Below are 144179 nucleotides of genomic sequence, written 5' to 3'. Positions count from 1 at the left end.
TGGAATTGCATAATAATATAGGTCTTGCCATAAAGCAGACACAAATCTTACCATGATAGCCTTGAAATTGATGGAACACATTTATAGAATAAGTGATAAAAATTACCAATGTTTTTACTTTTTGAGATCAGTTTGAAAATTTTAATATTAACTATCTTAAATATGCTCCATTTAGATCTTTGTCTATTTCCTTCAACATTCACTTGACATAAAGTCATTGATTTGATCACCGGTAGTCAAGTACAGGAAACTAAGCAATCTTTAAAATCTTGTTTACCTTTAAAGGGGAAGTAATCAAAATAATTCACGTACAGTGAACTTTGGGCAGTTTCTGAATCTAATGCACTTAGTAACATAGGCCAACACATAGTATTATGAGTTACCTGTATGATACATGTATTTGTTTTGCTGCTGTAACTTTATAATGGTATTATTTTGTAGAAATGGTACTTTTTTTATTAAAAAGAATGTAGATGTAAAATCTAAAATGCATTATTTCTTATAATATAGAAAAAACTGCCATCATACACAGTCCTCCATTTATATAACTAGATATCTATATCAAAGTAATCATTGTTTGGCCTTTGAGATTTTGATCTATAAATATTGATCTACTGGTACACAATGTTATGTCCAATAAGGACATATGTAAACAATGAAAAGTTGAAAACATAGATTTTATTTGTAACAGAGAAAGGGCAATATAAGATAAACAATAGGGCAATAAATCGACACTGGGTGCCATATCAACTTAACATTGTTGGTTCACATCCTGCCAGTATTAGACTCTTTCTTATATGCCATTATACTCAGTGCAGCAAGTTTTAAAACATGGTCTAGCTCTATTCAGATATCCTGTACTGTTTAGATTAATAAGTGGCATGTCACCTGATTTTGTCCACCTCCAGTATAGATTGAAGGTTTCTTTGAATGGAAAACTTGGGTGAAAGTAAAATTTCAGGAATTTTAGACTCTCTCTCAAAAGCTATATTTTCTAAATGAAGCTATAAGCAGAATTGATTAATACAGAATTTTCAAGACATTTTTAACCTGTGGAACTTTCACTCTTCTAAATGAGTCTTTGAAGTGAACCATTATATAAAAGAAGATCAAAAGGAATTACAGGGGGGAAAAAACCCCAAGAATCTGCTTTATTATCTTGTTCAGTGTGTCTCTTGTAATTGACAAAGAATTGCATTGATTTGTTGCTTGTGGCATTTTAATGCCCCTCTGACTGTTTTAAGAGATATTGGTTTATTTTGTGAGAAACTGTTGTCCCCAGCAATAATCAGCCCACTTCAACTAGCATTAATGAAGAAGTATGATAAATGATTAGCTCTTGAGGAATAATTATGATTGTGACAATTTTGACTTTCTTATGCAATAGTATTAAAGCATCTCCACTGAGGTCTGCTGAAAGTCTAAAAAAAAACCATACCTTTTGAAAATCTTTTGCAGTTACCCTTGTATCACCTTATACAAATATCATATCAAATTATGATTATCATCTTGAAGATAACATGATCATTTAAACTTGCCATTTACCCAATGATAATTAATAAATCAGTCTTTGATTAGCTTCTGTGAACCAATGACCATCATAATTGATAAATTACCAAGGTTACTACATTATTATGATATTTTTGTTTTGTTGTTTTTTTCCAGGATGACCATTCCTACTATAAGTCTCTAATGTTTAAACTGACGGATGTTAGTGAGTACTGGATAGAACTAAAAGATGTAGCTGGGCATTCTACATTGTCAGACAGTCATCGGACAGCTGTGGTAAGACTTATCCCCCCCTGATTTATTGTTAATTTAACATAATGTCTGCTAGGTATAAAAACAACATAATATTGGACAGTCTGTCCTGTGACAATATTAAAACAGGTGCACTGTACAAACATTGCTGTTCTCCTGTTCAGTTGTTTGATTTACAATGATAAAAATCTGAAATAATATTATGTACTGACATTTTTTATTTCACAAAATAACAGTTATTGTAAAAAGACAGCAACATAACACAGATATCATTCATATTTATGGAAAATACCAGTAGGTTTCTTATACTAAGGCCAATGCCAGTCCCTTAGATTTCAATTCATAAATGAAAATTAAGTTGCCATGTCTGTTTAAATACAACTTGAGACAAATTAAAGCAAAATCTTTAAAACAAAACAGCAACTTTTTCCCCCCACTTTTCTGAATAATGATTTTGTTTGCTACTCAATTATTTTCCTTTAACAAACACAGGAACAATATCTTAATGATGAAATAATTGCAGATGTAATAAACATCAATAACTTCAATCATTTGTTTCCTCTCATACTGTCATGCATGTGTTGAGACATTCCCAGGAAGATTTTTTGTGTGTAATTACACCAGTATTCTTTAGCATAAGACGTAACATAAAAAAGAAATTCAAATGAAATTAGTGGGAGCATTGAATTATGAAGTGGGTTAGGCGCTTAAACTGCCTCTCATCCCAGGGATAATGTTTTGAGTATTATTTTCCCTTCCCCATGTGTGTGCATATACCTTGATGGGTGTGTGTGACTGTGTGTGCTTGAAAATTATATACTTTGTATTCTGTCCCATTACTACTGCATGCATGATAAAATTTCAAGAATTTCTTGTGCCAGACCCAGGTCAAACTCAGAGGTCAAGGTCAATGCAGGTGATTGTAATATAGCTTTAATATGGTTAAAGAGAGTATGTATCCTGTCCTTAACTTCTGCTTTCAATATAAATTGGTACATAAGACTGTCATAAGAGCCATGTTTCTAGCTCTAAGTATAAGGTCACAGCAACATGTTGAACTTGGCATTCAAATCATTAAATCTGAAGTGCTGTAAGAGTTCAAGCTTTGGTTGTTTCAACTTCTGCTTGCATGATGAGATTTCAAAAGGAAAATGTACACTTGACGATTGTAAGAAAACATTGTGTGTCCTACAAGCCAAGGTTAACTAAATCAAAGGTCAAGGTCACAGCAAAATAATAACTTAGAATTTTGTCATACAGTTTAAAGTGCAGCTGGTAGTTTTGTGTCAGGAGAGTCCCTAACTTCTGTATGCATAATGGTCTTTCAAATAACATTAGCATTCATGCGATCACCATAAGTAGAATATGTGTTGTGTGTAATACCCATGTTTAAACTTTCAAGGTCAAGGTTGCTCTTGGAAGTTAATGGTCAAATCCTGCCTGACCTAAAACTTTGCCGTTGCAGCTTTTGTCTCCATCACAGGCAGACAATATATAGCAAGCAAGACCTCGTAGATCCAAACCTTCATAGTCAAGGTCAAACTTGAAGGTCAAAGGTCAATTCTATCTGGCTTATATTATAACTTTGTCATCTCTTTATGGATTGTGGAAATATTTAATATTATGTTTTCACCATAGTGAGACAATGTCTGTTCTCCTCTTTGGCTTATAACTTTTCTGTCCCTTAATGTACCAGGGTCAGAGGGGTGTGTCAGGTCAAGGTCGTACTTGAAGTTAATTGTATCATATGACAGGGGCATTCATGTCCTATTGTCACCTTTCTAGAGCATACATATTTTATAGTGCACCATGTTGATAGATTTTATTGTTTTCAATTGTATTTTTTATTTGTCACAGACATTCATTTATGTTTGTAATTATTTTTCAGACGGCAAAGTTGCCATTTCCTTTCCCATTTTATGGACATTTGATAGACAATGTTACCATAGCTACAGGAGGTAATATCTTTATTTTATTTTGTGTGCTTTCATTAATTCAAAACAAGATCTTAGCCATTTTAGGAAGCAGCATTTGACATTTCAAAGTGATATAAAATCTAGCTTTCATTAAATGATCCAGAGTGTAAGATCTTAAATGAAGAAACTTGTGTTTGACATTAGAATTATGATCTGATCAGATGTTCCTTCTATTAATGTAATTCTAATACCGTGAAAATTTCATTAAAGTTTGTTATTGTGGTTTTAATATAGTATGTTATAGCTTTATAGAAATTCAAATAAAATATGTTTTGCGTAGTTTGATACAAATTTTTTCTTTAGAATTTTGTGAATGTTTTGATTTATGTTGTATGAATAATTGTGTCAAGTGGTACAGGTATTTAGTTAGTGATGGCAAAAAATAAATGGACTGCATTGAGGGATCAGGGAGAAATGAAATAGATGGGTGCTTTCGAGACATTACACAGAAACAAATTAAAGGGACATTACATTGAACGTAACTGAATAGAGAGCAACATATAAAGGGATTGACATTTTAGGTGTCAGAGAGAGGCAACTTGAAAGAGATGTATTTAAGATGTTGAATAGTAGGAGCAAAGCACGGGACACGATCTGTATTTGAACTGACACAGCGAAGCTAACTTAAGGGATAGGTATTTAAGGTGCTGATAGGAAGCATGGTAAAGTAGCTGCATTTGATGTCTTTGAGGTAGAAGGGCAATATTTTAAGGGTCAGATGAACATAAAATGAAAGGTCAGCCTTTAAGAGGTACTGTAAAATCATTATTATTCGTGGGGCACGAATTTTCGTGGTTTTCGTGGGTAGGTCAATCCACGAATTTAAGATCCGACGAACTTTTATCTCAACAAATACATCTTACCCTGTCTCTGTTCTATATATTACAAACATGCGTCGGCTCTTTTCCGGCCGATATTTTGTGAAATAGATGTAAGTACAGTTAGATAACCAGGTTAGTGACATATTAAATCTGTTTGCAATATTTAAGAAACTTGAAAGTAAACACGATTATATGTCCTCAATTTACTGTCACAAATGTCGCATATACATACTTGATCGTTGTAGTCTACTGGGACTTGATTGTGTTAACAAGAATACTTGACATAATCGAGTAAATATGGGAACCCAGTTAGTGCAATAATTAGCGCTTATAAAAATTGTCAGTTTGCTCTTATTAATTTAAAAAAAGTCTTTGATATTAATGTCGTAGGTACACAAAACTATAAAAAAAATATATACGATCGCTAAAACAGATTTATTGTACTTTCTTTGGTAGTTTTTAAATGATCCAGTTTATATGAATTTTAATCAGTATTTGTGCGAATGATATTCCGTAAACATCAAAGACGCCACTGACTTTTACAAGATCCACATATACTCGTGTTATTTACCGAGAATAATTTATATGCATGTAAATTTACACAGTTGCTGTGACGTTGCGTGTAGTTACTGTCAAATATGTTAAGTGTAAACTTTTAAACTCGCTGGTTAATACGTGCCAGGTGTCGTATAAATTATGCGATGTTTACATCGGCGAATTACAGGGACAGTGTGTCCAATGGAGGTGCATATCATGTCACATAAATGTGTTAATTGCAGTCAATTATCTGCAGTAACTGTGCTATATTAGAGTTATGCCCAGAGGCAAGGATTAAATTTATTGACAACCGCTGTGTGACAAATAAAGATATGTACATGTTGTAAGTAAAAATGTTCGGCGATTAAGATTACTTTGCATTAGGTTACTGATTTTTTTTTAACAAGAAAATGAAAATCCACGAATTTAAGAACCCACGAAAATGCCCGTTTTGATAAAACCACGAACTTTCATGTCCACGAATATAAGTGAATTCGCAGTAATAGAGGCCCGACAGCATTTGAAGGCTTAGAGGAAATCATAGGAAACGGTCAGCACTTTAGGAGTTTGAGATCAACAATGCAAAGGGTCAGCATTGTAAGCATTGCAAGGTTTAGAGAGGGACAACATTTGAGGGGTAAGGGGTTATAGAGAAGGAATGTAGTCAGCATTTGAGGAGTGAGAGAGGGGCAGCAAAGAAGCATTGTAAAGGGCCAGTATTTTAAGTGTTACAAAGGTGCAGCATTTGAGGGGTTTAAGAATTGTAATGTGAAAAGCTGACATACAAGGGGTAGCATTTGAGGGGTTTAAAAATTGTAATGTGAAAAGTTGACATTTGAGGGGTTAGAGAGTGGTAGCATTTGAAAGGTTAGATGAAAGCAAAAGGAATGGTCTGTTTTTGGAAGCAGTGTTTCACCTTCCAAATAACATTGAAGTCTATTTTTGATAATGAGGGATGATTTTGATGTATAAATATATTTAACTAAATGCTGATTGATCATTTATTGCATTTTCCAATTCTACCCATCAGCAATGGATGAAAATAGTTTAAGATCTATTGCTTTCAACCAAATCATCACAAAAAAGGCATTTAACATACACATGACATTGTATTGGATGATGCACCAGGGGTTTGTAGATCTGAATGCTCTTGCTAATAGAGGTTTTTAAACTATGAAATTATCTTCCCACTGAAAGTTCTGTGTTTACAGTACTGTTTTACTCCTTATTTTCCTGATTTATTATAAAATGCAGGTGTTATAAAAAAAAAGAAAACTGCTGACATTAAAGGTGTCAGTAAAAGTCTTTAAAATGCAGTAAAGGCAGGTCTTTTTAGTTTTTATATGTCTTCAAAGTATGACATTCAGACTTATTATGTTCACACACAAAATTTTTCTAATACAAATGTGTCACCTTATTGTCAAGAATGTCTGTAAAAGTGCTTACAGAGGATAAGCCCCTTGGATTTATGGCATTTTCTTTTCAAAATATAAAAGAGAAAATCATGTATATGTATTTAGTAGTTAATGAAGAAAACGGAGAGAGGTTTTTTATTGCAATAGTGAATTACATCTACAAGCAATTCTAGAGAAATTAGTAAATTATACAGAAATCAAATGTTAAAAGAAGTATTCATTGACAATCTTGAATTGAGTACAGTGATGCTTGTCATGGGAGAAAGCTTTCAGCTCGTTCAAGAATTTAACGTCTAAAATAACCTTATATAAAGTTAGCCTATTTAGGGAAGCAGTGGCCTGTTGGTTTATGGGTCTGCAACTCAACCCAAGGACAGTGTGTTTAAGCCTTACTGGGACCACTGAGTATATACCCTAGTATGATACCAGTGCTGGTTAGTTGTGTAGAGTGGCTCATATAGACTACAAGCTTTAAGCTCTCTTCACGTATTTGCACTTAAATGAACATTGTTTAAGCTACAAAGTGACATCATTCTACGGTGTTGGACTGACTGTTAAAAAAGTATAAAAACAAATCATATAAATCAATGTAGACAGATAAATATGCTGTACATTATAGGTGGTCAAACGTCACTACAAGGGTGCGGCCCGTTTTAATTGTTGCTCATTTTCACTGGACTCTGATAAAACATATTTATTGATGGCTGCGATTCTTGTCAGTGAAAGTTTTATAGGTCTAAAACAAAACACTTTGATAATAGCTAGGTAAATACCTACACAAATTTAAAGTATTGGCAAATTTGTTTGATGAGACTTGTTTGCCGCAAACTATTTTTCAATGATAATTTCTTGTTTCCTTATCAATAATGTGTACTTTTATTTATGTGTCTGCCCAGCCATGTAAACATGCATTAAACGAATAAATCAAAACATATATAACAGTCAGTTGCCCTTGAAGTAACAGACTGACAAAACAGTCAAACATTCATTAACCTTTAACCACGCTTAAATCGACTTGTCCTTCTTAAAATCTAGACAAAACTATTTATGATTTTTCGGGAAAATTTCCAAATAAGTACTGACTGAATAAAGAACAGGGCAGACCATGATCAGATGGCACAGACGTGGTCCTGGCTGTTTTCTGTTGTCTGCACTGGTCACTGAAATTGCCGCCGTTCATGAACATATTTGTTAAATTGACTTCAAGTAAGGATGTTTTGTTATTTGCCAATTTTCATATTATATTTAACCAAATAAATCTTGTAAACTCATCTGCACATTTATTTACAAAAAATGTAATGATGATTGAGAATGTAAAATTTTCATAATTCAAAGGCTAAATAAAATATTTCTGTTTTCTCGTCAATATCTAAAACTTTGTTTACTGTTAAAACTAAACTTCTAAGGCAATGATTTCTGGGAAGAAAAAGCACATTTGTTAATTCTAAGAATATTATATATAAGAACAGTAATTATAAAATACACGTCTACGTCCCCATGAGGGGTTTGACATTAATAGAAGAAAGATACTGTATATATCATAAATAGTTGAAGCCAACTGCCCTAAACTATTTATTCAACATAAAAACTAGTAATGTTTCTGTTGTCTTGGCCTGTCCTTTTGTAAATTCCCATACATGTATTTGACACTGAAAATGTTTACCAAAGTTTGAGCTTCATTTTTTTATGTTGTTAAAAATTTATACTCTATTCATAAAGCTTCATTCCCCTTTGTAAGTAATGAGTCCTTGTTTCATTATAATTTATTCATTGTGAAAAAATATTAAAATGCATTATTGTTTCAAGTGAACAGTGTTTATTGACTGTTTCAGATGGGGGGAAAAAGTAAAATGTTTTTCTTAGATGTAAAACAGCTCAGATTAATTATGATATTGACAAAATGTTAAATAAAACTGTTAGCTATAATACATTAATGGTTGGAACTCTTTCTTGAGAGTGGAGCTTGTATAGAAGACGATGAAGTGATTGCATTTTATTAGATAAATAAAGATTAAGCAAGGATGACTTCAGACATGCTATTTAGAATGAAGAAGATAGTAAGAATCTACATAAATATTGCTTTGTTCAGACTGTTGACTTAAGATTGGTGACTGTGGTACTTAAGATTGGTGACTTGATACTTGGGTCACATTTTGACTTCAGATTGGTGACCTCAAGATTGGTGACTTGATACTTGGGTCACATTTGTCTTCAGATTGGTGACCTCAAGATTGGTGATATGGTACTTGGGTCACATTTTTGTCTTCAGATTGGTAACACCTTAAGATTGGTGATGTGATACTTGGGTCACATTTTGTCTACAGATTGGTGACTTGATACTTGGGTCACATTTTGTCTTCAGATTGGTGACCTCAAGATTGGTGACGTGGTACTTGGGTGACATTTTGACTTCAGATTGGTGACCTCAAGATTGGTGACTTGATACTTGGGTCACTTTGTCTTCAGATTGGTGACCTCAAGATTGGTGATATGGTACTTGGGTCACATTTTTGTCTTCAGATTGGTAACACCTTAAGATTGGTGATGTGATACTTGGGTCACATTTTGTCTACAGATTGGTGACTTGATACTTGGGTCACATTTTGTCTTCAGATTGGTGACCTCAAGATTGGTGATGTGATACTTTGGTCACATTTTGTCTTCAGATTGGTGACCTTAAGATTGGTGATGTGGTACTTGGGTCACATTTTGACTTCAGATTGGTGACCTTAAGATTGGTGATGTGGTACTTGGGTCACATTTTGTCTTCAAATTGGTGACCTTAAGATTGGTCATGTGGTACTTGGGTCACATTTTAACTTCAGATTGGTGACCTCAAGATTGGTGATGTGGTACTTGGGTCACATTTTGTCTTCAGATTGGTGACCTTAAGATTGGTGACTTGATACTTGGGTCACATTTTGACTTCAGATTGGTGACCTTAAGATTGGTGATGTTGTACTTGGGTCACATTTTGTCTTCAGATTGGTGACCTTAAGATTGGTGATGTGGTACTTGGGTCACATTTTGTCTTCAGATTGGTGACCTTAAGATTGGTGATGTGGTACTTGGGTCACATTTTGTCTTCAGATTGGTGACCTTAAGATTGGTATGTGGTACTTGGGTCACATTTTAACTTCAGATTGGTGACCTCAAGATTGGTGACGTGGTACTTGGGTCACATTTTAACTTCAGATTGGTGACCTCAAGATTGGTGATGTAGTACTTGGGTCACATTTTGTCTTCAGATTGGTGACCTTAAGATTGGTGATGTGGTACTTGGGTCACATTTTGTCTTCAGATTGGTGACCTTAAGATTGGTATGTGGTACTTGGGTCACATTTTGTCTTCAGATTGGTGACCTTAAGATTGGTGACTGTGGTACTTGGGTCACATTTTGACTTTTGATTGGTGACATGTGGGAAATACGCTAGTTTAGGCCACTGACCACTGGTATAGAACTGAAATTTAAATGCTTAAAGCCCATCTCACACAGAACACACGGCTTATACGGTTGGCCACCCGTGTAAACCGTACATACAACCGAACTAACCGTGAGTTTAACCGAGTTACACTCGGGCCATTCGAGTGTATCCGTGCAAGCCGTGTATGATTTTTAAAACTTTTAAAAAACTGGTACGGATGTAATGTCCGTGTATGATCGTATAAACGACCGTACAAGACCGTAAGAGACCGTGTGAGACCGTATGAGACCGTATATACAACCGTATTTGAAGTCCACTCCACAAGTGAGCCCAACCGTGCCAAGATCGTATATAAATCGTATGGAATCGTTCGAGACCGTCCCCAAGTCCTACATCCAACACCCGATTAACATCCGAATGTCACACGATCACGGTACGAGTCACTCGAGTGCACAAACGGTTTCATACGATCGCCATACGACCAATACGGTTCAAGTACGAATTATACATGACGTACACGGTATAGTACGGGTATACACGGTCTCACACGGCCTCGTATACGGTCCTACACGGCCTCTACATCAACATGAACTGTACAACGAAAACCACAACCTTTATTGCTAGATCTACCCAGAGTTCTTGCTGCATCATACTAGAATGTATCCAAAGAAGAAGGTTCCCAAGCACAGAAGGAATGCAAGAAGGTCCACCCAGGCCCGCCGACCACTCCAACCTTCTGCACCTGCCAAGCCTGATGAGCAGGGGGACCCACCAATGTCTATCAGGCTTATCATGATTTCTAATTCCCTTATCCTGTCATCTGTTGCATCTGGCATTGTTTTATATAACCAATATTCACATATATAGGTGTTCTGCGTTAAAAGTTCGGAAATTTAATTAATTTATAAGCCATCAGAATGGGTCAATTTATATCAAAACATACACAAATAGGTGATAATTTAAGCATAACTCCAACAAAAGTCGGCGGGACCCGATGTAAACCCTGTGAAAATCAAGTAAATCGAGTAAAAGTCGTGTTTAATCGTACCAGGCCGTACTAGACCGTACTTGGAAACGTGCAACAATCGTATGTATTCGTATGCAAATCGTGTTCAAACCTTGCTTGACCGAGTATATCCGTCCTTTATTCATACATGTTCGTACTACAGTAGAGTTTAACTTGTGCCAACTTATCCCAAGGCACGGTTGGAGCTAAATACTCGTACAAGTCAATTGGTGTGTATAACCGAGTATACCGTATGGGAACCGTGTGCCGAACCGTGTTTTTTTTTGGTGTGAGACGGGCTTAATTGTAATATTCCTTAATATTCCACCTAAATAACACGATACTTCTAAGCATATATTCAGTTTTATTACACAGGCAGAAATTTTAAAAAGACTCTGAGACATATTATACACTTCCTGCTGTCTTATTGAGAAATATTTTTATTTAGTGACAAAAATTAGAACATAAAATGAAGTTATTACATTTAATCTAGAATTATATAGCAAGTGTGACAGATCTAGGGAATTTTGTGTGTGAAACGAACTTTATGTTTTGGTGATAAAAATGAGACACTCTCAGACTTGATATCAATGAGTAAAATTATGGGGGGTTATAGTTGTTGTTTTTAATGGACATTAAAATGGTTAATAAATAATTATGTTTTTATATGTCAGAAAATTTAAGAAGTATAGTGCTCAGTGTTTATAATCGTGTTAAGTTACCAAGAAGTGAAAAGTTCATGTAAATTAATTTAGTTGTACAATTAGCAGTCAAGATAGTTTGTAATTATAAATGAGGTACATAGTATTTAACACTGTACGCACATTAATGATCATGTTTCACACACATTCATGGTAAACAAAATTTCACAGTTTTATAATCTGTTTTCATATTTATAAACTTTTTTCTATCGTAACATAAAATCGATTTGGTGTATGTCAAATGATGGTTTATAAATACATTATGAAAGATATTAAATATATGTATGAAAAATTGCGATAAATACTTCAGATATATGGATAAGAATAAGATATCAAATAAATAATCTCAACTGGAAAACCGTGATATCCATTACATAAAAAAGAGTAATAATAATAATAATACATTATACATTGAATTAGCAAAATCATCAAGCAACCTATTTTATCCAACAAATCACCAAATCTCTTAAATCAAATAAGTACTTTAGCAGTGCTAATTTTGTATGCATGTAATCACAAAATAAAATATTTGTTCAGTATTTGTACAGTCTCACATAAAACCTTAAAAATAAAGCTATTAATCAGACTTGATCATATGACGAGTTCTCCATTATACATTATATATAGTTCAACAGTACATCCTGATTTAAACCATCAGATAAATAGATACATAATTAAGACAAAAGCTATAAATTAATGCTTTATCTTACCTATATATAGCTTAGCTAGCTAACATAAAGAAGATATTAAAAATACATGTAGTTTTTAGCTCGACTATTCGATAAGAATAAGTAGAGCTATTGCAGTCACCCGAGCGTCGGCGTCCGCGTCCGCGTCGGCGTAACCACTTATGTTAAAGTTTTTGTAATAGTTCAAATATTTTCAAAGTCCATTGACATATGGCTTTGAAACTTTGCACACTTGTTCACCATCATGACCCCAACCTGTAGACAGGAGGAGGTAACTCTATCAAGCATTTTGACAGAATTATGCCCCTTTTTCGACTTAGAATTTACGTTAAAGTTTTTGTAATAGTTCAAATATTTTCAAAGTCCATTGACATATGGCTTTGAAACTTTGCACACTTGTTCAACATCATGACCCCAACCTGTAGACAGCAGGAGGTAACTCTATTAAGCATTTTGACAGAATTATGCCCCTTTTTAGCTCGACTATTCGATAAGAATAAGTAGAGCTATTGTAGTCACCCGAGCGTCGGCGTCGGCGTAACCACTTATGTTAAAGTTTTTGTAATAGTTCAAATATTTTCAAAGTTCATTGACATATGGCTTTGAAACTTTGCACACTTGTTCACCATCATGACCCCAACCTGTAGACAGGAGGAGGTAACTGTATCAAGCATTTTGACAGAATTATGCCCCTTTTTCGACTTAGAATTTACGTTAAAGTTTTTGTAATAGTTCAAATATTTTCAAAGTCCATTGACATATGGCTTTGAAACTTGGCACACTTGTTCACCATCATGACACCAACCTGTAGACAGGAGGAGGTAACTCTATCAAGCATTTTGACAGAATTATGCCCTTTTTTCGACTTAGAATTTACGTTAAAGTTTTTGTAATAGTTCAAATATTTTCAAAGTCCATTGACATATGGCTTTGAAACTTTGCACACTTGTTCACCATCATGACCCCAACCTGTAAACAGGAGTAGGTAACTGTATCAAGCATTTTGACAGAATTATGCCCTTTTTTCGACTTAGAATTTACGTTAAAGTTTTTGTAATAGTTCAGATATTTTCAAAGTCCATTGACATATGGCTTTGAAACTTAACACACTTGTTCACCATCATGACCCCAACCTGTAGACAGGAGGAGGTAACTCTATCAAGCATTTTGACAGAATTATTCCCCTTTTTCGACTTAGAATTTACGTTAAAGTTTTTGTTATAGTTCAAATATTTTCAAAGTCCATTGACATATGGCTTTGAAACTTTGCACACTTGTTCACCATCATGACCCCAACCTGTAAACAGGAGTAGGTAACTGTATCAAGCATTATTTTTTACTATCAAGCACTAGAATAGTCGAGCGTTGCTGTCCTACCGACAGCTCTTGTTTGACTTAGAATTTACGTTAAAGTTTTTGTAATAGTTCAAATATTTTCAAAGTCCATTGACATATGGCTTCTTTGAAACTTTGCACACTTGTTCAACATCATGACCCCAACCTGTAGACAGCAGGAGGTAACTCTATTAAGCATTTTGACAGAATTATGCCCCTTTTTCGACTTAGAATTTACGTTAAAGTTTTTGTAATAGTTCAAATATTTTCAAAGTCCATTGACATATGGCTTTGAAACTTTGCACACTTGTTCAACATCATGACCCCAACCTGTAAACAGGAGGAGGTAACTCTATCAAGCATTTTGACAGAATTATGCCCCTTTTTCGACTTAGAATTTACGTTAAAGTTTTTGTAATAGTTCAAATATTTTCAAAGTCCATTGACATATGGCTTTGAAACTTTGCACACTTGTTCACCATCATGACCCCAACCTGTAAACAGGAGGAGGTAACTGTATCAGGCATTTTTTTTACTATCAAGCACTAAGAATAGTCGAGCGTTGCTGTCCTACCGACAGCTCTTGTTTGAATATATTGTTTATTTGACTGTTTTTCTGAGTCAAGATATGGAAAATATTGGATTCCCTACCCAGCTGTAAAACTTTATTGGACTGACACTGAATGGCTATAGTTCAATATAGATTGTCCAGCTGTGTATTTATCCAAAGATTTCTCAATATTATATGAACTGCGTCACGACAAAACCAACATAATGGGTTTTTCGACCAGCATGGATTCAGACCAGCCTTCGCTCTCAGTTTCTCTACTTGTTATAGGGTCTGTAAGCGAACAGCATGGATCCTGATCAGACTGCGCGGATGCGCAGGGTGGTCTGGATCCATGCTGGTCGCAAACACATTATGTTTTGGTTTTTCATGACGCGGCTCATATAAAGAATACTGGCTTTCAACTTTCTTAGACCTAATAACTTTTGTGTAGGAGATATTTTATAAAATTCTTAAACTGTCCATTTTAAAGTCATTTTTTAACAAATGTCTTTTTAAATGGCAAGTAAATCAAGAGAAGAAGAGATTACACATGTAAAACATTAGGACGGTTTGTACCTGGTTTATTCAAGGATCTACAAAAATATCTTTTTATTCAGGTTTCTCAAAAACAGCAACTATAGTCAGAGCCATAATATTTCATTATAAGTATCAGAACATTACTGTAGAACCAACCTTTAGAAGTTAAACTTTTCATTGCTATTCCACTCCTGTCTTCTTCATAAAGACATCAAATTCTTGTTTTCTGCTTTTATTGTCTTACATGAAAAGTTTTTAGATTCTGATGAATTGTTGTTTTTCATGACAAGACAGAAATATTTCTCTTTGTTCTAAACATTTTGTCATTTATAGGAACATTCAAGAATTTGATTTATATTTTCTTGCATAATATTTCAGTAAGGTTTACTGACTTTTAAAATAAGAAATTCAATATCATGTTATATTAGGCCAAACAATGAAAATGTTATGTTTGTTGTTGACTTCCTGGCTTAAACTCTGGCTGATATTTTGTCACCAACACCACCCATTTGATTACATGAATATGTTGTGTTTTTTTTTTTTCTCAAAAATATGATTTTTTATTAAAAGCCAAGTAAAACAAAAACTAAAATATCAGATAATCTATTCCACTAAGACAGATGATATTATAATACAAAATGAATGGAACTGCATTAGGGTTTTTTTTTTTTCAGGAAATATTTTATGTAACATAAAGTCAAATTCTTTGTCTCTGTTTTTAGCTCATCTGAGCACAGAATGCTTTGGTGGCACTTTGACCTTTACATACACTGATATCTATTATATAATAGAAAACATGTTTTTAAAAATTTCTTGTGTGAAACTTGACTTATTACATAATGTGAGTACTGTTGGGAAAAGGCGTAAATTGAAACAAACAAACAAACATAATGTGAGCCTAAAATTTTTTGTTTTGTATCAGGAGCCATATGAAATGCTACAGCAAAATTTTAAAATCATTGTTTTGGACTTAAAAATGGCTTTGCCTTTAGAAAACTGTCTTTAAATCTTGTCGTCTAAAATTACAATGTTCAGAGCTTAGGTATTTAACATGAAAAGTCACCTTGTGGCCTTCAACTTATTAGTTATCCTTGGGGTCAAATTTGACTCTAAATTAAAAGAGATTTACAGTTTAGATATTCAGCTTGCAGCATTGACTAGTGGACTTATCTCAAGTTGTATGAATCAAGACCCTAATATATTGCTAAAAAATACCGCTCCTTAAAATTGTGACCAAGTAAAATACTTTTGCATTCAAAAATTTATAACCTTTTCTAGTAAAGGATCTCAGTGAGTGATAAATATCCATTATGGCTTTCTTGTTATTTGAACAGAAACTATGTCATAGAGATTGTTTAGCCGTAACTGTAAAGTGAATTAAGATTTCATTGTCTGCACACTTGAAGCAGACAATTTCAACCTGGTGATACAAAATACAAAATCAATAATATATTTTATGCCATAGATATATACTGTTAAAATTATCTGACAAAATGACAAATCCAGAAAATCTACTTGACAATTGACAAATTTACTGAGGTGATATAGAATAACTGAGCAATTTTAAATATTTTAGAAACTTTTTTGTTTTAATTTTATTGGCTCTGACAAATTATTTGTTTCAACCCAGAGAGTTTTTAAGTTAAAAATCAATTCATTTTTACACATTGATGCCTTTAGCAAAATTGTTAAAATTGCTTTAATTCCTTTAATGGAAGGTTATGGTATTTATACATCATAAAAGAGAGGGTATTAAGAGTAAAATGGCAATAATTCTTAGTGACCTTGATCATTTCTTCAAGGTCAGAATCACATGCATCTAGATTCTGGCTTTTTTTAAAAGGAATGTTAAATAGCTCAGTAGTGATTTTTGTTATGGATTGTTGTCAAGCTGTTCAGATTGTGACTTTGTGAAAAAGGTATTGAAAAGAGGAAAAAGTTATACACAGAATATTTCCACAAATCTTGAAAAGGTCAGATCACACAAGAGCAATGAAAAAAAAGCAAATAGTTGACAATTGCAGACCTTAGAGACTTTCAATACTGCCTTACTGAATTATAGAACATTGGATAACACTGTTGTTTAACAAAATAGAAAAAAAAAGCAGATTTGAAATAATTTTACTGTTGTTTTTCAACAGTTACAGATATCAAGAACTTTGCATTATGTATAGATCGATACATTATTATATTGTTTCAGTCAATAAGAGATGCATGGTATGTGGTATAACTTTTTCTGTTTTAAAATATATATCTAACCAAGATTTTCATTTTAGGTTTCTTATATATGAGTCCATTTCTCCACAAATTTTTGACTGCCACACAATATATAGCTCCTCTTATGGCAAATTTTGACACAAAATCTGGAGGGCGTTCATCTACTGTAATATACAAAAATGTTGGTAAGTAAACCTGATTTTTTTATATGAGAATAAAGCTGTTGCTGAATATGTGCCACTTCTGAGAAAATAACTCTTTTGAGGAAATAGATGGGTTTTTTTTTTCTCAAAGAAAATTAGATCAACAAATTTGTTATATTTAGAAAGATAATTGCTGATCATTAATATTTAACAAACTATATTAGAAAAAAATATATATATAGGAAAAGATTTTCCTATTTGTTTTACATTTTTATATTGATTTAAAACAAATTCACATAACCATTCAATGCCAAACTGTTGTAGCATATTATGACATTCAATAAAATGTTACAACATTTTTGCAAGGAGCACTTAGATTATGAAATATCACAGATTTGTGTAAATATGAAGAATAATAATTATTCTTGTATATAAGCTTACAATGAATTGTATATAACTCTATTTCCTCGGGGGATTTATTTTCTCTCTGAAAGTGTTCGCTAGAGGCAACAGCATTTATATAATAAGATTCATGCATTTAAATAATGAGTGTTCTATTTTAGGTTTCCTGTATATGAGCCCATTTTTACACCAATGGCTTACGGCAACTCAGTATATCGCGCCATTAATGGCAAACTTTGATACGAAAATTGGAAATAGCTCAGAAATAATGTTTTCGAACGTGGGTGAGTCGAGCACTTCACCAGTGTGTGTAACGTAACAATTGTAGTAACCTCCCTTTTTCTTTCTTCAGTTTGTGTATGTAATTACCTCCCTTTATTTACTCACAAATGGCTTGTCTTCAAATGAGTGTATTTATATTTGCTGTGACCTTTCTTAGAACAGAGTGCTTATATCATGTGTCTTTAACACCATTATAATGGTAATAATTGGCAAGACAAATTGACATTAACTGCTGTTCCTTGTGTATATGGAATGTAACTATCCAATTAAAGTGAACTAAACTATTCAGTTAAAATGATAATAACTTTTCAATTAGAGTAGAATAAAAGTATACAGTTCAAGAGATAATAAGTATTTAATTGAAAAGAATTACATATTCAGAGAGACAATAAACTAAACTAAACTATTCAATAAAAAAAGTATAACTCAGTTCAGTTACAGAGAGTATAACTAGCACTGTGGCATTACATAGCTGTTTGAGGGATAAAATTTTGGCATGAAATATTTAAATGTTATATTTTACAGAAAACTCTCAATAAATATGAATTACTTGTTTTAAAATGCCAAATTTTAAAAACAACTATGTGAATATTTAGATACAAAACATGAATAGTTTTTTCAACTTAAAAAATGCTTGCCTAATTTTTACAAAGGTTAAAGACATGTTGATATGCATTCTGTATGACTTCATAGCATTTTCTTTATTGCTTCATATATTGATATTGTAGCTCTTTTTTAATAAGCAGATATCTTTCCTTCAAAGTTTTACTGTAAGAGGAAAAATGCATCTCTTCAAAGAAACAAATATGTAAATTTTACCAAAAGTTTATCAACTGTATAAATGTTATAAAAGTGTTTATGCATTTTAATTTTTCTTATGATATTCTCTTTATAATAATGTAATTATAGAGAATATAAAACTATTCAGTTAAAAAGTACTAGTAATTTATTGCTTTAATGCTTAGATAATGTGTCTGTAACTTTCACTTCAAGGACTTTCAAAATTGAACGTATCTTATTGTTTTCTTTTGTCACAATTTTTATGCTTCTTAAATTTTATCAGATTTAAGTATAACCTTTATCATTTATTATTTTCTTAGAAAAAAAAGCATTTTTATCTTTACAGTAGACCTATTAATGTATATTCTTTTTCAACTTTATTTAGATGTTTTTCACATAGCTTCCAAAATGCCTCATTCACAATATTTTGATCAATAAAAATACATGTATTAAAATTTAGACAATGCAGGAGTTTTCTCAAGATTTTTTCAAGCTTTTTAAGACAGCAGTCAGAACTCATGTCCATTTGCAAACCATTTTATCCATCAATTTAAAACTGTATAGATTGCCACCCATGCAATACTTGATAAGCTAGATTGCTCTTTTATTAATGTTATTTTTGATATTGCAGTCATTCATACTATGACAACCACCAACAAATGGACAATGTCATTGACTTTAATGCACTTGCCCATCTCTGCTGTAGGTTTAGTAATCAAGTCAGGAACTTTGTTTTAGGGCATCCACCAACAAATGGTAAAGGTCATTGACCTTAATGCACTTGCCCATCTCTGCTGTAGGTTTAGTAATCAAGTCAGGAACTTTGTTTTAGGGCATCCACCAACAAATGGTTAAGATCATTGACCTTAATGCACTTGCCCATCTCTGCTGTATGTTTAGTAATCATGTCAGGAACTTTATTTTAGGGAATCCACCAACAAATGGTTAAGGTCATTGACCTTAATGCACTTGCCCATCTCTGCTGTAAGTTTAGTAATCAAGTCAGGAACTTTGTTTTAGGGAATCCACCAACAAATGGTTAAGATCATTGACCTTAATGCACTTGCCCATCTCTGCTGTAAGTTTAGTAATCAAGTCAGGAACTTTGTTTTAGGGCATCCACCAACAAATGGTTAAGATCATTGACCTTAATGCACTTGCCCATCTCTGCTGTAGGTTTAGTAATCATGTCAGGAACTTTATTTTAGGGAATCCACCAACAAATGGTTAAGGTCACTGACCTTATGCATGCACTCTGCTGTAGCCCATCTCTGCTGTAATCATTACCTAATGTTAGTTATCAAGTCAGGAACTTTGTTTTAGGGCATCCACCAACAAATGGTTAAGATCATTGACCTCACTGACCTTAATGCACTTAAGCCTTGCCCCATCTCTGCTGTAAGTTTAGTAATCATGTCCCGTCAGGAACTTTGTTTTAGGGAATCCAACCAACAAATGGTTAAGGTCATGACCTTAATGCACACTTGCCCATCTCTGCCCCACTTGCCCATCTCTGCTGTAAGTTTAGTAATCATGTCAGGAACTTTGTTTTAGGGCATCCACCAACAAATGGTTAAGGTCACTGACCTTAATGCACTAGCCCATCTCTGCTGTAAGTTTAGTAATCCCGTCAGGAACTTTGTTTTAGGGCATCCACCAACAAATGGTTAAGGTCACTGACCTTAATGCACTAGCCCATCTCTGCTGTAAGTTTAGTAATCCCGTCAGGAACTTTGTTTTAGGGCATCCACCAACAAATGGTTAAGGTCACTGACCTTAATGCACTTGCCCATCTCTGCTGTAAGTTAAGTAATCCCGTCAGGAACTTTGTTTTAGGGAATCCACCAACAAATGGTTAGGTTCACTAACCTTAATGCACTTGCCCATCTCTGCTGTAAGTTAAGTAATCCCGTCAGGAACTTTGTTTTAGGGAATCCACCAACAAATGGTTAAGTTCACTGACCTTAATGCACTTGCCCATCTGTGCTGTAGGTTTAGTAATCAAGTTAGGAACTTTGTTTTAGGGCAGCCACCATCAAATGGTTAAGGTCACTGACCTTATAATGCACTTGCCCATCTCTGCTGTAAGTTTAGTAATCATGTCAGGAACTTTGTTTTAGGGAATCCACCAACAAATGGTTAAGGTCACTGACCTTAATGCTCTTGTCCATCTCTGCTGTATGTTTAGTAATCCCGTCAGGAACTTTGTTTTGGGGCATCCACCAAGAAATGGATAAGGTCACTGACCTTAATGCTCTTGTCCATCTCTGCTGTATGTTTAGTCATCCCGTCAGGAACTTTGTTTTAGGGCATCCACCAACAAATGGTTTAGGTCACTGACCTTAATGCACTTGCCCATCTCTGCTGTAAGTTTAGTAATCCCGTCAGGAACTTTGTTTTAGGGAATCCACCAAAAAATGGTTAACGTCACTGACCTTATAATGCACTTGCCCATCTCTGCTGTAAGTTTAGTTATCAAGTCAGGAACTTTGTTTTAGGGCAGCCACCAACAAATGGTTAAGGTCATTGACCTTAATGCACTTGCTCATCTGTGCTGTAGGTTAAGTAATCAAGTCAGGAACTTTGTTTTTAATGTGCATTCACCTAGCTGCATATGGAAGGTTGGTGATTCTACTCAGACCCTTTTGTGGCTGAAATAATTCAGGGAGGGGTACCTGAGGACATGTTCCCGTTATGTGACCTATTAATATTGGTGGGCCTCCACAAAAAAACTGAACATTACAGATTGGCTTTATGATTATGATGCTGCAAACAAACATTCACAAATACCCAAACTATGATTCTTTAACTAAAACAACAATTTCCAATTTATAGCCAAATGTGTTCAATAAGAAAATTACCTTTTCTGGTATGAACATTGTAAATGGAGCGATTAAACTTGTAGCATCTCGAGATTCCATAGGGAAAACAGACACAAGTATATATTCATCATTATAGAGGGATTAGTAAACTGAGGTCAGATAGGAATACTGTGAAAGAGGCATTCTGAGAAATTCTCATTGATTCTTTACCTCTGTTTTCTTTCAATTATTTTTCCTAGACATTTAACTGATGTTATGCCAGCTAAATTTCTTACTAGGTTTCACACGACAATTTTTTTATTTGCATATCATTCTGTAGCATATACTTATTTATATACAAGGTGACACTATTTGTAATTTTGTTGAATTATACAAGAAATATAAAATCTTATTAAGCTGATTTAATAAAGGAACAAATAATATTTCAAAATTGTAGTAGAATATTTTATGAAAATTAATTACAAATAAAATGTGTAGTATTATTAAATGTAACAAAGTAATAAGTAAATTGCATTGTCAAATTTTTATCTTAAATGTTTGAATTTTTCACATATATTTCTACCAAATGATTGAATTCTAGGAATGTATTTAGTTTGGCATACAAGCTGGACCATATAAGCCAATCACATTGTCTGTAAGATAAGCTTGGTCTTTATTTTATTTAACATCAACATTTTATGTCTAAGTCTTGAAATTTCATATTTTCTGTAATATGAAGTTAATTTGTCAAACATAATAAGTGATCTTAATATTTTAATTCAATTAGGCACTGCTTAATAGAGTATTGATAGACAATTAAAAACAGGCTGTCATAATATTACAAATTATGTATTTAATATAAATATAGATTTTTTGTTTAGATAGAAAATTACAAAGATACTAATAATTCTAAATTTTTTAATAAACTTTGTTGTCAATTTTTTTTTTTTTTTTTTGCATTTTTTGAATGTTGTAAATTTTATTAAAGTTCCTTCAAACGTTAGACATGAAATAAAGTGTTGATAAAGATTCACCCAATTCTTAGAAATGAAATAGCTGTCAGTACACACTGTCGGGACTATCTGGTAAAACTTGGAAATCAATCAGTTTTAGGCTGACTGAGTGTTAAATAGTGTTTTTTACCCTTTCAAATTCTTATTTCGGTCTTCAGTTTTGTTTATATGTGTAATCAAGATATTACCACATTGATATCTGTTTCAAGTTTTACCCAAATATTTGGCTTTCAAGAACATGATTATTTCTACAAAAAAGACCAATGAAGATAAACCTTTCTTCAACTTTAATGAATCTCATCTTATCAGAGAAAAACAATGGTACCTTTTCAAAAGAAAAAAATGGGAAGAAGGTATGGTTTTAAACAATAAAAAAACTGAATACTGTGAGTGTCTTAAAATTAAGTAAATCATATAAGTCAGCCAGATGGTCCCGGAAATTATATAATTAGATAGTTTCCTTCCTTTCTTTTCTTCTCTTTGTCTTCATTAAACTTGTTATGAATATATGAATATTAATTCAGAATCACCATATTATAACCTTATTATGATTCTAAGCAGTATATACAATAGAAAAATAGATTATGATCATCACCAAGTATATTTTGCTTATTTTTGTGCAAGTTGTTTGTATGCATTTATAGCAGCAATAATGTTTGCTTTATAAGGCATTAACGAATTATGTCTGTTTCTGGTGTCCCTTCAGTACCTTTTCATAAACAGTCTGGCAGATTAGATTTTCTTTTTTCTTACCCAAAATTTTAGCACTATATGGGAATTGCTGGGAAGTAATTGGCCAAATACGGCTGGGTTTATAAGGACACTTTAAATATAATCATAATTATTTGTGGTTCGATCCCCGGAAGATGCTTTGGTAGTTTAGCACGGAGGAAGGTAGTCTAGTACTGGTGTAACTCTCCAGGAACAACGGTTAGGAAACTACCCGCCTATATGACTGAAATACTGTTGGAAAAAGGCGTAAAATGACACAAACAAACAAACAAAATAATTATTTGTGTCATACTGCAATGGTTTTGAGTCTCACCTAGGAAATAGGGGAAGGCTATGCCATGAGGATACAATTGGTATGATGTTCTACTCCGGTATCGGATTGGTTTCTGAAATTGTAAATTAGCCTGGGTAGAATAGAGCAGAAGGTCTCCAAAATGACCTTTATAGTGTTAACCCTTAATATAATAACATCATATAAATTCTTTCTGGCATATAATATCAGCTATAAGTGACTTTTCTAATTTGACTTGTCCATATTTCAATCTGTATAAAACCGTTTATAAATTTAAAAAATTTGAATTTGATTTCTACTGAATAAAGAACATTGCAGACCATGATCAGACAGTACAGATGTGCTGTCCTGAGTCTTGGTCTGCACTGGTGGCATGGGTAGATAAAGTTGCTGCCAGCAGGGTAAGGGTTAGAACCGGGCGTCCCAAATACAAACTCGTTCATAAATTACATTGTCAGTGTGCCTTATAACCAAACCAACCAAAAAGTGAATAAGACAAAGCATTAATAAAAAATGTGCAATACGTGACCTGCATTTTAATGATTTATATGAAATGTATCTATTAATATGCAATTAAGTGTTTCCCATTTTAAACCCAGAAACAGACATAATTGTTTTTTAACTTTGTGAATAATGATTTAAAATGTATGATGTGTTTTGCTGTGATTAACATAATTAATCATTTATTCAAACATGCAGAAGCAATCTTAGATTTGTCATAATATTACGATCATCGTTAAGACGCCTAGCTGTATACGGGAAAATTTTGTCAGTGTTTTAAAAACTGCCATCTGTTATCAAATTAATATGCTATAACAGTATTCATTTTGAATTTCCATATTAGGTAATTCAACTTGCATGTAGTTGAAATTGCATCAAAAAGCTAAAATTATTGTCATTTGTATTGAAGACATATTTATATTTTCTGATGATATAAATAAAGATCTGCTTCTGGATAGTTGGCTAAATGCTGTGGAATAGGCCACCTAACATTTCAAGAATTTTTTTTACCTTTTTCTCAAAATTTTTTTTAGACAGAGGTATTATTATAAGACTTTAGTGAGCTTGAGAAATCGATTGATTAATTTAATAATTATTTTAGAATATCTTTTGACCAAGTCTTTGCCTTTATTTCATTTTGTCATAATTTAAGAAAAATAAATAGCTTAAAAAATTGATAGATAATAAAGAATAATACCAAAAGATACTTTGTGAATATTTTTGTCACATAAGACAACAGCCCGTTAGTTATTTTTATGATAGGTTAAACCATTAAAGTTATTTTTAAAAATGGTCACTAAGTTATTTTTAAAATGGTCACTATTCCACAGCTTAAATTTTAACTCACTTCATATGAAAAAGCAAAGTTTAATTACAACAAAGCATTCCATGCTGTACACAATTATTCTATTTCTGCATTCTTTAGATTGTTTTAACTTTTTTTTTTTTTCAAAATAATTCTTACAGTTTTTCGTAAAGGTAAATTAATTGATAATGTTTGTAACTATATAACATGTATAATACATGCATTGTTTTACAGACCAAAAATTTGTTGTTGAATGGCGTGACGTACATCTAAAGGACCAAAACGGTAGGTCGGATGAAGGTACAGAATTTTCTTATATCATACTTTGAATGTCATTGTGAATGTCCCAGTATTAATTACGCTACTTTCTGACATTTTAAAATGATAACTTACTACCTATGAATGAAATAAATTCTAGATGAGTCGCTTGAATCTCTTGTTTGATAAAACAGATATATATAATTTCTATCGAGCCAGTCTTTAAAGACCAGCTTTTTAGAAAAAGGTCCCTGTTGAAGATGGTCTCTCAATAAAGGTATTTTAGATCATCGATTGATTGAAAAATATATGCATTAATTGCCATCCGTTAGTGACTATTTGTGGTCATTATTGGTTGATGCTTTGAAGCACAATTTCCCTTGCACATATCTTACGGAGACTTAAGAAAAACTAGTGAACAGAAATATGGGTAATGTTAAAAATTCGGTCTGCTGTAATGGCCCCCTTTTCTTCGTTACCTACACAAACAGACAACCCATTTACCTCAAATCGATTGTTAAATGTTTATTGTCCTGACTTTGTTCAGAAGACAATTGTCAACTAAGTTTCTGAGATTTCGGTCAAAACTTTATAGAAGTTGTTGGGCCAACAGTATCAAGCCTGTTTAGATAGTACTGATAATTCTTGCTGGCCTGAATGCATTAATATTGTCGGTTTCAGTGTCAAAATTGAGTGAATCAGTCTCTTTGTTTACTTAATGTACATACAATTATGACATGTTTTGAGGACTAGCGTGATTTTGTTAAATGTATTATTGTGGTTAGAGGGAAATAATAATTTATATTGCTGTTGTATAGAAATAAAAACATCTTATGCGTAAATAAAAACAATTTACAATCATCAAACAATGAGGTTGGTAAACATGTATTGTAAATACTTTAATTCAGTTCAATGTTTGTGAACAACTCAAATTGTACTCTTCAATTGAAATTAAATGTACATTTATTGGAAGCAAAGTATTGTTGAATATTGTGTAGATAAATACATTGACAGGAGAACATTTGTTTAAGCCTTCATTGATCAATCATAGTTGGTGATTTATCTAATTGGTTCAAGTCTTTGTAGATCAATCCTAGTTTGTTCAAGCCTTTGTAGATCAATCCTAGTTTGTTCAAGCCTTTGTTGATCAATCCTAGTTTGTTCAAGCCTTTGTTGATCAATTCTAGTTTGTTTAAGCCATTCTTGATCAATCCTAGTTTGTTCAAGCCTAATTGTTGATCAATCCTATTTGGTCCTAGTTGGTTCAGCCTTTGTTGTTCAACCCTAAAGTAAATCCAAGTCTTTGTTGATCAACCCTAGTTGGTTCAAGCATTTGTTGATCAACTCTAAGTTTTTTCAAGCATTTGATGATCAAGCCTAGTTTGTTCAAGCCTTTGTTGATCAAAACTAGTTGGTTCAAGCCTTTTTTGATCAAAACTAGTTGGTTCAAGCCTTTGTTGATCAACTCTAAGTTGGTTCAAGCCTTTGTTGATCAAGCCTAGTTTGTTCAAGCTTTTGTTGATTAAGCCTAGTTGGTTCAAGCCTTTGTTGATCAAAACTAGTTGGTTCAAGCCTTTGTTGATCAAAACTAGTTTGTTCAAGCCTTTGTTCAAGCCTTTGTTGATGGAAACTAGTTGGTTCAAGCCTTTGTTGATCAAGCCTAGTTGGTTCAATCCATTTGTTGATCAAAAATAGTTGGTTCAAGCCTTTGTTGATCAAAACTAGTTGGTTTAATTTAATTTATTGATCACTTCAAGTTTGTGAAAGCCTTTGTTGATCAACCTTAGTTGGTTCCTTTAACATTTGTTGATCATCCCTTAAGTTGGTTAAAAAACTTAAAACCTTTGTTTTCCAACCCTTAGATGATAGATTACTTGGTTCACAAATGGAAGGTTAACGTTATTGCAGTTTTAGTCATAATGAAGATAATAAGAATACATAAAAGTTTAACCTACAGGCATTTTCTGTTTCTTGAAGTGGCAATCAATTTCTTCTGCATCATCAAGTTTTCAATTTTCTTTTATAAGAAAAAAAGTTAAAGAAAGACAGTTTTCCTGGTATTTTTTGCTTGTTTGGAGAACTACCAATTAGGCTATGTTAATTTCTTTCCATATTGACTTTTCTTAAAGAATGTTACGAGAAACAATAAAAGTTTAATATTGAGAAAATCTTATAATTCTATATATTACTGTGTATAGTTTGTTTTTTCCCCGAGAAACTTATTTGCACATTGGAGTTTCTCTCTTGTTATCACACCAGATGGCATCAGTTGTTCTACATATAAATGCCTGTTGGTGCTTGATATGTTAATATGTGCATGGTGGGGTACACCAGAATTATAACAAATTACAGGTCAGCATCAGTACGAGTTTATCTTTTTCCTGGTGTTAGAATGTCCTGCTTTAACTTTAGAACTGTCCATTAATTGTCATTGTAAGGGATATCAAGATAATTATCTTAAAGGGACTCCACTGGGTTTTTTTTGACATGATGGAACTGGAAATTATGATTATTTGAGATTAATGTTCAATTTGATATAGATCCAGACCAATAACTTGCATGCAAGTCAAGTCTTTCACTTACTTATTTTTCCAGAATTTTTCTTCTAATTGTGAAAAACTACCCATAATCAAGCTAAGAATAGCTTTAAAATTTTGATTTTTAATCTGAGTAATTCTGAATTATCTTTTTTGCATAGCTTTCTGTTTTATGTGCCCCAGCTGGTTTATGTTAGAAATATAAGTTTATGTTTATGACTTTTGAATCTCAGTGGAGTTCCTTTAAGATGGTCAGCAAACAGTATAGAGTCAGGTCAGACTGGTGGCAAAGTGATATCACTTTAGGTTCCAGCAGTGGAAGGGTTAAATTGTGTCATTGAACAATAAATAAGACAAACATTTCTTTCATTTCCCATCTCAAATTTCCCCTTTTCATGCTAGCCAACTGGTTATGTGGCCTACAAACATTCAACTTGAAATTAAAAGACCACAAAATGCATCAGATCCACTGAGTGCTACAATTACGACACATGCCAATATGCCTAGCTTGAGGACTGTGCAATAAAAGGTGTTGTTAGGTTCTAGTACTATTCAAGACATATCCATTGACATTCTTCTCTCATAGCTTTTGAGGTTGAGAAATATGATTCAAAATTGATGGAGAGAACTATAATGATACGAATTGTTTCACAATCAAATGTATGTTCATTCCCGAGTATGTTCATTCCCTGCTATTACTACAACATCCCAAGCACACACATTTATGACCATCTTATTTCCTCCATGTTTTATTTTATTTTTATTTTTTGATAGAAAGGTGTACCTTTAACCTTTATTATCAATATTATTATTGTTGTTTACAGTGCACTTGCATATCCTGTATTATGTGTTGATAATAAATAAATTTAAAGACCAATCATTGCCTAAATTTTCTGGTGTTATTGAAGTCCAAAATGATTGTGTTTGACTTTATCGTGTTAAGAAAAAACAAGATGAGACTTGAGTTAGTCTTTGACCCTCCTTGATTTACAATATGAAATTTTGAATAGTTCCACATACCAGACTGTTAAATTTGACCAGTGAGATATAAATTGATATCTCTCACTGAATTTAGCTATCTGTTAAAATTTATTACTATTTAACTTGCAAGAAATTAAATGAAGTCCTGTTTATAAAGATATCTTCTTTATAAAGATTTCTAATGGCAAAAAATGATATATGCTGAACGCCTGTTAATTTTTGTTGTGTATCATATTTTAATTTTACAATATTAAAACACCTCTAAAACAAAGGTTGTGGTTGGTCTTTAAACAAATTATTTAAATTTTAATAAGCAATTCTCATTATAGTATTATTCATTTCAGACACTGGTTCATTCCGGTTTCAAGCAATTCTTCATCAAAATGGATCCATAGCCTTTGTTTACAAACAGGTAAATTTTCAAATTATTGTGCAGTATCATTTATCAGCGAGAGATTAAATTCAGTGAAAATCTGAAATGTTTTTGTATGAATTAATTTGCATAATTTGTCAATTCAGAATGATCTATTTTATGATATAAGTAAGAAAACAAATTGCACATGTATCAGAAATTGACAAAACAAAGAGATGATGTATTTTGATGATACAATTATAAAATTGCTGCATGATTTTGAGGTTTAATTTGTTTTTCAAGGTATTTATGTATACAGTTATTATACATACAGTCTAATTGATAGGTTTGTGTGATGCTCACCTTTAAAATAATGCTCATCTATTATTGTATTGTTTTATTATTTAATTGATTATTTTATAAATTAATTGATGATAAAGTTGAACATTAATCTTTCTTTCTATCCGTTGTCACAATTTCTTATCTTTCCTTATTATCACCTTAATTAATTGGCGTATATCTAAAACATTTAAGTAAGACATCAAATTTTGGATGGGCTATCACGTCTATGCTCTCTGACTTTAAAAATAGATGTTACTGATTTTCTGGTAAAGTGGGTGTAACTAAGAAAAGGAAAACAGTATGGTGTACAATGTTTGAAATTTTAATAGTCACTATGTTTTAGTTAGTTACTGCTTTACATGTACTTTTTAATGATCTTAAATTATCTGTTAAGATAGATCAATAGTAGAGCAACCAAATACCTGAATGTCATCTCTTGTTTCAGTATTGACATCCAAGTCACATGACCCTTGGGAGATGTACTGTACTTATTGGATTAGTTTAAACATTTTATCTACTATAAAGATCTACTCTAATGATTTAAAAGGTATTCTCAACTAACCTTGTTTTTGTTTTATTACAGCTAGATGGATGTCAGTTAAAGGAGATGCCAATGCTTTTAAAACGGGAAATTAAAAGAGCATCATTTCAGTTGAATTATTAAATATATTGTATTGTGTTTATCACTTGTGTTTCCATGGTAATAACTGGGTTGTTCTCTGATGAATTTTCAGCTTCCCATTCCAGTGACAAATATATCATCAAAGGCACACAAGGTGGCTGTGGGCATTGCTGATGCATTTTATTTTGATACAGTGTTGGACGATGGTATGGAAGACTGTTCACATGGAATCTGTAGCCAGTTTGATAAAATATGCTTAGCAAATAACTAATATAACATAACTAAATAAAGGCTGATCTTTTTTTTGTTGGTAATGATTAAATATGCCTTACTTTTTGTTCTGAAAGATGTTTCCAAAAGCAGCTTAAAATACCTGAACAACCTTCTTCAGACAATATAACACATTTCATACATGTGGAAATTAGAAATTGGAGTTTAAATATTCCTAACAAGAAAACACAATGAAAAACTAAATGCTTATAGAGAAATCAAGAAAGTTATTTATATTTCTGGCAGAGCAAAATTATATTGGCTGTTTTAGTTCTTTCAGAATATATTTTCAGTATATATTATATTTCAATTATTACAGTCAGATGTCTTTAGATGATTCCTACACATACAAAGTATCAGCCTTTATTGACTTCTTTAACAAACTCTTCAAACAACACTGAAACATAGCGCTAAAGTAAAAAAACTGTTATTTTGTATTCAGCTTTTAGGTTTAGGATACCGGTAAACGGCCATTGATTATTTGAGTGTATGATTGTAATTGCCAAGTTTAAAAAGCACTTAGTCATCAAGTTTGTGAACATTTTTAAGTCAAGTTTAGTCTAGAAAATTGCAAAATCTTGTTTCAGAAAATTAACTGGTTCCCCTGCGAAAGCATGTTCATCAATTCATGAATTTTCATGAACAGTTCATGAATATTCATGAACATCTTTCAATTGTTCATCATCTTGGCAGAAATGTTCATGAACAAATATTCATGAACATTCAAGTTCATGAATATGTATGTCTGTTCACGATCATGTTGATGTGTTCATGAACATTTTGGCATCATTCTTGCTCTGTTCATGAACATTTTGGTATGTTCATGAACAAGCTGACAATAATCATGAACTTTAAAAACAAATTTGTCTTTACAATTTTAACCCATGTGAATACTTTTTAGTGTTAGAAAAAATTTCAGTTCATGAACTCATGAACTGAAAAATTTCAGTTCATGAACTCTCATGAGTTCATGAACTCACTGATCGTCAACAAGAGTTGGCTGACCTTGGTAACACCCATAATGCAAAAGTCAACATGGCCGCCAGAAACAAAGCTCTACATGTGTTTTAACAAACTTTCGGTGCAAACTTACTTAAAAATGGAATAAATAACAATGACTTAGCAAAATGAAGAAAAAGTGATGTATTTACATAATGGACTATATAAAATCTTATGGAAAATTGTGTCAAAGAAATAAATTGAAGAGCAAACTGGCAAGTCGTGAATTCTAATGACAATTCAATTTGTACATAGGGAATCAATGAGCACAGTGTTTAACAAGTTTCATTACTTGTGTTATGGGCTTTTGTGTTTTGTATTTGTACTAAAACACTGTCTATTGTGCATTTTATGGCTGGTACAAATCAGCAGTCTTAGAATTGAATGAAAATTGATTGTGATGTCACATTATTATGACCCCTGGGAGAAGTTTTTGAATTGTTCGTGAACAAGTTCATGAACGTGCATGAACAACAAATGAGACTTTTTTTCTTTCATGGACAATTCATGAATCGATATATTCATGTACATGTTCATGAATATCTTGATTCATGAATTGTCCGTGAACGAAAAAAAGTCTCATTTGTTGTTCATGCACATTCATGAACTTGTCCATGAATATGTTCATGAACAGTTCATGAATTATTCATGGAATTCTCGCAGGGGTTATGTCATTGATAATCACATGTTCCACTAAAGTGTCAATGTGTGCAACAGGAAATAGAAGCATTAAGGGTTACTGAATTTTGTGTGTGGTTTCCAAAGCAATAAGTCATCATTGTTCTGAACATTTTTAAGTCAAGTATAGGAAATCACAACATGGTCTAGAAAATTTGGTTTCAGCATATTATCTGGTTATGTCATAGATGATATGTTAATCCACTAAGTTGTCCATTTTTAGTAGATGAAAAAAAATGACAGTGAAAGGTTAGTTAATATGGTCTTCCAAATACAAACTGGCTTTGAAACCATTAATTGACCCAGTTTAACTATGACAGTTACAATTGTATCTTAAAACTCAGTTGAAAAAAAAACCCAAAGCCTAGAACAAGAAAAACAGCTCCATAAAATCCAGGTTATTTCTGATTAAATCAGTCTTTGAAGCTTTACAAGTAGCTTTCCGAAAATTTATGATTTTTAGTTTAACTTTATTGCATGTGACCTGTGTCATGAAAATGCTTAAAGGAGAGAGTCCAAGGTATTCTTTCAGCATTAAAGCTGTAAATCTGTTTGAATGTGCATTATATCTGAACCAAATATTGACTCATGGGGTTGGGGGAATTATTTCATTTAATTTTTGTTGTCATTTTTAAATCTTTTTTTTTCTTTGGTTCAAATGATAAAAATGATGCTTTTGTGTTGAGTGTCGTTGAAGAGTTTGTGAAATAATTTCATTTTTTAGCTCACCTGTCACAAAGTGACGGTGAGCTTTTGTGATCGCTTTTCGTCCGGCGTCCGTCCGGCCGTCCGTCCGTCCATCCGTCCGTCCGTAAACTTTTACTTTAAATGACATCTCCTCATAAACCACTAAGCCAATTTCATCCAAACTTCACAGGAATGATCCTTTGGTGGTCACCTTTAAAAATTGTTCAAAGAATTTAATTCCATGCAGAACTCTGGTTGCCATGGCAACCGAAAGAAAAAACTTTAAATATCTTCTTTTAAAAAACCATAAGAGCTAGAGCTTAGATATTTTGCATGAAACATCTTCTAGTGAGTGTCTACCAAGTTTGTTCAAATAAAAGCCCTGGGGTCAAAATTGGCCCCGCCTGGGGGGGGTCATTGATTTTCCCTATATGCATATAGTAAAAACTTAAAAAATCTTCTTTTAAAGAACCCAAAGAGCTAGAGCTGAGATATTTAGCATGAAACATGTTCTAATGGGTGTCTACCAAGTTTGTTCAAATAAAAGCCCTGGGGTCAAAATTGGCCCCGCCCCATGGGGTCATTGATTTTCCCGATATGCATATAGTAAAAACTTAAAAAATCTTCTTTTAAAGAACTCAAAGAGCTATGGCTAAGATATTGAGCATCAAACATGTTCTAATAGGTGTCTACCAAGTTTGTTCAAATAAAAGCCCTGGGGTCAAAATTGGCCCCGCCCAGGGGGTCATTGATTTTCCCTATATGCATATAGTAAAAACTAAAAAAATCTTCTTTTAAAGAACCAAAAGAGTTAGAGCTAAGATATTTAGCATGAAACATGTTCTAATAAGTGTCTACCAAGTTTGTTCAAATAAAAGCCCTGGGGTCAAAATTGGCCCCGCCCCGGGGGGTCATTGATTTCCCTATATGGATATAGTAAAAACTTAAAAAATCTTCTTTTAAAGAACTTGAAGAGCTATGGCTAAGATATTTAGCATCAAACATGTTCTAATAGGTGTCTACCAAGGTTGTTCAAATAAAAGCCCTGGGGTCAAAATTGGCACGGCCCCGGGGGTCATTGATTTTCCTTATATGTGTATAGCAAAAACTTAAAAATCTTCTTTGAAAAAACCCAAATAGTTAGAGTTTAGATATTAAGCATGAAACATCTTCTAGTAAGTGTCTACAAAGTTTGTTCAAATAAAAGCCCTGGGGTCAAAACTGGCCCGGCCCCAGGGGTGTCGTTGTTTTTAACTATATGTGTATAGTAAAAACTTAAAAAAAATCTTCTTTTAAAAGGCCCAATGAGCTAGAGCTTAGATGTTTAGCATGAAACATCTTCTTATGGGTGTTTACCAAGTTTGTGCAAATAAAAGCCCTTGGGTTAAATTGGCCTTGCAACATTGGGGGGGGGGGGGGGGGGGGCCTATATACAGGTGAGCAACCTCAGGGCCATCATGGCCCTCTTGTTTCTTAATACTTTTATATTAATACAGAGTGATTTCTTTTAGCATTTTTCTATCATGCTTAGAGTGCAGTAGAGGACTGTTTAAACTTTTATACCTTTTTGACACTTTTAATAATTTTTAATTTGCTGTGTGAAGTTCTATGGTAGTTTCATTTATTCTGGGTTTTTCTATGTCATTTTATCTTTCATAGACAAGGTTTGATAAAATGAAAAAAACACATTTATCTTTTATTTTGTATATTTTTTCTTCAGTACTTCTTACTAATAATCCTTAATGTCCATTTGGTTCTTCTTTTTAAACATCTTTAAGATTGTAAACATTTGACAGATTTTTGACAGTTTTTATTGGTTCTTAGGTTGATTAATTTTTGGCCTAAATCCATGATAAGATTTGATCAAGTCATATTTGTTATTTATGTTCACTGTTTTCAGTCTTAAGACTTGTCACATTGTCATGTTTGGTAAAGTCTCAAACATTTGTTTTTCACCAAACCCTTCCATTACATGTATGCTCCATTTATCCATAGAACCTTAAAACAGATAACAGAAGGACTGTAATTTGCCTTTATGATATCCTTATCAAATATTCTGAAAGTTAAAGAAATTCCTTGCAAAGTACCGAATGCTCCATGAATTGCCAGAAGCTCCATAAATTGCCAAATGTTCCATAAATCCTTTTCCAACCCCTTGATAGATTAAACCAATTTATTATGTTGTTTTGTCATAAGCCAATTAAGCAAACTTAACAGTTTCTTTTCTAATGTTTTTTAAAAGAAACAAGCTGGTATATACAAATATATAGTTAGAATAATTGTTGTACATATAAACACATGTATACAATACATTTTCATTTCCATTACATATTTTTTTCATTTATTAAGGAATTTGTAAAACAATCATATCTTATTTGTTTCTGCAGACAATAAATGATACTTTTGCACACAGACTTTAACCAATTATATATCACAAATGTATTTTCAAATAATTGCTAATTATGCATGTTATCATGCCTTACAAATATTGCCTAGTGTTCTGTCCACATATTATCAAAACTATGTATCCCTTTGTAGCAGGTCCATGTTGCCTTGTATTTTATGTTGCCATATATTCTGTTATTGAATGTATTGTTGTTTTTATTGTGCTCTATCAATTTAAAAGACACTACTTTTTTATATGTTTTCTTTAAGAAAGGTCCATGGTCATGCTTTCATTGTGGTGTTCAAATCAGTTACACCTTCCTTTGTGCACTCCAAATTGAACATTCATATACATGGGTTTCTTCAAACAATATCCTTGTTGCCTTGTCCTGTAGAAATGATGCTATTGCTGCCATTTGATCTTTAATGATGTTCTTATTGCCATGTGTTTGCTAAACAATGATCTATTGCCATGCGTTCTCTTAATGATGTCCTTATTGTCATGTGTTCTAGAATTAATGTGTCTGCCGAATTATGCCATTGTTACCATGTATTCTCCAAATGGTTCCATTGTTGCTTTGTATTCTCCATATTATGATGCTCTATTGCTCTGTTATTGCAGATGTTGATCATGTGTTTCCCAACTGATGTCCAAAAGTTAAATGGTGTCCTAGAATTATGCCATGTGTTTCCCAAATGGTGTCTTGTTTTCATTTGTTTTTGACAATGATATTCATGATTTAATTCTATGCTATTTGTTTTCCATAATTATGTACTCTTGCATTTTGTCCTTCAGATGCCATGCATACTCCAACTCATGTCCCTCACAGTTGCCATGAGTTCTCCAAATAATTTCCTTATTGTTAATATGTTTTCTGAATGACATTGTTGCCATTTGTTCTTTTAATGATGTCTTTGCCTTATTAAAGTCTTTACATTTTCCACACCATCAAGATATGCCATTTGCATAGCAAATGATTACTATGTAAAGTGCCTTTTAATCTGATTGAATTTCTAAATTATATACATGTACACATACCTGTGTATACACTTGTGTGTCCTACAAGATCTCTTCCCTGCCTTTGTCCTCAGACTTAAGTTAACATTGTATTGTTATGGATGTCCAATGATGTTCTTGATGTAATCATAATCCAAAGTCATACATAGTTTAACATACGAAATGCATGGATTTAATATAATGTTTCAGTATGTCAAGTTCTTTACAATATACATGTATGAAACATTTTTGGCTTGATAATATGTTTGTTTATCACTTGCCATTCACAGTAGCCATTTTCCATTGCTTGAATTTTTAGCTGATATCCTCTCATAGTTATATATATACTAAAGTAGTCACTTAGAGAAGAGGGTTCAGAAAGTTCAAAAATGGATTATAGATTGTTAATTATTTTTTGATACTTGGATTTAAATAAGTGTACTAAAAACCAAAAATACTTCTGAATTCAATCTTTGCAGATATGATTTTTATAGCCGATAATCAATTTTTAGTTTATTTTTAAGGTTTTATTGCTATATAAATAGCATGATTGAAATTATGCTTGCTTTTTTCAAGAACTTTGTTACTAAAAATGGAATGTTACTATAAGAAATTATAATTCATGTGCTATGGATTATAATAAAATTATATTTTCTCCAAATGAAGAACTCTCTGAACCTTCTCTGTATTTACCTAAGTCATTGTCAGTTATATTACCATGCTACAGTTACAACAAGATTTTAACTTGCTTAACTTTCATGGCTGGGGACGAGTTATTATAAATAGAGCAGTTTTGCTCAAATAAAAATGTTCACCTCAACTTATTTAATTCAGCCCTTAAGACACAAAATGTCAAAAAGGGCATTTCATGATTTTTAACATTTTGTACTTGAAAATCTCCCATTTTTTTAAACACCAAAAGAATCCCCTTCATTAACATAAAGAAATTTATAATGTATGGTTATGATTTCAACTAGTTGAAAGTTTGTTGTGACTGAAGCATCATTAATAATTTAACAATTTTTTTTCAGTAGATGCTATTTCCTTGTTTACACAAAAAAAAAACAGATACACGACTTTATCAGTTTGTCACCAAATATAAATATAAAAATGCTTCTTACTCCAATATAATTGTCCTTGTCCATTCTCTGGACAGTATATACTCACCCAAGTTGCCGTGTTATATTTGCAGCTACCTATACCAATAGTGAATATAAGCTCCAGCGCACATCCTGTCAAGATTGGCCTGTCCGATGCTTTCTATTTTGATACAACAGCTTTTGGTATGAATTATATCCTCACTTTTGTGTATAATGTAAACCTAGTCCCGGAATGAAGATTGATAAAAAGTGTATCATGCTCTACTATCATGTACAAAATTTTGTATTCTCTTATTAATTGACTACTTGAGTATATTTTAGCCACTACACATATTACTCTGATATGTATTTCCACTTCTTGTATATTTGATCATAAGTCTGCATATTATTGTGAAAGTACCACAAATTAAACATAAAACTTATGTCCTTAAAGTCTATGAAAAATTGTCAGTTAAACCAATTGAATAAATTCTGACAGTGTTAGACAGATTTATCAGTGTATCTTTTATTTCAAATGTAGTTTCACTAATCTTGACTTCAGGAAACAAAATGCTCTTTTTAAAATTTCTTTTGGATTGTTTTGACAAAAAAATGCCTGTCTGTTTAATAGTTTCAAACTGTACTTTTTCCCCTGTCCTATCTATTAATTTCTGATGAAGTAGTTTTTATGATAAAAAAGAAAATTGTAACTACAAAGTCCTTCAGCTTTTGTTAGATAGTCTATGCTTACCTAACAAAATATTGTTGACTTATGACTGCAATTCAGTTACTTTTAGTATAAGAGTATTATTTTTTTAAATTACAAAAGAAAAGAGTGTGATAGATTGTGGGGGTTTATAATATTCTTTACACATATTCTTTCTTGTAACTCTTGTTTAATTTTTGATAAAACTCTATGGTGTGGTTTTCTACTTGGCTTATTTTGAATGTTAATACTTACCAACCAAATATAATTCTACAGTTGATTATAGTTTTGATTATCAGTGGTGTATGAATTAAATACATTTTTATGCCCCCACAGAGTGGGAGCATATAGCGTTGCACTTGTCCGTCCGAGTGTCCGTCCTTCAGTCCGTCCGTCCGTCAATCCGTCCGTACGTCCCGAAATCTTGTGAACGCAACTCCTCTTAAACCGGATGGCAGATTTTGCTTAAACTTACAAGGATGAACAACCTTAATGTGTAGATGGTAGTAAAGGAAGGAATTTTTGCTGCGACCAAATTTAACAGAATTATGGCCCTTTGTTGATTTTTTCACTATATACTATGTAGAAATTTTGTGAACGTAACTCCTCTTAAACCGCATGGCAGATTTTGCTTAAACTTACAAGGATGAACAACCTTAATGTGTAGATGGTAGTAAAGGAAGGAATTTTTGCTGCGACCAAATTTAACAGAATTATGGCCCTTTGTTGATTTTTTCACTATATACTATGTAGAAATTTTGTGAACGTAACTCCTTTTAAAACGCATGGCAGATTTTGCTTAAACTTACAAGGATGAACAACCTTAATGTGTAGATGGTAGTAAAGGAAGGAATTTTTGCTGCGACCAAATTTAACAGAATTATGGCCCTTTGTTGATTTTTTCACTATATACTATGTAGAAATTTTGTGAACGCAACTCCTCTTAAACCGCATGGCAGATTTTGCTTAAACTCACAGGGATGAACAACCTTAAGGTGAAGATGGTAGTAAAGGAAGGAATTTTCGCTGCGACCAAATTTTACAGAATTATGGCCCTTTGTTGATTTTTTCACTATATACTATATAGAAATTTTGTGAATGCAACTCCTCTTAAACCGGATGGCAGATTTTGCTTAAACTTCCAAGGATGAACAACCTTTATGTGTAGATGGCAGTAAAGGAAGGAATTTTTGCTGCGACCAAATTTAACAGAATTATGGCCCTTTGTTGTTTTTTTCATTATATACTATGTAGAAATTTTGTGAACGCAACTCCTCTTAAACCGGATGGCAGATTTTGCTTAAACTTCCAGGGATTAACAACCTTATGTGTAGATGGTAGTAAAGGTAGGAATTTTTGCTGCGACCAAATTTAACAGAATTATGGCCCTTTGTTGATTTTTAGTTTTCAACTTGTGGCACATGTAGTCCAAAAAATATTTGACCTAGAGTCATAAGATTGACAGAACAGTGGCGTGTGGGGGCATCCGTGTCCTATGGACACATTTCTAGTTTTAGCTGAAACACTTGTATTGAACTATTAATTCTTCAATGGCAAGAGCCTGTTTTTATTATTTCATATGTTTAGAATCCCCAGATTTCACATCCATATAATTATGTATATGATATTATGTGCATAATTTTTTTTCTTTGATATACTTCAAACTATTTCTATGCCCCAACTTAAAAATTTGGAACAATTTGGAACAATTTATTGCTGTAATGGATTTCCATTTGGTCTGTATAATGTTTCAGAAAAAAAATGTTTCTATTGTCATGCAATAAACATTTGATAAAAGTAAAAAAATAGCTTTAAAAATAGTGTGGTATTTCTTGTAAGAAGAATAAACATTTAAAATAAGACCAATGTTTCTCTGAAGAATGGTAGGTTTTTGAGTGCAGTTTTTTGTGGCACATTTTATAACATTTGTTGATTGTTTTGTTTATTTTATGTTACAGGGACAAAGAGAAGGACAATTTATGAATATCACAGAGTAGATCTGAATAGAACGTATATAGAAGAGGGCACTATTGTTTTAATGAATCCTCAGCCAAGTATGTATATATTAAACCTAAAAGTGCTGGAACTGAAAGCGTTAAGCCTTTGCCACCAGTATAGAGCCAGGCCAGCCTGCACATCCGTGCAGTCTGACCAGGCTCTATACTGTTGGCTGACAAACTTTAAATATTCAAATTTCTATCCCTAAAATTGATAATGGACAGTCTCAAAAAAATGGGAGTGGGATAAGTCCATTTAAAATATTCAGCATGTTAAAGGTTAGACTTTTGTTTGTTGCTGGCAATAATATTCTTCCCATACAAACAGTGCAGACCAAGATCAACACACAAATCTGTGACATCTTATCCTGATCTGCAATGTTTGCAATTCAATCAGTAAATGTTTTGAAATTTTCTTTTAAATAATAAATGTTTTAGTACAAATTGTAACATAGACAAGTCCATTTACGATATTTAGTAATGGTTAAAATGAAATGAATGCTCAAAGTATTTTTTTCTAAAAATACTTTAACCCATACAAGAATTTAACGTCTAACTTGCTGAACTTCATAAATGAACTTCAGTCTTACTTCCATTTTTGGAACTAACCTGAGTAACAATTTAAGGGATATCAAATGTTAAAGTTAAATGGTTCAAAGCTATATCAAATAAAATATTTTTTATAAAATGTTAAAAATGGTAAAAATATGTTGTTTCAATACCCTTATTGTTGGTTTAGGCAAGAGTTGTAATATAGAATGCCTGTGTTATACACATAAACAATGTACGCAATCAGAATAAAAAATGTTCTGGCTGCTTTTTCATAAAGGTTTTAAACTGTCCAGCTGAGATTTTGTGCACATGTCATTTACAAAAAGGACGTACACTGACAAGCAAGTATTTCTCTCATTCAGGCATTTTGGAGTTGTTCTTTTTCAAAATTCAAACAAAATTCAAACAAAAATTTTGTAAATTGTAGGTAGCAAAGATACACTTATACATTATTAGCAATGAAATATTGCAAGTCTGTTGATGAAAAATTGTTCCAGATTTATTTCAATACAGTGACAGATGTTACAGGTTATAATGGTTTAAGGTTTTGCATATGTAATCACTTGCCTCATGTCACATTGTGAACCTAGTAAATTTTTTATTAGATTAATAAAATTGACGCAAATTGTCAAGAGCCATTTTATTATTTGACTAAATTCAACATTGGTTTTAAAGATTCTGTAGACAGACAACTTCATTCAAGTAGTTGTTCCTACCAGAAATTATACAGTTTAGCACCGGGGGTTATGCTTGAAAGTAACTATAAACTGAACCATGTTGAAGTGATTTTAAACCAAATACCATATAGGTATAAATTTCTGACCAAAACTATGTTGGTGTGCCATAAAACAAAACATAACAAAAAAGGTATTGTACAATATAATAAGTTCATGTAAAGACAGGTTATATGGCTATATTTAAGTGGTTGTTTGCTATATAATCCTCAGTGGCCAGGGTTATATAAACTCTCAAATATTTATACCAGGGTCATATAACCTGCCAAAAAATTTTTTACAACTGGTATATTGAAGCTCAGTCAGTTCAAATAAGAAGTTCTGCATACTGAAATCAACATTATAGTAGTGTGTCTTGTAGTATATTTATAAGTATAATTGTTTTATTTATTTCAGCATGTAACAGGTACACAGATTGTGAAAGCTGCGTGAGTGCAAACATTAACTTTCAATGTAGATGGTGCGGCATTATTCAGAGATGTAGTGACAGCGTCGACTGGCATAGACAGAAATGGTTAAATGCTGGTTGTGTACATCTTGTAAGTTCAATACAGTTTTATTCTAATAAACACTTACCGCAAAAGATTTCAAAGAGGGCTATAATAGTAGATAGGATGATATTCTTTCCTAGGAGAAGTTAGGGAAATTCTTATACATTTTGTTTGGGAGAGAGGGACATAAGGGAAGGTAGTAAGTTTTCATGTGATCCATTTATATCTCACAATAGTTATAGCCCTTTGTTTATACTAATTACTGTACTATGCTCGCACTCCTAGCTCACAAAATTGTTTAATTTCAGGAATCATTGTTAGTAAGGACTGCTTGACCAAGGATTTGCAAATTATTGTCTTTATCATAAAGCTTTTTTTTTGTGAATACAAATGTATTATTAATATGATTATAAATTATAAACGTAAATTATGTATTTAGTCTGTTGCGGGCAATGAAACTTGTAGCGAGATGTATAATACAACAACCACAACAAATGATGTAACCAATACCACTTGGTGGAACCAGTCAAATAACCAGTCATCTGTTATAAGCTCGAGCACTATGAAGACTACAAGCACACTTTTTCCCGTGCCTCCTATTATATTACCTTACCCCTGCAATAAAGTGGTAACATTGAAACAGTTGCTTTTAAACTGGTCACTCCAATGAAAAGCAATATATTGCCCTTCCAGACTTAATTTCTTCAATAAGGCAATAGCAGTGACTTGTACTGTTATTTTAAGAATTAAAAGTAATTAACCTTATAGGTCTTTCAACTTAGAGAAAGTCATTTAAAGATTGCAACAATGTTCTTTATCGCTTATTTTTAAGTTTTAAGCATTTTGAAATTTGAAATCCCAAAAGATAACAATAGGCAATTCAAAGTAATGCTAGCCCATTACATAATTATATAAAAAGGGTGTTAAGGTAAACAAAAACTTAAGAGACATAAGAGTGGTTGTAACTGTTTAAGATGTTTATTTTTTAGCTCACCTGTCACAAAGTGACAAGGTGAACTTTTGTGATCGCTTTTCATCTGTCTGTCCGTCCATTATGTTAGTCCATTAATTTTATTTTAAATAACATCTCCTCATCAACGGCAAAGTCATTTTCATCCAAACTTCACATAAATTTTCCTTCGTGGTCACCTTTAAAAATTGTTCAAAGAAATTAATTCCATGCAGAACTCTTAGGTTGCCATGACAACCAAATGAAAAAACTTAAAATATCTTCCTTTAAAAAAGTCAAGGAGCTAGAGGTTAGATATTTGGCATGAAACATCTTCTTGTGAGTGTCAATCAAATTGCTCAAGTAAAAGCCCTGGGGACAAAATTGACCCCACCCTAGGTGGTCATTGAATTGCCTTATATGTATATAGTAAAAACTTTAAAAAAATCTTGTTTTAAAAAACCTAAAGAGCTAGAGCTTAGATATTTAAGATGAAAAAACATCTTCTAAAGATTGTCTGCTAAATTTGTTCAAATAAAAGCCCTGGGGTCAAAATTGGCCATGTCATGGGCGGTCATTGATTTTCCTTATATGTAAATAGTAAAAACTTCTTTTTAAAAAAAACCAAAGAGCTGGAGCGTAGAAACTATGCATGAAAAGTCTTCTTATGAGTGTCTACTAAGTTTGTTCAAGTAAAAGCTCTGGGGTTAAATGGGCCCTGTCTAAGGGGGTTATTGCTTTTCGTTATATGCTACAATAATAATGTTTATAGTAAAAATCTTCTTTTAAAAAACCTAAAGAGCTAGGGCTTAGATATTTAGCACGAAACATCTTCTAGATAGTTTCAACTAAGTTTGTTCAAATAAAAGTCCTGGGGTCAAAATTGGCCCCGCCCAACGGGGTCATTAATTTTCTTTATTTGTAAACATCTTTTGGGACTGTGGTTTTCCCGTAGCAATATCAACCAGTAATGTTTTACACATGCACTATTTCAGATACCTATATGATCTTTGTGATATCAGATTTGGATTAAGATTTTATATCTGCTTTTGTTTATAGTTTACACTATTACTTGTTCCTTGTCATGGAGTGTTGTTATGTTCAGGTGAGGGAATTCAGGGCCATCACGGCCCTCTTGTCATTGACCTCCTTTCCTTAGGTATAAATAGTGTTTTTTCCCAGATGGACACTACATTTAAATGATTTGTTTAATAAAAACTATTGATTTATAAATAAATTTTCAATTGAAGGCATTCTCCATGGATAAAAAATAGGGCCAAGACTAAACACACTTTCTACAAAATCTGAAATCTCAATCAAATGATTCTCATAGCTTGTCATTCATAATCTCAAATCTCAATGCATGTACTTTTTAACTGCATTTAACAAATTCTCACATTTATTCACTTATCATCTTAAATCTTTAGAGATACTGTGATTTTGATTTGTGAATTATTTCTAAAGGGGTTGGTTCACCTTATTTAGAGATTGTGTTATATATATTGCTTTCCATTGAAAGGACCAAATGTATTGATAGAAATCTTTGATCTGAAGCAGCTCTTTGCCAGTATCTTAACTTACAACTCTTACTTTAGTTTTACATTGAATGGTTATAAGTCTTTACTTTGATTTTACAGTGGGTTTTTTGCCACTTTTTTGTTGGGGGAATGGGAGTTTGTTTTAACTTATTTTGAAGTTCACAGTTATCAATATTATTGTTCTTGTTTCCTTTGACGTTCAAAATGGACCACCACCATTACCCTAAAAACAAAAACATTTATAAATAATACAGTTTATACAAGGAAGGGCAGGAAGCGTGTCATATGCCCTTGACATTGTTGAAATGACTTAACCTTCTTTACACTGTACTTTCTGGCTGATGCTTATTTCTGCTTGAATAATAGCTTATGTTAACTTTCTAGCAAAAGTTCACCAAATTTCCCTATATATAAATTATACACCCCTGCACAATGAAAGTTGTAATGGGGTAATACTGGTTTTAGACTATCCCTCAGTGTGATCATCTAGATGTGTGAGCTTCTTTGCTTAAACCACTCAACTGCTAGTAATAAATAATTGAGCATTATTTTATAATTAACAAGTTTACTGCCAAAATGATAGACATGTATGTATAAAACTTTTCTGTGGAAAAAAATCTCAATCTTTGTCTCTGACTGGTGATTCAGATATCATATGAAAATTATAGTGGTCGATCCATCTAACTGGCATATCTGGATAACTAACCAGTAATTACCTTACTCTTTGTAAGTGAATGACCACTAAGTCATACAATTATCTGAAACAGCAATGAGAGACAAATGATCATTAGAGTAGTAAAGATCAATTTTGACAGAGAAAACTGAAATTTCACCTTGCCAAACGGTGGAGCCAGTAAACCATGGATAATGATTCTGATGCTCTCCCTCTATTGAGCTTAGTGGACAGATGTAATGTAATGAACAGAATTAAAAATACATAATAATGTTGTGCATATATAAATAGTGTTGTTGCATTAATCAGTACCTCACATTTAGTTTAATAATATTTTATTGTATTTTATTGTAACTTTAAAAATATTAATGTGTTATTATGCATGTATATATTCAACTACACAGATATATAACCAGAAATGACTGAATATATTATTAGTTATAAAGAGTGTTGACAGGTTATATGGCCCCATATAAACGGCTATTTGTAAATTTAACCCTAGCCACTAGGTGAGGGTTATATTGAAAACAGCCATTTATATACGGCCATATAACCTGTCAACAATCTTTATAATGAATTTATAATACAGCAAGCATCATTTTTTAGAGAAAAAAGTAAGATTTCTTCATGAATCGACAACAGCCATGTATATAAAACTATATAAATGTCACGATTATCCAATGAAAAGCGGCGTTACAAATGGCAGCAGTATAATGTTTTATATATATATAGACATTTTATATATATGTATATAGACAAATGTAATAATTTTGAAAAACAAAAAAATAATGTATGTATATTAAACTACCTATGCAGCCAGATATGACTGAATATGTAATTATTATAATTATATTGACAAATGTTTCTGAAAAAGGTTTGGATATTTTTGTACATAATATAATAAATCTTTTAAGATGCCAATGCTAGATACAGAGTATTGTATCAAGTACTAGAAATAATAGTCTGGGGTATTTACTTCATTGATTCCAAGATCTGGCTTTGACATCACACAAATTTCAGCGGAAAATAAATCCTTCATTGTAAAAAAAAAAAAAATTATATAAAACAGGATCAAAATGAATCTTTTTGTTAGTAATTTTGTAACTGGTGTTCAATGAAAGTGTAATGAAAGTTTTTAAATTTTGTCAACAGGGTGATTAATGTCGATAAATTATGCCTTAAATTACACAATTTTTTTTATCTTACATCACATTCATTTGCCATTGACGTTATCAAAATTGGCAGCAAATGATGTTTTATCAAAATTCATGATATCATGAAAATCTTTTATTCGTAAATGTTTGTGCTTCTTAGTTATATCTCATTTGTAAAGATCGGGACCTCTAATTTAATATCACCCTCATTGTTAAACAGTGTGATATGATTTATATCTCACTGCTCAGTTTTTCAATACCTCATCCTTGTATAAATGTTTGTTTTATTCTTACAGTCAGGAGCTGGCAACTGTTCATCCATTCCAACTGCAAAACCAACACAAAAAGAAAAGCAAGGAAAAGGTAATTTTATAATAGTAACTGTGGTATATTGTTATTCTACATTCTAATGTTGTTAATGCACGCGTCAATTGCTACCCTCGGGAACCTCCACCCCTTACGAGTTATGAAAACTTTGACTCTGATATCAGCAAAAGCCTGGTAAAATCTCCATCTTGCAGGGACAGATTAGAAGTTTGTAAAATCCTTAACCTCTGTTCTGCAGGTTACACTCCAAGGTTTTGGGGTATACCAGGATTACAAATGACTCGTGCAGTATAGAGTTAATTTGCCAATCTCATACAACAATGTTTCATACCACATGAATCATGATGTTATATTATATTTATTCCATCTTATCCCTCCTCTGAAATTAACAGCTCTATGAAATGTTATAGGACTTAACTTTTTTAACTTTCACATTGTCTAGTCTATTGAAGAATATTAATAATCCTGAAACGGTTAATGTCATACCAATCTGTGGGAAAAAAATTTTTGTTTTAAAAATTAGACAAAATTAAAAAAAAGTTATTCTATATAATATTGTTAAAGGCAAGAATATTGTCAGTTTGCTGAAATAAATCTACAGTCTATGTAATACTTGTATAATGTAGTGAACTGGCTAAATTGTTGCAGTCAGCTTTTTTTATGCCCCTAAAGTGGGGCATATAGTTGTTAAGTCGTCTGGTCTGTCTGCTTTTTGTTTTGGCCATAACTTTGTCATTATGGATGGATTTTGTGTGAATGTGTAGCACATTGAGACAATGTGTCACATGCAAGATCCAGGGTAATAGGTCTAAAGTCAAGGTTACACATGGCTGTGTCTAAATTACATTCATGTCATTCCTTGATTTTATTTGATATATACTACATACATTTGTAACTGTCACTCTATTTAGAGAAAAGTTAATCACAGCTAATCAGGTCAAAGAACAGCTGCCTGTGTCTATACTAGTGCCATGCCTCACCTACAAACCCCATCCACCACCACCTACCCATCCCCACCTGGCCATATCAAAATCCAGCCGAGTTATGCTATATACCAAATTAATGAAGTTTTAATGTCGCTATATCTGTTGTCACTCTATTTGTGTGTAATGTAATGTTTGAAAATTCTTCAGAAAAGTTTGACAAGAAAGACTCCAACAGTAAGTTTCACTCCTCATAAACCTGTACAGTTTACTCTTATGTTAGATGTGTGTAATCTTTCCTTGTCAAAATAAATTGTCAAGGTGCCTGTACCATGTGACTTTTTGTGTTGTGCCTGTACCATGTGACTTTTTTGTGTTGTGCATGGGGTCAAATTTTAACCAATAGAAAAGTTGGAATTATTTTGTTCAATAACTTTTGTTAAAGTCTCTCATTTTTTATGGGATAAACTCATAAAGTGTAACTCAGTAACCTATAATATAGAATTTTTTTGGAAAAAAAATATTATTGTCATAAAGTGATACAGCGTGAATTTCTGATTGGTAAAACACACAGTTTCACTGAATTGAAATTTGTCACATTTTAAGTATAGAATATTGACTAGAAAGTGCAGGCTAGCTGGACAAACTTTTTTATCGGTTTCCTGCCCCATGCAGATCACAAAATGTGACATGGTGTAGGTACCATCATTGTGTCACATTGTAATTATTCTTATAATGCACAATAACTGCTCCCCAAGTTTTGCTACTTTTTTATGCTCCACATTTTTAGCTAGATTATTAGGAGAAAAGGGAGAGTTGTACTCACCAAGGCAAAGGCGTCACACTTTGGTTAAATTTTTGCATGCAAGTTGGTATCAAAACTGCTGAAAGGAATAAGTTGAAACTTTACATACTTATATGACAGCAAAATAGGAATTCACCCTCCAAGGCCCATAATTCTAACATCGATTTTTACAGAATAATGGCCCTTTTTTAACTTTCTTCATTATCAAGACTCCTGTTTTACTATCAAGAACTGAGAATAGTCGAGCAGGCTGTCCTCTCGACAGCTCCTGTTTTTAGTAGATCTTATAGTTACTGGTTTGTTTTTCCTTCTGACCTGTCGGGTCTTCAGCAGGTTTTTGGTTTGCTTTGTCAAAATAAGAACATGGATCATTTATCCCTGTTACTTAATGAAACTCTTACTTTCTGTTTATTAACATTTATATCATTAATCTTCTTTAAAATATATATAAATATTTTTTTATTTCCCTGTATATTTAATACAATGTATTATATACAAGATTTCTCATGATAACATATGTAAAATAAATAAAATGTAAAAATAAACAAGATGTAAAATAAACAAAATTTATATAAAATCAAATACCACATAGAAGCTGGTAAATTTTGTGGCACTGTTAACCATTAATTGAAGGTGCACACATTATACAAGTTTAGGTTGATAATGTTTTGTTTAGCTCTGTCCTTTTCTTGCACTTACTTGGCCTTAGTGCTTACTGTATTAATTAACCCATAGCTTCCTAGTTTCTGCTGATTCTACCTGTGCAACAAGTGGAGACCAAGATAAGCTGGCACATCCATGCTGTCTGATCATGGTCTGCATTGTTTGCTAAAGTTTACGGTTAGGTCTTACTTTGAAATTTTTCCTTAATATAGCATATGGTAAAATAGCATATGGTTGTGACCTGATTAAAAGATGGACAAGTCTATTTAAGAATATTTTACATGTAGCATTGTAAGGTTTTTTTTATGTAATAAGTTTCTGCTTTGATTTTAGAACCTTTTCCATATTTGGTCTTAGGTATTTTTGTTATTAGAATGGTCATTTTGTTTACCAATGGTTGAAGCTACATGCAAAACTTTTAAATACTATCACATGAAACAATTGTTCACAAATTCATGTACAAGAACATGCATATCTTCCTTCAATTTCAAGATTCTAATTTTCATCCTTTCAAACAACATTTAGGCTGTCCTAATAATAAACCGACATTGGTGTATGATTTGAATGCAACTTCATATACCCACTGAAGGAGTTTTCTCAAACCTCCATACATGTCATTTTGTTCTGTTGTTCAGAATGGAAGATCCTCACTTCCTCAGACCCATATCTTCAGTATAGATATTGATTCAATGATTTTGTGCATGCACAATTCACTTTTAAGGCAATTCACAACCAATTTCTGTCATACAAGCATTTTAGAAATACAGAAATGTATTCTTTTTTAAAATTTATACAATAATTTTTGTAGCAGTAATAAAACTTCATATGTTTTAAAATGTACCCCATTTTGATTGTAGGAAATTCCTTGTTAAGTTTATATGTGTAAGATCATTTTCTACAACCAATGTAGGTTACATGATTTTGAACTGAATGCTTGTCTAAGGGATCTTAACTGTAAGTCACTGTCCCAAACCAATACTTCTAGCATTGAATTTTATTGAATTTTTCCCTTTATATGATCTTAGAAGCTCTTGAATTGCTTTTCAAATGCTGATAATTTTTAACCAATCAGTTTGCCCTGTAACTTCTGTTTTTAGCTCGACTTTTCTATGAAAAGGGGAGCTATCCTACTCGCCCCGGCGTCGGCGTCGGCGTTGGCGTCACACCTTGGTTAAGTTTTTCGTACCACCCCACTTTATTTCAGAAGTATTACAAGTATGGCTTTGAAACTTACCATACTTGTTCACCATCATAACCTCCATCTACAGACAAGAGTACATAACTCTGTCAAGGTTTTTGACAGAATTATGGCCCTTTTTTGACTTAGAAAGTGTATTGAGCTTGGTTAAGTTTTTTGTACCACCTCACTTTATTTCAAAACCATTGGAGGTATTGCTTTGAAACTGACCATACTTGTTTACCATCACGACCTTCATCAACAGACAAGAGGACATAACTCTGTCAAGGTTTTTGACAGAATTATGCCCCTTTTTGACTTAGAAAATACATTGAATATGGGTAAAATCCACTTATTGCCTTAACCCTTTGAGATATTGCTTTGAAACTTTTAATGCTATTTCACATCATTACCCCCATCTGTACGCAAGAGAAGGTAACTCTGTCAAGGATTTGTTTTAAAAATTAAGGCCTTTTATCGACTTAGAATTAAATTTATTTAAGGCTCAACTCAGTTTTTTTTTCTTTCTTACCAGCCCTCTTTTGACTTAAACATTTCAAACTTTGCTGCAGTGTTCAAGGGTATCACACAATTCAGTAAAATAATTCTTCACTAAATATCTTAATGCTCATGGCCATTGTTCACTTTAAAAATACAGAGATTCTTGTATTGCCTTTTACTGCAAAAACTTTTTTTATTGGCAAGCAATAAAAAAGTCGAGCGCGCTGTCTTACGGACAGCTCTTGTTAAAAGTCTATCAACGTAATTATGGTCAAAGGTCCTTGATTTACTGTGATAAGCTCCTTGTTTGACTGCCCTTGTTTATATATATCATCTCTCCTTATGTTTACATTTTTGGTTATTTTCATTCTTTAAAGGTAATAATTTTATCATGATTTCATTTGATTTTATTGTATTATAATGTATATTTTCAGGTGTGGATGCGCAGACCGGCATTATTGTTGTTGTTGTAGTGATTGTGGTGGCCCTGTTTGGAGCTATTGGTGGCTGGGTATACTATGCTTACACTCATCCAACATCTGCCTCCGGAATGTGGTTAATGGAGGTAAATTACCCTGATTTTAATGTAAAATTATATTATATAGAGGATAATGAATGAGTGACGATTCAATACTGAATTTATTGAATGAGTTTCATAAAGTTATACCATGTAAGCCTCTGGTGAGCATAATATTTCTTTATTCAATAAAAGTTCAATAAAATCAGTAATGAAGCTGCACAAATATAATTTTCTATTTATGACATACCTAAAATAAGAACTGTTCACTGTGAAAAAGTATAAATTTTTTCATCGATGTAGAGTAACTCTAGTATGTAGCTCATCTTCATGCTATGTTTGTATAACGCAAATGACAGTAGGACAAATTATTTGCACCAGCTGTTATAGAATCACAAAAGCAGCACAGCTGTGTGATAAATAGAGGATATTAAATGAGTGTAGATTTAGTACTAAATTTATTAAACAAGTTGAATAAAATCATATTATGCGAGCCTCTGGTGAGTATTCTATTCTTTTATTCAACGCTTTCAATTAGTATTAAATGTACAGAATATAAGATTCTATTTATCACATATATAAAATTAGAACATGATTTTTCATTGACAGGCCTATAGTGTAACACTAATATTAGCGCGTTTTAAGGCCATGTTTATATATAACGCAAATGATGTCACATCAAAGTGTTATTACACTAGCATAATATTGTTTTTATTGAATGGCTTTATTACACTCTTGCACCACTGTTTATGTGATAAAATCTGTTAAATATGTCTGCAAGGTAACAATTCTTGGTCTCAGACCATGTAAGATTTATATCTGTTACATGGATTTTCACTGAAATATTCCTCTAAGTTGATTTAGATTTTTTATTGCTAGGCTCTGTAATGATCATTTTGCAACTGTGGTGGAAGATATCAGATACTCCTCAATAAATTATGTAAGGCACTCTTGATGTTACCTAAGCTAGCTTGGTAACTTCCTCAGATAGACCCTGTTGGGATTTGAACCCACAGCAGTGAGGGGTAATAGAGCTAACAGACCAGAGCCATTCTATCACAGCTGTCTCTTACAGACTATGTGGATGAATTTTAAACAAAATACCATATCTTCAACATAGCAAATGATCTTGTTACAAAAAGAAACATATTTTTAATTTCATTTTTCAAGTAAAACAACTTTAATGGGAATGTATTTGTTTCAGCACCGTCCAAGTCAAATGAAGGCAAAGATGTCCAATATGAAATTCTGGAATCGAAACGGTACATCAGGAGATAAATATGCTGTTGAATCTACAGCATAACAGTAGCCTGCTTAAATCTATGGTGGACTTTTAGTGACAAAAAAATCATCAAAAATAAACGTTACATTCATATCAGTGATAGAAGCAAAGTTAATGGTAGTGTCAAGAAATTGTTCAATGAATTTGTACCTTATTACACACTTAATGTATTTTTGTAAGATTTGTGGATTTAATACAATACTGTCTTAGCCTAGTGAACTTTATATAAACGGTAAGGCAAATGTTGGATTAAATCCTCAACTTACATCAAAGAAAGCAAGATGTTGAACAAGTGTGAGTATTTAAACAGCGTTTGACTTTCGAGATTTTTAGTCCTGATTGCCCACCATACAAGTATAAATCATTGCTGCAGTAAAAAGCTATGTGATTCTCATTATCATGATCAATTAGTGAGAATTTCAGTTTCTGCCTTTACTTTGCTAAATTTTGTGGGATAGACTTGCCTACTTACTGATTTTTGTTACTCTCCATTTGTAAACAAATTCATTTTATTGAAAAATAGAAGAAAAACAAAATTATATTGAGCAGTGCCCTTCTTTTAATTTGTAATTTTCCGGTTGTTAAAGGCTTTTATATGAAAAACTTACTAAAATTAATCAGGTAAGAGTATAGAATCTTGTTAGACTGTATTTAGTGATGCAAGTTGGTTTGGGTTTATACTGTCAATGATTTAGGCAAGTCTTTATTCACCACTGATTTTTTCATGGTACTTTTTATACATTGCATCGTCTTTATATATTATTATATCAATATCTCTCATACCATATCATTTAATTTATCATCAAACTTTTTGTTGTTGTATAATTTGTAAAACATTTTTGAAAGTAATTTTAGCAATTTTGATTAATTAAACAGCTTAAATGCTGCTTAAAAAATGCAAAAAAAAAGACATGTGAAATTGTCATTTACCTAGTATTGTTTTACAATTGGCCTAAATAAATGTAAAAAAAAGCTTATAAATTCATAAAAAAAATGTAGTTTATAAAAAAATCATACACATACTAAAAGCTTATATTTTTATATACTAATATGTTAGTGTACAGAATCTGGTTATTTGTTTAATATGGTTTTCTTAACTTTTTATCTCCACTTTTGGTAAGAAAAAAAGTGGAGTCGTGACCTTGTCGGTGTTGGCGTTTATTAAACCTTTTTGTTAAAGTCCATTTTCTAACTTTATAAGCTATTCTTGGTATACAAGTTTTCATTTTTATAATAGGTTGCCATTTCAAAGGGCAGATAATCTTGAAAATGCTTTTTACAAAGTTATGCCCCTTTTTTAACTTTAACTTTATGCCATGTTTAACTTTTTGATAAGGTGCATTTTCAACAAAAACTTTCAAACTTGGAATACATATTCATTACTTGAAAACTTGAAATATGTATGCAATATGATTGACTGATATGTCTTATATAAGTTTGTTTCTCAGAATTATGCCCCTTGTTCTACTAAGAAAAGTGGAGCATGCTGTCTTGTCTCCTTAAGTTAAACTTTGCACTTGTTGAACAATAAAGACAACAACATTTCTTTGTTGGATGCAGATTTTTTAAGAATAATTAAAAATGAAATGCTTTTTAACCCTTGTGTATTATATAGATTTAGTTTATTTACTGAAAGCCCTGAGGTCTGTAAAATCATTATGCAAAAGATTATATTTAATGATAAAGTTCTGTTAAAATAAGACTTGAAATTCTTGAAAGGAGACTTGGCCTTGCTTGCTTTAGTTTAGCATAAACAATCAGTCTTTGATCAAAAATATCTTTAATTTTAAAAGAGATATACAACAATAAAGATGTTGTTTAGTGTACACTAATATTTAACAGGTTATAAGGAATTGTTCATACCTCAAAAAGTGCATCAAAATCTAAGCATTCCAGGGTTGCATATAAAAGATATTTTATTTGACACAGACAATTTGTGATATATCATAATTTTCTTTCCTTTTTTATCAACAAAAAGTAAATCTTTAGGTAGATATTTACAAGGAAGGTATAGCCTTATTTTGTTTAAAATAAGAAATAAGGAAGGAGAGGGGTTTTTTTTTTCAGACTTTCAATATTCAATAAAATTTCAAAATCTTATCAATGTATACATACTTAATGAACCAGTCTGTTTCTAGAATATTATGTCAACCAGACTGTGTCTAGAAAATATCTTTTAAATGTATTCCAGTCTATGTTAATGTTCATTGTTCACTGCTTTGTTTGTACATTTGTTTGTTTGTGCAGTAAGCTTACAATATATCACTGATGTATGTTAATTAATTTGAAGATTCAGTGTTGCTTTGAATCCTAGAGAGACATGCTCTGATTGGCTATAGTTTATGAGTGAATCTGCTACAGACACTGTGATTGGTCAGTTTTTTTATACTTTACCCCTACCAGCTTGACTGGTACTTTGTTTCATAACATATACTCAAGTAGAATAGATACCAAGTTGTAATATTTAAAACAAAGAAGGGTTGATTTGTTGAACTTGTTTCCAAATGGGGGAATCATTTATATTTCATTGTATTTGATTTATATGCTCATGAAAATTAAGATTGACACCTTCACACAATATATAAGCAAGAAAAAAAGCAAAGAAACAGGCAAGAAAATAGATGGCTCAATTTATGTTGACAATTTATTTATCTTGAAAATCTAAATTTTATAGTGGGAAGGGAAGTAACTCAGGTAAGAAATAGTAGCTGCTATCAAGGGAGGTAATGTGAAAATGTCTACTGTAAATTTATGTGTTGATTTGTCTATCCATGACTTGTTGCTGTTAATTATATTATCTTTATTTTTTGTTATAGTATTTTGTAGCAAGAAAAGTGTTGTTTTCATGAGGAATCTCTTTTGTAATTATAAAAAATACTTTGATTTAGAATATTTTTTCAATGTACTTGTAGATTTTTGGAAACTCTGTTGTTGTTTTTTTTTCACCTTTTCACTATTTATGAAATTCTGTGTAAAAAAAATAATGAGAAAATGTTTTTGAATCTCAATTTAGATTGACATATCACACACTGATGACTCATCTCCGTCACATCTTGTATATTTATGACTTTTACTTTTTGTTTTGCTGTGTTTTGTAACCCCTTTGTAATTGTATAAAATGGTTCTGATGCAAAACTTAGCAGGCATACAATAATAAAACATTAAATAAACATGGTAGATTTAACAGATGACACCTGTACAAAGTTTAGATAATTATGATTTTTCTGTGTTTTGTATGTCAAGGTCACACAGTAAGATAATTAATAAAAGAAAGAAATAAACATCATGATTGTGACACACTTAAAATATGACAACATTTTATAGCATGCATGATTTTATATAAGATATTTATATATTTTCAATACATGTATTTGCTAAGATAAAAAGCTTAGTGTTCTTTTATTAGATTTCTGTTATGGTTGTGTTTATAGAAAAAAAATACATATATGTATATATATATAAAACTTTACTAGATTAACATATTATTAATATTTGTTGTTTAAACTCACAGATGATGCAATTAGGTCATATCAGATGAAAGATTGTTTTATTTCTTTGCTATATGTATTGGAAAAACTATGAAAATATTTTTTCATAAGTCTATACAAAGACTTTAGAAAGAAGATTTGCTTCAGGAATGACATCATTTCAAAATCAAATTATCAACTAACAAAATAAAAACATTACTTAAAATGTGTTAAAATTGAGGTGAAAACCAGAAAAAAAATCTCTAATACTCTTAGACTGAGAGATTATATATTTGTATAGAAGATAACATGTTGTTTTGTTTACTTAGTTTCTTTAAAAAGGAAAAAAATTTTTAAAAAATATTTGTATGCAATGGATAAATATCATTATTGAGGTATCTAATCCATCAATAGCTATAATAAAATTTTACTAAATTGTAGTTTTTCTTTGACCAACATTAATCAGATTTTATGGGTCAATATTGTTACATATTTGGTGACAAATTGTATCCAACCTTTCCTGTTACCCATAAATTTTGATCTTTTCTGTGACTCTCCATGCATAAGTAAAACTTAAAAAATCTTCTATTAAAGAACCCAAAGAGATAGAGCAAAATATTTAGCATGAAACATCTTCTAATGATTTTCTACCAATGTTTGTTAAAATAAAAGCCCTGGGTCAAAATTGGCCCCCGCCCGGGGGTCATTGATTTTCCCTTATATGTTATATAGCAAAAACTTTAAAAAAATCTTCTTTGAAAAAACCCAAATAGGCTGGAGTTTAGATAAATAAGGCATGAACATCTTCTAGTGAGTGTCATACAAATTTTTGTTCAAATAAAAAAGCCCTTGGAGTTAAAAGAGTTGTTGGCCCTTTGTTTGTATTTTTGAAAAAAATCCAACATTTATATTGGCAGAATTTTTTAACATTTATATTGCCTGGTTTTAATGATTTCTTCAACAACTTGTTTATATAAAGGCTATTCAAGGTAATTCATTTAATTACAATATTTTAAATGTTTACAAATTAATTACATATGATGTAAGTTTTTAAATATAGCCATCAACCCCAGTTTAGATTTAAAAAATTAATTTGGTTTTTTTAAAAAACACATTATTTTTTATTTGAAATAAATACAAATGCTACTTTAATTTGTAAATATTTTCGGGTTTTCAATTTTTTGACAGAAAAAGAAACTTTTGACAGAAAAATAAACCATACAACATTATACATGTATAAATTGACAGGCTAAATTTTAGTTTAATATTAATATGCAACTTGTTGATCAATAATCAAATTTATGAAGAGATTCTGTTAGTTGCTAGCTAGCTTGATATACTCAGACGTTTTTACACTGTTAAGTACTTTTATTGTTCACTCATGTTTTTTTTTTCTGGGATTTGCTTTATAGCAGACTCGAGTGTTTATTTACAGATATGAAATTGTATGTTACTCAGAATTTGCAATGAATTATTGTTGTTTTACATATTTCTTATACTAATATTATATATAATTCTATTAATATTGAGTTCTCTACATAATTTTGTTAGCAGATTTTTTTCTGGTCATCTGATTGGCTGTTAAATTGAGCATACTCGATGTTTTGCACGAAAATAAATACTCTTCTTCATTGTATATAACTGCGTTGTGTTTTATTCCCTTCTCAATATGATTAAAATCAGCTCCTAAATAATGATACGGTTAATGTCTGAACTTTTAGTCAGATTGTTTCCTTCTTTACATTCCTCCTCCCTCGCCAGCCATTTTCATTAATACAAGAGTTGATAAAGAAAAAAAGTTACCAGTATTTAAAATAGCTATAATTCTGCTCTTGTCACTTGATGTATCAGATGTTTATGACTATATGTCAATTATATCTCTTGCCTTATACAGGAGAACTGTTAAATTATGTCCCAATGTCTTCCATATCAATTTACTTTATTTCATTTTTGAAGCCATGTAGATCAGTGCTTGTGCAAATTTAGGAATTCATCATTAGAAATCTTGCGCAATATTCGGCATTTGTATTAATTGATGATAATAATAATAACAACGATAATTATACATGTAATTGGTATTGATGAAGATGATGATGATAATAATAACAACAATTAAAACTGATGTTGTTGATGATATGATAAGTATTTATAATGTTCAGTGCTTTTCCCTAGCTTGTGTCTTTTCCTTTTTCTTTCAAACGGAATCTGATTTAAATCGGCTTCTAATTAACGTTTTTGCTTTCAAATGTAAACCCCGGAACAAAATGAACCAGTACCAGCTAATGTTGTTGACACAGGTTAATGACCAGTGAGTGAGTGCATTTGTTCTGCTGTTTTTGCTGCCGCTAAAATAGAAATAATAAAAAAGATGGATGCTTTTACAGATCATATGAATGAAGCCTATGACATAGTTGTAGGAATAACTTTCATCGCATTATTTTTAGCAATTGGGAATGTGTGTTACCCTTGCCCCATTCGATCCTCTTTAAAAAAGTAAACAGATATATGTGAGGAGCAAAAAGAACCTGTTATATATATGTTGAGTTTTTCCTATATGAATCAATGGGAAAAAAATGCACTGTACAATTTTCAATTTTCATTGATAGTGAACTGAATATAATGGGTTAGAAAAGAAAAAGTTCCAAACTATTGAATATGCCACGACTGTTTCCGGCACAAGATAATGTGCACTTGTGTGTTAATTTTTATAAACAGATAAATAAATGACAAGAGAGTTATGACCCTCGGTAAAGTTATAATTTTGTACATATTCTTCAGTAAGGGACAAATAACTACCAAACTTTACTTTAATGAATATAAAGAATAGATGATAATGAACATACATGAAGTTATATTTTTAATGTCAGACATTTATTAGTGACATCCTAGTGTCATAATTGGTTTGAATCTTGATGGTATTTTTGAAATACAATTGCAAAATGTTCATAGTTCACAAATATTTAGTTATACATATATTTTACAGGTTATATTGCCCATTTTAAACTTATATAACCCTAACCAAGGTACAGCCAGAAATGTCAGGATTATCCGATGATAAAGACTGCTACCCGTTACTTTTTCCGGGTGAGCACGGACATATACATTTGTTCAATGATTATAAATATTCTATAGACCAAAACGGATATTCTATAGACCAAAACAATCGTTATAAAAACGTGTGAATTACATAGCAGATATATAGTTCCGTAGTTCTTTATATAGCTCTGTGAAAGAAAACATCGTCAGAAAACGAACACTCAAAAAATTATTCCAACATGGTTATAAATTGATCCTATCTTAATACGTAAACTATTGAAAACCATATCCATTTTATTAAAACGATCCATTATCAATTTGAACTATATTTCACGACACTTATATAAAGTTTCATGTTTTGAAAAAGTTTTAATGTGCGCTCTAAAGGTTTTGTTCATGGATAAAATATCTTATTTGAAAATGATACATGTATAAGGCGTTTTTAAAATGAAGTGGAATAAAATCTTTTCCAATGTATTTGAATACGCTACGATTTAATTAATCTTACTTTCACTTTGCCTATAATTAGCGTTGTTGGGATTGTTTGTTTTGTTGGTTTTTAACTAAAGGGAAACAATCAGTCATCAATATCCAGGTGTAATTAGTGTATTCATTCGATAAATATTCCTGAAGGAATTGTTTTTTCCTTTGTTTTCAATTGATTCTGGATAAAAAAACAGGACATTATAGTGTACGCTTATGACAATTTACAACTTGAATTTACTTTGATGAAACTAAATCATGTGAATAAAACGGAAAATAAATTTTAGTGACATCAAAGTAGATTGTTTGCCAGGAAAATTATTTGAAAATGTGTTTTGAAGAGAAAAATACTAGTTAATGTCAAGAAACTGTCAAGAAACTGTTTTTGTTAAATATAAAAAAATCGACCATTTAAAAACCGTTGTGAAATGTTTGAAGCGTCAAAATGTTACGAGTTTTATTCTTTTTGCTGATTTGGAATTTCGCCAATATCGTGAATTTCGTGCATTGTCAAACATATTCTGACGTTACGAACCTTCGTGCATCACTCCTTACGCCATATAACCCTGATGTCGTTCCAGTTAGCAATCATTCTTCAGTTTTAAAAGTAAATTTATCAGCGACTCTCTTCATGATGCCGGAAGTGGATGCGGTCCGTGGGTCAGTGACAATGGGGATAATGATTGTCCAAGAATGGTTCGATGAAATAATTACATGGACACCGGCTGATCACGGTGGAATAACGTACATTTCTATGAAAAGTGAAGATGTCTGGACGCCGCCTTTAACTGTGGCAAATCCGTTCAAATTTATTTTGCTAGGTCAGTCTTGGATGCAAGTTGGATATCAGTACAATGGCAAAGCTAGGTATGCGGTTGGTGACATCATGGAGTTCTCTTGTTCTTTCTACATGAAATACTGGCCTTTCGATAAGCAAATCTGTTCTATAAACTTCTTTCCGTGGGGATACGCGTACAATGAAGTAACGTTCGCTATACCGGGAACGGTGATGAGCACAGACTTTTATACGAAGAACGGCGAATGGCATTTAGAAAAGGATTCATTTACATTTTCAAAAGACAATGACGTTGGATCAACCACAGTGCGATACAGCTTCCGGATTTCACGGCAGTCATTGTTTTACTTGCTGACGATAATAATTCCCATCAATGGGATAGGCGCCTTAACTTGTTTGGTTTTTCTTCTGCCGAGCGAGTCCGGTGAGCGCGTTAGTTACTCGATCACCATTATGCTGTCACTTGCAGTATTTCTGACGGTCATTTCAGACGACTTGCCAAAGCATTCAGAGCCGATCCCTATCATGTGCGTATACATTCTATTTAACATGGTTGTATGCATCTGTGGTCTCATTATGGTCATTCTAAATTTAGCACTATACCACAGGAGTGAAACCACACAAATATCGCGATTTTATAAATCACTAGTGAACATTACATGTCGCCGGAATAAAGTCGGTGATGAAAGCTTGGTGGATTTTTCCGATGATTTGATAAAAGCGATTAGTCGAGGGAAACAAGGTACTGCTAAACAGGATTTTAAAAAAAGCAAAACAAGATCTAGAAATACTAATGGTTGGGTTTCAAACGGTCCAGATGAGAACATAACGTGGAAGGAAGTAAGTCGGGCGATAGACAAGATATTATTTTATGTGTTAGTTATACTAACGTATGTTCCATCGTTAGTAATACTGGTTTATATAGCAGCGGATTCTGACTACAACACACAATGAATGTTCATTTGCAACGTTTTCTGCTCCTTCGGAATGACTCATTGATAATCGTCGAGTTAGTGCGAATGAATGAATGCTGACACGGTTGTAATAAACTGTCATCTTCTGCAAATTCTGAAATATTTACACACAGTGTTTGAAGTGCTTTAGACGTTTATGGGATTATTTTCGAATATTAAACTAATATCACAATATATCTTTACTAATTGGACTAGTTCATCACCCGTAAACAAGATTCAAGATTGTATTTCAAAAGGCATAAACATTTTACAATGTCCGTCGCCATGAACAGAATGACGGTTACAAATAGTATATGAGAAAAGTATGTAACTGAATACAAATAATTTTTACATTAACATTTTTATATTGTACAGAACACATATACACTGTATTTCAATATATGTTTGTAAATAATAGTATGCTATATATACCAATATCATTATTTGAAACAATCAATCATTCGTTTATCATCATGTAATGCATTTACAAAGTAGATATATTTTGATAATCTATTAACAGTTCCATGCTTAAAATTTTTCATTAAAGATATAAATTTATTTAAGGTAACATTATTATTTTTTGGGTAACGGCTCTGGTGATGTAAAATCTTGACAGGTAATATATCCACATATATCACTCCAAAACCAAAATAACATTTATTATAATACTGCACGTTTGTAACGTCGCTTTTCATTGGATAATCGTGACGTTTATATAGTTTTATATACACGGCTGTTGTCGATTCATGAAGAAATCTTACTTTTTTCTCTAAAAAATGATGTTTGCTGTATTATAAATTCGTTATAAAGATTGTTGACAGGTTATATGGCCGTATATAAACGGCTGTTTGCAATATAACCCTCGCCTAGCGGCTCGGGTTATATTTACAAACAGCCGTTTATATAGGGCCATATAACCTGTCAACAATCTTTATAACTAATATTATAATACTGCACGTTTGTAACGTCGCTTTTCATTGGATAATCGTGACGTTTATATAGTTTTATATACACGGCTGTTGTCGATTCATGAAGAAATCTTACTTTTTTCTCTAAAAAATGATGTTTGCTGTATTATAAATTCGTTATAAAGATTGTTGACAGGTTATATGGCCGTATATAAACGGCTGTTTGCAATATAACCCTCGCCTAGCGGCTCGGGTTATATTTACAAACAGCCGTTTATATAGGGCCATATAACCTGTCAACAATCTTTATAACTAATAATATAAACGTCACGATTATCCAATGAAAAGCGACGTTACAAACGTGCAGTATTTTAAATATATATATATATATATATATATACGTATATAATGGATTTCTAGATTGACATATTTGATGTCTAAACTAGAAAGGTGATGAAAATTGGGTCATATCAGAGAGATATGTTTTATTTCTTTGCTATATTTATTGGAAAGACTATGAAAATATTTTATAGTCTATACAAAGACTGTAGAAAGAAGATTTGCATCAGGAGTGACTTCATTTCAAAATCAAATTATCAACTAACAAAAATAATAAAAAAAATTACCAAAAATGTATTAAAATTGGGATGAAAACCAAAAAATAATCTCTAAGACTCTTAGATTGATAGATTATATATTTGTATAGAAGATAACATGTTGTTCACTTATGTATTCTTTTGAAATGGAATATTTTTATAAGGAGAAACATACTTTTGTATGCAATGGATGTAAATATCATTATTGAGGTATCTAATCCATCAATAGCTAGTATAAATTTTACTAAATTTGTTAGTTTTCTGTGACCAACTTAATCAGATTTTATGGTCAATATTGTTACATATTGGTGACAAATTGTATCACCTTTCTGTTACCTAAATTTTGATCTTTCTGTGACCGACAACGTCTCTCCTGTGATCAATTTTGTCATTTTTTTCTTGGGACAACTTTGTCACTTTTGTGGTAAACGTTGTCACATTTCCGTAACTAGCTTTGTTACTTTTCTGTGACAAACTTTACACTTACCCCAGGTTACAGTTAAGATTTGTTACCCCAGATTACAGTGGTGCTTTGTTACCATAGATTACAGTGGTGTTTTGTTACCCCAGGTTACAGTGGTGTTTTGTTACCACTTATTACAGTGGTGTTTTGTTTTACCCCAGGTTACCCCAGATTAAAGTGGTGTTTTGTTACCCCAGGTTATAGTGTTGTTTTGTTACCACAGGTTACAGTGGTTTTTTGTTACCCCAGGTTACAGTGGTGTTTTGTTACCACAGGTATCAGTGGTGTTTTGTTACCCCAGGCTACAGTGGTGTTTTGTTACCACAGATTACAGTGGTGTTTTCCTACCACGGGTTACAGTAGTGTTTTGTTACCACAGGTTAGAGTGTTGCTTTGCTACCACAGGTTACAGTGGTGTTTTGTTTCTACATATTACAGTTGTGTTTTGTTACCCCAGGTTACAGTGGTATTCTGTGACCACTGAATACAGTGACGTTTTGTTACCAGTTTACAGTTGTGTTTGTGACCCCAGGTTACAGTGGTGTTTTGTTACCCCAGGTTACAGTGGTGCTTTTTGCCCCAGGTTACAGTGGTGTTTTGTTACCACAGGTTACAGTTGTGTTTTGTTACCACAGATTACAGTGACATTTTGTTACCACATATTACAGTAGTGTTTTGTTACTAATTATAGATGTTGATAAATTTCATATTTCAACATCTTTAATTATTATAGATGTTGAAATATGATTTTTTTTCAAAACGGCTTATATTAAGTTTTTTGATGTATATGATCAGTACAAATGCTGGGATTGACAAATATGCATTTTATTTGGATTTTAAAGGCGTTTTGAGCTCCAAACCCGAAGTGTCTGTGAAGGTTATCACATGATATATAGGACAATTTGGAATCATTTATGATAACGTTTGGTTACACATATCAGGTATGAAAGATAAGTGTGACTGTTTACAACTTTTTTATAATTTCCAACACAAACTATGTACATGTGTATATACAGCTATACGTTCATATATTGATATCGTCCATATATTGATATCGTCGTCAAACACATTATTTCAGTTTTTGGCAGTGAAAAATACAACATGTTGACGTAACATATTTTGTATAAACAATTTACATTTTCCTTTTAAAATTGTGTGAAAAATTACTTAATTTGATTCAAGTTATTACATAAACATGTCAATCGTTTATCAAAGAATTTCAACCTGTCACGCAAAATAAGTCCAACAGAATGATCTTCAGGACCTTGTGACATATAATCAGTTTTAATAAGAGTTGTGGCCTTTGGTTTTTATTTTATCATGTTTATTGTCAGAAAGCCTGGTTTTATGATTTCTTCTCACTTGTTAATATAAAACATATACGACAATATATTAAATGACAGATAATTACGATCTAAGTTTAAATATAGCCATCAACCCCAGTTTAGATTTTAAAAAAAGAAGATTTTTTTTGTTAAAAAAAACACATTTCTTATTGAAAAATAATACAAATGCTACATTAATTTTTAAATGTTTTGGATTTTCGATTTTTTTTATTAATATGTAACTTGTTAATTAATAATTAAATTTTTTAAGACTTTTTGTTAGTTGCCAGCTTAAAGCTTGATATTCTCAGACGTTTTGACACTGTTAAGAACTTTTATTGTTCACTCATGTTTTTTTTCTGGTATTTGCTTTATGGCAGACTTGGGTGTTTATTTGCATATTACTCAGAATTTGCAATGAACTATTGTTGTTTTACACATTTCTTATACATATATTATATATAATTCTATATATTGAGTTTCCTACATAATTTTGTTAGCAGATTTTTAATGGTCATTTGATTGGCAAGCAATCATCCCTAACTATTCCACGACTGTTTCCGGCACGAGGTAATGTGCACTTGTGTGTTAGTTTTTATGAACGCGAAGATTAGTGACAAGAGTTATAGCCCTTGGTATAGTAATGATTTCGTACATATTCTTAAGTAAAGCGACTAATAACGACCAAACATTACTTTAATTCATAAAAGATAAGATGATAATGAATATACAATGTACATGAAGTTATATTTTTGATGTAATACATGCATTAGTGACTCCCGGGTGTCATAATTGGTTTGAATCTTGATAATAACTTTATAACAGAATTGCAAAAATGTTCATAGTTCACAAATATTAAATTATTCATATGTTTTCTATATGTTGTTGGTATAATGGATTTAAGAATTCTCACTGAAAACTTTTAAATGCATTTTTTATAATTAAACAAGAACAAAAGTTTTGTAAGTTTATTTTCAAACGTAAAAAAAATATCATTGTTTATTGAAATATTGTACTGACTGTTTATAGTTGATGTAATACACACTAACATTGTTTTTCACAAAAAATGTTACATTCTTCTTATAATGTTCTTGCTGAAAGTGGAATTATATATCATAATGTAAGAATGGGCTGATATCAGCCTTTCTTGTATTTAGTTTTTATTTGCTAATGTCAACCTTAACCTGCTGATTTTCTTTTGTAATAGATTTGCCTTGCATTGAGTTTGGAACAGTCCATTCAAAGTTTAGGGGATTTCAATATCAAAATTGAGTTACCAACAGTATACAGCCTGATTACAGGGCATATATGCGCTGGCTGACCCGGCTCTACACTGGTGGCAAAAGGCTTGTGACTTCCGGTTCTAACGAGCTAAAAGAGTTTAAGAAATAACACTATAAGATGAAACTAGAACTAGATGTCATAATGAATGTAGTGGTTATCACATGATGTCTAGGACAATTTTGGAATCATTTATGATAACGTTTTGTTACACATATCAGGTATGAAAGATTTGTGTGACTGTTTACAACTTTTTTTATAATTACCAACACAAACTATGTAAATAAAGCTTTTTTTTCATATATTGATATCATCGTCAAACAAATTATTTCAGTTTTTGACAGTGCAACATGGAACATGTTGACGTAACATATTTTGTATAAACAATTCACATTTTCCTTCTAAAATTGTGTGTAAAATAACTCAATTTGATTCAATTTATTAAATAAACATGTCGATCAATTTATGCTGAACCTCCTACAGTTAATCAATGGATTTCAACTTGTCACACAAAATTATCAAGTTCAGCAGTAATGAGTATGATTGTCAGGCCTTGTGACATATGATCAGTTTTAATAAGAGTTGTGGCCCTTGGTTTGTATTTTAACATGTATATTGGCAGAAAGCCTGGTTTTATGATTTCTTCATACTTGTTTATATAAGGCATATTCAAGGTAATTCATTTAACAACAATATTTTAAATGACAAATAATTACGATGTAAGTTTAAATATAGCAATCAACCCCAGTTTAGATTTAAAAATTAATTGGTTTTTTTAAAAACACATTATTTTTTATTGAAATAAATACAAATGCTACTTTAATTTGTAAATATTTCGGGTTTTCAATTTTTTGACAGAAAAAGAAACTTTACAACATTATACATGTATAAATTGACAAGCTAAATTTTAGTTTAATATTAATATGCAACTTGTTGATCAATAATCAAATTTATGAAGAGATTCTGTTAGTTGCTAGCTAGCTTGATATACTCAGACGTTTTTACACTGTTAAGAACTTTTATTGTTCACTCATGTTTTTTTTCTGGGATTTGCTTTATGGCAGACTCGAGTGTTTATTTACAGATATGAAATTGTATATTACTCAGAATTTGCAATGAATTATTGTTGTTTTACATATTTCTTATACTAATATTATATATAATTCTATTAATATTGAGTTCTCTACATAATTTTGTCAGCAGATTTTTTTCTGGTCATCTGATTGGCTGTTAAATTTAGCATACTCGATGTTTTGCACGAAAATAAATACTCTTCTTCATTGTATATAACAGCGTTGTGTTATGTTTGCTTTCCAATCTGATTAAAATCAGCTAAATTATGACACGGTTAAAGCAGGTTAAAGCAGCATACTTTCAGATTCATGTTAATTTTCATGAAAATTTGATAATGTATTTGAAAGTAAAATATTATGAGGTGAACAAATCAAGTTATTTACACATTGCAGTCGGCACTTACAGTCCACGAAAATAACCAAAAGGAGGTCAAAATATGCAAAAACTGTCCTTACTGTTAACGGAGTAGAAATATTGAGATAAAATACTGCAAAATCAGTTTTAAATCGCAAATAACATGTTAACTATAACATGGATCTTGAATGTTTTCGCCTTTCTTAAAAAATTAGTACATTTTTCTCAAATTTTTATTTTCTTGAAATATTTTGGCTCATCTGGATGCTTGTTGCTTTCATTTCTGTACTTTAGTCAGATTGTTTCCTTCTTGACATTTTGCCGGCCTTTCCAGTCACTTTCCTTAATAAGAAAGTTACAAATATTTAAAATACCTATTATTCCGCTCTTGTCCCTTGATTATGAATACCAGTTGTATATAGCCAACTGTACATTTTATCTCTTGCCCTTCAGAGGAGTATTTTTAAATTATGTCTCAATGTCGTATCATTTTACTTGCTTTCATTTTGATCAGTGCTTGCTCAAATTTAGAAATTTATCCTTAAAAGTCTCGCGCAATATTCGGCATTTGTAATAAACGATAATAATGATAATAACAACAGCAACAATTATATGACGATATAATTAAGTATTTATAATGTTCAGTGCTTTCCCTTCTTGTGTATTCTCCCATTTCTTTCAAATGCAATCTGATATAAATCGGCTTGTGATTGAAGGAATAATAAAGACTGCTACCCGGTACATTTTCCGGGTGAGCACGGACATATGAATTAGTTCCATGATTATAGATATTCTATAGACCAAAACGATCTTTATAAAAACGTGTGAATTATATAGCAGATATATAGCTCTGTGGAAAAAACATCGTCAGAAAACGAACACCAAAAAAATATTCCAACATGGTTATAAATTGATCCTATCTTAATACGTAAGCTATTGAAAAGCATATCCATTTTATTAAAACGATCCATTATCAATTTGAACTATATTTCACGACACTGATATAAAGTTTCATGTTTTGAAAAAGTTAATGTGCGCTTTAAAGGTTTTATTCATGGATAAAATATCTTATTTGAAAATGATACACGTATAAGGCGTTTTTAAAATGAAGTTAAATAAGCGGAATAAAATTCTTTCCAATCTATTTGACAACTCTACGATTTAATTGATTTTACTTTCACCTTGTCTTATAATTTGCTTTTGTTGGTATTGTTTGTTTTGTTGGTTTTTTATTTAAAGGGAAACAATCAGTCATCAATATCCAGGTGTAATTAGTGTATTTATTCGATAAATATTCCTGAAGGAATTGTTTTTTTCCTTTGTTTTCAATTGATTCTGGTTAAAAAACAGGACATTATAGAGTACTAATAGAGTACACTCAGGACAGCTTACAACTTGAATTTACTTTGATGAAAATATATCATGTAAATAAGAAGGAAAATAAGTTTTAGTATTATCAAAATCGATTGTTTGCCAGGAAGTTGTTTGAAAAAAACGACCATTATGAAATCGTTGTGAAATGTTGGATGCGTCAAAATGTTACGAATTTTATTCCTATTGCAGATTTGGAATTTCGCCAATATCGTGAATTTCGTGCACTGTCAAACATATTCTGACGTTACGAACCTTCGTGCATCATTGCTTGCATCATACAACCCAGATGTTGTTCCTGTTAGCAACTATTCTGCAGTTTTAAAAGTAAATTTGTCAGCGACTCTCTTCATGATGCCGGAAGTAGACCCGGTCCGTGGGTCAGTGACAATGGGAATAATGATTGTGCAAGAATGGTTCGATGAAATAATAACATGGACACCGGCTGATCACGGTGGAATAACGTACATTTCTATGAAAAGTGAAGATGTCTGGACACCGCCTGTAACTGTGCAAAACCCGTTTAAATTCATTTTGCTGGGTCAGTCTTGGATGCAAGTTGGATATCAGTACAACGGTAAAGCAAGGTATGCGGTTGGTGACATCATGGAGTTTTCTTGTTCTTTCTACATGAAGTACTGGCCCTTCGATAAACAAATCTGTTCTATAAACTTCTTTCCGTACGGATACGCGTACAATGAAGTAACGTTCGCTATACCTGGAACGGTGATGAACACAAACTTTTATACGAAGAACGGCGAATGGTATTTAGAGAAGGATTCATTTACATATTCAAAAGACAATGACATTGGATCAACCACTGTGCGGTACAGCTTCCGGATTTCACGGCAGTCATTGTTTTACTTGCTAACGATTATTATTCCCATCAATGGAATAGGCGCCTTAACTTGTTTGGTTTTTCTTCTGCCGAGCGAGTCCGGTGAACGCGTTAGTTACTCGATCACCATTATGCTGTCACTTGCAGTATTTCTGACGGTCATTTCAGACGACTTGCCAAAGCATTCAGAGCCGATCCCTATCATGTGCGTGTACATTCTATTCAACATGGTTGTATGCATCTGTGGTCTCATAATGGTCATTCTAAATTTAGCACTAAACCACAGGAGTGAAACCACGCAAATATCGCGATTTTATAAATCACTAGTGAACATTTCATGTCGCCGGAATAAAGTCGGTAATGAAAGCTTGGTGGATTCTTCCGATGATTTGATAAAGGCGATTAGTCGAGAGAAACAAGGTACTGCTAAACAGGATTTTAAGAAGAGCAAAACAAGATCTAGAAATACTAATGGGTGGGTTTCAAATGGTCCAGATGTGAACATTACGTGGAAGGAAGTAAGTCGGGCGATAGACAAGATATTATTCTATGTGTTAGTTATACTAACGTATGTTCCATCGTTAGTAATACTGGTTTATATAGCAGCGGATTCTGACTACAACACACAATGATTGTTTGCAACGTTTTCTGCTCCTTCCGAATGACTTTTATTGATAATCGTCGAGTTATTGCGAATGAATAAATGCTGACACGGTTGTAATTAACTGTCATCTTCAATTCCGTTCAAATACATGAAATGAATTGTTGGTATTTCTGTCAAAATACTCGCAGAACTTTTTGTTGTATCTTTTTTATACGTTTTATCAAACATGCTTTCTTTATGGTGGCATTTGAACAAACTTTTATTAACAAAAGAAATGAAAGATTTTTGTTATTTTTGCATATCAAAAAAAGAACCTTTTTGTTGCTTTATTTTAAATGGCATATCATATTGAAAAAGAATTGAATTTGTTTTTGACAATTTATAACATATCTTGGGTCATATCTTTACACCAAGTTGTTGGTATAATGGATTTAAGAATTCTCATTCAAAACTTTTAAATGCATTTTTTTATAATTAAACAAGAACAAAAGTTTTGTAAGTTCATTTTCAAATGTAAAAAAATAATATCATTGTTTACTGAAATATTGTACTGACTGTTTATAGTTGATTTAATACACACTAACATTGTTTTTCACACAAAATGTTACATTCTTCTTATGATATTGCTGAAAGTGGAATTATATATCATAATGTAAGAATGGGCTGATATTAGCCTTTCTTGTTGCTAATGTCAACCTTAACCTGATGATTTTCTTTTTACATTGAATTTGGGACAGTCCTTTCAAGGGGATTTCAATATCAAAATTGAGTTACCAACAGTATAGAACCTGGTCACAGCAATAGGCTTGTGACTTCCGGTTCCAACAGGCTTAAAAAACTCAATCTCGTACGCAGTGATCTTCCCTTACAGGATTAGATCTCTGCCATCACAACATTTTCGTCAAGATTTTTGACGATATGAAATTTTTCAATTTTGATATTTATTTTAAAAAGTAAACACGGTTTTTGCTAATGTTTCAAGACTGTTACGTGTTAGATGTGAACTAAAACTACAAAATAATTTTGGAAACATAAATATTATGAAACAATTGCCCCTCTCAAAAGGAAAATCATTCAATTAATTATTAATTTCGACTGTACGCTTTATAAAGATGATTTTTTTTTCAATCATATAGACATATTTGAGACCAGAAATCAAGTTTTAATGTCGCTGTTTATTACAGATGTAACATTTTTTCAACGATTTCATTGGCGTATATGCCAGTTTTACACGATCATGTGATAATACTATCATCACGTGATTTGTGTGAAGGCCGTAGCTTAATCGGTGCGACACTATAAGATTAAACAAGAACTAGATGTCATAATGAATGTAGAGGTTATCAGAGACACTTGGGGTTTGGAGCTCAAAACGCCTTTAAAATCTAAATCAAATGCATATTTGTCAATCCCTGCATATGTACTGGTCATATATATAAAAAAAACTTAATATAAGCCGTTTTGAAACAAAATCATATTTCAACATCTATAATAATTATAGATGTTGAATATGAATTTTTTTCAAAACGGCTTATATTAAGTTTTTTTGATATACATGTATATGATCAGTACATATGCTGGGATTGACAAATATGCATTTTATTTGGAATTTTAAAGGCGTTTTGAGCTCCAAACCCCAAGTGTCTGTGGAGGTTATCACATGATGTCTAGGACAATTTGGAATCATTTATGATAACGTTTTGTTACACATATCAGGTATGAAAGATTAGTGTGACTGTTTACAACTTTTTTTATAATTTCCAACACAAACTATTACATGTGTATATACAGCTAAACGTTCATATATTGATATCGTTCATATATTGATATCGTCGTCAAACACATTATTTCAGTTTTTGGCAGTGCAAAATGCAACATGTTGACGTAACATATTTTGTATAAACAATTTACATTTTCCTTTTAAAATTGTGTGAAAAATTACTTAATTTGATCCAAGTTATTACATAAACATGTCAATTGTTTATCAAAGAATTTCAACCTGTCACGCAAAATAAGTCCAACAGAATGATCTTCAGGACCTTGTGACATATGATCAGTTTTAATAAGAGTTGTGGCCTTTGGTTTTTATTTTATCATGTTTATTGTCAGAAAGCCTGGTGTTATGATTTCTTCTCACTTGTTTTTATAAAACATATACGACAATATATTAAATGACAGATAATTACGATCTAAGTTTAAATATAGCCATCAACCCCAGCTTAGATTAAAAAAAGATTTGTTTTTGTTAAAAAAAAACAACACAACATTTCTTATTGAAAAATAATACAAATGCTACATCAATTTTTAAATGTTTTGGATTTTCGATTTTTTTTATTAATATGCAACTTGTTAATCAATAATCAAATTTTTTAAGACTTTTTGTTAGTTGCCAGCTTAAAGCTTGATATATTCAGACGTTTGACACTGTTAAGAACTTTTATTGTTCACTCATGTTTTTTCTGGGATTTGCTTTATAGCAGACTTGGCTGTTTTTTTGCATATTACTCAGAATTTACAATGAACTATTGTTGTTTTACACATTTCTTATACATATATTATATATAATTCTATATATTGAGTTTCCTACATAATTTTGTTTGCAGATTTTTTATGGTCATCTGATTGGCTGTTAAATTAAGCATACTCTATGTATTGCACGAAAATAAATACTCTTCTTCATTGTATATATCCGCGTTGTATTTTATTCCTTTTTCAATCTGATACGGTTTATGTCTGAACTTTAGTCAGATTGTTTCCTTCTATTCGGCATTTGTATTAATTGATGATAATAATAATAACAACGTTATTTATACATGTAATTGGTATTGGTGGTGGTGATGATGATGATGATGATGATGATGATGATGATGATAATAACAACAACAATAATAATAACAACAATTATAATTGATGTTGTTGATGAGAATAATAATAAATATTAATAATGTTCAGTGCTTTTCCCTATCTTGTGTCTTTTCCCTTTTCTTTCAAACGGAATCTGATTTAAATCGGCTCCTAATTAACGTTTTTGCTTTCCCCCGGAACAAACCCCAGAACAAAATGAACCAATACCAGCTAATGCTGTTGACACAGGTTCATGCCTTCAGTGGGTGAATGCATTTGTTCCGCCAAAATAGAAATAATAAAATAAATGGATGCTTTAACAGATCATATGAATGAAGCCTATGACATAGTTGTAGGAATAAATTTCATCGCATTATTTTTTTTTGCTACTGGGAATGTGTGTTAATCTTGCCCCATTCGATCCTCTTTAAAAAAGTAAAAATTAAAAATATATATGTCAGGAGCAAAACGAACCTGTTATACATGTATATCAGTTGAGTTTTTCCTATATGAATCAATGAACAAAAGCTGCATTGTTACACAGTTTTCAAATTTCATTGAAAGTGTACTGAATAGTACAGGTTAGAAAAGAAAAAGTTCCAAACCATTGATGCGATGACTTGAGTTACAAGCAATTATCATTTATTCCACGACTGTTTCCGGCACGAGGTAATGTGCACTTGTGTGTTAGTTTTTATGAACACGAAGATTAGTGACAAGAGTTATAGCCCTTGGTATAGTTATGATTTCGTACATATTCTTAAGTTAAGCGGCAAATAACGGCCAAACATTACTTTAATTCATAAAAAGATGGGATGATAATTTTAATGAATATACAATGTACATGAAGTTATATTTTTGATGTAATACATGCATTAGTGACTCTCGGGTGTCATAATTGGTTTGAATCTTGATAATAACTTTATAACAGAATTGCAAAAATGTTCATAGTTCACAAATATTAAATTATTCATATGTTTTCAGGTTATTTTGCCCATTATTAACGACTATAAACTTATATAACCTAAACTAAATTACAGCCAGAAATGTCATGATTATCCGTATTTTGGTTCCTGGCATCTAACAAGTACTAGCGAAAGGGGAAGGAACTCCAGACTAGATTATCCGATGATAAAGACTGCTAACCGTTACATTTTCCAGGTGAGCACGGACATACGCATTAGGTAGCACACCACAGTAATGTAAGCCACAGCTTCGAATGGCCAGGGAGGATTTCTTGGATATAGTGAATATTCTGGATTTAAATGACTGGTTGTCTTTAAAATGCATTTTCAGCATAAAATTTGTTTTTGTGACATCTAATATGATCACTGGCAAATTCGAAAACATGGCCAGAAATCACATGCTGTTGATTATGAATGTCAAGGCCGCCATTTTTTGTAAACATTGCTTTTATACAGCATGCACGGTAAAAAGAAGTCATTTTACAGGGGGGTACAAACTTTTAGCAGTAGCAAAAAAAAACTACAAGGTTGAGGACTAGTTTCTTTGTGATATTTTGCATGTATAGGGAGTTGCTAAAGCAGAGACGGTGTTCCTTTAGCCTGTATATTTGCAGATATTTTTTGCCAGAGGGTCGAAATGTGTTGTTTTGGGTCTCGGGCCAGTGTAGATTTTGGGCTTCAACGGAATGAATTGCAATTTTTTTGACTGCCTGCCCATTGCAGATGGGATAATTTCTTTGTAGATTTGCAATCTTATGTCATATATGTTCTCAACAAAATGTGTTTTCTTTTTCCAGGTTGTGTAGTTTGGTATCAGAATTATTAGACGTATTGCTTGTAGGACATTGACGGCAGGAACTTGAAATTAACTGTGGAGTGCTACCTTAGTTCATTAGTTTCATGATTAATGATTTCAGATATTCTATATAACAAAACGATCTTTATAAAAAACGAGTGAATTATTTTGCAGATATATAGCTCCGTGGTTCTTTAAATAGCACTGTGGGGAAAAAACATCGTCAGAAAACGAACACGCAACTATTGAAAACCATGTAGTTAATTAAAACGATCTATTATCAATCACGACACTTGTATAAAGTTTCATGTTTTGTAAAGTTTTGATTAGCGCTCTAAAGATTTTGTTCATTTATTTAAAGGGAAACAATCAGTCATCAATATCTAGGTGTAATTAGTGTATTTACTCGATAAATATTCCTGAAGGAATTGTTTTTCCCCTTTGTTTTCAATTGATTTTGGTTAGAAAATAGGACAATATTGAGTACGTGCATGACAATTTACAACTTGAACTTACTTTGCTGAAACTAAACAGAACAAGTTCTAGTGATATCGAAGTAGATTGTTTGCCAGGAAAATTATTTGAAAATGTGTTTTGAATAAAAATACTAGTTAATGTCAAGAAACTGTTGTTTTTTTTTTTGTTAAATATAAAAACCGACCATTTAAAGATTGTGTTTCAAGCGTCAAAATGTTACGAGTTTTATTCTTTTTGCTGATTTGGAATTTCGCCAATATCGTTAATTTCGTGCACTGTCAAACATATTCTGACGTTACAAACCTTCGTGCATCACTGCTTACGTCATATAACCCAGATGTTGTTCCTGTAAGTAATTATTCTTCAGTTTTAAAAGTAAATTTATCAGCGACTCTTTTCATGATGCCAGAAGTGGATGCGGTCCGTGGGTCAGTGACAATGGGGATAATTATTGTCCAAGAATGGTTCGATGAAATAATAACATGGACACCGGCTGATCACGGTGGTATAACGTACATTTCTATGAAAAATGAAGATGTCTGGACGCCGCCTTTAACTGTGGCAAATCCGTTTAAATTCATTTTGCTTGGTCAGTCTTGGATGCAAGTTGGATATCAGTACAACGGAAAAGCAAGGTATGCGGTTGGTGACATCATGGAGTTTTCTTGTTCTTTCTACATGAAGTACTGGCCTTTCGATAAGCAAATCTGTTCTATAAACTTCTTTCCGTATGGATACGCGTACAATGAAGTAACGTTCGCTATACCGGGAACGGTGATGAATACAGACTTTTATACGAAGAACGGCGAATGGTATTTAGAGAAGGATTCATTTACATATTCAAAAGACAATGACATTGGATCAACCACTGTGCGGTACAGCTTCCGAATTTCACGGCAGTCATTGTTTTACTTGCTTACGATTATTATTCCCATCAATGGGATAGGTGCCTTAACTTGTTTGGTTTTTCTTCTGCCGAGCGAGTCTGGTGAGCGCGTTAGTTACTCGATCACCATTATGCTGTCACTTGCAGTATTTCTGACGGTCATTTCAGACGACTTGCCAAAGCATTCAGAGCCAATCCCTATCATGTGCGTATACATTCTATTTAACATGGTTGTATGCATCTGTGGTCTCATTATGGTCATTCTAAATTTAGCACTATACCACAGGAGTGAAACCACGCAAATATCGCGATTTTATAAATCACTAGTGAACATTTCATGTCGCCGGAATAAAATCGGTAATGAAAGCTTGGTTGATTCCTCCGATGATTTGATAAAAGCGATTAGTCGGGGGAAACAAGGTACTGCCAAACAGGATTTTAAAAAGAGCAAAACAAGATCTAGAAATATTAATGGGTGGGTTTCAAATGGTCCAGATGTGAACATTACGTGGAAGGAAGTAAGTCGGGCGATAGACAAGATATTATTCTATGTGTTAGTTATACTAACGTATGTTCCATCGTTTTCTGCAACGTTTTCTGCTCCTTTTGAATGACTTTTATTGATAATCGTCAAGTTATTGCGAATGAATGAATGCTGACACGGTTGTAATTAACTGTCACCTTCTGCAAATATTTACACACAGTGTTTGACGTGCTTTAGAAGTGGCTGGGATTATTGTCGAATGGTAAACTAATATCACAATATATCTTTACTAATTGGACTAGTTCAACACCGTAAACAAGTTATAAATTGTACAATTTGTTGCACCTTATACTTTGTCCGTTGTCGAAGTGATTTTGTTTACCCCTCTTAAACAGTTTTTTTTTCGTACAGGCTCCGGTTTAGTTAACAATAATTATTATTACCTGATACCTTATATAAATGTAATTTTGTATTTGTTACTGTTTTCTGAAATTCTTAAAACGTCAACGTTTGCGAACTCTTGACCTTTCAATAGTTTTGACTGTTTGCCTCGCGTGCTCTGACGTCATGGGGGAATCCCCCTTGAAGTGTCCATCGATCTTGCTTTTAAACCAGACTTGACGAAACATAGTTAAAATATTGTTAAATTGAGAAATTAATTATCGCAGATCAGGAAATACAATGGTGATGTTCTATCTCTGGCACAGCGCTTCACGACAAACCTTATAACAAGTTCTCAAAATAGCTTAAAACTAGCGATGTAAAAGAAAGAATTTTTTTTTGTTAAAAGTATCCAACAAATTACAACGCATTCAAGGTTTAAAAGTAACGCTTGCTTATAGAATTGTCATTAAATGCACAATCACAAATTACGCGGATGAATATCAATTTTAGCTATGTCGATTACCGAACACTTCAGAGCACATTACACAAATAAATCTGACTATCGAGTAGTGGAATATATACATGTCGAACTGTTTTGGCGAGAAGATTTTGCTTAATTATTTAAATCAATATTAAACAACAGGTTTATCGTAAACAAAATATCTCGAAATTAATAAAGATTACAAACCCTAAAATGGAAATTCTAATTAAGAATTATTTGTTTTTATTCAGGATGTTCGTTTATCATCCCGTGGTGCAGTGGTAACGCGCTCGGTTCGGGTGTGAGAGGTCAGGGGTTTAAATCCCAGTCGAGGCATCTATTTTTTATTCATTTTTTTAAGTTTCTTTTTTAAGGAAATAATCACGATATGCAAGGATAAAGTGTGGCTGTCGTAAAAAATTAACATAAATGATTTATTGATGCAACACTTCTAGTCATAAAAATTCGCATGTATCAAACTCAAACTGTAATAGTAAAAATCTAAACGCAGTCGCTGCATCTCTGTGCCATGTAAGATGAATTATAGTATATAAAAATAAGCTTATACAGGAAAATACATACATGTTTACAGTGCGAATTAGATTGCAAAGATCAGAAAGTACCACATAGTTTGCAGCCGTTTGATTTCTTCTGCAGGTACTGTTAAAATAGTAATTGATCAGGTAATAAAACAGTTATTTCATATGTGATTTGGAAATATTCAAACAGTTGTCCTTCTATGTCGGAGAAAGTGTTTTCAACAGTTGCCCCCGGTCTACGGCATTGGGCAACAGTTCAAAAACCTATCCCCTCCACCTCGGTCCAACAGTTTGACTGTTCCCAAACGACATATGAAATAACTGTATACTGGTACATGTATTTATATTTGAAGTGTCGATTTTGTTTGTCCTACACCAGTTTACTTTTCTAAACCTATACAGTGTCATTTTAGACAATACCTTCATATAGCGCTATCGGGAAAGAACGTTGATTAAGAAATAACATCGGCGTGAGAGGTGTATATTGGCTATTTAACACCGGTTTGGAGTTTTGATGCGTAGGAATTGACCACGAAGGCCTACGGCCTTCGTGGTCAATTCCTACGCATCAAAACTCCAAACCGGTGTTTAATGGCCAATATACAAAACCGTGAGTGTTGGAATTCTGGTTATTTTGTACGTAAGTGTTGTAAAAGTTATAACATGCTATGACACCCTAAAGAGTCTAAATGTATACTAGTAGGTAGCAGACAAAATTGAAGATTGAAAAAGCACCGAATTTGAAAATTAACGACTCATCCCTAACAAAAAATGCTTGATCTTTAAATACATGTGGAAAATACACTCGATTGGTATTGTAAATAGTTGAACGCTAAAATAAAATAGACGAAATAGTACTTTTAAAATAAAGAATTCTGCATGTTATATTATAATGCAGATTTTTTTCTATGTTTTAATGTTTGACTATCATTATGATATAATTTGGGAAAAGAAAACAAAACTTATACGTGTTATATAAAAAGAATACATAAATGACAAACTCGAATTTGCAAAATTATTCCAAACCTTCGGACAAGAAAACAATTTGAAAATTTATTCTAGGAATTTAAATTATGCCTTTCAGGATGATATTTTTCTAAAAAAAAACACATTTTATTGAAAATATAAGCAAGACCTAATAGAAATTTATTTGTCAATACCTCCCTAAGTTCCCTTTATTTACATGACGTCAATAATATTTGTAATTAATGCTTTTTATAACTTATTATATTGATAATTTTTCTCTTGAGCTACATGTAATCAGTTTACCATATAAGATAATAATATTTAGGAGTTGAATGTTTTTTCGTAATGGAGTATTCCTAACAATTTCAACGATATACCCCGTGTGCTATCTTTGAAAAATGTTCTAGGGAGAGCTTTTTTCAACCCTGCAATCGATTACTGCAAACTACATTAAAGAAAATCGTGACTTCAAAGGAGAACATTTCATTTCTTGTGAATCCGATTTGAAATGAATATACATCTTATATATTATGGCGAGTTCTGCTTATAAGAAAATATCACGAAAATGTACATTTAATGCGATTTGTTTTAATTCATCAATTTATATGAGACTTATATATAAACGTCAAATTTATATATAGTGTCCAATAAAACATAAAATTATAGACAATCGAATTTGTACTTTTGTATTTCGCTCCTGCGCCACGAAAATGCGAAGAAATGCACACAGATACGCAATATCACGAATTTTTATACATCGTATTCTTGGCGGCTTTTGCCGTTCTCGCGCTTTTAGAATGCCAACAAAAGCGTTCCCGAATTGTCGCCGAGTCGATAAATGCGAAATTACGACAATGTAATATGTTGTGGCATTGAAAAGGTAGATTAAAATGTGTCGCGTAGAAGAACAGCGTTTAGTTTTTTTGTTTTGGTCTTATCATGTCAATCATTTATGTGAAGTTTTAGAAGTGTTTTATCCTGAGTATATATGTTTAAGCTAGATTTATTTACCATTTCTACAATAATAAGCAAATCGGAATAAGCAATGTTCTATTGTTGACTTTCTGTACTCCCCTTGTATTCTGCAGAAGGACATCTGACTGATAAATAATACAGACAACCCAAACCGCTAACCGTAGACTTGTAATAACTTTTCATAAAAGGTAATATAACCAGTCAAAATATTCATAACAGAAAAATGAATTTAAATTTTACTTCATTATCATGGTAGTCTATAGATAATACGGACGTAATGTCGTGGTTGTTCAACACAAAGTAACGCTATAAACACGCTTTATTATTTAAAATAATGTCATATTCTATACTATCTTGTATTGTCTTCTTGTATTGTCTTATCCATCATCTTGTATTGCCTTCTTACCATGTTACATTGTCATTTTTCGATCTTGTATTGTCTTCTTGTATTTTTCCATGTATTGTCTTCTTGTTTTGTCCTCTGACCATGTTAAAAATTGTCATTTTTCGATCTTGTATTGTCTTCTTGTATTGTCTTCTAGGTCAGCTTGTATTGTCTTCGTGTATTATCTTGCTGTACCTTCTAGTTTTGTCTCTTGCATTGTCTTCTTGTATTGTATTGCTCTTGTATTGTCATTATCTTTTGTATTGTACTTTTGTTTTGTGTTCTCGATCTTCTTATATTGTCTTCTTGTATAATATTCTATACTTTCTTCTATTATTTCCTGTATTGTGTACTTGTCTTATATTCTTGTATAATCTTCTTTGTCTGTTGATTTGTCTGCCTATATCGTCATCTTGTATCGACTTCTGTAATACCATTTTGTATTGTTTTCATACGGTGGTTTTCATGTACATTGAATCATTATCGCCCGAACAAAAATCTTCTAAAACATTTTGACAAACCTTATCAGTTGGACCACCGAACATAATAAATTATAAACATAACAAACCTAAAGTAGATGTAACTGACATAATACGGGTGAGTTAAAATTATGCAGTTATATATATTTATATAACTTTATATATTTTGAAAACATAAAGAAGCATATATTTAACGCATGATACATGGATTATATTACAGCATTTTAAATTTTCAACTAGAATAATAAGAGATGAAAATATAGTAGTACAAAAACATATAAAACATTAGAATATAAACAACATAATATTTGAAACAACATCATATTTGAAGATAGTAATATTTAAAACAGCAACATACATAACAAAACGACCTTTGAAAAATTACTTCGGTTCCTATGCACTTATGTGTTCTTTTTTTCCGTCTACCAGAATAATAACAAAAAATAAGCAAATTTAATGTACAGAGATATTCCTCTAAGACCGCTTCTAGTCAAAACTTTGCTATGATCTTTTCATCAATATTCACACAGTTAAAAAATTCACGTTCACTTGCATATTTTTCATTTTGCAATAAAGCACTTAAAATGATAAAATAAATTCATTCATGCAGTTTTGAGATCAATTGAGCAGGTATCTTTAGAGAATAAAATGAGGTTAAATATAACATTATCTAGAGAACATCACATTTTGCAGATGTTATGATCCGCCATTATTATCGTAACGGAAAACACTTCCGCGTTTTAAAATATGATGAACACCACTAAATGATGCATGTGTATATGGTCAAAAGCATAACTGAGCTCTAAAGCAGCACGCCTCCAGATTCATGCTAATTTTCATGAACATTTTGAAAATGTATTTAAAAGTGTTATATAGTGAAATAACCAAACGGAAGCAAATTAAACATTATAAATGGCACTTACAACCCAAGTAAACTACTAAAAAGAGGACAAAAAATTGTAAAAATAGCCCTTACTGCGTTAGTAACGCAGTAGAAATATAGTTATAAATTCTGAAAAATCAGTCATTAATCGCAAAAAACATGTAAAATATTACTTGAATCTTGAATATGTTTACTTTTCCTAAAATCTACATAAAAGTACATTTTTCTCAAGTTTGATTTTATTGAAATATTTATGTTCATCTGGAGGCATGCAGCTACATTACATAATGAATTATAGCCCAAACTTTTTTTTAAAGGATAAAAATAATATAATTTTGAATATGTCATAAGGTATATGTATCTTTTGTGCGTGATCTCTTGGTACGTGGTTCTAGAAATCAATCAGCGGTTGTATGAAATGCTGCAAACTCCAAATGTTAAGCATTTTTCTTCGTTCATATTCTTATAATTTTACATCACTCTTTTTATGACATTGATCACGAGCAACTACTCTCTTAGGCAATGTACTTTAAAATTTTAGATTTATCCTTTCTTATTACATTATAATTATCTTATAATTAATAATTAATGACATTATATTAGGCCAGATTTTACCCAAAAAAGTAATTATTATCGAATGTGAACATATATTTTGTACTTCCAAACGAATATTCAGATAGAATAATTAAGCAACGCGTGGTGTTCAAATTTCCATTTTTTGCATGTATGTAACAAGTTCATATGTCACACTCATCATCTTCTGGGTTAGGTTTCTCTGACTCCATTTCTGAATAGCAGAGATAAACATTCTTGTTGTTCCTGCAACAAATGATTTGAAGAAGGATCGTAAAGGTCACCAACGCCATCAGTATCCCTCCTAACACAGCTAACACGGATCCAACCGGCGTTTGAACCCCACTCTCGATGTTGAAGTTCATCAAAAGAAACATAAACGCTGGATAGGAAACAAAACAGGCTGAAAAATAAAATAATAATAATGACAACGCTGATGATAATAATAATGATAATAATTACGATAATAATGATAATAATAACGAAGAAACTAATGATAATAACGATGATTATTATTAATCATGCCGCTTCTGTGCTACCACCACCACCAGTTACAATGACTGCTACTACTACTATAAATAATAATAATAACAGTTATAATCACAAAAATGAAGAAACGACGACATCAATAAAAAATAATGATAATTATAACAACAATAATTATAATAATAATTACAGCAATTATAATTGTTGTTTTTGTTGATGATAAAGATCAGTATAAGCGAGAACGTGTTAGTGTGTCCAGATAGTGGCTATGTGATTTAGCACCCCTGAATCTCACTGACCTGCTTATATCTATGTTTGCATCAAGTATACTAGCAGCAAGAAAATACGCACCACAAAGTGACTCTGTCAACAGGAGAAAAACCCATGCTTTTGTAGTCATGTTTACATCTATGGCCTTCTTGATATTTATGCGAATGGAGCGGAATTCCCGGAAACTACCAACAGCTATCAAAATCCCAAGTGTATACAGCACCTGAGCCCTTACAAACTCACCATAGCTGAAAACTGAATATTTATTCAATATTATAAAGAAAATCGATATAACATACATAAAAAATGGGTCAAAGATAGAAAAGGCCAGGTTTCATATGTATACAAAATATCATGAGGATGTGATGTAACACTGACCATTGATGTTGAAAATTTAACTGAGTCGGTAAACCGGAAGTGGATGAGCATCAGACCTGAAATGGAATCCCACAATATGGGACCACATGTCAATGCTGTGAACCACATATCAAGAGGCTGTGATAAGTAGTTACTGAGAATGTCCTACCAATGACCATTAATTATGTCGAAAATTTAACTAAGTTGGTAAACAGGAAGTTGATGAGCGACAGACCTGAAGTCGAATCCCACGGTATGGGACTAGACGTCAATGCTGTATGCAAAATATTAAGAGTCTGTGATAAGTAGTTGCTGAGAAAACTGTTACGAAAATTTCCTACTATTGACCATTAATGTCGAAAATTTAACTAAGTGGGTAAACAGGAAGTGGATGAGCGACAGACCTGAAATTTAATCCCACAGTATGGGACAACATGCCAATGCTGCATGCCAAATATCAAGAGGCTGTGATAAGTAGTTACTGAGAAAACTGTTACGAAATGTTTTTCCCCGCCTACCACCCATCCGACGCCCGCCGGCCCGCCCGATATTCACCATACTATAACCTGGGTTTGCAACTGTGCAACAAGGCCAATAACGTAGTCGATCACCATACTGATGATTCTATAAATAAAAAGAATCTCAACCCCGAAATTTATTTAAGAACTGTAAGAATATTCTGACCACTTTAACAGAGCTTTTGGAAAACAAGTTCTTTTTTTCTGATTATTAAACGTACCCTTGTAGACCATACTGGTTTACCTTTTAAATGAAAGACCTTGTTGTTGTAGCCAGACGTTTTATGAGCTTGATCAGGTATTCTTGAAATGAGGATAGTTTGAGAACTTGTTCTAAAAAAAAAGTTCTATGATTCCTTAAACATAGAAAATAGCCCTCCCCCCGCCCCCCCCCCAAAAAAAAAAAGAAAAACAAAAAAGAAAGAAGGAAAAACAAACAAAAACAACATTTTTATTGCATTTACGGTTAGAACAGAAAATAAGTGAGATTTCTTTTCAATTTTTTTTTCTGTTTAAAGATTAGTAAGCATAACGAGATTAATAAATCCAATATGTAATTCACAAATGTAGGATTCTCATTTATCACATAAACTTTATACATGTAGATACTAGTCATAAAATATGCCAACAGATAATAAGTTGTACTTCCGCCGTTAGTCCATGAATCATCATCACTAACACCATTTAGTTTGGCAATCAAAAATAAATGAACACAAACAAAATTTTTTTTTATAAAACAATATATTCGGTTTCAAAAAAAGCCAATTATGAAATGAGTAATTTATCAATGGTAATGATTTGGCTTTGCTTAATCTCGCGTAGTTGATCATTTTATAATTAAAATTTTGATATTATGTATTTTGCTAAGCTGCGTTGATAAGGCGATACGTTATAGAATCACATATCATGACGTCATCCGAAAACGTACATTGTGTAATATACCACAGAGAATAGTCTTGAAACACAAGTTTACGGGTTAAAGAAGTACCATATTCTTCTAGAACTGTCTGTCTCGTTTTTATAGTCAGCCAGCCCGGGGCAACAAAACCAACTATCAAAAATATTACACCGATCACGTGTGTCCAGTACAAGAATCCAGCGAAACTGTTAGCGCCTTCTTCGAGCAACTTTTTTCGAGATAGCATGGATGTTCTTTCAGCACTCTGCGTTCCAGCATCATCTCTTTCTGGGCCATATAGTGCATTCACAGGTTGCTCTGCCTGGGCATCTACATTTTCTGATTGGCCTGTGCTTATTAAGCCACTCTGAAATAAGATAAACACATCAATATATACGTCAAACATTGGAATTCAGTAAAGTTAGTGTACTTTCGTGCTTATTATGAAAGTCTACTTTGTGACACCTCACTGATTACAAGTTATGTTCAACAAAAGCCTTTGTCTTGTTCCCTGCCTAATATGCTTAAAACATTTAGATCGTGTAAGAAGTAACACTGAATTGGGCAAATTAATGGAGAAAACATACAGCATGGTAAGTTACCAGACAAATATACTTTGTTATAAAATGAATTAATGCATACAGCGGCTAGGACATACATTGTACATAACAAATATTTCTCTGTTTCTTTTTAAGGAAATTTGTGGGCATAAAGTGGATGCGGTCCGTGGGTCAGTGACAATGGGGATAATGATTGTCCAAGAATGGTTCGATGAAATAATAACATGGACACCGGCTGATCACGGTGGTATAACGTACATTTCTATGAAAAGTGAAGATGTCTGGACGTCGCCTTTAACTGTGGCAAATCCGTTCAAATTTATTTTGCTTGGTCAGTCTTGGATGCAAGTTGGATATCAGTACAACGGAAAAGCAAGGTATGCAGTTGGTGACATCATGGAGTTTTCTTGTTCTTTCTACATGAAGTACTGGCCTTTCGATAAGCAAATCTGTTCTATAAACTTCTTTCCGTATGGATACGCGTACAATGAAGTAACGTTCGCTATACCTGGAACGGTGATGAATACAGACTTTTATACGAAGAACGGCGAATGGTATTTAGAGAAGGATTCATTTACATTTTCAAAAGACAATGACGGTGGATCAACCACTGTGCGGTACACCTTCCGGATTTCACGACAGTCATTGTTTTATTTGCTAACGATTATTATTCCCATCAATGGGATAGGCGCCTTAACTTGCTTGGTTTTTCTTCTGCCGAGCGAGTCCAGTGAGCGCGTTACTTACTCGATCACCATTATGTTGTCACTTGCAGTATTTCTGACGGTCATTTCAGACGACTTGCCAAAGCATTCAGAGCCGATCCCTATCATGTGCGTATACATTCTATTTAACATGGTTGTATGCATCTGTGGTCTCATTATGGTCATTCTAAATTTAGCACTATACCACAGGAGTGAAACCACGCAAATATCGCGATTTTATAAATCACTAGTGAACATTTCATGTCGTCGGAATAATGTCGGTGATGAAAGCTTGGTGCATTCTTCCGATGATTTGATAAAGGCGATTAGTCGAGAGAAACAAGGTACTGCTAAACAGGATTTTAAAAAGAGCAAAACAAGATCTAGAAATACTAATGGGTGGGTTTCAAATGGTCCAGATGAGAACATAACGTGGAAGGAAGTAAGTCGGGCGATAGACAAGATATTATTCTATGTGTTAGTTATACTAACGTATGTTCCATCGTTAGTAATACTGGTTTATATAGCAGCGGACTCTGACTACAACACACAATGATTGTTCATTTGCAACGTTTTCTGCTCCTTTTGAATGACTTTTATTGATAATCGTCGAGTTATTGCAAATGAATGAATGCTGACACGGTTGTAATTAACTGTCATCTTCAGCAAATATTTACACACAGTGTTTGACGTGCTTAAGAAGTGGCTTGGATTATTGTCAAATATTAAACTAATATCACAATATATCTTTACCAAATGGCTAGCTCAACACCCGTGAACAAGTTACAAGTTGTACAGTTTGTTGCACCTTATACTTTGTCCGTCGTCGGAGTGATCTTGTATACTCCTCATAAACAGTTTTTTTCGTACATGCTCCGGTTTAGTTAACAATAATTATTATTGCCTGATACCTTATATAAATGTAATTTTTTATTTGTTGCTGTTTTCTGAAATTCTTAAAACGTCAACGTATGCGAACTCTTGACCGGTAAATAGTTTTGACTGTTTCCCTCGCGTGCTCTGACGTCATGGGGGATTCCCCCTTGAAGTGTCCATCGATCGTTTATAAATCAGACGTGACGTGACATAGCTAACATATTGTTAAATTGAGAGTTTAATTATCAACATATTTGCAAAACTATTTTCTTGTTCCTTTTTGTATTTTCTGATCGCAGATCAGGAAATTCAATGGTGACATTCAATCTCTGGCACAGCGCTTCACGACAAACCTTATAAGAAGTAGTTCTCAAAATAGCTTAAAGCTAGCGATGTCAAAGAAAGATATACTTTTTTTGTTACAAGTATCCAACAAATTACAACGCATTCAAAGTTTAAAAGTAACGCTGCCTTATAGAATTGTCATTAAATGCACAATCACAAATTACGCGGATGAATATCAATTTTTAGCGATGTCGATTACCGTAGACTTCAGAGCGCATTACACAAATAAATCTGACTGCCGAGTAGTGGAATATATACATGTCAAACTGTTTTGGCGAGAAGATTTTCGCTAAATTATTTAAATTAGTATTAAACAATTTTATTGTGAACATTTATTTATTAATATTTATTCAAGATGTTCGTTTATCATCCCCGTGGTGCGGGGGGAACGTGCTCGGTTCGGGTGTGAGAGGTCAGGGGTTTAAATCCCAGTCGAGGCATCTATTTTTTTATTCTTTTTTTAAGTGTCTTTTTAAGGAAATAGTTTTTTTTTATTCGCATGTATCAAACTCAAATTGTTATAGTAAAAATCTAAACGCAGTCGCTGCATCTCTGTGCCATGTAAGATGAATTATAGTATATAAAATACGCTTATTCAGGAAAATACATACATGTATACAGTACGAATTAGATTGCAACGGTCAGAAAATACCACATAGCTTAACCATCATCTTACCATGTTACATTGTCATTTTTCGATCTTGTACATGTATTGTCTTCTTGTATTTTTCCAGGTATTGTCTTCTTGTTTTGTCCTCTGACCATGTTAAAAATTGTAATTTTTCGATCTTGTATTGTCTTCTTGTATTGTCTTCTCGGTCAGCTTGTATTGTCTTCGTGTATTATCTTGCTGTACTTTCTAGTCTTGTCTCTTGCATTGTCTTCTTGTATTGTATTGCTCTTGTATTGTCATTATCTTTTGTATTGTACTTTTGTATTCTCGATTTTCTTATATTGTCTTCTTGTATAATATTCTGTACTTTCTTCTATTATTTCCTGTATTGTCTACTTGTCTTATATTCTTGTATGATCTTCTTTGTCTGTTGATTTGTCTGCCTGTATCGTCATCTTGTATAAACTTCTGTAATACCATTTAATATTGTTTTCATACGGTGGTTTTCATGTACATTGTATCATCATCGCTCGAACGAAAATCTTCTAAAACATTTTGACAAACCTAATTAGTTGGACCACCGAACATAATAAATTTTAAGCATAACAAACCTAAAGTAGATGTAACTGACATAATACGGACGAGTTAAAATTATGCAGTTATATATTTATATAACTTTATATATTTTGAAAACATAAAGAAGCATATATTAAACGCATGATACATGGATTATATGACAGCATTTCAAATTTTCAAGTAGAATAATAAGAGATGAAAATATAGTAGTACAAAAACATATAAAATAATAAGAATATAAAAAGCATAATATTTGAAACAACATCATATTTGAAGATAATAATATTTAAAACAGCAACATACATAACAAAACGACCTTTGTAAAATTACTTCGGTTCCTATGTTCTTTTCTCCGTTCTCCGTCTACCAGAATAATAACAAAAAATAAGCAAATTTAATGTACAGAGACATTCCTCTAAGACCGCTTCTAGTCAAAACTTTGCTATGATCTTTTCATCAATACTCACACAGTTAAAAAATTCACGTTCACTTGCATATTTTTCATTTTGCAATAAAGCACTTAAAATGATAAAATAAATTCATTCATGCAGTTTTGAGATCAATTTAGTGAATAAAATGAGGTTAAATATAACATTATCTAGAGAACATCACATTTTGCAGATGTTATGATCCGCCATTATTATCGTAACAGAAAACACTTCCGCGTTTTAAAATATGATGAACACCACTAAATGATGCATGTGTATATGGTCACAAGCATAACTGAGCTCGAAAGCAGCACGACTCCAGATTCATGCTAATTTTCATGAACATTTTGAAAATGTATTTAAAAGTGTTATATAGTGAAATAACCAAACGGAAGCAAATTAACATTATAAATGGCACTTACAACCCAAGTAAACTACTAAAAAGAGGACAAAATATGTAAAAATAGCCCTTACTGCGTTAGTAACGCAGTAGAAATATAGTTATAAATTCTGAAAAATCAGTCATTAATCGCAAAAAAACATGTAAAATATTACTTGAATCTTGAATATGTTTACTTTTCCTAAAATCTACATAAAAGTACATTTTTCTCAAGTTTGATTTTATTGAAATATACATCTGGAGGCATGCAGCTACATTACATAATGAATTATAGCCCAAACTTTTTTTTAAAGGATAAAAATAATATAATTTTGAATATGTCATAAGGTATATGTATCTTTTGTGCGTGATCTCTTGGTACGTGATTCTAGAAATCAATCAGCGGTTGTAGGAAATGCTGCAAACTCCAAATGTTAAGCATTTTTCTTCGTTCATATTCTTATAATTTTACATCACTCTTTTTATGACATTGATCACGAGCAACTACTCTCTTAGGCAATGTACTTTAAAATTTTAGATTTATCCTTTCTTATTACATTATATCTTATAATTAATAATTAGTGACATTATAGTAGTCCAGATTTTACCCAAAAAGTATTTATTATCGAATGTGAACATATATTTTGTACTTGCAAACGAATATTCAGATAGAATAATTAAGCAACGCGTGGTGTTCAAATTTCCATTTTTTGCATGGAGTTCACGCGATGTATGTAACAAGTTCATATGTCACACTCATCATCTTCTGGGTTAGGTTTCTCTGACTCCATTTCTGAATAGCAGAGATAAACATTCTTGTTGTTCCTGCAACAAATAATTTGAAGAAGGATCGTAAAAGTCACCAACGCCATCATTATACCTCCTAACACAGCTAACACGGATCCAACCGGCGTTTGAACCCCACTCTCGATGTTGAAGTTCATCAAAAGAAACATAAACGCTGGATAGGAAACAAAACAGGCTGAAAATAAGATAATACTAATAATAATAACAATAATAATAATAATAATAATAATAATAATAATAAAAATAATAATAATTATAAAAATAATAATAATAATAATAATGATAATAATAATAAAATAATAATAATAATAATGATAACGATGATGATAATATTAATGATAATAATTACGAGAATAATGATAATAATAACGAAGAAACTAATGATAATAACGATGATTATTATTAATTATGCTACTTCTGTGCTACCAACACCACTACTACTATTACTGCTACTACTTCTACTATTAATAATAATAATAACGGTGATAATAATTACAACAATGAAGAAACGATGACATCAATAAAAATAATGATAATTATAACAATAATTATAATTGTTGTTTTTGTTGATGATAAAGATAAGTATAAGCGAGAACGTGTTAGTGCGTGACTGTATGTAAGTGATGTCCAGAAAGTGGCTATGTGATTTAGCACCCCTGAATGCATGATCTCACTGACCTGCTTATATCTATGTTTGCATCAAGTATAATAGCAGCAAGAAAATACGCACCACAAAGTGACTCTGTCAACAGGAGAAAAACCCATGCTTTTGTAGTCATGTTCACATCTTGGGCCTTCTTAATATTTATGCGAAAGGAGCGGAATTCCCGGAAACTACCAACAGCTATCAAAATCCCTAGTGTATACAGCACCTGAGCCCTTACAAACTCACCATAGCTGAAAACTGAATATTTATTCAATATTATAAAGAAAATCGATATAACATACATAAAAAATGGGTCAAAGATAGAAAAGGCCAGGTTTCATATGTATACAAAATATCATGAGGATGTGATGATACACTGACCATTGATGTTGAAAATTTAACTGAGTCGGTAAACCGGAAGTGGATGAGCATCAGACCTGAAATGGAATCCCACAATATGGGACCACATGTCAATGCTGTGAACCACATATCAAGAGGCTGTGATAAGTAGTTACTGAGAATGTCCTACCAATGACCATTAATTATGTCGAAAATTTAACTAAGTTGGTAAACAGGAAGTTGATGAGCGACAGACCTGAAGTCGAATCCCACGGTATGGGACTAGACGTCAATGCTGTATGCAAAATATTAAGAGTCTGTGATACGTAGTTGCTGAGAAAACTGTTACGAAAATTTCCTACTATTGACCATTAATGTCGAAAATTTAACTAAGTGGGTAAACAGGAAGTGGATGAGCGACAGACCTGAAATTTAATCCCACAGTATGGGACAACATGCCAATGCTGCATGCCAAATATCAAGAGGCTGTGATAAGTAGTTACTGAGAAAACTGTTACGAAATGTTTTTCCCCGCTTACCACCCATCCGACGCCCACCGGCCCGCCCGATATTCACCATACTATAACCTGGGTTTGCACCTGTGCAACAAGGCCAAAAAAGTAGTCGATCACCATACTGATGATTCTATAAATAAAAAGAATCTCAACCCCGAAATTTATTTAAGAACTGTAAGAATATTCTGACCACTTTAACAGAGCTTTTGGAAAACAAGTTCTTTTTTTCTGATTATTAAACGTACCCTTGTAGACCATACTGGTTTACCTTTTAAATGAAAGACCTTGTTGTTGTAGCCAGACGTTTCATGAGCTTGATCAGGTATTCTTGAAATGAGGATAGTTTGAGAACTTGTTCTAAAAAAAAAGTTCTATGATTCCTTAAACATAGAAAATAGCCCAAACAAAAACAACATTTTTATTGCATTTACAGTTAGAACAGAAAATAAGTGAGATTTCTTTTCAATTTTTTTTTCTGTTTAAAGATTAGTCATAACGAGATTAATAAATTCAATATGTAATTCACAAATGTAGGATTCTCATTTATCACATAAACTTTATACATGTAGATACTAGTCATAAAATATGCCAACAGATAATAAGTTGTACTTCCGCCGTTAGTCCATGAATCATCATCACTAACACCATTTAGTTTGGCAATCAAAAATAAATGAACACAAACAAGATTTTTTTTATAAAACAATATAATCGGTTTCAATAAAAGCCAATTATGAAATGAGTAATTTATCAATGGTAATGATTTGGCTTTGCTTAATCTCGCGTAGTTGATCATTTTATAATTAAAATTTTGATATTATGTATTTTGCTAAGCAAGTAACTAGGATGAATCAGAAATCTAAACAGCAAAATTGATCATTAAATATTACCTAAACCAGCACCAGAATATACCATGAAACTTTCAGTTTCATATTCATTGATCCGCAGTTTATGGCACGAGCCGCAGGTTCCCCTCAAAGCTGCGTTGATAAGGCGGTACGTTATAGAATCACATATCATGACGTCATCCGAAAACGTACATTGTGTAATATACCACAGAGAATAGTCTTGAAACACAAGTTTACTGGTTAAAGAAGTACCATATTCTTCTAGAACTGTCTGTCTTGTTTTTATAGTCAGCCAGCCCGGGGCAACAAAACCAACTATCAAAAATATTACACCGATCACGTGTGTCCAGTACAAGAATCCAGCGAAACTGTTAGCGCCTTCTTCGAGCAACTTTTTTCGAGATTGCATCGATGTTCTTTCAGCACTCTGCGTCCCAGCATCATCTCTTTCTGGGTCATATAGTGCATTCACAGGTTGCTCTGCCTGGGCATCTACATTTTCTGATTGGCCTGTGCTTATTAAGCCACTCTGAAATAAGATAAACACATCAATATATCAGTCAAACATTGGAATTCAGTAAAGTTAGTGTACTTTTGTGCTTATTATGAAAGTCTACTTTGTGACACCTCACTGATTACAAGTTATGTTCAACAAAAGCCTTTGTCTTGTTCCCTGCCTAATTTGCTTGAAATATTTTAGATCGTGTAAGAAGTAACGCTGAATTGGGCAAAGTTATGGAGAAAACATACAGCATGGTAAGTTACCAGACAAAAATACTTTGTTATAAAATGAATTAATGCATACAGCGGCTAGGACATACATTGTACATAACAAATATTTCTCTGTTTCTTTTTTAAGGAAATTCGTGGGAATAATGACCTAGCTATCGTTTTAAAGGCGAATTTTGTTTTCCATCGATATTAATTGACACAATAAGTATAATAACGCAGAAAATATAATTGTGAAATATTATCAAGGATAACTAGCGTTCTTTCTGTGCTTCATTCACGAAATTCACACCTACTCATGCATCAAACTGGAATCATTTATATCACTTTTATACTTTCTATAGATGGCCACTAAGGATAATTCCTGTACTATTTTGGACAAGTGGTTTAGGAGATGTTGTTTTGACAACGTTAAACGACGAACGCCGGACACACTGCCATAATTAAAGCTCACCTCTGAGCACCTTATGTAAGCTAAAATGTTCACATATAACTAATGTGCATTAAAAACTAAAATATAGTCGACTGTTAGCTCCATGAAAATCTAAGAAACTTCTTACTCTTTTTATAAAATCTCTAAAAACTTCGTATAACTTGAACTCAGCGGGAAATGTATCTAAAATACACACATTACACGGTTAGCTGTATTTGCATGATTATTCTGCGATTGTACGAAAATATTTTCCAATATTAAAATTAAGCATATTTCCCACACATATGCTCACCTTATTGTGAATCATATACTGGATTTAAATTGACAAAACTGAAACACTTACCTGTTCCATGTTCACTTTATTACCATTTTTTAAATCCATTCATATGCCAGGATGATATTTGTTACACTATATGTCGTTATCCTTAAAATATCATAAGTAAAGTATAGACGCAATATGCAAGGCTTATCAAATCAATATCATCACTGAAGGGAAGGAATTCATTTTACATAGCTCTAAATGTCTTACCAATAACGTTCCCTTTATTGTACAGTTGCACACTTGAAATGTAACTTAAACATATTTTGTCTTAGTGAAGCACGATTGTTACTTCTTTGAATATGTCATACCACACTATTTTTCACTAATAGTCCGTTATAAGGTCGCAACTTTTCGGCCCTTTCCGAATTATCCTGAATACAATAGTATGGATCTAGGCTACGCTTCAAATATTAATAAACACATTTACAAGAAATAATAATTAAATGGTGGGATCCGTTTGCAAAATAAAAGTGTAAAATTAACATAAATTAAATAAGTCAATAGATTTAAAAGTAAACAGTAATTATTTTTAAACTTATTATTAGATTTGTTGAACTCAAAAGTACAATGTTTACCGGTTGACGATATTTCGGATTTGGTGAAAATTGTACGTCAATGGGCATTCTTAAGGCAGACATATTTTTCAATCATAATTTTACCGAAATAGACCTTTAATACACTCGTTTCCCGTTAAATAAAGATCACACTCTCTGTTTAGTTTACATATTAACTCGCGTGGTAGAACTACTTTTAACTTGTAATAAAGCACCCCAAAAGAGAATAAAAAATCAAAGCACAGAAGGCGCTGAATTTGTTTGGGTCTCAGAATGTAAGAAAGGTACAGGTTGTGAGATTATATGTATAATGCCACCAATGCTTTCCAGCGTTTAAATTGTAGAAAATTGGCTATAAGACTGATTGCAACACTGATATTCAATCCAATGTTTATTTGACTTAAACAATTTGAAAAAAAATGAGTTGCCTTTACTGGGATTTGAACTCCAGACCTCTCGCTTCCTAAGCGAGCGCAAAAACCTTTCAGCCACGGTGAATTTATATGTGAACAGCCTGAAGAAAACCATATTATTCGATCTAAATTAGGGCTTGTAACGACTTTAACTGTTGTTTAACACAGATGTAAATAATCCTGGAGCTTACTATAAGCATGTATATTTATAAAAAATCAAAGGGCTACAAGTTCTGTGGTATTTTCTGATCTTTGCAATCTAAATCGTACTGTATATCTGTATGTATTTTCCTATATAAGTTTATTTTTATGTATTATAATTCATTTTGTGAGGCACCAGAGTTTGATAATACGGAATTCTACATAACTAGAGTTGCATCAAAAAATCATTTATGTTCATTTTTTACGACAGCCACACTTTATCCTTGCATATCATGGCTACTTCCTTAACAAAGACACTTAAAAAAAGAATTAAAAAAAAAGTTTCATCGACTGGGATTTGAACTCCAGACCTCTCACTCACTAAGCGAGCGCGTTACCCCTGCACCACGGAGAAGTTATACAAACAGAATCTGAATAACATCAAGTCATTCTAAATTTAGAACTTCCATTGCATCCTTATTAATTTCGAGGTATTTTGTTCAGGATAACCTGTTGTTTAGTAAAATAGTAAATAATTTAGCGAACATCTTCTGACCCGAACAGTCCGACATGTGGAATCTATATATTCCACTACTCGGTTTGTGTAGTATTCGGTAATCGACATCGCTAAAAATAGTATTTTCATTGATAAAATCATATTCATCCGCGTAATTTGTGATTGTGCATTTATTGACAATTCTATAAGCCAACGTTATTTTTAAACTTTGAATGCGTTGTAATTTGTTGGATACTTGTAACAAAATAAAAATATTTCTTTCTTTTAAATCGCTAGTTTAAAGCTGTTTTGATAACTACTTGTTGTTAGGTTTGTCGTAAACTTCTGTGTCAGAGATTGAATGTCCGCTTTGTATTTACTTATTTTCGATCAGAAAATACAATAAAACAATATTAGAAATATTCGACCATTCGGGAATTATTTTGCTTGAATAAAGATGTGCCTGTCTTTGACCAACTTTACGCAGTGATCCCCCCTGAATTTTTCCGCGTTAGTGTACATCTAAAGGGAAGTAACCGCTTCAAAAAAGTGGAGTACTTTCGGCATTTGCAATTAACAGCATTAGACTCTGAAATTTTGCTACCATTATTTGTTTGGTCTGACGACCCAAACAAATAAAAAACCTCGGTAGCATAGAATACATCAAAATAATATGACAATTGCAGACTTGGTTTGATTGAGACTGTTCATGAAAAATAATGAAAAAGTGCAGCACCTCTCACATTCACATTTTAATGTTCTATTGATTAACTATTGTAGTCTTTAACTTGTGAATTCTAAATGGAATATCATTTACATTCAAATATGAAACATGGAATGATTATTTCATTTCATCATCGATCCCCCTGCATATGAAATATTTCTGTATATGAAATATTTAGGTTTAGCGGCTCAGTATACGCTGTCTCCAGTTCTAGACCGTGGCAAATACTTTTACACAAAGCCAACCGTTAATCTGATTAAACACTTTGCCTCAGAAATCCATATCTGTTTAATTCTTTAGAAATGTCAAGCATGTGTTTAATATCAAAGTTTAATCATTAAAGATTAAACACTTTTATTTTACATGTATGACACATTTCTTAATTAATCGATCATTAGAACTGCGTATCAATACGCATGCTCAGTCTGAGAGCTATATTTAGAACGCTATATAAGGAGCTATGTGAGTCCGTTGCGCCCTTTTCGTTCTGGAATTCTATGAGGAAAGGTGCGGCTGATCTTATTTTAAAATTGTTTTTGCAAAAATCTTAATGAATTAGGATTTAAATTTCCCACCCTCCGCAACCCTTTTTTCTGCTGTGCTGTTTTAGGAGTCAACAACCACCCTACACTTCGTCATGACTGGGACAAATGTTATATGCTGGGCGACGAAATACTCAAATTGCAGACGATTGCTAATAGGAAAAACATTTATTTAATAAATTGTTTGATTTGTCGTTGTCGGTGCTAAAGGACATTAAATAACACGTGTAACCGTTGTCGGTGCATATTCATTGTGTTAGTTTGTAATATTCCATATTTGACTACTCCTCTCAGATGAAATTTAACATAACTTTTTTCTATTTGCGAACGTTGTTGGAGCAAATATGAAGTGTAAATAAAGTTCTAAAATTATTTTTATACCCAGTCATGATGGAAATTATTGGCCACAAGAAATAAAATTGTATTTTCTTCTTGTATAAGACTGATTTGAGATGTGCAGTGGCCTCTCGGATTCGAACCAGCGCGTATCTTCCAGAATTCTCTTATTATACATTCATTGGAAAAATAAAAATATTTAAATAATGGATTTAGAGAATGTTAGATGCTTTACAACTGAAAAAGCAGCGCTGAACATGCAGTTAATGTGTCATAAAGGTTGCAAAATGTAAAAAAAAATAGTATCTTGACTTCCATGTACAATGTATAACAAAAGATAGTTTCATGTATGCAGCAAATGCGTATATTTTTGGAAACAGTAACAAGATAAAAAACAAACAGATTTTGAGATACAAAAACTGAAGCATATTGGCCTTTACGCCTTGAATTTTGATTTCGTAAAAGCTTTTTATTTTTGGTATCCTGTTAAAGTTTCCAAAAAGTTACACATCATTGATAATTTACATGAACCATCTTTTACTTCTCATCTTTTTGGCGTCAAGTACAGATACTGTGATATAGTATTTGTATGAAAGTCAGCATACTACTTTAATTACATTACAAATTACTTAACATTTACCGATATTTTCTGTGGGAAATAAGTATCTAAAATAATATATATTTAAGATTATAATTTAAACGTTAAAAAACTCATTTTCCCTTTCAAAAGACGGAAAAAAAAATTTTTACCATTAAAGGGTGCGCTCATTTGTCCGTGTCACGTAAGCACTCATAGGGAAATCTTTTTTCTTGATTGCCTATCGGTCAAAAAACCCAATATTCTTTTTCTAATGAGTGTAGAAACCATAATTAACGAGAATCTCCTTCATTTTCTGCCTATCAAACTCCACTAAAAAGATTTCAAGACTTGAAAAAGTTATCTTATGATATTCACACTACCAAAGCCTGTCTATGCGCCGACACAATAAAGAACGAATATGGATATTCAACAAAAGTCGGCGTTGTCGTATTTTATTGGCAATATCACACGACAAACGCCTTAAATATTTTGAATTGGACTTATTGTTTTTTTTATATATATAAAACTTGGATAAACCCACTTAAATCTGAAAAAAGTCAGCGTTTTTTATTTTATCTGTAAAACATACAATTATTATAAACAAATACGATACAAAATGATTACACTCAACATAACTTCAAAGATACAGGCTTTCAGAGTTAAATATATAAACATGAAAATTCTTTTATTAAAAGATAAAGAAAACACACACATACACATTTTTAACAAAAATTCTCTTAAGTACTCGTACACAGTAACTTCCGAATTCCGAAACTTCTAAAAGTTTTTCAGAGTAATTATTTCTATTGTGAATGAAAAGCGTTGCAATGCTTTTCACTTGAAACTCGGGGTAAGAAAAGAAAAAAAAGAAAATATTTTAATATTTAAACATTTGCAATTACTTATAGGATAATTAAACATGTAATACATGTACATGTACGTACACAATTTATTCTACGTTTGTAATAAAATGGATGGTCTTTAACCCCTTAAAGAGACTCCACTGAGTGCCGGTATTGCAAAACGTTGTTTGATTAATGTTCCATATTAATGTAGGTCTAAATAAATAACTCTAGTGCAACATATCAGGTTATTCGCTCACTCAAGTTTCCAGAATAATTTTATTCTTATTGTAATTGAAAGCATTGCAATGCTTTCCACTTGAGAATCGGGGAAAGAATATTCTTAATAATCTTTTGCATATTTTTTTAAGGACCCAAGATGAACTATGTATGAAACTCAAATTTTATGTTTTTAGCCGTTTAGACCTCAATGGGATTCCTTAAAAAGCTGTATGTGAAAATGAAAGGAATAAATCCACAGAGAAGAGCAAAGTCAATCGGCTAATATATATATATAATATATATAACTACAATTACTTCACTACAAATAAGCACCGTCCCCGGGCTCATCTGTGCAGCTACAGATATATGTGCCAGGTGTTCTGCAGCATATGAGTTGCATAAATATGAGGACAGTCATCAAGGCCATCAATCCTCCGCCAAGACCCGCAAATACTGACCCTAAAGATGCTTCCAAATTCTCGGGATTTTCTCCGCTGAAAACATCTGCTCGTACCGATGCAATCATTGTCACAGAGATGAGTAAGGTTGCAGCTGAAAGTATGAATAGTATGTTGTTTTCATATTTCTTAGTCAATAAACTTTTTACATTTTTACATAATCAACATATAACCTTATGAATTTCGTGAATAGACCTTTAAGTAAAACCAGTATTTTGAAACAGTCTGTTATAAATCGTAGATATATTACAATAATTTATATTTGGACGTTAAACAATCACATGTCCAAGATCAGCATGGACGTGTCGACTAACATGGCCCTTTTCTGGCGACTTTCTTGTTTCGGTTTCAGCATTGTAATATCAAAATATATAACTGAGAGTCATTGTAATTCAAGACTTACATCTAGTGACAATTAGAACAATAATGAAAATATGATGGAACTGGTTAAAAAGAGTTGCTTTTAAAAGATTGTGTGTGATAAAGTTAAAATACTGGTTAGTTAAATACAATTAATTGTACATATACCTGATACAGCAGACACAGTTAACATCAGTAACCACTTCAATCTACTAAATTTTCTGAATTTACCACTTGCGAGCTCATTACGATACCAAGTCCATATATATAATGTGGCAATGGAGAGCAAAGAGCCAGCTGTATACAACGTCTGTACACGGGTGATCTTTGCATGACTCATAACTGTAAAAAGTCAATGAAGATTCTATATTTGTCAAATTGAAATTAAATATTCATTTTAGTAAAACAATACTCATACTAATACAATACTAAACCGTTATGTATAATTTAATCTTCCTTACAGATTTTATGAAACACTTACCAAGTCCTGCTCCACGAAACAGGCACATATCATCATCTCCTTCAAGCTCTCTATCCCCTATTTCAATTTTACTTAAGTCGTTATATTTGTCCCTGTATACATTTCTTATTGTCCGATATGTCATTGTCTCACATTTTTTGTCGTCTACATCATCATATTCATCATAGTCAACACATTGAGTCATATACCATAGTGCATAATCTTGGTAAACATTGTACGTAGCTTTGTAGTCGGACTCTGTTTTCTTGTAAGAATATTCATGATAATATAGACGGTGATTCGCTGTAAATGTTGCCCAGCCTGGAGCAACAAAACCAATCATTAATAAACATATGGCAGCTAAATTTGTCCAGTATAGGAAGCCAACAAGTCTTGAAGCTCCGATCTTATGCACCTCTGCTAGAAGACCTTTCCTATTAATAGACTGTTCAGTATACTGTGTATTTTCGCCTCTGTTTTCTACATTATGTTCTTCTTTTAATGGCTGGCCGAAAGTGTTTCCCTCAAGACGCTTATCTTCCATTTTCTGTCTGTAAATTAGACAAATTATACTAGTAGAGTGAAATTGACCTGCTTGTTAAATATTATGCAGTCATATTATCAGAATTATTGAATCTTAAAACATCGAAAATAAAATCACCTTCATTCAATAAGTTTTCTTTTTGTGTGCGTGTGCACGCCTGTGTATATGTGGTATCGTCTTAACACGTTGGATGGCAAGCAATCAATAAAAAATAGGACTTTAAAAGTACAAAAAAATACATACAAGTATGTTACTGTGTATATTTTACGGATAATAGGTCCTTTATAAGCATATGTATGCCAGCTGCCATATAAGTATTTCCTCCAATTATACGTGATAGTGGAAATACCCTGTAACGTGACCAAAAGTTGAAAGAAAATTAAATTTATGTTTACAAGAGCTTAAAAGCTTAAAAAGATGGGCGTTGTATTGTATAACCTTTCAGGATCTATTTTAGCAGATTTATTGAGGTTCATCAACGCGCACTGTCTTAATCATTTAATAATAATGTATATCAAATATGTCTTCAGTATAAAAATGCATTACATGTTAGCTGATTTTGTAAAACAAAAACCCGTAAATGGGGTGATAAAGAATATATAAAATGTACAAATATGTATTGATAAAAATTAACTCGAAGCGCCAACAAAACACATTTAAGCACTATGACTATTATTTGAAAAAAATATTAGCCTACGCAGTCTGAAGTAATTATCTATTTAAAGATTAGCACAATCAATCAGATATATCTAAAATAGATTATTCACACTGCTTTACTTTTAGTGCTAAAATGTTGTAGGTCTATTTATATAAAGAAATAACAAGTATTCGCGAGATTGCTAAACCTACATTCAATAATTCAGCAAAACAAATATTATTGCTTACCATAGGCATAAGCATGCTGAGAGATTTTGATATTATCAAATACTGACCTAGATCTACTTTAGTAAAATATCATATTCGCGTTAAACTGCTTTATTTTCTCCAAATATTTGTTTTTCACCACTGACCTAAATGAATTATCCTATAAATGTAACTTGTTGGCGCATATAGTCTGACATGAAAAACCGATAGGTCTGACACACTAATTATGTATTACAAATGGCGTTTACAAATCCAAGCTGGATCACTGATATCGGAAAACATTCTGCTGTGGCATTTGTAGAATGTTCTAGTAGCTGTTTCCTTTCATCCAGGTAGAATTGGGAATGTTAGTACATGTATACTTTATACATGTAAAGAAATTTAACCATTTCTCTCTCTTGTTTTTTTGAACATCTAATATTATTATAATTCTCCCCATATCTCAAACTTGTTTAGCACTAGCTTGTTCTTGAACTTTAAATAGTTTTCTTTTGTAGTCGCAAACATGGTCAATAAACTGCCTTAGATGTTCTTCTTTTAAAGCTTTATGTTTGAACATAATTATTCTCTTACGAAAATTGATAAATCAATTACACAACGACTTCTAACGGTTTACAGTTAACATAATAAATGACAGCGTTTGCTAGTTATTTTTTGTTTGGACTTTATGTTATGGTCATATGGCGAATTTTCGCCAACTTTACTGGTGGAGGAAAATCATGCATTATTTCAGATACGAGGAAACCACTGACGTTCCGAACATAAGCTAGCTGGATATCATCTTCACGTTGGGAAGATGTAGTCATTACCCACAGTAGTGAGGGGCATGTGAAGATAAAAAACAAGGCCTTCACAACATTTAAAATTCGGGTAAAAAAAACAGTGCGCTTTATTTTAAATTGATTTCCTCTCTATTTTATTGGCTGAAAGTTCCAAACATGTCTTTGCTATTTATAGACAATTTGTACTACTTTGGTATTAGTATCTATAAAACATTATATATTTCATTGGAAATATTCCAGTATTGTGACTAAGTCTATACATAGTATCAGGTGAACAAGCAAAAACATCTACGCGAATATTGCTTGTACAGATCTACATTATACTGTATATATGATATTATGATAAACTTAAGAAAATATACAAATGTTTATTTTAATCTTAATTTGTGGAAACATTCCAAAAGATATTATCATTAAAACGTTATGTATTTCCAAAATATCATTGCCCACAATTCATAGACTCATAATTTTGCATTTACTAGTATCATTAAATAAAATAAAACAATTATTGTACAAATACAAAATTTTACTTATACTGTATATCTTTTAAACTGAAATGTGTGGTCTCTAACAACTTAAGAGTGAAAATGTAAGGAATATTTCAACACTTAAGAACAATTACAACCTGTTGAACAGTATTACATGTACTTATTTCATCTTAATATATCTTTAAAAGTGGTTAAAACTGACAATAGTTTGAAATAATAATAAACAAAGAAAAACATATCTGAAAACACATAATTTGGTTAATTATAACAGATATCAATAGGATTTGATGAAACAGAAAGAGAAAAATAAGGCAGGTCTAAAATCCAGGTTTAGAAAATTAACATACTAAGTTGTAAAGCTACCCTATTTTTACACATCATTTTACGCTACAACCTCAAAATTTTTCTGAAATAAAGATTTTGTTTTCAAGAAAAAATAGCATAATCTGACCAGACAAAAAGAAGAAAAAAATACAAGTTTGCTTCCAACAGGGAATGCACCCACATCCGTGAAAACGGGTTTTACTTATTGAAAATGAAAAATCTTCCCGAAAAGAGGTTATGCATTAATACCCTAAAGCATTGAAACTTACAACAACTGGACACTTTGATTGCACATCTCTAGATCTATGGAAAAAAACTTGAATCAGATTTTATCTTAATACATCAAATGTACATAGATATTTGTATTCGATATAATGGAGAAGCAGCTAAGAATAATTTAAATGATGAAAATACATTTTTGTTTGCACGTATTGTCCTAAAGATACTTTGAACACACATTAGCAAGCATTAGTAAGATAACATAACTGATATAATTCTCTATATAATAAATATGTCCAAAATGATCAGTTCTCAACGACAGAAGCACCTTTCCCAGACTCATCAGTACAGCTACAGATATATGTATCAGGAGTCCTGCAGCATAAAAGTTGCAAAAATACAAGTATAGCCATAATGGCCATCAACCCTCCACCCAAACATGCAAATACTGATCCTAGAGATGTTTCCATTTTCTCATCATATTCTTCTTTGAAAACATCTCCCCGCACCAAAGCAAACACTATCACTGGATCGAGTAAGGTAACAGCTGAAATAAAAAAATCCCATGTTTACATATTTCTCTTAAACTGAATAAACGTTTCAATACACTTATTAGCTTTCATCGGTTCATTATCAATTGTAAAGATATATCGACGAATCAGCCACATATATGGCAGAATATTTAGAATGGGCGCCAACACTGGCAATTATTATCATTTTTTAATTTGTCTTATAATGAGCGCAGTGAAGAATAACTCTGTAATTTTCTACACGTTATTAGAGGTTGGGAACAAACTATATATGTATTGAAAGTCTTAACATTGCAACGCTTTCCGGAAATTTGATATTTTTTTTTATAACTATGAATAAAACAACAAAGGCTAAAACGTGTACGCGATAATTTTTTAGGGAGCATCTAGCTCATATTATGTTGTTTTGGAACATCTGGTTGTAATGAAGTATGAAAGTGATGGCCGAGAGAAAAGTAAATTGTTTTTATTTGAGGGAGGTGGGAGTATTTTTAACATAAGTAAATAAACTCCTACCTGATAAAGCAGACACGGCTAACATTATAAGCCATTTCAATCTGCTCAAACTTTTGAATTGACCATTTGCCAATAGAGCACGATAACCAGTCCATATATATAAGGTACCGAGGGAGAGCAGGAAACCAGCTGTGTAAAGCGTCTGTACACGGGTCATTTTTGAAAAGTTCATAACTGTAAAAAATAAACCATTTTCAATTAAGCATTTTGTATTTGTTAAATGAATTCAAGGAGATACATAATTTTTAAATAATATTAAGAATTGGAAGACAAATTGGTACTAACACATTAATGATAAATTGGCAAGTCCTTTATATGCTCTACGCTGGGTTCCGTGTTGGTAGTTTTGTGCTAGTTGATGTAGTTGGGGCTGCGTTCATTGATTCCGCCTTCCCTTAGAGATCTTTGTACTCATATCTGATAAATCTTCCCTAAAGATTTTATGAACCACTTACCAACTCCTGCTCCACGAAACAGACATATATCATCTCCTTCTAGCTCTTTATTCCCAATTTCAATTTTACTGTACTCGTAATATTTGTTCTTACATATGTGACCAATGGTCCGATACGTCATTGTTTCACATTTTGTGTCGTCTACATCATCATATTCATTATAGTCAATACATTGAGTCATATACCATAGTGCATAATCTTGGTAAACATTGAAGACAGATTTGTAGTCGGCCTCTGCTTTCTTCAATGTGTAATCCTGATAATACAGTCGGTGATTGGCTGTAAATGTAACCCAGCCTGGTGCAACGAAACCAATCAGTAAAAAAATTATGACAGCTAAGTTTGTCCAGTAAAGGAATCCAACAAGTCTTACAGCTCCAATCATTTGCACCCCTGTTAGAAGACCTTTCCTGTCAGTAGACTGTTTATTTTCTTCTCTGTTTTCTACATGGTACACTTCATTTACATGATGGTCGTCAGGATTTTCTGCATGTTGAATATCTTCCATTTTCTGTCTGTAAATTAGACAATTTTGATAATCGTTTTGATCGATAATTTTCATACCATATGTTTGGAAGAATTTTTGCTCATAAACTTGTGCTCTCTTTACTGTATCTGTTTAAAGCTAGCCATAAAAAATCGATTATAATACCTTTAAATCTTTCTTATTTTAAATTTTATTTATAAAATATATTGACAAGTACGTTGGTTGGTCATCAAGGACTGTAACTGATCTTAACAATGGTCAACATGCTACAAAATATTGTTTTAATTAAAGATTTAGATAGAAAAGATTCATACCCGTTTATTAAAAATTGTACATTCTATGTCAAAATTTATCTTTATTTGTTACAAAGATGAAATAAGAAATCATGCATGAACAAATAAAATGTGTTATCAATTTTTGTTGCAGGCCAAAAATTTACCAAGCAGACAGAATCTTAACGCAACAGCACCCTGACGGTTATTACGCTGTCTGAAGTAGTTATATATATATTATACATAAAAACATTAGCCCATACCTAAATTAATCCGAATTTTGTAAAACATTGCACTACATTTTCATAGACAGTGCACACTGTCTTGTTGATAAAGTTGCATTTCTGCATAGAAATACCTGTAATATTCGAGAACTTGTTTAACCTTCATGCACTTCATAAGCTATAACTGCATTCGTTTGTACTTAGCATTGCAATGCTAGGCCGGAATAATCTCATATTCTGCAGCAAAAATCAACAAGTACTGACCTAATTCAGAAAATATCACATTCCCTTGAAATAAACTGCTTTATGCACAATTATCGTTCCGACTTTGAAAATGATATATCTGTTCTGGCCGATTACATAAATGATATTACAAATGATGTTTATAAAGCAATCTAGTTCGCTACGAGAAGTGTCGATCGCAACTTTTCGGCACTTTAGCATAATTACGAATGGAAAATTTCTCTAACTCTATATTCCTTTATTTACTTTTGTGAAAATCAATATAAATTAACTTTTTAACAATGTAATTTTTTTAGGGTTTTGCTCTTTCCTTGACTTTTTGTACACCTGCTATCATTATAATTATCCCTCTAATTCCACTTTTTATCACTTAAAAAATCAGCTTTAAATAGTTTTTTTTATTTTTCGTCACACAACTCACAGGTTAAAAAGCCTGAACTTTAGAAAGTTTGACCCGTTTTTGCAAAAAAAAAATAAAAGACACTAACTCAAAAAGTATTCAAAACAAACTGCTCCAAGTATAATACACTTCTTCTTGAAACAATTTATTAATCAATGAAATGGTACTTCTATTAAAATATCAAATTTTCATCAATCCAATTAAACTCAACTTTATTACACTAAATTAAAGTCGACCCAAAATGCATGCAAGATAAGTACAAAAGTACGATAAGATTAACATGTAGAAAATTCATGTAATTGAAGTTATCACGAAGTACAAATATGATTAAAAATGACGCGAAAGATGTTGCATTTTTACAGTATCTTTAATAAACAGGCTATAAAAACCAAGTCTACAATTTTCATGTAAATATTGTTGTTTTCATTGCTTCCAAAGAATCACCCTTTTTCCAGATTTGTGGTGGTAGCTATAGAACAATAATATATGTCATATGTTGCGATTTAAATCGGAATATCAGTTCCGAGGGGACCACGAAGATTCCATGATAACTGCCGCATGAACACATCTGCAGATTTTCTTAATTCAAAATTTCACCATTACCATGATTAAATGTTGAATTCTGCTTAAGCCGGTGCTAGGGGCGTGGACGGTTACTTGCACTTTCCAGTACCGTCCATGAACAAGCTCAATCAATCAGAGCCTGCAACATTTTCAATTTTAACGTGTTGAGCTTTCTTTAGAGATTCTGTTTTTCTCTATTTTAAGACCCCGTTAGGGGCAATCTGTTGTTTCCGTGAGCAAGAAACTTAACACGCATTGCTTAGTAATGGTTGGTTCAAGGAACGGAATTGAGAGTTTTTCAATTTGCTTATAACTTCTAACACAATCGAACTAAAATATATTAGTATAGATTTAAAACAATTAAAATATATATTAGCTATACTTTTGCTATTACATCTCTGTAGCAATATATTTGCTGCAGTTAAGTCCTTAGACAAAGTACTATATATTTTCAAAGATCATGAATTGACGTTATAACAAAGCTTTACATATTACTTGACACAAAAGGGGCATAGAATGAAAAACTATAAAAAAGTAAGGTACAATATTGATGTCTGATATATACTTTTATTTTCTTTATTTCTGTTATATTAATAAAACGTTTCATGCACATGCATACTTTTTGCTTCTTTTAACAAAGTATGTTGCGGCATGGCCGAGTGATTAACGCTTCGGACTAGTAATCTTATGATCGCTAGCCGCATGGGTTTAAACCCTGACAGGGGCAAGTCATTGTTTCCTTGAGCAAGAAACTTTACACTCATTGCTCAGTACTGGTTGGTTCCAGGAACGGATTCGAAAGTGTGTTTATAAGCTAATAACTTCCTACACAATCGAACTAAAATAAATTCTGTATAAACCAAAGTATGTTGCCCCATCTTGAAAAAAGGTAATATATTGTTTGACAAAAAGTAATCCAATACGTCTTATACGTGATTCAATTCCAGATGCAGCTCTTTAGTTTTATCATTCTTTAATAGTTGTATAAAACAAAATCATGTTTACCATACCTTCAAGTTGATTAATTAAAATACGCAAGTGATTATGTGCAAAAAAGTATCAAAAGATATCCTTTATGTTGAAATGATTATCAAAATAAATGTATATAACACAAATATGATATGCAATAACATAACAACATTTTGTTAAGAAACACATAATAAAAATAAATACATAGATTTTTTTTACTTTAAATGATACAGAACAGTCATAAAAAAATAATAAATATAATAACAATTGCTCTTAATTGAATAAAATACAATTAAACATAGCGTTATTCAATAAAGTATTACTTAAAACACATAAATATAATAATTAAGGTGTATTATACAATAATGGTTTCAGTTCATATTTAAATCTATATACAAACATAGGTAAAAGGATGCACACCAGAGTACTTCACTTCAGTGTTGTCACTCCGGGGTCATTAATTTCAGCACATTGAGTACCGCTAAAGTCTATGCGATGTTGTACTATTTCATTATTCCTCTTGTACAGACTAAATCAAACCGAGTCTGCAGTTTTCATGTTATTTTGTTGTTATTAATGTATTCGAGGGATCACAATTTTTCCAGATATCATATGTTTAACATTGTTCTAACTGAATGAGTTCCTGAGCGTTGTCAGTTTCTATGACTTACAGAGAACAGAACAAAATGGCATTGTTTCTGAAACCCTCTTTCCTTGAGTTTCTAGTATTTTGAAGTTATCCTCACATATGTTCTTAATAATATTAGAAAACATAACAATGCAAAAGGAATTCAAAATAAAACGTAACATAAAATATTTTCAATGTCAAACGTGAGTTTTTGTATGTACATGCACGTGGTTCTTTTGTTCTCTATTGACCCAAATCCATTTGTACCATCTGAAGTAAATAAAAAAAAAATCGACAGCCACAATTTCTGTTTGAAGACGGATTCAAATATTTTTCTGTTATCACAGACGTGTATATAGAATGGCCATGGTACACGCTGCTGACTCCAGTATTATTCAAGCTTCGTTTGCCGTAATATAATATATAATCCTCTCGCAGTTCTGGCTACTTCCGTACACAATAAGTTTATTGTAAATTACCAGTTTTATTTGTATAACTTATATTGCTTTCAATATTAATGGGATTTGCTGTAAATTCAACAAATAAAAGATAATACTTCGTCATTACAGTTTGAAATACAAAAACACTAACATATTACGTGATACAAAATAGAGAATATAGAAAAAACAAATTCCTAGGGAGAAGTATAAATATTGGAAACTGCGAGATCTATTCTTTGTTCATCATTCCTAGATGTCACTATCTTCGTTTTCCCTTCCTTGCCGCCTTATATGCATTCTTTTTCTCCGGTAGCATAGGCATACCTAATTTCTTTCTAAGGGCGTTTGGTATGTGTGGATTCGAGTTGCAGTGACCATGTCGATTTGGAATATCTGACTCCCGATAAATATGTATTTGTACATTCGAACGAAGGTCCATCTCGAACTCTGTCCATACCTAATGTAGATAAGTTTACATTGAAATGATTTTAGTTATGTATTTTCTTTCACGAAACTTGAATAGGTGTATAAAGAATACTGATTTCTTTGTTGTTGTTTTTTTTTCAAATTACTTTATAGCTTAATCTTAATCGATGTAAATCACAGCGAGTTCACGTCTTAATATTTCAAATATTACCAAATGCAATTGTAATACTTTTATTCCAAATGTATAATTCAGCAGATAATTTAATGAAAATAACTTGCACATGCGTATAAGCCAATAATGAAGGTCTGAGAGAAAAAAAAATAAGACGTTATTTACCAAAATTAATCAAAACTGTCATACATCATGAGCAGTAGTAGGATCAAGCATGAAGAAACGTCTTACATTCTTAACTTAAAACAGTTTTCAAGTACAGTCTTCTAAATGTTTTTTAAACAGTTAATTGCAATTTACCATATTACGGGATACCATTTATTACTGTTGGTATGTTCTCAATGGCATTGTTAATTTTGTAAATTTTTAAAATTTAAATATGGCACCATAACCTTTACAACTTTAAGCAGATGCATTTGCTAGTATCTAAGCCAATTGCAAATACATGTAAATTTGTTACCGAGGCTCTTCTTGTTTCATCATCTGTTAATGCATGTACATCCTAATTGGACATTTTTGTTTTATTAAAATATCCTTTCTTTATGATTGACCTCCTTTATAATTTGTACACGTAAACCATGTTTCTCACTTTTATTGGTGCTCCTGTTGTATCATTTTACAAGATATATATGTGAAGCATTTTGTATTTAAACAAATGTTGATTAATTATACCTCTTCTCCGAGAAGGTTCTTAAAATTGCGAGCCATTTTCTTCTCTGGCAGCCATTGGTTACCATTGTCGAGAACAGGATAAGTCTCGTACTTGCCTGAAATGTTTCTAGCAATAAATTAATATGGCATCGGATATCTAACTTTCATGTAATTCTTTACAGATATAATAATGAATACAACATTTTGTTATATATTAATTTTAGGACACACAACAGTGTTGATTGTTCATGCAAGCCTATTCGCCCACATCTCCTGACGAAAACTCTAAACAGGGTAGACTCCTCAATGGAAAAAAAATAAAATATTGATCATCGTAGTCTCTGGGTTTGATTGAATAATGCATAATTATGGAATATGCCCCTTTTGTAGGCAACTTGCCCTTTCCAGTACCCCTCATGAACGAGCTCAATCGATCCGGCCCTGCAACATTTTCATTTTTGTCGTTTTTGACTCTCTTTAGGAATTATATTTCTTCAACACTAAAAGTATTGGAATGGATAGCCAAGAAGGTACAGGAAAAAAAACACTGAGAAGAAAAGCGGGCAATTCTTTTAATGTTTCTTTTCTTTAAAGATCAGAAACTTTACAATATTTTTTTCATTTTATTGAATTGGTTGTGTTTGTATTTCAAAAACATGACAGCAAAGATCAAAAAGTTTTACATGAAGGGCAAACATGATACTGAAGAATGTTTATAAATGCTCGACCTTGAAGAACAATGAAAAAAAAGAACAAATTCAAAACAGTAGAAGTAATTTAAAACTAAATGAGCGTTGCAAGAGTATATTATCTCTAACAAAAAGTCATTAAAATCTTACCTGTCAACAGAATGTGTACCTTTTCCTTCACAAAAGGTAGGTCTGTGTCAGGAGATACAGATTTTATGAATAACTCTACCAGTTCACTGAAGCCTTCTAGTCGACTTTTGTGAGTATTCATCAAATACCCTTTAAAGTAAGACACCAAAGATCTATTGTGATTTTTACAAACAATATCATTACAACAATTCTATCAATGTTGTAAGAACACAAAGAAAACCAAATACATCATAAAGTACATAAAACCATTACTTACTTATTTAATATACTTATGCTATTTAATGCTTTCACTATTCTAGTCGTAATCTTAAACAACGTTATCATATTTTGCCAAACATCATTTTCATAGAGTATGATTTAAAAATAAACAACATTATCTATTTCATAACTATAAATATATAATGATTATATTTATAGTTCTCATTTTCATTCACTGTGACCAACAAACAAGGCGATAAAATATGTATAAACTTACCAACGAACGCCCAAGGTGACGTTGCCATCAACATGCAGTAATTTGCTCTCTTCCACAATGCTCGGTCTACAGCATTTTGTCTTGCACTTTTCTTGAACTCATCAAGATACTCGTGATTTAATTTGATTATTTCCAAAACCACTTCGTTCCCTTCTAGATTAAAAGAATTAAAAATAGAAATGATAATTTATATAAACAAACAAAAAATCACAAAGACAAAAACACCAAAGCATACAATATCAAGATATTTTTAAACGCACAAACAGACCAGTATTGTGTAAACCAGTAAACCCATTGGTAATTTTATCATTATAACAGGAAGAGTGTAGAAAGATCAAATAATTCTTGTATTACATATACATGTATTTTATATACAATCTTTAATAGAAATTGGTTTAGATTTCCTAACAACTCTGTACATGTAACTTGAACATCGATATAAACATAGGTTTCATAGATTCTCTCATGACACTCTTCACTTATATTATTTTTCCCCAAATGGACTATGTCAGAACCATTTTTTTTTTCTAAATACTGTACCTATACTCAGAATTATTCAGTTTTGTTTTTAATAATGTATCATATGAATAAACTATCTAAGCTTACAATATTTTTTTTATATTTATCAATCTTGACACATATCTTATGACTTTTATAAACTTACCTTTAACATCAAACATCTTCTTATCAGCAATAGCTACACGTGCGCTACTGTTACTATGAAACCGCACAGCTTGACATAACATTGCACGAATCAATTGCACCACGTTAACTTCATTATCGACAAGTTTGATAATCTGTGTAAGACAAATTCTTCTTTCTTTTTTGTTTTTGTTCTTATTTTTCTCTCTTTGCGCACTCATTTCCATATATCCATCTTCGTCATCATCGTCATCATAGTTCATGTCATCATCGTCATCTTCATCGTAGTATTCAGTTTGTTCTTCACTGAACGGGATGTCTTTTTCTAATTGCTAGAAAAACAAATAAAACATTTTATACATTATACAGTACCGATTGTAACATCGGCGAGAAAAAATCTATTGATTTTAACGTTATATAATGACTGCAAATATCTGACAACTTAGGACTTTGTTAGGGGGGCGTATATTGCACCTTCATGATCTCATATGAACTGCCTAAATGAAACCGGATCTGCTATTTTAACCTCATTACAAGTATCATTGCTCCCGAGGGATTCCAAACTTTTTACGTTTAGCATATACCTTTTTCTAGATAGTTGATAAAATTTACTGACACATTTGCATAAATTTGAAAACTGATTGTCATTCGAATGCAACCCATTACAATAAACATGAATATAGATTAACACTGTGTATCTGTACAATAATTTTAAATATTTATAAAAATGACATATTCGAAGAAATGATATACTAACAAACAATTATAAATTCGTGTTTAATTTTTGACCGATTTAAGGGCCTTTGTCCTACGTAAAATATATGTACATGATGATAGTTTAACCTCAGTTGGCTCCAATTACAGATCTCTCGAAATAAATTCCCAGGCCCTCCGAGTTCGAACGAACGTAGGTTGACTAGTAATCTACGGGTAAATACTGACCATGAATTTTAATTCAATTATAAAAAATAACATCCTATATAATTTTGTCCCTTTATTTACTTAACAGAATGACATCAGACGTGAGTACCCAAAACTGTTATTATTAATTTTGTATGAATTCGTCAACCTGTTTAAGTATTTCCGATTCCATATCTTTATATATATATATATCAAGATAAGCTTGAACATTTCGTCATTTTTTTGTCTTTCATACTTTCTTTCACATGTTCTATAACACTCTTTAGAACCTCTTTTTCTTTTTGCAAAAATTTCCATCATAAGAAGATGTTATGATACAAATATGATAGACAATTAGAGCTTTGATTATCCTGGTATATTTTAATAAATTTTCATTCCAATGTTTGTTAAGTTAGTATGATTGAAAAATAAGAGGCAAAAAGACAAGCTTAAACATTTAATAAATAAAGAAAATAACTATTTGTACCTCAGTGTTAGTAGGCTCTCCGTCTATTACTATAACAGTGACGTCCGACTGAGTTGATGATACATTTCTTTCTGCTAATGTGTTTGCTGTAATATAAAAACCATTTGTTTGAATTATGTTTTCTAACCTATAGTGCGATATGTTTTCGATTGTTTTCAATCAGTAGGGATATTCTTCTCTGTCCAAATTCAGAACTCCGGAAGGAATTACAACAATTTTGAAAATTCATATAAGCATTGAAACTTTTCGATTATAAAATATGTTAAAGCTAGGATTCAAAACCGAATAACGGGAAACTACCAAAGTCAAATCTTAAGTACGTGTACGATACAAGTTTATTTCAAACTTAGATACGAACATGTAAAAAGCACATGTACTATTACTATTACTATATGAGGTGCATAATTATCTGAAGCTTGTAATATATGTTTAACGATTTATTACCCTTCCAGATTTTTCCGCCTTTTTGATTGGATATTGATCACCCGAAAGAAATTGACATAACCGAGCAAAACGGGTAATATAAACACTAAATTTTCCCGTTAGGTACCCAACGTTGTACACAACATGCGCTGAGGTGATGCGCGTAAGGTTCGATTTTACGCGGTGTAAATTCAGATTTAAAAGCACTTTTTAACTGTCAAATGATAAATATTTACCAAAGTAGAGTAATGATACATATTACCATCAGTATCGAAAACAAATATAACCTTGTGAAAGCTTGATATTAATTACAAAAAAGTGCGTTCAATAGACTACTCCTTTTCTCTTGTTTACATTCGTTAGGTACGGGAAAAATACTTCATGTATTTATGTGACGTCATGTTGTGACGAAGAGGTACCCTAAAGGGAATCTTATTTCGACGTTTCATTTGAAACAGCAATGATATCACCCTAACGGCTTGGGTGATATAAAATCTTAGCAGGCAATATATCCACATATATCACTCCAAAACCATAATCATAATTTTATTACCATTCCTCTGCCAAGTTTAGACGATTTTTTGAAAAATCATTGCTGTTTCAAATGAAACGTGGAAATAAGATTCCCTTTAAATAACATATAATGTTGTGATATGTCGAAAATTGTAAAATATATCACCTTTGCAATACTCTATAATTACAAGATTTAATATTATACTCACTTTTGAGCTTCACATATGAATCCATTACTGCACACTTGATCTCTTCAATCCAGTTGTCAGGTGCTATCCCACTGTTAGCATCAATTTCTGTCATGTTATGTCCACAGTTCAACCATGTATTTACAAATGCCATGAGACTAGGTACAGAAGTGATGCCCGGATATGCGGACTTAGTAAGTTTATTATGAATCTGAAAATGTCAGCGCAATTATGAATATTTTTAGTTCATTACTACGGTTATGATTTATTTATTAAGCCCTAAACATGTGGCGTTATCTCAAAGGTGGTCATATGTCTTGTATAAAAATATATGCTTTTGTGTGTGAACAAAAGGGACAAATCATACAGCTTGTTAAAACGTATTCTCTAATACTGCAACAATATTAAAACAACTTGTCGTGTGAGAAATGATATTCATAATTTTAATTATTTCATCATCGATCTAATAAGAGCGCTGAATTACGCCTATTTTGTTCTCATTACAACTATTTTCAGACTATTTGGAGCGAATTGGTTGTAAATCCTTCTTTATGTCGTGTAAGCTAAAATCGTTTTCGCATCAGGCCCTTCAATTCTTAAACCCACGATAGGATCCTTACGTTTTAAAGACAGAAAGTTTCAAGTAAAGATGCTACATGGAAGATATACACCTATCTAAAATCTTACCTTAGCTATGACTTGTAGGGTATATTCGGTCATATTTTCGACATCATAACTTTCTTCAGATGACGTAGTTTGCTCTTCTGATTTACTTGTACGACATTCTAATTCTTCCTGTACTTCGTCACGATCATAATCACCTGAAGAATATGTAGTTTCTACTTCACCATCACAAACGTTTCCCTCTAGATGTTCAGATATTGTAGAAATAACATTCGAGTCGTTTACCCAGCTGTGTACAACACTTAACGCAGATTTATATTTCTTCGTCTGATCAAGATTCTAAAGAACATATAGAGCACTGACATGTCAAAACAACAACTGTAACACATAATTCAGATGAAAATAGCTCAGAAGAATAAGTTGTTCAACATAACATAGTTCAATGGCTTCGACTTTAAACTATTAACATTTCGTTTCAACGGAGACAATCAATTTTAGCTGCAAAGCAGTAAAAGGTGTTTACATTGATATCAAAGTGAATACAAGTTGTTATTCTTGTAGAATACCTGATTACAATAATTTGACATCACTTGCATATTAAGTTCAGTTTAAATGTATTATATACAGTATTCATAGATCCCTATTCTGTCCAATGCTAATTATCAGATTAGTGGATACAAAAGGAATATCACGACAACATATTTGTTAACAAAAGAGCACATGTTAATGTTTGTGTTATTCAAATGAAAGGTCAGAGAAGGGATCTATCAACTGACATTACTAGTATATGTATTTGGTTCCACTTATATTCGATAGAATTTACGTGTCTAATCACTTAATGCCTTCATAAATTAGCTGGTTTTGGTAAGATATCGTTTAACTACCTTCTGAAGCCCGGTTTTTTGCTCTGCCCATATTTCCATTGCTTTATCTATCTTTTCAGAGTGCTTAAGTTCTATTTTAGATTCCAGATCTTGTAAACCAGAGGCAGGATCGAACAGAGGGATGTCAACATTACCGCTGGTTTCTTGGAGGCAGAGTCGTTCCAATTCTTTCGCAAAATTGCATACAGGCTTCTGTTGCAGTTTTGTTTTCTCTGTTTCTGTAATTTTATATATACATGTATAAAAAAACTTAAAATAGCCTGATAGTTTAAGGTTAAGGGAGGATAAGTGTTATGTTTGTTACACTGATATTGTTCGAATCATTTGATTGTTTTCAAAAATAATAACTACATGTAGTCAAAATATAAGATGCTTAAGAGCGCATTATCAAATGCATATACTTTCACTTGGGAAGAAAGGTAGGATGTGATGGGATCTGATAGAAATTATCGTCCGTAAACAATACTTGAATTATATACTAGACTTAACTTTATTTTCCACTTAAAAAAAAACAATCATATCGGGAATATATCAGATACTCATTCAACCATCAATAAATGGCTTCGTATCAAAATATCTAAAAAATATCTAAAATATATTAGAAAGTCTAGTCATGTGCCGTATTCTATGAGTATATTCTAAAGAGTTAAGATATGACCAATAAAAGCATAGATACTTAACATTTTCAATTGTGTATGTAATCAATGACTTTTCGTTTGTTGGTATTACTATTGATAAAGAAAAAAGTGACAGGAGATATATTCTGGAGGAAAAAATATGTGAAGATCTCAGCCTGCACAAAGTTAAAGTCATAGAAATCACACTAGCAACCGGAAACAGGCAAATGATGTTACGTAACGAGTCCTACCTGACATGCTGACAACATTAACCAAACTGTTAATAATTCCGTTAATTTCATTTAACGGAGTGTCTTTATACAAGGGTGAAGCAGCCCGTCGTAACCATTCTGATAAAAATGCCAACCAGAATTGCTTTAATGATTCTGAAAATGGAATGATAACTCGTATAAAGATAAACAATATAATATATAATGACAATAAATTGATCTATGATTGTTTACGTCCATTATACACAAAAATAGAGAAGAACTGAATTCTTAAAGAACCTAAAGTATCTGTTTTTAGGAGACAATAGATAAGATTACATAAGAAATACGCAATTTTCACCAATTCTTTACATGTTTGAATCTCGACACCAACTTTCATATAAGCTGTACATGTGGATAGTCATCAATAAAATTTCCTACCATAATTTTGACATACATACATACAAATATTTAATACCCAAGTAAAGCAAAGAACTTGTCATCGACAAAGAAGGATTTTGTATTTAATAATATACAACTGCACAAAAATCATGCATTCGTAACATATACTAAAGCATTTAATAATTTACAAAATCCATAAGAATGCCTCAATGATAGAATACATAATACGGCTAATATGCATTTAGCCAATATGAACATGAAATTATTTCGAATCGAATTCATTTTTACCAGCCAATGGCAGCAGATTCATTGCTTCAAGCTACTTGACTTCTTTGTAAATTGCACAATTATTTTGTACGTTTAATATCATATTATCACGGATATAAAATGGCCTTCCGGTCGGTTGTAAATTTGCCAAATTTATTTGGCGCTTATGGTCTTTACAGAAACTTGTAACGCACATGAAAATTCCTAGTTTTATACAATTCTAGATAGAGTCACAACTTGTGTGAGGTCATCGCAACAGGCACGTTTGAAAGTCGTATGCTATAAATCTTTATAATTGAAATCTTATGTACATTTACCTTTATCAGGGAATACTTCTTTCTGTTTCTCTACCGGCAGTGCCACGATGTATCCAATAAGAGTATGGAGATTTGGTATGATATCTTTTGTTCTACCAGCAGGAGAAGCTACAAATTCTTTGACGACTGCCGTCACATCAGATACCTTGTCAAAGTCTTCTAAACATGCTGTGAAAATAGAGACGCTTTAATATCAAGCAAAAGGTGGATTTAATAAAACAAAAGTTATCCAACAAACTTAACTTACCTTCTTTTCTGAAAATGTTTTGCATAAAGAGATGTATCGTATTCTGAATGCTTGTTAATTTTATGATTCACTCCACGTATAATTTTTCGTTTTCAGATGATAGTAATAAAGAAGAGTTCTAGGTAATATATCACCTCGATGCCTTTACCACGTGAATTTCGACAGAACCGTGAAGATTTTTTTATACTTTTGTTTTAATATTTTATTAAATTTAATGGATTAAATTGAAGAGTTCGCTGACAATATCTGCTTATTCAAATATGCAGTTTAACTTGATGTCAAAAATGCTGAAATTTCAACCTACCCCCTTGAAAGAGAGCAAGTCGATTATGTCTTTATGAAAGAAATTTGATAGTCTTTTGAGCGAATGACACATTAAAAAAATTATAGATTTAAACAGGGTCTTTAAAATAGACACTCTTTCTTTTTGATAGACCCTGGTTCAAAGATAAAACCTATACAAATATGAGAAAAAACATAATATCGTTTTCGAACATATTTTTCTGTTTACGTACATTTGTAATTTGTGTAAAACAACATAGGCATTCTATGTTACAACTCTCTGGAAAGGCGTATGGCGCAGACAACATAATTGAACCATTTTTAAATTCTATAAAAAGTTATTTAATTAGACATAGCTTCATACACGTTAAGAAGTTATAGAAGAAAATAAAACCTGATCAGACCGTCTTTTGTATTTCTTTTCTGGCCATCGTGAGTATGAAATATCAGGTAAATCGTGGATGAAATAATTGTTTCATAGATTCGAAATGAGTAAAGTATCACCAGGAGACCTACCTACACATGTTCTTAATACAGCAAAGAGTAATTTTAGTTGATGTTCACCAATTGACTGGTCTGACAGTTGACCGATCATAGACCCAAGTACCATAAACATCACGTCAAGTTGCTTAAAATGATATCCTAGAGGATCTAGTGTACAAAATGAGCCAAGTGCCGGTTTCAATATCACCTGTAATAATAATAGTTGTTTTAATAAATTATATTTATAATAATACAATTATAATGCAAAATGGTGAAAGATACAAGTTGCAAGTTCGTGGTTTCATTTCATAAAAAACTTAGTGAACATGTTGACAAATGTACATACTTATAAACTGTTTTCAAGAAAAGTGATTTAAAGGTAAGTATTCACTTTCTGATTCAGGTAATACCAAACAAAATCTATTTTATGAAGTGGAATATTGCAAGCTTTACTTCTTGATATTAAATCACTCAAAACACTTTTACAATAATTTCACCTTTATCCTGTTCCAATGTGACGCTGTGACGTACAGAGGAAGCCAGGCGTTGATTGGCTCCCTGCTTGACCCAACAGTTGTTACACCAAGAGAGCTCTCATCAAATTCGAATCCACCATGTGCTTTTAAGTGGGAACTAACATTGATCTTATACTCAAGAGCGTCTAGCATGGCGTTACGGCTTACTAATGTCCCACTGATAACTTGAAGTCGTATCTGTAACATAAACACACACATTTTATATCAAAGAAAGAAAAATAACGAGAGAAACAATGGTTAGGACGATCGGAATTATTCTAAAAACCAACTTTAAAGCATCTAAAGTACACGTACAACGCTCTAGATTTTAAAAAAATTGTAATTTACAACAATCTCAGGAGTTAATTAGCAAATTGACGTGTTAATGAATTGGTTGCAATAAAAAGGAAATAAAAGTATTTGAGTGCGGCATATATCTGCATAAAGTATTGTGGAGAATGATTCACGCTATCGATGCAAAGTGTTGCACAAGCATCCATTCAATTTTACTACATAACAATGCCTTTAACATGAACTATTACAAACTTTATCTCAAGAACATTGTCATTAAAGAGGTTTCAAGAAAACCAATAAATATTTTAGGGCTCTCAACTCATATACACAATATGTTTTGACCATGTGACTTCATCAGCCATCAAAACCTATTAAATACAGTAAATACTATAAATATCAATTTAACAAAACTAAGATATACATCTCCTTTTTATAATCTTCATATGTGATATATATTTTTTAAATTAGATTAAAACTAAACTAATCATTCAAAGAAGATGGGTTTACCAATGTTGGTTCATCAAGAACAAGTTCGCTTCTCATTACTGCTAAGCTAAAGCCAATCGCATCCTCTACTTCATCTCCTAACAGAATATCTTGTACAGAATTCTGGGACATTACACAAAAATAGAAATCATTTGCATCCTGGGATATATTTCTGATTTCCTCCTGATTAACAACGAGTTGATTTAAATGTTTCTGGGCGTTTGCAGCGTGCTGCATGTTTTTAGATGCCCGTTTGTCCATGATTCGCTGTCGTCTGCCTTTGTTGAACTAAAAAATAAATAAATAAATAAATAATAAAATTATGAATGAATAAATAATAAACAATATATATATATATATATATATATATATATATATATATATATATATATATATATATATATATATATATATATATATATATATATATATATATATATTATATGTTATTTTAGTTTTTGAGTGATATATGTGGATATATTACCTGTCAAGATTTTATATCACCCGAGCCGTTAGGCGAGGGTGATATTTTATCTTGACAGGTAATATATCCACATATATCACTCAAAAACCAAAATAATAATTTTATTACCCTTCCTCTGTCGAGTTAAGACGATTTTAAAATAAATCATTGCTACTTCAAATGAAACGTCGAAATAAGATTCCCTTTAGGGTACCCATTCACCACAACATGACGTCACATATACATGACGTAGTTTCTTTCGAACCTAACAAATGTAAACAAGAGAAAAGGAGTAGTCTGTTGAACGCGCTTTTTTGGAATTAATATCAAGCTTTCACAAGGTCATATTTGTTTTCAATACTGATGAGAATATGTATCATTACTCTATTTTGGTAAATATTTATCATTTGACAGTTAAAAAGTGCTTGTAAATCGGAATTTACATCGCGTAAAATCAAACCGTACGCGCATCGCCATAGCGCATGTTTTTTACAACTTGGGGTATCCAACGGGGAAATTTAGTGTGTATATTACCCGTCTGGCTCGGTAATATCAATTTCTTTCTGGTGATCAATATCCAATCAAAAAGGCGGAAAAAATCTGGAAGGGTAATAAATATATATATATATATATATATATATATATATATATATATATATATATATATATATATATATATATATATATATATATATATATATATATATATATATATATATATATATATATATACACACATATATAAATGAGACATTCAATTTAATTTAAGAAACGAGAGGTGCTTTTCAGAACATGACTGATTTTATCTTATTATATAATAAATAAAATAGCACTATCAATACGATGAAGTCCTGATTAAAAGGAGTGTAAAATAGAGTGAAATGTTGCTACACTGACGAATGTTCAATACACCACTGTAAAAAGTTGTCAGCTCGGTCTGATTGAGCATGTTAATGGTTGGTAACGGTTAATACAAGTAAACATTCAAGCCCCTTAGCAACCGCTGTATCATCTCACATACAAAACGAGAAATTTAGTTTTTTTAAGTTAACTCGGATAGGAAATTTTAACACAATAAATTGATATGTGGATATAGAACTGGACATTTATATACATGTATTACTAGTAGAATAGCATTAAATATGTTTTTACCACAGCCTGGTATCTCATATCGTGAGCTCTTGCTAACAGTGATATAGAATCTGTGCCACTCCTCATATATTCTGCCAACATCTTTTGTACTTGATCCAACTGGTGAACAATTGATGAACAATTTATATAAACCATATTACATTATATAATTTCACATTTTGTGACAAGGATTGAAATAAATAAGTAAAGAGGTGTGGTCTTAAATAAATTAAAAACCATATTTTACCGTGGTTTAATTTACCTATACAGTCCCTGATAGGATATGAACCCCCGGCGGTTAAGGAGAATTTTTGCCATTCAAATTTCTATATTATCATTTTTCATAACAGTCTTTTCTTTAAACAGTTAAAGAGGAAAATAAATTATCTCTTTCTTTGTGGTTAAAGAGAACTTGACCAAATTTCTTTTGCAGGATAATGTATTTGATTTCCCGTTGATAAAAGCACAAAAAACCTCAAAGAAACAAAAACACGAAAAACTTTTACAATCATTGATATTTGTTTTGGCGTATACTTTCTTTGCAGACATTCATACATCGTTATGTACTACACGTAAGGTTCAAACATTTTGGAAAACAGAATTCTTACGTAGGCTTTGTTAACACGTGTTTTTCAACAGAAAGCATCATTTAAACGCCAAGATTTCAAATTGAAAAAAAAAAGTTTTAGAATTTAAATACAGTGTAAATGATTCCTATTTGATATTTGTATTTAGAGACAAATGTTTCTTACATTGGTTTGAACATCTCTGATAAGTTCAAACATCTCCTGCCGATCTGCTTTATTGATTCCATTACCAAACACTTTAGTTTTAGACAGACTATCTTGGATCTTTTCAACTCTTGCTTGCAATTTTGACACATCTGAAAAAAGGTCAGCAAACATGATACCATTTCGTGCAATGCTTGTGATATTATTTGATAACTTGAACAAATATTTGAAACACTAAATAAGAACAATTATCTATATAAGGCGAAACGTACTCATATTCCGGCAAAACGTGTATAAAAAAGGAAACAAACTAAAAATGTAGCAGGATGGTTTTATTACTGGAAGTTCTTGTCGCCGTTATACGATCGGTATTAAATTACATTACGGAACGATTTTCTCAACTTCTAATATTTCCAGGTAAATAACTACCTACTATCATGCTTTCCAAAATTGACTGATTGTAAATAATAATAAACACGAAGTAATATTATATCTACTCATAATTATAATATTGCAGTTATAATACACGACATATTGTAAATTTTCACTTGTGACGGTATGTTAAATACATAAATGTGACGGTATGTTAAATACATAAATTCCAAACAATCACAATTGCGGACCTGAAGTGTAATAGTGGGATTGCTTTCACTTGTGAATCTTGTTTTTCATATTTTAAAAACAATTTACAACCTTCTTTTTTTGCGACATCATCGACAGTTTTATTCAATAAATTGTCAACATTTCTTTCAAGTATTCGCAGTCTCCATCGGGTCTTTTCAGGTACTTTGTCTACCAATTTGTGCGTCATGTTAACAATTTCACATGGGATGGATACACGCCTTGTTGAACCATCCTGGAAATAATGGGATAAACTTGTGAATGAAAACAAACAACCGTGAATAAATCTCCTACATTTTTTCGCATATAATTACTTATTGACAATTGAAAGTATCAAATGTTTGCGTTATTTGTTTGACCTGTATGACGTCAAAGGCATGTTCCTATTCTGTGAAACCATTTGAACAACGTGTCTCAGCTCGGCAATGAAATGTAACAGTTTCAGACATGGACACGTGTCACAGTCAAAACGAGTAAGTTACAAAAGCCTGACATCTTAATTGATACTATGTTGAAGCATATTATCAAAGAATAGCTTTCTCATTGTAAACGTTCTGCCTTAGTAAATGCGATAGTTATTATAGTTAAAAAAGCCTCTTTTGATTAAACATAATGTTGGCGCTAATATATGCTCAAACTTATATAAATGCTTGGTCAACATATTGTCATATACAGCAATGAAGTACAATAGAGAACAACTCAGAACAGCACAGCGCCACAATACAGCGACTGCTACAGTACATCACTTACTAGTGCATAGTGCCGGACAGCTGTTTATGGACGATCAGTATAGTTAGGATTATCACAGTGCATTAAAATAAATCACAGTGCATAGCAGCACAGCAAAGTGAATAGTTTTATTCAGTTTAAGCACAGTACAATACACATGTTTATTTAAATACAATAAAGAAAAGTTCATTACAGTAAATTACACTTAAGAAAAGCATTATACATTTCAATACAGTACAGAGTAGTATGGTTTAATGTTTTGTACAATTTTGTATATAGTTCTATACAATATATCCTCAAGGTGATGATACACTGCAGCTCTTATTTCAATAACTCTCTCGCCATGTATCTAATACTGAACACTCCTTCTTTTGGAAAGATATTATATTATACGACAAGAGCTTAATGTCTCTCAATATATTTGTATTTTTTCAATATCGAAGGAATATCAAAGCAAAATACTAAATTCTTGCAAACACTACTTGACTTATTAGCCTCTTACGTCATCTATGTATTTTCATGCTTCGCGTACATTGATATAGAAATTTAGCTGCGATCCCTAACGGTCTTTAGTAAGAAGACACGCTAAACCGTAAACATATCGCTTTCCATTAGGAGTTTGGTTTGCGGGTAAGATTTTATCGACTAAACTTTGAGAGTCATATTATCCTGCCCACTAATTAGCATATAACGGCTTAGTTACTGTTATAGGAATGCCGATGATTTTATAGAATTATGTGAAATACAATGTTGTTTTTTTATCGTATACCCTTTTATATTATTGACTAACCATTAATACGTGTAGAGGCTTTGTAGACTTACTCAGTAATAATTGGAACAAAACAATTATACAAACAATCATTTAATTAAAGATGCTAAATGATTTTAAAGATGATGAAAGAATGTATTAATACGTACTACTCTTATACTGGATTCAAGAAAAAGTGAAAGGGCTGGAAGTTGGTTAGGGTTATTATTGTATATCCAAGCATCTGCAACCAGCTAAATGCTTGGTCAACATATTGTCATATACAGCAATGAAGTACAATAGAGAACAACTCAGAACAGACACAGCGCCACAATACAGCGACTGCTACAGTACATCACTTACTAGTGCATAGTGCCGGACAGCTGTTTATGGACGATCAGTATAGTTAGGATTATCACAGTGCATTAAAATAAATCACAGTGCATAGCAGCACAGCAAAGTGAATAGTTTTATTCAGTTTTAAGCACAGTACAATACACATGTTTATTTAAATACAATAAAGAAAAGTTCATTACAGTAAATTACACTTAAGAAAGCAATTATACATTTCAATACAGTACAGAGTAGTATGGTTTAATGTTTTGTACAATTTTGTATATAGTTCTATACAATATTTCCTCAAGGTGATGACTGCAGCTCTTATTTCAATAACTCTCTCGCCATGTATCTAATACTGAACACTCCTTCTTTTGGAAAGATATTATATTATACGACAAGAGCTTAATGTCTCTCAATATATTTGTATTTTTTCAATATCGAAGGAATATCAAAGCAAAATACTAAATTCTTGCAAACACTACTTGACTAATTAGCCACTTACGTCATCTATGTATTTTCATGCCTCGCGTACATTGATATAGAAATTTAGCTGCGATCCCTAACGGTTCTTAGTAAGAAAATATAATGGAATATAGTAGAATATGCAAGAAAAAATATCTGACATATGTTTGCGGTTCGGATAGGAATTTCCGTCCTGAGGTGACCCGCCCATTGGGCGGTAACTCGGCTAGCCTTAAATTGTTACCGCCCAATGGGCGGGTCACCTCGGGACGGATATTCCATCCGAACCGCAAAATATGACATATATTATTAAACTTGCCATTCTTTACAGTGAATTACTAAATTCGCATCTCTTTCTGTTTTACCTTTGATTTTCTCATGTGTTTCTTTATCTTTTGCGACTTTTGCGACGATAGAAGCAGACTTGGATCGTTTATCCGGTCCAATTATGAAATTCGTATCTCCTACCATCTCGACTGTCACCTTCCGTGTATCACTTAAATAAATATCATTAAAAATTAGTATTTAGCTAATCGCTCTAACATGATTTCTTTAGAATATAATATTATTAATGTTTATATTTATTTATCTAAATGACCATATTCTCCTTTGAACATTTTGAAATTTTAAACTTTGTCAACAACAGGCGGATTTAATTGAGTGAGATCATACACTGCTAGAATAGAAGAAAATGATTAGTCTTTACCACTTGTAAAGAGCCAGGGTAGCCTGCACGCGCACTTTCACCAGGCTATATACTGTTTGCTAATCAACTTCAAAATTTCATCTTGATATCTCTAAAACTGAAAATGACCAGTTTCAAAGATAGAATGTGGACACGTCAATTAAAAAACAAAAAGGAAGTATCATTAAAAAGATACTGGGGTTCATTTGCTTTATCAAAGTTATTTTAATTTTATTTTTCTGTTACAATCGCATCATAAAAACTTAATTGTTTCCTAACACGCAGTGATTGATCCATTTTTGATAGTTTATATTAGCAAAAATAGTCATGAGGTAAATAAAACCAGATATTCCTACGCCATTTTTGAAAGTTGGAAACAGAAAGTTAAAATCAGTTTACAATATTACCTTTCAAGAATAAAATCAAATAATTCATCAAGTTTAGCTTGTAGAGCCTGTTTTTCATCACCTGGTTCACAATATCGAAACATACCCGGGCTGGTTCCACCTTTTTCTGCTACTTTCTTCAGAAACCGGAAGTCGTGCTCTGCAAAATATGTCAAGACCTTACTAACAAGAGCCAACGCCGGGAGGAGCGGACAACGCTAGACTTCTTTTTTAACTTTAGAAAAAAAAAACATACAAATAAACGATTTAAACAAATCTTTAACAAGAAAATTAAAGATTTTTTTTACATGTTTTCCATTTTTATCTGAAAAGAAAAAAAAGTCAAGCTAAAATATGTGCAGTTTCTTGAATAATTTCATTTTATCGTCAGATGTTCATACTCGCATTTTGCGTTCATCGTCTGATTTTCAACTTTATACCCCTAGACCAAATACTGAACAATTTCGTAAGTCTTTTGTTTATTCTGGATCTTGTATTTGGAACGGCCTACCTGATTATATTAAGTCTGCTAAATCTGTTAACCATTTTAAAACCTTACACTTGAGGTTTTATTACACATTGAAGTATACAAATTGATAATCTCCTGTATGTTTTACATTTATGTATTTGAATAGTTTGAATATGTTAAATTAATATTGTTCCTTGTTGAGGGCCTCATGGAAGATTGATATGTTTGTTCTCTCGATTAAATAAAATCTTTATTATTATTATTATTATTATTATTATTATTATTATTATTATTATTATTATTATCATTATTATTATATGTTTAAATTTGTCTTCTTCTTTAGATATGTGATATAGTGCTCTAGTGAGATCATCGTGACCAGTGTTTATTCATTGGTTAGTCCATGGCAGATATGAAAGTACTGAACTAATGAATACAAATTGAATATTTTAACTAGTTTGTGTGAATGCGAATATGTTGTTTATCAAATCTAATAATTATTTGTGAACAGATCGTAAACACCTTTAGAGAAACCAACAGCATGAACAATTGTTTGTTTTGAACATCGTTTTAATCCTTTTTCCAGGTTTGGGATCAGGCCCGACAGCTTCACCTGGTTGCTACATGTGTCTTGTCCATCGGTTAGAAGAACAACCACCGTCTGTTTATAGTCCGCACCTGTAAACATATATTTACAAAGTACAAACATTTATTTCAATATTAATAGAAAAATCAGTTTAAAAGGATGCGTCTTTTAAATCATGACTTGTATTTTGTTTTCGATGTACATAAATCAAAAACTGTTTTTTTTTAACAATGATATATATAATTTATATCAATGTGTATCAACCATTTATAAAAGAAAATAATTAGTAATCATCAAATAGAATAAACTGAAGTGGAAATTTGATTGGTCATTCATGTTATATAACGTAATTTCCATACTGTGCTATCAGAGATACTGTTTCAATTCGATAAGTCTTTGTTTTCATATGAATGATCTTATAAATCCCCCCTTTCTCGGGTCAAATGTTATCTTTATTGATAAATAAAAAAACTGTCAATGTGTCTTGTCGTAATTAAATGCTTTTACCTGTTTTTGACACTATTTCAGTCACTTTTTCAAAAGCAGCAACAAAATTCGTCATTCCACCTGCTTTAAGGTCATCTATTGTCTTTTTATAATTGGATTTAATAAAATGAACATGAGTTGCAGTGGCATTGTACACAATAAGATCAGTCTTGAAATGTGCCATGTCTATGCTGGAGTCGATAATTGCATGTAGAGACTCTTTTACCTAAAATTAAAATAGATCAAAACTTGAATCGAATTCGACAATGAGTGGTCATATAGAATGAGTTGATGATTGCACACGATTAAAATACTCGCGTAACTGCTCCCAGCATTTATTTCTTTTATACATATTTGTTGTCTGCATTAAGATAGAAATAATTCCATTGACTCTAGAAAATTAGTAAATTAGTTCGAGACCATTTACGCACCAAATATTACAAAAACCGATATAATAATTTATGTCAGATGGGACCAAACATTTAATTTTATCTGATCTTTCTCAGACAATATCTTTGAGGCTCTTATGGTAAAAAATTGGTCAAAAACCAAAGTGCAACGAAAATAAATAAATAAATAAAAACATTTTCAACTTCGCCGATGGCGTAATTCCTGGCGTACTCACTTTCACTCCACTTGTCCTTTCTCTCGACCGATCTATGTCCTTACATTGGTTAACCCTGTTATCTTTCACCCGACTTATATATGCCCTTTAACTCGATCTGTCTTTCTCCTCAACTTATCTTTGCCCTTTAACATGACCTGTCTTTCATTCGACATATATTTGCCCTTTAACTCGACTTGTCTTTCTCTCGACTTATATTTGCCCTTTTACTCGACCTGTCTTTCTCTCGACTTATATTTGCCCTTTAACATGACCTGTCTTTCATTCGACATATATTTGCCCTTACCTCGACTTGTCTTTCTCTCGACTTATATTTGCCCTTTTACTCGACCTGCCTTTATCTTGACATAAATTTGCCCTTTAAAACGACATGTCTTTCACTCGACTTATATTTGCTCTTTAACACGACCTGTCCTTGTCTCGACCTATATTTGTCCTTTAACACGACATGTCTTTCACTCGACATATATTTGGCTTTTAACATGACTTGTCTTTCTCTCGACATATCTTTGCCCTTTTCCTCGACTTATATTTGCCCTTTAACACGACATGTCTTTCACTCGACTTATTTTTGCTCTTTAACACGACCTGTCTTTGTCTCGACTAATATTTGCCCTTTAACACGACATGTCTTTCTCTCCACTTATATTTGCCCTTTAACACGACATGTCTTTCACTCGACATATATTTGCCCTTTTACTCGACCTGTTTTTCTCTCTAAATATATTTGCCCTTTAAAACGACTTATCTTTCTTTCGACTTATATTTGCCCTTTTATACAACATGTCTTTCACTCGACTTATATTTGCCCATTAACACGATGTGTCTTTCTCTTGACTTATATTTGCCCTTTAACACGACATGTCTTTCACTCGACTTATGTTTGCCTTTTAACACGACCTGTCTTTGTCTCGACTTATATTTGCCCTTTAACACGACTTTCTCTCAACTTATATTTGCCCTTTAACACGACATGTCTTTCACTCGACATATATTTGCCCTTTTACTCGACCTGTCTTTCTCTCTAAATATATTTGCCCTTTAAAACGACTTGTCTTTCTCTCGACTTATATTTGCCCTTTTATACGACATGTCTTTCAATCGACTTATATTTGCCCATTAACACGATGTGTCTTTCTCTCGACTTATATTTGCCCTTTAACACGACATGTCTTTCACTCGGCATATGTTTGCCGTTAAACTCGACCTGTCTTACTCTCGACTTATATTTGCCCTTTAACACAACATGTCTTTCTCTCGACTTATATTTGTCCTTTAACATGACATGTCTTTCACTCGACATATATTTGCCCTTAAACTCGATCTGTCTTTATCTCTACTTATATTTGCCCTTTAACTCGACCTGTCTTGCTCTCGACATATATTTGCCCTTTATCAAGACTTGTCGTTCTCTCCACTTATATTTGCGCTTTTACTCGACTTATATTTGCCCTTTAACACGACATGTCTTTCACTCGACTTATATTTGCTCTTTAACACGACCTGTCTTTGTCTCGACTTATATTTGCCCTTTAACACGACATGTCTTTCTCTCCACTTATATTTGCCCTTTAACACGACATGTCTTTCACTCGACATATATTTGCCCTTTTACTCGACCTGTCTTTCTCTCTAAATATATTTGCCCTTTAAAACGACTTGTCTTTCTCTTGACTTATATTTGTCCTTTAACTCGACATGTCTTTCACTCGACTTATATCTGCCCATTAGCACGATGTGTCTTTCTCTCGACTTATATTTGCCCTTAATTTCGACCTGTCTTTCTCTCAACTTATATTTGCCCTTTAACACGACATGTCTTTCACTCGGCATATATTTGCCCTTAAATTCGACCTGTCTTACTCTCGACTTATATACTTAAATACTTCTAAATTCTGTAATTCAGATTTTGGCCATATAATCACTGGTAATTTTGATATAATTGCAGACAAAAGAATTCGTAACTTATTCTTGAAAGGACCTAAATACAGAATTCCTTCTGAGATTGATTTTAATGCTTGTCGTGGTCAGATTGCTGAATCTATAGAGGATTTTTCGGTCAAATGGTGTCGCCGTGAAAATGCGGATAGTAATGCTCTAGTTACATGGAAACGTATCATCTTTAAAATTATTGATTCACGTATTAATTTTTATCGTGGAAATGAACATCTTTTGCCACCTAAACCAAAACTTACTTTAAGACATCTGAAAAAAGATATTCTAGCTTTTCATTCAAAATTTGTTTTGGTGCCAGCAGACAAGGCGGCTAATAATATTATAATTGTTTGACGAATCCATTACATTAACGTTTTGCATAAGGAACTAAATAGCACTAATGCGTATTCTAAAACCTCTGCCTCCGAAAAAGACATTGTAAACAATCATTTTACTAATATTTCTAATCTTAAAGTCCAAATTAATGAAAAAGAACTCAAACTTCCTATTATGTATTGGATTCCTAAATTACATAAAAAACCTTACAAAGCCAGATTTATTGCTAATTCTACATCTTGCACTACAAGTAAACTTTCTATTTTATTGACGTCTTGTTTGACTGCCATTAAAACACATGTAATTAGATATTGTGATAAAGTCTATGAAAACACAGGCAAACATCTCTTTTGGTCAATTAAAAATTCTGGTGAAATCTTGGATAAATTCAAAATTAATAACTTTCAAGCTTCAACTGTCAGTACATACGATTTTTCTACACTTTATACAACTTTGCCACATAAATTAATCAATGATAAACTAATTTCCCTAATTCAGAAAACTTTTGCACGGGAAAAAGTTACCTTTCTAGCATGTAATTCTAACAAAGCTTTTTTTACTAACGGTATTGTTAAACATTATACTATGTGGACCTGTGACGAAGTTTGTAGAGCACTCTCTTTTCTTTTAGACAACATTTATGTCAGGTTTGGTAATACCCTATTTAAAAGGGATTAGCCAGCCTGGTTTTTATGGCGATGTGGTTTACAAACTTCGTAAGATTTTGGGTCATGGTAATTTTTCTGCTGTTTTTACTAAAATCATTAAACGTTTTATTAAAAGAGGTTATGACCCTACTATTTTAAGACATACTGCATGTTTAGTGTTCAACCCTTTTACAGTTGGACACTACGCTTTCCTCTTTTGATTGCATCTGACGGACCAAGTGGGAGACTCTATGATGGATAGTTCGTAAAGCCCTTTGGGACTGAATTGTCTTAATGTTCGTCTTCTGCCTTGCTTCGTCGGGCCCTTGTAGGTGATTTTCTTGTTGCTCTGTCTTCCTTTAGGACATTGAGTACTTTTGTTATGGTCATTGGGTTTACTTTTATACTTATTTAACCTTTTGTAACCATGACAACTGTTAGAATTTCACTTGGCGGGGATTCATTTTATTTGTTTGGGGTCCGCCTGGGCTCCTTGCCATTGGGTTCTTGTTGCTTGGTCATATGGGGGTTGCGTTCATTGAACGCCGCCTTTCCTTGTTGATCTTGCTTATCATATTTTATATTTGCCCTTTAACACAACATGTCTTTCTGTCGACTTATATTTGTCCTTTAACATGACATGTCTTTCACTCGACATATTTTTGCCCTTAAACTCGATCTGTCTTTATCTCGACTGATATTTGCCCTTTAACTCGACCTGTCTTTCTCTCGACATATATTTGCCCTTTATCAAGACTTGTCGTTCTCTCGACTTATATTTGCCCTTTAACTCGACTTATATTTGCCCTATAACACGACATGTCTTTCACTCGACTTACATTTGCTCTTTATCACGACCTGTCTTTGTCTCGACTTATATTTTCCCTTTAACACGACATGTCTTTCTGTCGACTTATATTTGCCCTTTAACACGACATGTCTTTCACTCGACATATATTTGCCCTTTTACTCAACCTGTCTTTCTCTCTAAATATATTTGCCCTTTAAAACGACTTATCTTTCTCTCGACTTATATTTGCCCTTAATTTCGACCTGTCTTTCTCTCGACTTATATTTGCCCTTTAACACGACATGTCTTTCACTCGGCATATATTTGCCCTTAAACTCGACCTGTCTTACTCTCGACTTATATTTGCCCTTTAACACAACATGTATGCATATACTTTGTATGTTCACATGATAAAAAATATTTCCTATCACTTTACTTACCTTTGTCCATTTACTCGACTTAACCTTTCTATTTTCAAAGGCCTAAATTTTATGGATCGCACCCACTTTTAATGAAACTTTTAATGTATGCATGCCTAAAATGATTCATATTCACCTGTTTCCAAGGGTTACCAGCCATGGAACCACTGTTGTCGACCACAAGGACCAAATGTGTTTTATTGTGTAGCTGTTCATCATCTTGTGACACTTCTATATTTACTGTCATAAACTGTTCACTGCTATAAATGCCATGCTCTGATATCGAACCTGAAACGAGACATTTTTCTTCTATTCTGTTTTCTTTTTTAAAGTTAAACTAACACATTAGAGGTCATATGGCGACTTTCCAGCTTTACTGGTGGTGGAGTAAAACCTTACATATCCCACCATGCATAATCTCAGGCTTTCATATAAGTAGAATCAACGACGTTTAAATTTTAATATCACTCCATATACATGTATAGATAATTACAGCTTTTGCCTGATATTGCTGTTCAAAATATTTAAGTATTATTTACAATTAAATGAAAGAGAGAAATTATAAGATTTGTGATATATACGCACTATTATCATTAAATTTTAAGCACGTTTGTTCATTATGTTTTATTCAATTAGTCAACTTTAACCAAAGAACATGGGAATGGTGATTGAGCACTGTAGCATCATTGGAAGTCGGGAACGGGATTACAAATGTTTGTCTTATCATTGAATATCTTTTAATCTACTGTCTGTAAGAGTATGATATTGCTTAGAAAAATATGCCGCCTGGCCGGGATTTGAATTGGAACTCTTGGAATACCGTACCACGGCTCTGCCGACTGACCTATCCGGCCGCTCACACAGCGTCACCCCTTAATAGTAAACAAACAAAATAGTGAACAGATCTGACCTGGTTTATTGAAATTCGTTCTCGAATTTCATAGAGTCACAGAGCAATGAGCTATATTCATTCATGGTCCCCCGTTGGGTGCCAAATGTAACAGGGTGAGAAAAATGTGAAGCTTGACCAGGACTTGAACCCAAATACCTTGGGATACCGTACCGCTGCTCTACCGACTGAGCTATCCGGCCACTTACTACGGAAGCGTCCTGGTGCCAATTCATAATGTTCTATAAAAAAATAAACTCCTAAGTGGGAGATAAAAAAAGCCTAATTAGGAGTTGGTAACTCCTACTAAGGACTTATAAAGTCCTACGTAGGTTTTTATAACTCCTACGTAGGAGTTTATAAGTCCTACGTAGGAGTTTATAAGTCCTACGTAGGACTTTATAACTCCTACGTAGGAGATTAAAAAGCCTAATTAGGAGTTTATAACTCCTACGTAGGACTTTTAAACTCCTACGTAGGACTATTTAACTCCTACGTAGGACTTTATAACTCCTACGTAGGGGATAAAAAATCCTAATTAGGAGTTTGTATCTCCTACGTAGGATAAAGTTTCTTGCCCAAGGAAACAACAGCTTGCGCCTAACGGGGTTTGAACCCATGCGGCTAGCGATCATTAGGTTACTAGTCACATGGCCATGCCGCCACACTTCACATTTTAATAAAGTGTCTCAGGTTTCTAGAGTGTACAGTGTCTTAGAGTGAGGTGTCTGTAAGCATTGGCGATGTATCCCGAAAAATATCATTACAGCTATTTGAAAAATTTACTCGACAACAAGCATTTCTGAAATATGAATATATCAAATTTCTAAAAGGCTTTAACGATTACTTTTTCCATACGAACAAGCTGAACAAAAAGAACAATTTATCCATTTTCGGCCGTTTCAAATAATTAAATCCTTAAAGGGGACAAGAGGAGTAGTGAAGTGTCTTGTTCCTTAAGAAGAATACGGTTTGCGGAGCATTATGCATGCATATGTTTATTAATGATTTGTTTGTTTCAATCTACGCCTTTTCCCAACAGCATTTTAGTCATATATGCGGGTAGTTTCCTAACCATCGTTCCTGGAGAGTTACACCAGTACTGTGCTACCTTCCTCCGCGCTATACTACCAAAGCATCTCCCGGGGATCGAACCCACGCCAGAGAGGTAACTGGATTAGAAGTCATCGACTTTAACCACACGACCACGGAGGCGGTGTTTAATAATGAATTATATCCTACTTTGAACAAAGTTTAACCCATACATTGTATAATCAATATAACTAAACGTACATAATACATAATCATCGCTTAATATTTGCAGAGAATGACAAAATCATCTCTGGCTACACACTACGGGTATTTAATAAAGCGGCTTGCCACAATTACAACTTGAAACATATAATTTATTTTCCTACATAATATGCTATCTTAAGTTATACTCTAGCATACATGTCCGTCGAACTCTGTGCTTTCAGTACTTTGATATGTATCCTACTAAGGACTTGTAAAGTCCTACGTAGGAGTTCTAAAGTCCTACGTAGGAGTTATAAAGTCATAATTAGGCTTTTTTTATCCCCTACGTAGGAGTTATAAAGTCCTACGTAGGAGTTACAAAGTCCTACGTAGGACTTATAAAGTCCTACGTAGGAGTTTAAAAGTCCGACGTAGGAGTTATAAACTCCTAATTAGGCTTTTTTTTATCTCCTACGTAGGAGTTTATTTTTTTATAGAACATTATGAATTGGCACCAGGACGCTTCCATAACTTACACATCGTCTCCCCAAATATGAACCGTGATACTATAGTTCTAAAAATAGTAAATTCTGACGGAAAAATAAAAATTCAATATACCATAAAATTTAACGGATTTTTGAAGTAGCAGAGATTATATTTTTCAAAACCACCCGAATAGATAGTGAACGATGTAAAGCCGGTTAAGGATCGGAAATATGCGCCGCAATCTGCGTCCCGTTACATGAATACAAAGTATATTATGTAATTGCATTTTACTTACCTTTCGCAATGGGTCCTCTTTCCTCATTGTCGTTCGCCGGATTCTCATCACCTCTCATGCAGTTTACTTCATCGCTCCTAGATTTCTCCTCGTCGCTCCTAGATTTATCATCGGCTGACCTTGGTGTGTCATCGGCGGACATTGGTTTCTCTGATACCACGGTCTCGATGGTCACCCAGGCTTTTGGCGGGTCCACGGATGTCATGGTTCTCGCTGATGTTAGGGTTTATTCCAGCAGTAAGCAAGTCGTTGATTCGAGTGATGATGATGTCACCGTTTTGTAAACTAGATAGTTTAAAGCTTAGATAAATTCGTTATTCTCTAGTGTTTTTACATATTATACATTTTTTTCTCAATATCATGTTATAAATCATCATAAAGCATTCACACTAGTAAACTAGTACAACATGGAATAATATCTCAACTATTCATCAAATGTTAATCTTAATATCATTTAAGGAGACGCACTTGTTGGATATGTGTTTTCTAACGAGCTACAGGTCCTTTGAGATAGCTTTTATTTTATGTTATTTTTTGATATATCCGCATGTTATAAAATACTAAAACTTTCTCTATTAATAATGTTTAACCTTTTCATGTTTTATTCATTAATAAACAATGCATGTTAGCAGAAGTTACAATCACGTGAATGACAAATTTTATAAGAAAACTGGCAAGACTTCATATGTTTTTCGGGTCGCCCTTCGTTCATCGAAATAGTACATGTATGTCGTCTTCATCAAATCAATTTTACAATATACTGATATTAAGATATAATAAGCGTGCCAATCATTGCATAGCCATATCAAATATATTTATACAATACTTATGCACAAATAGAGCACCAGTACGAACATTTAGTACTACAGTAATGAATATATAGAGCACAAAAACGAAAAATTACAGTACCAAAACAAACATACAGAATATAAGAACATATTTATATAAGGTACCAAAACTAACATATCAAAACTAACATATAGAGTACCGAAACTAACAGAATGCCAGAACAAACATTTAAGGTACCGAAACTAACATATAGAGTATCAAAACTAACACACTTATTGCCAAAACGAACATTTAAGGTACCAAAACTAATCGTATAAAAACAATCTATGAATTAAGAACATTTTAAACCCCAGCTATAACATGAAACCGTTAGTTTAAAATCGTACTTTACACAAAGATGAGCTTAGTTTACAATTAAATTATAACACGAGATTTATATATACTCAAACTGACTAAATTTTTTTAATAGAATTCTACTTAAAAACCGAATGACATATCAAAATGTTAGAAGATTAAACGTTATAAGCCTGGTATGCAGTTGTATATCTAAAGTATATACTGATATCGATCTAAACTAGCATGTATAATTATAACTACATAATTATATATTATAAACTTGTGTTATATATAATGATAATAATAATATCATACCTTATACTTATGTAAAATCCTTCATATTTTTTCTGCAGATTTTTATAAAAGGACCTAACTATTATAATATATAGCTATATTTTCACAATTACAGCTCTTCTGAATGTATTTCATCATTACTTTACACAGTGTTGTGAAATATTCTATTTTTAGCACAGTGTATTTTTAGCTTTATAATACATGTACATGTATTACTAAATGAGGTTTCTCTCGTATATTGATAGGTACTTACGAGTATAATTAAAGATATTCTTAAAACTATTAAATAAACTATACAGATCATCTAGCTCGAATTTCTTTAATTATCTGTTTACATCAATATTGACATAAAGGTATGAAAGCATACGATTTTTCGCCTGAAAAGTCACTTATTCAGCATTTTAAAGCGTAATAGCGTACTTGTATTTAGTTCGTCGTATATTTTATAAAAAAAATGAATACATACAAATGTGGCTAATTAATTTAAAAGATTCAAAATGAATTAAAAAAAATGTATTCAGTTCTCTATAATGACGTACATTAATATTTCTTAATTGAATGATAAAAACGAAACAATGTCATCAACGTTTTCGTGATATTTTGAGTAAAAATCATACTAAAATGTGCGCGATTGAAAACTCGAACTCGAAAAACATTTTCATATTCTTTAAGCTTTAATCACTACGCTACTCGGGTTTATGTGTAAATACCAACTTTTATTTGAAATAGAGTGTGATAATTGAATAACTTGCACAACCCATTATATCATAACGGTACCACCGAATGATTAATTTTTTTAATATGGGGTTTGAAAAACTACAACAAACTAGATATGTGGAGATAGAATATGCACTCTTTTTACTGACAATGTTGTTGATGATGAAACTCACTTTTTATTGAATTGCTCTAGGTACAACGATTTACGTGATAATCTCATTATCAAATCAAAGATAGTAGCAGTGACTTTGACGATATGTCTGATATTCAAAAAGTTATGTGATACAAAAGCAATATATTAGCGCTGCAAAGTTTATTGTTGAAAGTATGAAAAGAAGATGGTTATAAATATCTTTATAAATGAACTGATATTATTACATATTGACACGTTAATTGAGTGTAATTTCAACACGTAAATTATTATCTTAATCATTTGTAGAATTGTTTAAAAAATATAAAGAAATAAAACACCACATTAACATAATATACAATTTCTGGCGTTGAAAGTTTGAAATGCTTTGCTAGTAGTCTATATACAATATTTCGTATATGAATTTATAAAAATTGACAACTGTATATTTTTTTTTATATGCTTTACATATTTCCTATTGAATTAATTATATATCATATTTATGAATTGTACATAGCTTAAAATAACTTATAGGCCCAACGTGGCCGGGTGCTGTAATCTGTTATATGTAAACATAATGTCACTTTAATAAAATATATTTTTGGCAATATTGACCCGATACATTTGAATATTCAATAATCTATTGTCGGTCATTATCGGATTCCGAAGTGGTCTTACGGATTTTTAGGTAATATAACTTAAAGTAAGTAACACAACTCATGCCTAAATAGCCTCAGTGACAAGGGGTAAAGACTTTCAGTTTCAATTTGAATGTATAGTAGGTTCGAATCTGAGCGAAACATTGCGTCTCGTTTCTTCTTTTCATTCATTTAGTCTTTTTTACTTTATTAAGCGAAACTTGATTACCATGTTTTTGCACGTCAATCACCCATTGAACGACATAGGGGCGTCCGTGGCCGAGTGGTTAAGGTCGTTGACTTCAAACCACTTGCCCCTCACCGCTGTGGGTTCGAATCCCGAGAGGGGCTTTGGATTCTTTCATGCGAGGAAGCTATCCAGCTAGCTTACGGAACGTCGGTGGTTCTACCCAGGTGCCCGTTCGTGCCTGAAAAAATGCACGGAGGGGCCCCTGAGGTCTTCCTCCACCAGTAAAGCTGGAACGTCGCTTAATGACCTATACCGTGTCGGCATGACGTAAAACCCAATCAAACAAACAAACAAACAGTTCCTGTGTTGGCACAGACACTCATCACTGATCACAGATATATACAATGAATGTAAGGCATCGCAGAGGGGACATTTTTCTTTTTAGAAAATAAACAACAAGTTTGCCAATTCGTGATGACGAGTTACTTGGTCACACGACAGATAATGATAGGAAAAATATTAACAAGAAAGAAAGAAGAAAAAGAAAGAACGAAACAAACAAACATGTACATACGTGATAATCAAAAGATTTGATTACTCATTACGAATCTTTTTTTTTTTTGTATCGTTAGAATCCCGTAGTCTTTTATTAGTTATTATCTCCTGCAAAATTGGTTACTAGTTTGTACCTCGTAAATACGTTTCATCTCAAAGCGGCTGATTTAAATATAAAACAAACAATTTTCAATTTAAAATACTAATAGTCATATCTTGAAATAACAAGCAAGTACCTACAATGTCGAGCGTTGCTTCGCGTTGTCGAGCGTCGCTTTGCGTTGTATCGCATTGTCGCGCGTCGACCCTTAATTATAAACGAGACGGACGACATGCTAAATGGCACGATAAGGACACCTTCACCTACAACTCGGAAAAGCTTTTACTTTAAATGGTTCATTTTTCAAAGCACGTCGACCAACAAGGCAAAAAACGGTTATTTTCTCATTTAACAAAGGAAATAAGGTCGTGTTTACCATTTAATTTAATGTTTAATTGTTTGACTATATAGATCGCCTTATTTAGGCTTATTTATTTGTGCCTCGTTTAGGGCACACGCTTTTTATTACTTGGGGACCATACGCCGCTTTTCATGGAATGGCACGCAAATGTCACATTGAAGGTGCCATGATGACCGCCGTATGAACACATCTGCGGATGTTTCTAAATTCAAAATTTTACTATTTCATGTTTAAATGTTGAATTCTGCTAAGCCGGTGCTAGGGGGCGTGGACGGTAACTTGCACTTTCCAGTACCGTCCATGAACAGGCTCAATCAAACCGAGCCTGCAACATTTTCAATATTGCCGTGTTGGGCTTTCTTTAGGGATTCTGTATTTATCTATTTTATCATTATTATTAATAACCTCCGGCCCTATGTGCATATAAGTCACCTTGCTGACAGTGTAATTTTTTCTCAACGTATTCATATACATATAGACGCAACATATTAAATCTATTTAATTGAAATACTAAATGATACAACATACTTTAATATTTTAAGGTAAAGTATGATAATTACCAGAATGCATTGTTTTTAAAAAGACATTCTATCTTTTCCTATAGAGGAATGTAAAACAGTGACAGATAGCCAGTCAATCTGAACTTCTGTACTTTGATTTGTGTGTGTGTGTGGGGGGGGGGGGTGGTGGAAAGGGTAATGCAAAAGAAAAGTACTGTTTATATTGTCTGTACAGGAATAAACATTTATCCAACTTGTTTTAAAGCTGCATGTCTCCAGATGAGCCAAAATATTTCAAATAATCAATCACAATTACCCCGGCAGCACTACGGTAATTCCCATCTAATACACAGGATGCGCCCGGACCATCCAGGCAAAGCCAATGTGAAGCTATAGTTCATGCCGGTGCTTCGCCGGTCGTTCCCGGATAAGCCCGCAGTGCCCCGTTTGACCCAGGCAGAGTCCCGATCGATGCAGGTAGACCCCCAGCAGAGCCCAGGACGATCCCGGCAGAGGTACAGTGTGCGTGACGAGAATATATTTGTTGATTGTGCCGGCGGTCCTTAAAAGATCATGTACAGTGTATGTCGCAATTAAAAATCTGGAAACAAAGTGATATCTCGGAAGCATAAATCACAACAAAATTACATGAAAATTGCAGACTTCGTTTGACTCTGTTCAAAGGTTGGATTGATATGTCTACTTTCAAAACTCATTAACTCTTTCGATAATTAGTGGAAAAGAAAGGCCAATTATGCTACATATTGATAGTGTAGGAAGCCATGTGAACATATATTTAAGTGAGGCTAAAGACCATGGAATAGACTTATACAGACTAGTAAAAATGAGAATAAAGATCAACAAGGCAAAACAAGTTCACAAAACGTAGCCCCCGGCACACATCCAGTCACACCAGTAGGGCATCCAGAAGGCACCGAAATAAAAAAATGGGAGAAGACACAAGGGCAGTGAAAGGAGGGGGATATGTTATAAGTAAAATGACAAGAACTAAAAGGGGCCAATACGGAAATTAAAGGGACAAGGGGTGTCAGTGGAAATAAGGGGTGAGGTTAGGGCACAAAACGGGATAAGATTGATAAGAGAATGTACTTACCGTTAACGACAATATAGCAAGATAGGACATCATATAACATTGGAAAACAAATAACAATACACAAAACATGTGAAGGTAAAAAGGGGTACCGACTTGGAACAGTCAGTAGAAATGCTACACATATTATGCAGCCACTTGATGGTGGTGTATATGGACCGCTGAAAAGTTCTTGGTACAAACATGTAAAACTGCATAGACGAGAGCATCAAGATGACCCGATAAGTAAGAAGACCTTTGCAAGACACTTACATTTTGGCTTCATGAACTTTTATAAACCAATAATATAGTTGATTTCTTTTCCTTCTTTATTTTGTAAGGGTAATCATAATTGAGTTGTAAGCAAGTGCCTTCCTACTGGAAAGTGCAAGTTACCGACCACGCTCGCAGTACCAGTTCATGTGAAATGTTGAATTCTGCTTAAGCCGGTGCTAGGGGGCGTGGACGGTAGTTTGCACTTGACAGTACCGTCCATGAATAGGCTCAATCAAACCGAGCCTGCAACATTTTCAATTTTGCCGTGTTGGGCTTTCTTTAGGGATTCTTACTTTCTCTATTTTAAGCAGAATTCAACCTTTAACACGAAAATTGTGACATTTTGAATTTAGAAATATCCGCAGATGCGTTCATACGTCGGTCATCGTGGAACCTTCAATGTGACACAGTAGTGCCATTCCATGAAAAGCGAGGTATGGCCCCCAAGTAAAAGAATGCTTGTGCCCTAAACGAGAAAACAATGAGCGGAACTAAATAAATTGGAATTTTGAAAGGGGATCAGAGGTTATGAAGCATGCATATCACAGATAAGACGTCAAAAGACAAATTTAAAAAGCAGGCAACATATCCTAAGGGTGATTATACAGTATTAAAGTAGGAATACTGGAACCACCGAAATAGAAAAAGGCCGAATAGAAGAAACTAAAATTATATGCAATCCAATCTGACTAAAGTTAAGATCTACTTATTTCTTTAATGTTAATCTGAAGACGACCGTATATCTTTCATGTTTCGCCTTCTTTATAATTCGGATTTCCCGAGAAATCTATTTTTAGCCATGCAATCAAACCGGTTTTTACATAGACATTAGAAGAAGTATCAAAATACTATTATACGTGAAAGTTAAACAAAGTGTTTATTTTTGTTAGAAAAAAAATGTTTGAAGTAATTTTAATAAATTACTTGAAAAAATAGTCAATTTGAAACGGACAAGATTGGTTTGCCAGTTTACCTGTCGGCCATATGGTCAACGTCATGTTTGTTCTCGAAATCATGAAATTTAACTCATCTGTAGTGGTTTTCTAAGGGATAAAATTAGAATAGAGAAAATAAGAACCCCTAAAGAAAGCCCAAAACGGCAAAATTGAAAATGTTGCAGACTCGGTTTGGTTGAGCTTGTTCATGGACGGTACTGTCAAGTGCAAATTACGGTCCACGCCCCCCTAGCACCGGCTCAAGCAGAATCATGAACTAGTACAATTTCGAAACATCCGGAGATGTGTTCATATGTGACACGTAAGTGCCATTCCATGAAAAGCGGCATATGGTCCCCAAGTAAAAAATTGCGTGTGCCCTAAACGAGAAAACAATGGGCGAAACTAAATAAAATGGAATTTTGAAAGGGGATCAGAGGTTATGAAGCCTGTATATCACAGATAATACGTCAAACCACACCTTTTTCAAAATTATGAAAGCTGAAGATGATTGGCTGTGTGAATGGTCACGATCAAGCATAGCGTTATTTAGAGCTGATTTTAATCAGATTGATATGCCATCAGTCCTTACACAGGGGCCTCCGTGGCCGAGTGGTTAAAGTCGCTGACTTGAGATCACAGGTCCCTCACCACTGTGGGTTCGATCCTCACTCGGGTCGAAATCTTTCATGTGAGGAAGCCATCCAGCTGGCTTACGGAAGGTCGGTGGTTCTACCCAGGTGCCCGCTTGTGCCTGAAATAATGCCCGGAGGGGCACCTGGGGTCTTCCTCCACCAGTAAAGCTGGAAAAAAAATCGACGAAAAATCTCGGCGGGACGCTCTAGGATGACCCGACTTGAGTGTACGGTCGCCCATATGGGCTTTCCGGCGGCGACCTTAAATAAACGCATTAAAAAAAAAAAAAAAAATCAGTCCTTATATCATGTACACACCGTATTACCGGCGGCAGTGATGGCAGATCACTGCAGTGATGGCAGATATCTGAAAATTACCGATCGGTACAGGTAGGTTATAAATTTGATTGGTTTCATTATATTAAACAAATACGGCCCATATCATTGCTATAAAACTATTGTCCATTGAATGGAGATACTGTAAGGTAATTTTGGACTCGTTTTTTCCTGTTTGAAGACTATTTTGAGCAGGTTAAAAGTGACAGCCTCGGAAAAATCCGTGAAATTGTCTGTTTTCTGTTCAAAAGATCTCAAGTTTTAAGTAAATGGCAGGATGTCCTGTTATCAATATAGACGTTTATCCATTGGGGTCACGCAAGCCAAATATCTAACGCCGTGAGTCTTTTCTTGAAAGTTTTACAGACGCTCAAATCTTGTCCGGTCGAAGAAAAAATGCTGCCGTTGTAGGCAGATACATATTATAAATGCTGCCGTCGATGGCAGAAATACCATGAAAGTGGCTAACATTCTGACAGAAAATCAAGTTTAATCTTTTATCAATTCCTCTTTTCTTTGCGTCCTTTTAGGTCGGAATTAAGACGTTTCAAGACTATCATTTCTAATATTTTCTCAAGATAGAAAAGTTATTAATGCGGTTATGTGCATCGAAAAAAGCTTTTTAGCAACATGCAGTTACAATACAAAAAAGTGATGATTTAGTACGACAAATTGCACTATAAATAGAGAAATGAACATTAAAAACTTCATTTTCCTATATTCATGCATGTGTGCTTGATCTGTTGTGTATGTCAGTTACATGCATACAATACTATATGTATCTTAAGTTTAGCAGCGCACTCCCTTTTTAAGACATAACGCCAATTGCATATTACAGCAAGTAACTTCTGTAAGTGGATATTCATTTGCTAGCATATGACATTATTTTCTCGAGGTAATAATGTTCATCGCTTTATGACAAATAAAGGCTGAAATTTACTTAATCGGCATAGATTATAAGTTATTAAAAATTGGATGTAATAAAGGGGAGACTATTAACCTCGCAACTGGCATCAGTGTATCATAAAACAATATATGTTAATGTAAATTGGAAAGATAATATTATTGACAGTTCAAATATTTTCCTATATTATCAAGTTCTTGAAAAACACACTGACAACGTGGATTCATTTCTTTAAATTTCATGTTTGTAATAGCGTTGTAGTTTGCCTTT

General features: G+C 32.5%; 6 protein-coding genes and 1 long non-coding RNA gene across 23 annotated transcripts in view; 3 read left to right on the top strand and 4 right to left on the bottom strand.

Annotated features, from left to right (window-relative positions):
* LOC132757800 (plexin domain-containing protein 2-like) overlaps positions 1-53920 on the top strand; it is a 76714-nt gene extending 22794 nt beyond the window's left edge. The window contains exons 3-15 of one of the 10 annotated variants that reach the window (XM_060749202.1): positions 1666-1785; positions 3650-3719; positions 17677-17799; positions 24956-25006; positions 28842-28909; positions 37022-37112; positions 39573-39668; positions 41294-41436; positions 41828-42016; positions 45999-46065; positions 47163-47189; positions 50533-50663; positions 51820-53920. In XM_060749202.1, coding sequence (XP_060605185.1) covers positions 1666-1785; positions 3650-3719; positions 17677-17799; positions 24956-25006; positions 28842-28909; positions 37022-37112; positions 39573-39668; positions 41294-41436; positions 41828-42016; positions 45999-46065; positions 47163-47189; positions 50533-50663; positions 51820-51918 — 1275 coding nt within the window. In that variant the 3' untranslated portion in view covers positions 51919-53920. Of the gene's footprint in view, positions 1-1665; positions 1786-3649; positions 3720-17029; positions 17156-17676; positions 17800-24955; positions 25022-28841; positions 28910-29925; positions 30020-37021; positions 37113-39572; positions 39669-41293; positions 41437-41827; positions 42017-45998; positions 46066-47162; positions 47190-50532; positions 50664-51819 lie in introns of all 10 variants that reach the window. The other 9 variants (XM_060749200.1, XM_060749196.1, XM_060749201.1 and 6 more) reach the window with 9 other exon arrangements.
* A 3378-nt stretch (positions 53921-57298) lies between these two features.
* LOC132757798 (neuronal acetylcholine receptor subunit beta-3-like) lies at positions 57299-70883 on the top strand. Its single transcript, XM_060749193.1, has 2 exons — positions 57299-58448; positions 68197-70883. Exons 1-2 carry the CDS (start codon positions 58416-58418, stop codon positions 69472-69474), a joined length of 1311 nt encoding a protein of 436 aa, XP_060605176.1. The 5' UTR covers positions 57299-58415; the 3' UTR covers positions 69475-70883.
* A 2586-nt stretch (positions 70884-73469) lies between these two features.
* LOC132757802 (uncharacterized) lies at positions 73470-74143 on the top strand. The gene is made up of 2 exons (XR_009629501.1): positions 73470-73719; positions 74053-74143. It is a non-coding gene; the product is annotated as an uncharacterized LOC132757802 (long non-coding RNA).
* Positions 74144-81718: 7575 nt separating this feature from the next.
* Positions 81719-93446, bottom strand: LOC132757797 (uncharacterized). 4 transcript variants are annotated; one of them, XM_060749190.1, is made up of 4 exons: positions 93231-93446; positions 91768-92254; positions 82349-82574; positions 81719-81966 (listed from the first exon to the last, which is right to left on the bottom strand). In XM_060749190.1, exons 1-4 carry the CDS (start codon positions 93267-93269, stop codon positions 81756-81758), a joined length of 963 nt encoding a protein of 320 aa, XP_060605173.1. In that variant the 5' UTR covers positions 93270-93446; the 3' UTR covers positions 81719-81755. The 4 variants fall into 4 exon arrangements, with proteins under 4 accessions (XP_060605173.1, XP_060605175.1, XP_060605171.1 ...); XM_060749192.1 differs by having other exon boundaries at positions 82401-82574; positions 93231-93441; XM_060749188.1 differs by lacking the exons at positions 81719-81966; positions 82349-82574 and adding exons at positions 88111-89555; positions 90059-90284 and having other exon boundaries at positions 93231-93418.
* Positions 93447-97534: 4088 nt separating this feature from the next.
* Positions 97535-101005, bottom strand: LOC132757801 (uncharacterized). 3 transcript variants are annotated; one of them, XM_060749208.1, is made up of 4 exons: positions 100892-101005; positions 99359-99888; positions 99046-99219; positions 97535-98611 (listed from the first exon to the last, which is right to left on the bottom strand). In XM_060749208.1, the coding sequence occupies exons 2-4, from the start codon at positions 99879-99881 to the stop codon at positions 98379-98381; spliced, it is 930 nt and encodes a 309-aa protein (XP_060605191.1). In that variant the 5' UTR covers positions 99882-99888; positions 100892-101005; the 3' UTR covers positions 97535-98378. The 3 variants fall into 3 exon arrangements, with proteins under 3 accessions (XP_060605191.1, XP_060605190.1, XP_060605189.1); XM_060749207.1 differs by having other exon boundaries at positions 100767-100995; XM_060749206.1 differs by having other exon boundaries at positions 100814-100995.
* A 1066-nt stretch (positions 101006-102071) lies between these two features.
* LOC132757796 (uncharacterized) lies at positions 102072-105463 on the bottom strand. 3 transcript variants are annotated; one of them, XM_060749186.1, is made up of 5 exons: positions 105307-105463; positions 105082-105176; positions 104060-104574; positions 103605-103778; positions 102072-103105 (listed from the first exon to the last, which is right to left on the bottom strand). In XM_060749186.1, exons 3-5 carry the CDS (start codon positions 104565-104567, stop codon positions 102864-102866), a joined length of 924 nt encoding a protein of 307 aa, XP_060605169.1. In that variant the 5' UTR covers positions 104568-104574; positions 105082-105176; positions 105307-105463; the 3' UTR covers positions 102072-102863. The 3 variants fall into 3 exon arrangements, with proteins under 3 accessions (XP_060605169.1, XP_060605170.1, XP_060605168.1); XM_060749187.1 differs by lacking the exon at positions 105082-105176; XM_060749185.1 differs by lacking the exons at positions 105082-105176; positions 105307-105463 and adding an exon at positions 105177-105235.
* Positions 105464-106796: 1333 nt separating this feature from the next.
* On the bottom strand, positions 106797-136701 carry LOC132757794 (uncharacterized). Its single transcript, XM_060749182.1, has 25 exons — positions 136564-136701; positions 135124-135408; positions 132354-132505; positions 127487-127691; positions 126916-127071; positions 125946-126084; positions 125193-125349; positions 124223-124306; positions 122648-122810; positions 121976-122106; positions 121245-121343; positions 119651-119917; positions 118832-119047; positions 118368-118542; positions 117323-117490; positions 116379-116513; positions 115511-115728; positions 114690-114965; positions 114024-114213; positions 112879-112964; positions 111514-111823; positions 110850-111002; positions 110375-110503; positions 109557-109651; positions 106797-108743 (listed from the first exon to the last, which is right to left on the bottom strand). Exons 2-25 carry the CDS (start codon positions 135326-135328, stop codon positions 108546-108548), a joined length of 4107 nt encoding a protein of 1368 aa, XP_060605165.1. The 5' UTR covers positions 135329-135408; positions 136564-136701; the 3' UTR covers positions 106797-108545.
* Positions 136702-144179: the final 7478 nt, after the last annotated feature.

Source organism: Ruditapes philippinarum, unplaced genomic scaffold, assembly GCF_026571515.1.
Source record: "Ruditapes philippinarum isolate M1 unplaced genomic scaffold, ASM2657151v2 ctg1097_1_1_1_1, whole genome shotgun sequence".
Lineage (NCBI taxonomy): Eukaryota > Metazoa > Mollusca > Bivalvia > Venerida > Veneridae > Ruditapes > Ruditapes philippinarum.
Note: the sequence above shows the minus strand (reverse complement) of the source record. Positions and strands in the feature narration are given on the sequence as shown.

Bases quoted from the DNA above. Each gene is read 5' to 3' on its own strand.
- LOC132757796 (XM_060749185.1), bottom strand. From the start codon at position 105,217: ATGAAGTGCATGAAGGTTAAACAAGTTCTCGAATATTACAG. The intron at 103,779-104,059 runs GTAAGTGGTTCA...TATTTTTTACAG, and splicing joins GTTTCGTGGAGCAGGAGTTG to TTATGAACTTTTCAAAAATG. The intron at 103,106-103,604 runs GTAGGAGTTTAT...TTTTTATTTCAG, and splicing joins AGCCGTGTCTGCTTTATCAG to CTGTTACCTTACTCGATCCA.
- LOC132757794 (XM_060749182.1), bottom strand. From the start codon at position 135,328: ATGACATCCGTGGACCCGCCAAAAGCCTGGGTGACCATCGAGACCGTG. The intron at 126,085-126,915 runs GTGTTTACGATC...CATATTTTGCAG, and splicing joins TGCTGTTGGTTTCTCTAAAG to AGCACGACTTCCGGTTTCTG. The intron at 111,003-111,513 runs GTAAGTTTATAA...CTTTTAATCTAG, and splicing joins GAAGATGTTTGATGTTAAAG to AAGGGAACGAAGTGGTTTTG.
- LOC132757798 (XM_060749193.1), top strand. From the start codon at position 58,416: ATGATAAAGACTGCTACCCGTTACTTTTTCCGG. The intron at 58,449-68,196 runs GTGAGCACGGAC...TTCCTATTGCAG, and splicing joins CTACCCGTTACTTTTTCCGG to ATTTGGAATTTCGCCAATAT.
- LOC132757801 (XM_060749208.1), bottom strand. From the start codon at position 99,881: ATGGAAGATAAGCGTCTTGAGGGAAACACTTTCGGCCAGCCATTAAAA. The intron at 99,220-99,358 runs GTAAGTGTTTCA...GACTTTTTACAG, and splicing joins GTTTCGTGGAGCAGGACTTG to TTATGAGTCATGCAAAGATC. The intron at 98,612-99,045 runs GTATATGTACAA...TCATACTTTCAG, and splicing joins AACTGTGTCTGCTGTATCAG to CTGCAACCTTACTCATCTCT.
- LOC132757797 (XM_060749190.1), bottom strand. From the start codon at position 93,269: ATGGATTTAAAAAATGGTAATAAAGTGAACATGGAACAG. The intron at 92,255-93,230 runs GTAAGTGTTTCA...ATCTTATTTCAG, and splicing joins ATAAAGTGAACATGGAACAG to AGTGGCTTAATAAGCACAGG. The intron at 82,575-91,767 runs GTAATATTTAAT...ATAAATATTCAG, and splicing joins ATATTCTGGTGCTGGTTTAG to TTTTCAGCTATGGTGAGTTT.